Genomic DNA, 144,179 nt, shown 5'->3' on the forward strand with positions numbered 1-144,179 from the left:
GAGCGGCCCAATGTCTACTTTTGCCTCCCGTTTGTTTTTAATGTATTTAAAGAAACTTTTACTATCATTCCTAATGTTACTGGCTAGCCTACCTTCATATTTGATCCTCTCCTTCCTTATTTCTCTCTTTGTTATGAACCGGGCCAAGTGTTGGATTTGGTTGTGGGAGAGCACTTTGGAGATAGTGACCACAATTCGGTGTCTTTTGTTATTGCAATGGAGAGGGAGAGGGCCGTACGGCAGGGCATAGTTTACAATTGGGGGAGAGGTAATTATGATGCAATCAGGCGGGAATTAGGAAGCATAGGATGGGAACAAAAATTGTCAGGGAAAGGCATTAATGAAAAGTGGAACTTTTTCAAGGAACAAATACTGCGTGTCCTTGATAGGTATGTCCCTTCCAGGCAGAGAGGAAATGGCCGAGTGAGGGAACCATGGTTCACAAAAGAGATGGAATGTCTTGTCAAGATGAAGAAGGAAGCGTATGTAAGGTTGAGAAAACAAGGTTCAGTTGGCTCGATGGAGGGCTACAAGTTAGCAAGAAATGAGCTGAAAAAGGGGCTTAGGAGAGCTAGGAGGGGGCATGAGAAGTCCTTGGTGGGTCGGATCAAGGAAAACCCCAAGGCTTTTTACTCTTATGTGAAAAATAAAAGGATGACCAGGGTGAGGTTGGGGCCGGTCAAGGACGGCAGTGGGAATTTGTGGATGGAGTCAGAAGAGATAGGAGAGGTGATGAATGAATACTTTTCTTCTGTGTTCACCAAGGAGAGGGGCCATGTTTTTGAGGAAGAGAGGGTGTCACAGGCTGATAGGCTGGAGGAAGTAGATGTTCGGAGGGAAGATGTACTAGCAATTTTGAATAAACTGAAAGTTGATAAGTCCCCTGGGCCTGATGAAATATATCCTAGGAGTCTTTGTGAGGCAAGGGATGAGATAGCAGAGCCTTTGGCATTGATCTTTGCGTCCTCACTGTCCACGGGGGTGGTGCCAGAGGACTGGAGAGTGGCGAATGTGGTTCCTCTGTTTAAGAAAGGGAATAGAAATGACCCTGGTAATTATAGGCCAGTTAGTCTTACTTCAGTGGTCGGTAAGTTGATGGAAAAGGTCCTTAGGGATAGGATTTACGACCATTTAGAAAGATGCAGCTTAATCCGGGATAGTCAGCATGGATTTGTGAAGGGCAAGTCTTGCCTCACAAATTTGATAGAATTTTTTGAGGAGGTAACTAAGTGTGTAGATGAAGGTAGTGCAGTTGATGTCATATACATGGATTTTAGTAAGGCGTTTGATAAAGTCCCCCATGGTCGGCTTATGAAGAAAGTAAGGATGTGTGGGATAGAGGGAAGTTTGGCCGATTGGATAGGTAACTGGTTATCTAACAGAATAGGCAGCTTTTGTCGCGACACTACGGACTTCCTACAGAAACTCAGCACACATGGAGCAGTTGAACCAGGAGCGCTCCTCGTCACAATGGATGTCTCGGCACTCCACACCAGCATCCCCCACGATGATGGCATTGCTGCAACGGCCTCAGTACTCAATGCCGTCAACTGCCAGTTTCCAGATGCAATTTTACAACTCATCCGCTTCATCCTGGACCACAATATCTTCACCTTCAACAACCAGTTCTTCATCCAGACACACGGAACAGCCATGGGGACAAAATTCGCACCTCAATATGCCAACATCTTCATGCACAGGTTCGAACAAGACTTCTTCACCGCACAGGACCTTCAACCGATGCTATACACTAGATACATCGATGACATTTTCTTCCTTTGGACTCATGGTGAGCAATCACTGAAACAACTATATGATGACATCAACAAGTTCCATCCCACCATCAGACTCACCATGGACTACTCTCCGGAATCGGTTGCATTCTTGGACACACGCATCTCCATTAAGGACGGTCACCTCAGCACCTCACTGTACCGCAAGCCCACGGATAACCTCATGATGCTCCACTTCTCCAGCTTCCACCCTAAACACGTTAAAGAAGCCATCCCCGACGGACAAGCCCTCCGAATACACAGGATCTGCTTGGATGAGGAGGATCGCAACAGACACCTCCAGACACTGAAAGATGCCCTCATAAGAACAGGATATGGCGCTCGACTCATCGATCAACAGTTCCGACATGCCACAGCGAAAAACCGCACCGACCTCCTCAGAAGACAAACACGGGACACGGTGGACAGAGTACCCTTCGTTGTCCAGTACTTCCCCGGAGCGGAGAAGCTACGGCATCTCCTCCGGAGCCTTCAACATGTCATTGATGAAGACGAACATCTCACCAAGGCCATCCCCACACCCCCACTTCTTGCCTTCAAACAACCACGCAACCTCAAACAGACCATTGTCCGCAGCAAACTACCCAGCCTTCAGGAGAACAGTGACCACGACACCACACAACCCTGCCACAGCAACCTCTGCAAGACGTGCCGGATCATCGACACAGATGCCATCATCTCACGTGAGAACACCATCCACCAGGTACACGGTACCTACTCTTGCAACTCGGCCAACGTTGTCTACCTGATACGCTGCAGGAAAGGATGTCCCGAGGCATGGTACATTGGGGAAACCATGCAGACGCTATGACAACGGATGAATGAACACCGCTCGACAATCACCAGGCAAGACTGTTCTCTTCCTGTGGGGGAGCACTTCAGCAGTCACGGGCATTCAGCCTTGGATCTTCAGGTAAGCGTTCTCCAAGGCGGCCTTCACGACACACGACAGCGCAGAGTTGCTGAGCAGAAACTGATAGCCAAGTTCCGCACACATGAGGACGGCCTAAACCGGGATGTTGGATTTATGTCACATTATCAGTAACCCCCACAGCTTGCCTCCTGGACTTGCACAATTTCACTAGCTGTCCTGTCTGGAGACAATACACATCTCTTTAACCTGTGTTGAATGCTCCCTCCCCCCACATTGTCTGTACATTTAAGACCTGGCTGGCTGTAGAGATTTGCATTCTAATCAGTATTCTGTAATTTGATTTCTGTGTCTGTTTGCACTGTTTGAGAACAGATTTCCACTCCATCTGACGAAGGAGCTGTGCTCCGAAAGCTTATGGTATTTGCTACCAAATAAACCTGTTGGACTTTAACCTGGTGTTGTGAGACTTCTTACTGTGCTTACCCCAGTCCAACGCCGGCATCTCCACATCATATCTAACAGAAGACAGAGGGTGGTGGTGGATGGAAATTTTTTGGACTGGAAACCGGTTACCAGCGGAGTGCCACAGGGATCAGTGCTTGGTCCTCTGCTATTTGTAATTTTTATAAATGACTTGGAGGAGGGGGCTGAAGGGTGGATCAGTAAATTTGCTGATGACACCAAGATTGGTGGAGTAGTGGATGAGGTGGAGGGCTGTTGTAGGCTGCAAAGAGATATAGATAGGATGCAGAGCTGGGCTGAAAAATGGCAAATGGAGTTTAACCCTGGCAAATGCGAGGTGATTCATTTTGGTAGGACAAATTTAAATGTGGATTACAGGGTCAAAGGTAGGGTTCTGAAGAATGTGGAGGAACAGAGAGATCTTGGGGTTCATATCCATAGATCTCTGAAGGTTGCCACTCAAGTGGATAGAGCCGTGAAGAAGGCCTATAGTGTGTTGGCGTTCATTAACAGGGGGTTTGAGTTTAAGAGCCGTGGGGTTATGCTGCAACTGTACAGGACCTTGGTGAGACCACATTTGGAATATTGTGTGCAGTTCTGGTCACCTCACTATAAGAAGGATGTGGAGACACTGGAAAGAGTGCAAAGGAGATTTACCAGGATGCAGCCTGGTTTGGAGGGTAGGTCTTATGAGGAAAGGTTGAGGGAACTTGGGCTTTTCTCTTTGGAGCGGAGGAGGTTGAGAGGAGACTTGATAGAGGTTTATAATGTGATGAGGGGGATAGATAGAGTGAACGTTCAAAGACTATTTCCTCGGGTGAATGGAGTGGTAACTAGGGGGCATAACTATAGGGTTCATGGTGGGAGATATAGGAAGGATGTCTGAGGTAGGTTCTTTACTCAGAGTGGTTGGGGTGTGGAATGGACTGCCTGCAGTGATAGTGGAGTCAGAAACTTTAGGGACATTTAAGAAGCTATTGGATAGGCACATGGAGTACTTCGGGATGATAGGGAGGAAATAGCTTGATTTGGGTTTCAGACAAAGCTCGGCACAACATCGTGGGCCGAAGGGCCTGTTCTGTGCTGTACTGTTCTATGTTCTATGTTCTATGCAAGCGAGGAATACAATGGTGCCCTTCCGTTTGAAGTGGTTCCAGGAAGGGTGGACGGCAATGTGGAGGCAAGGAGGTCTCCTGTTTTGTTTTACAGATGGGTCGTCCTGCCATATGGATACTGAGTATAACAATGTGCCTGGAGATGTGTGAGACCCGCAGAGGGAAATGGAGGAGTCGTTGGTATATGGGTGCTCTGGCAGCAGGGCACCCCTCGTAACTACCGGTCAGGGAGACCTGGTGGCCTCGGAGCAGGCACGCTACTCCCACGTGGGGAGGTGTCCTGGGTGACTGGGGTCGAACTCGACCAGGTACCCCAGCCACCAGAGCTTCACATACGGAGAGGCCTCTGTACTCTGCAAAGAGATACAGGTGGCGACTGACCGGGTTTGGGTGACTGAGGGCAGGCGGGTGTGTTTAACCTGTAAGGGGAATGTTCCTTTGGGGAGGTGGTGGTGGCTCAGGAAGCTGAGCCCGGGCATGAGGGATCGATCCTCGGCTGGACAATGATACCTACCGGACCATCACGGGGTCACCAGGAGGGATTACTGTATGTTGGGAGAACTGGTGGGCTTATGACCAGGGGATATATTTGTGTCTATGGGGGTCTGCCGGGGCATGTCCACAAGGGGCATCGATCACCTTCGTGAGGTGGTGGCAGGACTCCGGGGGCGGGATAAATTGGGACCGCAGTGCGAAGGGATGCGTAACTCCCTGGGCTGGGATGACTGTGAAAGCTACCGAACTGCTGGTTCAGGTAAAGAGACCCCTGCCCACGGCCCGACCGATCGACCCCCACAACTGTCCGACAACCACCAAGGGGCCCGAGAATGGCCTAGTGCTTGTCCCCACCAAGAAGATATTGTACCAGGGGGTACATTACACTGTTGCCTAAATTTGACTGAAGTGCGTCTACCAGCACGGTGCCCTCGCGAGACAGAGCTGTTATACCAGGCGTTGTTAAAAGATATGTTATTAAATCGATCAAACCTCCACAGCCTGAACCGAACCTCGCCAGTTTAATAAAAACCGCTACTGTATCCCAATGCTGTGAAGTTTCTGTATATATATATGCGGTAACCCCTACGTTTGGGGGCCGCTGGTTTATTGCTGTACTCGTTGTATTTAATGTTTTTCCATCCCGCATATTGCAAGGGATTGTTGTAATGTATCTACCTATGTCACCTTTCTCTGTGTTGCTGTATATAAAAGGGGTGTAGCTCAGATTAAGGGGACTCTTCGGGGTACATGGCTTCACGGAGCCAGCAGGGGTGCTTATAGCTCTTGAAGCTGGAGGAGTTGCCTACGAACTTTGAAACGATACAGGCCGAGCAAGTCTGGATGTATCGTAGGGGCATCTGTAAGTTTTAGGGCAAATCCTCCATGATTAAAGAACCCCGGGATAAGGAAAATGGCCGACTGGCTGTCAGGCCACATGAATATGCAAGAGGCTGGGAATAACGAGAAGGTCGAGACAGGGATGATCTAATCAACAGGAAACAAAGGAGAAACCATGGTCAGCAGACGAGGAGTAAATAGCCCAGCAGCAAGACAATGAGAACAGAGAACATTCCATCCACGGACAACATCAGTGACTCAGCTCGCTGATGGGATTCCAATCAGGCTGACTCAGAGAACATTTAAAAGACATTAAAATATCAATTAAGGGCGGTCCCGACAGTTCCGGACCTTTTGTTCCAGTCAATCAAAACTACCAATGATCAGAAACTGTTTTGTGTGAGAGAATGACTGGTTCAGGTTTTAAAAAGGGACAAGCAAGCTCTGGTCTCTCTCTATCTCCTCTCTCTTCTGTTCCTGGCTGCCTCTCGTTCGTCTCCAGCACGCAGCCCGAAGCCCACTGAGCAATTTAAACTCGGATTGTGAGTATCCTCTGGTAATTCGCGAAGTTCCCGAGATCATCATAGTGGATGAGGCTTTGGGGAAAGGGGAGGGGGGCTTTTGCATGCACCTTTCATAGTTTAAGACACTGGTCAACTTGTGTAAAGTAAGCATTCCCGTTGTGCCCGTTTTAGTATTCCTTCCATAGCTATAGTCTTATAGAGCATAAGGCATTGTGTGTTGTTTTCCTGGTGTTTGGTGATCTTGACCTTGATGTTTTAACAAATATATATATATATATATCTTTGACTTCCATTGGAGTCCGTTTTGATCTTTTCAATTTCTCACCAACGATCTCTGACTAAGTCACAATATAAATATTCCTGACCATAATTCCGGAGTCTAGAACTGAGGGTACTCTGGGCGCTTCGAAACCGCCCACTCAGGAAAGGCTGCCAGGTAGTGGATAGGCAGCAGTTTCCTTTTCTCTCTCTTGGGAGCGCTACTCTAGTGAAGTAGGCGCAAGGTGGCCGTTGTTCCATTGGCGAGAGAGAGAATCACTTGGGCATTGGTGGGGTTTGGGTAACGGAGAACCAAACCTGAGATAAGCCCACGAGTGGAGTTAAAAAGGGGATCCCGCTACAACAGGTCCCACCATGCAAGGATTAATCAAGGATAGTCAGTATTGCTTTATCAGGGTGAGATGGTGTTTAACAAATTTGATTCAATTTTTCAAGGAGGTCTGTAGATTAAGATGGTGCAATTGATGTAGTCTACACGGACTTCAGTAACGCTTTCAGAAACATAGATAATAGAAGCAGGAGGAGGCCATTCGGCTCTTCGAGCCTTCTCTGCCATTCATTGTTGGCTGATCATCCAACTCAGTAACCTGTTCTCGCTTTCCCCCCACTGTCAAATATCCTTTCATCCCTTCAGCCACAAATGCTATGTCTAACTCCTTGAAAACATACAATAGTTTGGCCTGAACTGCTTTCTGTCATAGAGAATTCCACAGGCTGACCACTGTCTGAAGAAACTTCCCCTCATCTCAGTCTTAAATGGTCTACCCTGAATCCTCAGATGTGACCCCTGGTTCTGGACACCCCCACCATTGGGAACATCCTTCCTGTATCTACCCTGTCTAGTCCTGTTGGAATTTTACAGGTCTCTATGAGATTCCCCCCTCATTCTTCTGAATTCCAGCCAATATCTTTCCTCATACATCAGTCCCGCCATCCCAGGAATCAGTCTGGTAAACCTTCTCTGCACTCCCTCTAGAGCAAGAGCCTCCTTCCTCAAATAAGGACAGGTGTGGTGTCACCAAAGCCCTGTATAATTGCAGCAACACATCCCTGCTCCTATACTTAAATCCTGTCGCTATGAAGACCAACATACCATTTGCTTTCTTCGCCGCTTGCTGCATCTTCAGTGACTGGTATATAAGCATACCCAGGTCTCATTGCACATTTCTCTCAATTTAGAGCCATTCAGATAATCTGCTTTCCCGTTTTTGCTACCACAGTGGATAACCTCGCACTTATCATATTATGCTGCATCTGCCATGCATTTGCCCACTCACCCAACCTGTCCAAATCACACTGAAGCATCTCTGCATCCTCCTCACAGCTCACCTTCCCACCCAGCTTTGTGTCATCTGTAAATTTGGAGAAATTACATTTAGTCCCCTCATCTAAATCATTACTGTACATTGTGAATAGCTGGGGTCCGAGCACTGATCCGTACGGTACCCCACTAGTCACTGCCTGTCATTTGGAAAAAAAACATTTATTCCTACACTTTGCTTCTTGTCTGTCAGCAAGTTTTCTATCCATCTCAACACACTACGCCCAATCCCATACATTTTCATTTAAATGCTCTTACTTGGGATCTTGTCAAAAACCTTTTGAAATTCCAAATAAACCCCATCCACTGGCTCCCTCTCATCAACCCCATTAGTTACATCCTTGAAACATTCCAGTAGATTTGTCAAGCATGATTTCCATTTCATAAATCCATGCTGACTTTGTCCGATCCTGCTACTGTTTTGCTATAACTTTTCACCACTACAGATATTAGGCTGACTGGTCTATAATTCCCTGTTTTCTCTCTAACTCCCCTTTTGAACAGTGGGGTTAGATTAGCTACCCTCCAATCGTAGATTCTAGAGTCTATAGAATCTTAGTAGATGACCACCAAATGCATACACTATTTCTCGGGCCACTTCCTTAAGCACTCTGGGGTGTCGATTATCAAGCCCTGGGTATTTAACGGCCTCAAACCCATTACTTTCCCCAATACCATTTCCCTACTAATACTGATTTCCTTCAGTTCCTCCCTCTCACTAAACCCTGTGTTCCCCAACATTTCTGGTATCTTATTATGTCTTCCTTTGTGAAGACAGAACCAAAGTATGTATTTAGTGAGTCAACCATTTCTTTGTTCCCCATTAGAAATCCCCCTGTTTCTGACTGCAAGAGATCTGCATTTGTCTTTGTAATGTCCTAACTATATTAGGGATTGTGAGTTTTTGCACAAAAAGAAAAAAACTTGGTTTGCACGTGTAGATTCAAACTAACAACAACAGGTTTATTGAAGGAAAAGATCTCTGCTCTGCACAGAATACACAACTGAAAGTAAATCAGCAACCTCTGCAAGCACCCTAATGATATCATTATCAAATCATATATATGATCAGCTCTTAAAGCAACCTGCAATCCTTTTAAATATATAACATCCCTCCCATTTTACTTCTGTGGTGATGACAACAAATTACTACGATGTTATACATAGGATCAATAATACTCGAGACACGGTACTGCACACCAGTAATCATTATACACAGTCAATAAGAAAATCAATCAGGAGGATATCTCTTCGTCTTTGGTTGTATACGACATTCTGGAATTTGGCTGTCTTTGACCCTAGAAGTATGTCTTGGAACTTCACTAGACATTTCTCTTGGAATTAACCCTACATCACTCTCACTGGTAAAGTGGTATAGACACAATCATCAGGCAACTCTGATTCAACCAAGTCTTCCATAGTAGTCTTCACAACACTAGGGGCTAAAGAATTTGATAATTCTGGAGATGATTTTGAGAAATAAGTTTGAGATGATAATAATTGGCGTCACCCAGCTCGTTCATCATCAGTTTGAACTGAGTAAGAAATTGGACCTGTTGCTGCTAAAACTAGAACTGGTGCCCATTTCTCACTCATAGCATAATTACATTGATGAAGAGAATATGTAATCTTATAATACCCAACATAGCGATATCAAGCAGCTAATATTTTAATATAAGGTTTTAGAATAAAATAGGCATTTGAATCATAAATGTAAAGCTCATAAGCTTGTCAGTATTTGATTGTAAAACTCAAGGACTAATTGTGTCAGTGAATTGACTAAAACATGAAAACTCAATGACAATGTAACTTGAATATGGCACAGTTATGAAGCCATGCATTGTTTAGAAGAACAAATGATATAATTTTGTATTCGAGAACAGGGAGTTCAACCTGGGAATTCTGCCAGATGACTGGGCCCTCATCCAGTAGAAAAAACAGTTTTGACTACCCCACAAAATGTTGAATAAGTTAAAATTATAGTTTTGTATCGCTAAGCAACCAGGAAGCCATTTTTATTGAGGAGTATACTTCTGATTGTTGAATGAACAAATGGCAAACCATTATTTATGGTGTCAGACTGTAATTCGATTTAAGAATGTTGTCATGAATTGATTGACAAGTTGAATATTAAATGAGATCACGTTAAGCTAATTGCTGCGTTGCATCTAAGAAAACTAAATTGTATAATTGCTCAAGTTTCTGGCACAACCGCCGAGATCTGCAGGGGAAACTCGAGGTGCTGCTGCTGATCCCCCTTCGGCCAAGTATGGTATTTGTCGAATGTATGTCTTCTGTTCCTTGTATTGTTTGCGTGTTTATAACAAAACTCGTTTTGGAAATAAATTTATTACATTTTAAATCTGAGCTTCATTTACCTTTGCGAAAGTTATTAAACAGAATTACTTGTTCGTATTTCTAAAGCAATTTGGCCACCGAAACAGAATTCCCCACTACAACATTTTCACACTCAATTTCTTTATTGAAATGAGTGTTGTTTTGCCCTCACTTCTCCTCGAGCAACTTGAGATTGGCATTAACGCTCTGCCATTTCTGAAGTTTCTGGGGGCAATAACAAATGTAGTTCTCAACTTTCTCTTTAAGAGTAGCAATGCAGGTGCACTTTGGGTAGTCACATGAGTAGTGTTTCTATAAGATACCAATAAGGTATTCACACAATGTGATAACAAACCTTGTTCTTTTGAAGCTTTTGAAGAATGTTTCAAGCATTGTACGAATCTTTCAGCGAATCCATTGATTGATGGATGATAAGGTACAGATTTTAAACACTGAACATCATTTACTTTGAGATAATCCTGTGAAGTAAAATATGAACCATTATCAATAACAACAACAGTGGCGTATTTCATATTCTTGCACAGGATTGATACTGTCCCACTTTTTTCTTCAATCTGAGCACCAGACCCGGCCACCAAAAATAACTGTGCTAATTCCTTCATCCAGACTATTCCAGAATGCATTTGATGTAATTGTTCAAGAATTATTCCATACAGACCAGGAGGAATGATCACTCAGATTCCCTACAATGGACACCTACCTTAGGCAGTCAACTCAAAGCTTTCTCGACACATTTGGTTTCAATTGCTTTGTTCCATATGTCTGGAACCCTGTACTGGTTTTGTTACCACCAATAGGCTGCTTGGGCTACCTCCAGACCAACAGCAGCCATCGGCTGAGAAGTGGGGGCTAGATTCCTCTATATTCCTCTTCCCAACGAGGCCAATCTTAGTCTCGAATACATTCAGTGATAGAGCATCCACCATCCTCTGGGATAGAAAAATTCCAAAGATTCATAGAACATAGAAAAACTACAGCACAAACAGGCCCTTCGGCCCACAAGTTGCGCCGGTCATGTCCCTACCTACCTAGGCCTATATATAGGCTTACCTATAACCCTCAGCCATATTAAGTCCCATGTACTCATCCAGAAGTCTCTTAAAAGACGCTATTTCAGAAATGAAGAAACATCCCCTCATCTCAGTCCTAAACGATCGAGGTGGAAGATTGTGTAATAAAATCTCCAGGAATACTGGAATATTGTATATAATATTGTATATAATATATAATATATATAATATACAACTATTGAATACTGTCACTGGTCGACTCCCGGAAATCCTGAGGGGGGAGGGAGAGGAGCCAGAGGTAGCGGTACATATTGGTACCGCTGATGTGGGAAGGAAGGGGGAAGGGGTCATGAGAGTATAGGGAATTAGGGAGACAGCTGAGAAGGAGGAAAGCAAAGGTAGTAATCTCAGGATTGCTGCCTGTGCCACGGGAGGGTGAGGGCAGGAATGGAGTGAGGTGGAGGATGAATGTGTGGCTGAGGGACTGGTGCATGGGGCAGGGATTCAGGTTCCTGGACCATTGGGACCTCTTTAGGGGCAGGTGTGACCTGTACACAAAAAATGGGTGGCACTTGAATCCCAGGGGGACCAATATCCTGGCGGGAAGGTTGGCTAAGGCTACTGGGGAGAGTTTAAACTAGATAGGTTGGGAGGAGGGGATCGAGATGAGGTGACTGGGAGCAAGGAAGTTAGCTCGCAAACAAAGAAGGGTTATAGATGGTGGAAGAGGGAGGATGGACGGAGGATAGAGAAGGGGAGAGCTCAGACCAAAGGATTGAGATGTGTTTACTTTAATGCCAGGAGTATAGTGAATAAAGGGGATGAGCTCAGAGCGTGGATCGATACCTGGAAGTGTGATGTGGTGGCCATTACGGAGACTTGGATGTCTCAGGGACAGGACTGGATACTCCAGGTGCCGGGATTCAGATGTTTCAGGAAGGACAGGGAGGGAGGCAAGAGAGGGGGTGGAGTGGCACTGCTGATCAGGGAGAGTGTCACAGCTGTAGAGAAGGTGTATGCTGTGGAGGGATTGTCTACAGAGTCTCTCTGGGTGGAAGTTCGGAGTGGGAAGGGGTCGATCACTTTGCTGGGAGTTTTCTATAGGCCGCCCAATAGTGACAGGGAGGTGGAGGAGCAGATAGGGAAACAGACCCTGGAGAGATGCAATAATAGCAGAGTTGTTGTGATGGGAGACTTTAATTTCCCAAACATAGATTGGAATATCCCTAGGGTAAGGGGATTGGATGGGGAGGAGTTCGTTAGGTGTGTCCAGGAGGGTTTCCTGACACAGCATGTGGACAAGCCGACAAGAGGAGAGGCTGTACTTTATCTGATACTGACCAATGAGCCTGGACAGGTGTCAGATCTCTCAGTGGGAGAGCATCTTGGGGATAGCGATCATAACTCTATCTCCTTTATGCTTGCATTGGAAAAAGAGAGGATCAGGCAAGCTAGGAAAGCGTTTATATGGAGTAAGGGGAAATATGAAGACATAAGGCAGCAAATTAGAGGAGTGAATTGGAAGGAGGTATCCTCGGGGAAATGTACTGAAGAGAGGTGGCAGTTTTTCAATGAATGTCTGTCTAGGGTTCTACAGGACAACGTTCCGAGCAGACAGGGAGGTGTTGGTCGGTTAAAGGAACCGTGGTGCACGAAAGCTGTGCGGGACCTAGTCGAGAAGAAAAGGAAAGCGTACAAAAGGTTCAGAGAGCTTGGCGAAGATAGGGATCTCGATGAGTATATGGCTTGTAGGAAGGGACTAAAGAAGGAAATTAGGAGAGCCAGAAGGGGTCACGAGAAGGCCTTGGCAGGTAGAATTAAGGAAAACCCAAGGCGTTCTATAAATATGTGAAGAGTAAAAGGATGAGACGTGAAGGAATAGGGCCTATAAAAGGTGAAGGCGGGAAAATCAGTACGGAACCAGTAGAAATGGCAGAGGTGCTTAATGAGTATTTTGCCTCGGTTTTCACAGAGGAGAAGGACATGGGTGGATGTACTGCCGGCTTGCGGTGGACTGAAAAGATTGAGTATGTGGACTTTAACAAAGAGGTTGTGCTGGAATCTTTGAATGGCATCAAGATAGATAAGTCGCCGGGTCCGGATGGGATGTACCCCAGGTTACTGTGGGAGGCGAGGGAAGAGATTGCAGAGTCTCTGGCGATGATCTTTGCGTCGTCGATGGAGATGGGAGAGGTGCTGGAGGATTGGAGGATTGCGGATGTGGTTCCTATTTTCAAGAAGGGGAATAGGGATAGCCCAGGAAATTACCGACCGGTGAGTCTAACCTCAGTGGTTGGTAAGGTGATGGAGAAGATCCTGAGGGACAAGATTTATGAGCATTTAGAGAGGTTAGTATGCTCAAGAATACTCAGCATGGATTTGTCAAAGGCAGATCATGCCTTACAAGCCTGGTGGAGTTCTTCGAAAATGTGACTAAACACATTGACAAAGGGAAAGCGGTAGGTGTGGTTTATATGGATTTTAGCAAGGCGTTCGATAAGGTCCTCCATGCAAGGCTTCTCGAAAAAGTGAGAGGGCATGGGATCCAAGGGGCTGCTGCCCTGTGGATCCAGAACTGGCTTGCCCAAAGGAGGCAGAGTGTGTGTATAGATGGGTCTTTTTCTAAATGGAGGTCGGTCACCAGTGGTGTGCCCCAGGGATCTGTTCTGGGACCCTTGCTGTTTGTCATTTTCATAAATGACCTGGATGAGGAAGTGGAGGGATGGGTTGGTAAGTTTGCCGACGACACGAAGGTTGGTGGGGTTGTGGATAGTCTGGAGGGATGTCAGAAGTTACAGAGGGACATAGATAGGATGCAAGACTGGGCGGAGAAGTGGCAGATGGACTTCAACCCAGATAAATGCGTAGTGGTCCATTTTGGCAGGTCGAATGGGATGAAGGAGTACAATATAAAGGGAAAGACTCTTAGTACGGTAGAGGATCAGAAGGATCTTGGGGTCCGGGTCCATAGGACTCTAAAATCGGCCCCGCAGGTGGAGGAGGTGGTTAAGAAGGCGTATGGTGTGCTGGCCTTTATCAATCGAGGGATTGAGTTTGGGAGTCCGGGGATAATGATGCAGCTATATAAGACCCTCGTCAGACCCCACTTGGAGTACTGTGCTCAGTTCTGGTCGCCTCATTACAGGAAGGATGTGGAAAAGATTGAAAGGATGCAGAGGAGATTTACAAGGATGTTGCCTGGATTGAGTGGCATGCCTTATGAGGATAGGCTGAGGGAGCTCGGTCTTTTCTCCTTGGAGAGATGTAGGATGAGAGGAGACCTAATAGAGGTGTATAAGATGTTGAGAGGCATAGATCGGGTGGACTCTCAGAGGCTTTTTCTCAGGGTGGAAATGGCTGCTACGAGAGGACACAGGTTTAAGGTGCTGGGGGGTAGGTACAGGGGAAATGTTAGGGGCAAGTTTTTCACACAGAGGGTGGTGGGCGAGTGGAATCGGCTGCCGTCAGTGGTGGTGGAGGCAAACTCAATAGGGTCTTTTAAGAGACTCCTGGATGAGTCCATGGGACTTAATAGGATGGAGGGTTTTAGGTAGGCCTAAAAGGTAGGGATATGTTCGGCACAACTTGTGGGGCCGAAAGGCCTGTTTTGTGCTGTAGTTTTCTATGTTTCTATGAATACGTCTAACTAGAGTTGGCAATATTAAAATCCGGAGTGATAAATAGTCACCACATTTTTTTTGTTGGGGAACTTCACCACTATCCAGCTAACTCATACTTTGTTCCCCGCAAGAGACGAGACACAACTTTCAGAATTTTAAATTGGCCTTTATTCAAGCTATAGCAGGGAGGTCTGCGGCGCATGAGGTGGCATACAGACTTCCTGAGTGATACATAGCATGAGCAATTATACTTTTGCTTATCTTACAAGTAATACAACTATACATTTGTTCTGAAGGCATTGATATCCAATTACAGCTAATAGTTCTGATTACTTCACATTCTGCACTGTCTCCTTTCCTTCTCTATGAATGGTATGCTTTGTCTGTATAGCGTGCAAGAAACAAAATGTAAACTGTCACTGTATAACTAATACATGTGACAATAAATCAAACCAAATAAACACCAAGGTCATTTGGCTGAGAGAATTCATTAAATCGGACATCTGAACTTGGAAGAAGAGAGCGATATATGCAGACACGGACACAAACTGTAACAATGATGGATTAAGCCTTCACACAGATTGGATTGGATGTTACACAAATATTTAACATCTGTCTTCACTCGTGAGAATGAGGAGGTAGTTATGGAACTTGGGGAGAGAGACAGAGGCTCTGGAGAAAATTATCATCGGGAATGACAAGGTATTAACAGGCTTAAAAAAGTGGACAGATCTCCAGGTCCGGATGAATTGTGTCCCAGGCTGTTGTGGGAGGCAAGGAGGAAATTGCCGGGGCACTGACCCAAATTTTTAATTCCTCCCTGGCCACCAGAGAGGTGCCAGAAGACTGGAAAAAAGCGAATGTGGTCTCACTATTTAAGAAGGATTGTAGAGACAAGCCAGGAAACTACAGACCAGTGAGTCTCATAAAAATCATAGAAACCCTACAGTGCAGAAGGAGGCCATTCGGCCCATCGAGTCTGCACCGACCACAATCCCACCCAGGCCCTACCCCCACATATTTACCCTTTAATCCCTCTAACCTACGCATCTCAGAACTCTAAGGGGCAATTTTTTTTAACCTGGCCAATCAACCTAACCCGCACATCTTTGGACTGTGTCTCACGTGTGGTTGAGAAGCTACTAGAAAAGATTCTGAAGAAGAGAATCTATCTCCATTTGGAGAGACAAGGTTTCATCAGGGATAGTCAGCATGGTTTTGTCAGTGGGATGTCATACCTAACAAATTTGATTGAATTTTTTGAGCATGTAACCAAGTGTGTGGATAAGGGTAGTGCGGTTGATGTAGTTTACATGTACTTCAGCAAAGCCTTTGACAAAGTCCCACATGGGAGATTTATTAAGAAGGCTAATGAACATGGGATGCAGGGTGATCTGGCAAGGTGGATTCATAATTGGCTTAGCAGTAGGAGACAGAGGATAGTGACAGACGGCTGCTTTAGTCACTGGAGGCCGGCGACCAGTGGCGTACCACAGGGATGTGCTGGGCCCCCTATTGTTCGTCATTTATATAAATGACATAGTCATCTATGTGGAGGGTAGGATTAGTAAATGTTTTGCTGCTGACACAAAGATTGGCCAGGTGGTTAACAGTGAGATTGAGTGTCTTGGGCCTCTTTTTAGTCAAATGGGTGGATAAGTGGCAGATGGAATTTAACCCTGAAAAGTGTGAGGTGATGCACTTTGGAAGGAGTAATTAGACAAGGAAGTATACTATGAAAGGTCTGACACTGGGAAGTTCCGAAGAACAAAAGGGACATTGGCGTGTTTGTCCATAGATCTCTGAAGATGGAAAGGCAGGTTAATAAGGTGGTAAAAAGGGCAGATGATGCACTCACCTGTATCAATCAGGGTATAGATTACAAAAGCAGAGGTCACGATGGAGTTGTATAGAACTTTGGTGAGGCCACAGCTGGAGCACTGTGTGCAGTTCTGGTCACCACATTATAGGAAGGATGTGAACGCACTGGAGGGGGTGCAGAGGAGATTCACCAGGATGCTGCCTGGGATGGAACATTTAAGTTATGAAGAGAGGTTGGATAGGTTTGGGTCGTTTTTGTTGGAGCAGAGAAGATTGAGGGGCGACCTGATTGAGGTGTTCAAGATTATGAGGGGCACGGACAGGATGGATAGGGAGCAGCTGTTCCTTAGTTGAAGGGTCTGTTACGAGGGGACACAAGTTAAAAGTGAGAGGTGGGAGGTTTAGGGGGCATTTGAGGAAAAACGTTTTTACTCAGAGGGTGGTGATGGTCTGGAAGGCACTGCTTGGGAGGGTGGTGGAGGCGGGATGCCTCACATCCTTTAAAAAGTATCTGGATGAGTACTTGGCACGCCATAACATTCAAGGCTATGGGCCAAGTGCAAGCAACTGGGATGTGGTGGGCAGGTCAGGGCATTTCATGAGCTGGTGCAGACTCAATGGGCCGAAGGGCCTCTTCTGCATTCTAGTATTCTGTGACTCTGTGATATTAGAATTAAGCAAATGGGAGGTGATTGTGATTGGTTTTAATACCTGTACCTTAAGAATGATGTAACTTTAATCAGTAACTGTGAGTGGATAGAGATAAGTCCTATAGCATGATTGGTATATATTAATTACTTGCAAACAAATTTGAAACTATAACTGATCACGTATTCCTGAATTCTGGGCTCTGGCTAGTTATTTCTTACCTGTGCATTTCCAGTGTCCTCACTATATTGGCTGAGATTAAAATAATGTTTAATAGAACTCCATGACTTGGTCTGGTTACTTGAGGGGTAAAGTTGTGATCAATTAAAAGGTCGACGTCAAAGTTCACAACTCCACGAATTGAAGATCATTCTTTGGGACACCGCTGTCTGTAACCCTGGAGAAACACCATCGGGACATGATAGAAAATTGTTTTTAAATACCTTTTTCTTGGACCATTTCACTTTACCAGAAATAAAAATATTGAAAATGGGGGAAAGAAAGGATTGTTTGGCTGACAGTCAAGCATCATCCAGTTGGGCAAATGAGACTCTCTGCATTCCAATTGGTTAAAAAAGTGTGTCACATGGGTGGATGTTTTGGACGACGAATGCATGGAGCTTGGGGTGGCACGGTAGCACAGTGGTTAGCACTGCTGCTTCACAGCTCCAGGGACCTGGGTTTGATTCCCGGCTTGGGTCACTGTCTGTGTGGAGTTTCCACATTCTCCTCGTGTCTGCGTAGGTTTCCTCCGGGTGCTCTGGTTTCCTCCCACAGTCCAAAGATGTGCGGGTTAGGTTGATTGGCTATGCTAAAAATTGCCCTTAGTGTCCTGAGATGCGTAGGTTAGAGGGGTTAGTGGGTAAATATGTAGCGATGTGGGGGTAGGGCCTGGGTGGGATTGTGGTCAGTACAGACTCGATGGGCCGAATGGCCTCTTTCTGTACTGTAGGGTTTCTATGATTGGAACCGCGTCACGTGATGAAACCTCCAGAAATACATTTCGTCACAGTTGGTACCTCAATATGGGGGTATCGTGGGTTGGAGTGCAGTGTCAAATCTGTTTGGAGGTGAAGTTGCCCACAAGGGAGAGGGGAGCTGGTCTGGAACAGGGAGGGTTTAGCTGGGGATGGAAGTTAGTGCATGCGTGTGTGGAGTTAGGGGGAGGGAGTGCGTGCGTGGAGTTAGGGGGAGTGGGTGCGTGCGTGGAGTTGCAGGGTGTGTGTGGGGGGTTCGGGGGGGGGCTATGTGGGTTTGGGGGGGCTTGGGGTGTGAGCAGGATAAAGGTCAGGCTGCAGAGATTCTCATGTTTTTCTCTATGTCTGGGGTGTCTGCTCTCAAAGATGACGTGAAAATGGGTTTTTGATATTTTTTGGCCCCTGGGAGAGAGTTTTACTTTGCAGCTTCAGATCTGCTTTTCATTTAGAGTCTGAGTGGAGAAGAGGGAGAATATTCCACAGTTAAATCACACAAGCCTCAGGCACTTAGTTAAATGTGTTCCCTATCGCACAGCAGATGGTTCCTGGATGATCAGAGTTTCAATCCCACTTCCTGCTGACTGTCACATTCTCTGGTGGCAGGAATCCAGTTTCTCAGCTAACATCGCTGGAGGAAAGAGTTTGCAAAATACCAGGCTCCCATCCCAGGATTTCCCAGACAGGAGAGTGAAATTCAGGAGCAGTTGCTGCATGGATATAAATTTGAGATCTTGGAAGTGTAACATGTTTGAAGGCACATTGTGCCCTGGGCACTGTGCCAGTTTGTTCACTATCTGAAGGTCAACAACGACAGAATGCCAAAGATATCAAGAAGGGATTTCTCTCACTCCAGTCGAGATGAAGGGTGCGAACCTGTAGAAGTAACTGCAATCTGCACAATTTAAACATTACTGCCTGTTTAGGAACTGTTTGATGTGACACAAACAAGATGGACAGGTTACTCAGTGCCTGACATCTTAGAACCATAGAATCCCTACAGTGCAGAAGGCCATTCGGCCCATTGATTCTGCACCAACTCTCCGAAAAAGCATCCAACCAGGCCCATCACCCACGCCCAATCCTTGTAACCCCGTGCATTTTAGCATGGCCAGTCCACCTAATCTGCACATCTTTGGAAGGAAACCGAAGCACCTAGTGGAATCCCACACAGACAGGGAGAATGTGCAAACTCTACACAGACAGTGACCCAAGCCGGGAACCGAACCCGGGTTCCTGGAGCGGTGAGACAGCAGCACTAACGACTATCCCACTGTGCCACCCATCTAACACAATGAACTGAAAAATCCAGAAGCCATGACTCTCCTGGGACTGCCTATTTCTGTTCTTATTTCCTTCCTCAGACACTGGTCACTCTGTTATACATCAAAAAAGCCCTCCAAGCCTGCACCGATCATGATGTCTGTCTAAACTAAAACCGTATGCACTTACGGAGTCCGTATCCTTCCATTCCCATCCTATTCATGTATTTGTCTCGTTGCCCCTTAAATGCCACTGTTGTACCTGCTCCCACCACCTCTCCAGGCAGCACGTTCCATTCACCACCCTCTATAAAAAACTTGCCTCACACATCTCCTGTAAACTTTTCCCCACGCACCATAAACCTATGTCCCCTCGTACTTGACTTTTCTACCCTAGGAAAGAGCATCTGACTATCCACTCTGTCCATGCCACACAATCTTGTAAACCTCTATCAGGTCACCCCTCAACCTCTGTCGTTCTAGCGAGAATAAGCCGAGTTTATCCAATGTCTCCTCATAGTTAATACCCTCCAGACCAGGCAACATCCTGGTAAACCTCTACCCTTCAACTTTAAATCTGGACAGGAATCATCTGATAAGCCATTCAACTACATGGTGCATCGTAGCAGTTTGGTCTTGCTGAGCAGACCCAGAATCAAACACTTTCTTTCTTCTGAGAGGGGCTGAGGTGGGGGGGCAGGGGTCATCTCACTCTGCAGGCTCAAACATCAAATCTTACACCCCCTCCCACATCCCAGATTCTCACTGTGAATCAAGTTGTACAAAGGGACAGTGGCAAACTGTGGACTGCATTCTGTTCATCTACAAATACACTCAGCATTGAGAGAGGATGACACACAGAAGTGACTCTGCCTGTGGTCAAACAGCCCCTGGGATCAGGTTTCTGTAGAGGGAAGAAAAAGAGAAACAGAGTGGTCACGCGATTGCTGAATTCATTTCAATGTGGATAATTGTAACGTGCTTCATTTTGATAGGAAGAACAAGAATGTCAGAAAAGGGGGGTTGAAATGAGGTATAGGAGCAGAATGATCCGGGAATAAAGACACACATCACCACAAACTACAACACAGATTGATAAAGTCATTAACCATGTAAATAGAAGGTGCATTTATAAGAGGAATTAAAATTAAAAATCAGAGAAGTTCAAGGTTCTGTAGAACCTTGGTTCGATCACACTCAGTTCAGGTCTCCAAATTATTAAAAGGATGTAAAGGCACTGATAATATAAAAAATCACTGGGATGATCACTGGGGCGGCACGGTAGCACAGTGGTTAGCACTGCTGCTTCACAGCTCCAGGGACCTGGGTTCGATTCCTGGCTTGGGTCACTGTCTGTGTGGAGTTTGCACATTGTCCTCGTGTCAGTGTGAGTTTCCTCCGGGTGCTCCGGTTTCCTCCCACTGTCCAAAGATGTGCGGGTTAGGTTGATTGGCTATGCTAAAATTGCCCCTTAGTGTCCTGAGATGTGTAGGTTAGAGGGATTAGCGGGTAAATATGTAGGGATATGTGGGTAGGGCCTGGGTGGGATTGTGGTTGGTGCAGACTTGATGGGCCGAATGGCCTGTTTCTGCACTGAAGGGTTTCTATGATTCTTTCTATGATACCAGAAGTGAGGGGTTAGAACCATCAGCAAAGATTAAACGGTTGACGAAGGAAGGGCTGTGGATGTCGTCTATATGGATTTCAGTAAGGCATTTGACAAAGACCCTCATGGCAAATTGGTTAAGAAGGTTAAGGCTCATGGGATACAAGGAGGGGTGGCTAGATGTGTAGAAAACTAGCTTGGCCACAGGAGACAGAGGGTAGCAGTTGAAGGGTCTTTTTCCGGCTGGAGGTCCGTGACCAGTGGTGTTCCGCAGGGCTCTGTACTGGGACCTCTGCTATTTGTGATATATATAAATAAATGATTTGGAAGAAGGTGTAACTGGTGTTATCAGCAAGTTTGTGGATAACACGAAGATGGCTGGACTTATGGATAGCGATGAACATTGTCGGACAATACAGCAGGATATAGATAGGCTGAAAAATTGGGCGGAGAAATAGCAGATGGAGTTTAATCCGGATAAATGCGAAGTGATGCATTTTGGAAGAACTAATGTAGGGGGGAGTTATACAATAAATGGCAGAGCCATCAAGAGTATAGAAACAGAGGGACCTAGGTGTGCAAGTCCACAAATGCTTGAAGGTGGCAGCACAGGTGGAGAAGGTGGTGAAGAAGGCATATGGTATGCTTGCCTTTATAGGTCAGGGTATAGAGTATAAAAGCTGGAGTCTGATGATGCAGCTGTATAGAACGCTGGTTAGGCCACATTTAGAGTACTGCGTCCAGTTCTGGTCGCCGCACTACCAGAAGGACGTGGAGGTATTGGAGAGAGTGCAGAGAAGGTTTACCAGGATGTTGCCTGGTATGGAGGGTCTTAGCGATGAGGAGAGATTGGGTAAACTGGGCTTGTTCTCCCTGGAAAGACAGAGAATGAGGGGAGACCTAATAGAGGTGTACAAAATTATGAAGGGCATAGATAGGGTGAACAGTGGGAAGCTTTTTCCCAGGTCGGAGGTGACGATCACGAGGGGCCACGGGCTCAAGGTGAGAGGGCCGCGGTATAACTGAGATATCAGAGGGATGTTTTTTTTAAAACACAGAGTGGTGGGGGCATGGAATGCACTGCCAAGTAGGGTGGTGGAGGCAGACACGCTGGCATCGTTTAAGACTTACCTGGATAGTCACATGAGCAGCCTGAGAATGGAGGGATACAAACGAATGGTCTAGTTGGACCAAGGAGCGGCACAGGCTTGGAGGGCTGAAGGGCCTGTTTCCTGTGCTGTACTGTTCTTTGTTCTATTTTCTCTACAAATATTCACTCCCTCCACCATCGATGCACAGTGGCAGCAGTGTGTACCATCTCCAAGATACACCGCAGCAACTCACCAAGGTTCCTTAAATAGCAACTTCCAAACACACGATCACTACCATCGAGAAGGACAAGGGCAGCAGAGACCTGGGAACACCTCCACCTGGAGATTTCCCTCCTAGCCACGTACCATTCCGACTTGGAAATATATCAACCATTGCTTCACTGTGGCTGGATCAAAATCCTGGAACTCCTTCCTGAACAGCACTGAGTGTACCTACACCACAGGGATTGCAGTGGGTTCAAGGCTGCATTTAGGGATGGGCAATAAATGCCAGGTCTAGCCAGCAATGCCCACGTCCCATGTGTGAATAAAAAAGGTGACTTGATAGAGACCTCCATATTAAGAGGGGGTTTGATAGGGTAGACGTAGGGAAGATGTGTGAGTGGCGACCAGCACTGAGGGATCACAAGATAAAATAGTCACTAATAAATCCAACTTCACCCTGGTCATTCTTTTATTCCTCACATAAGAGTAAAAAGCCTTGGGGTTTTCCTTGATCCGACCCGTCAAGGACTTCTCATGCCCCCTCCTAGCTCTCCTAAGCCCCTTTTTCAACTCATTTCTTGCTAACTTGTAGACCTCCATCGAGCCAACTGAACCTTGTTTTCTCAACCTTACATACGCTTCCTTCTTCCTCTTGACAAGACATTCCACCTCTTTTGTGAACCATGGTTCCCTCACTTGGCCATTTCCTCTCTGCCTGGCAGGGACATACCTATCAAGGACACACAGTATTTGTTCCTCGAAAAAGTTCCACTTATCATTAGTGCCTTTGCCTGACAATTTTTGTTCCCATCCTATGCTTCCTAATTCCCGCCTGATTGCATCATAATTACCTCTCCCCCCCCATTGTAAACTATGCCCTGCCGTATGGCCCTCTCCCTCTCCATTGCAATAACAAAAGACACCGAATTGTGGTCACCATCTCCAAAGTGCTCTCCCACAACCAAATCCAACACTTGGCCCGGTTCATTTCCCAGTACCAAATCCAATGTGGCCCCACCTCTTGTCCGCTTATCCACATATTGTGTCAGGAACCCCTCCTGCACAAAAACTGCCCCATCCGAACTATTTGACCTATAAAGATTCCAATCAATATTTGGAAAGTTTAAGTCCCCCATGACAACTACCCTGTGACCTCCACACCTATCCATAATCTGCTTAGCAATTTCTTGCTCCACATCTCTATTACTATTTGGGGGCCTATAGTAAACTCCTAACAACGTGACCGCTCCTTTCCTATTCCTAACCTCAGCCCATATTACCTCTGTAGGCAGATCCCCTTCGAAATGCCTTTCTGCAGCCGTTACACTCTCCTTGATTAACAGTGCCACTCCTCCACCTCTTTTACCAGCTACCCCACACTTACTGAAACATCTATACCCCAGAACTTCCAACAACCATTCCTGTCCTTGTTCTACCATGTCTCCATAATGGCCACAACATCGTAGTCCCAAGTGCCAATCCACGCCCCAAGTTCACCTACCTTATTTCGGATGCTCCTTGCATTGAAGTAGACACACCTCAACCCACCTTCTTGTCTGCTGGTACCCACCTTTGACCATGATACCCTTCCCAGTACCTCATTACACTCACTGACCTCCGGACTACAACTCCTTTTCCCATCCCCCTGACAAATTAGTTTAAACCCCCCCCCGAAGAGCCGTAGCAAATTTCCCTCCCAGGATATTGGTGCCCCTCTGGTTCAGGTGCACCCCGTCCTGTTGGTACAGGTCCCACCTTCCCCAGAAAGGTGGGTCAAGGGGCCAGTCAAGGACGGCAGTGGGAATTTGTGCATGGAGTCAGAAGAGATAGGTGGTGATGAATGAATACTTTTCTTCGGTGTTCACCAAGGAGAGGGGCCATGTTTTTGAGGAAGAGAGGGTGTCACAGGCTGATAGGCTGGAGGAGGTAGATGTTCGGAGGGAAGATGTACTAGCAATTTTGAATAATCTGGAAGTTGATAAGTCCCCTGGGCCTGATGAAATATATCCTAGGATTCTTTGGGAGGCAAGGGATGAGATTGCAGAGCCTTTGGCTTTGATCTTTGGGTCCTCACTGTCCACGGGGGTGGCGCCAGAGGACTGGAGAGTGGCGAATGTTGTTCCTCTGTTTAAGAAAGGGAATAGAAATGACCCTGGTAATTATAGGCCGGTTAGTCTTACTTCAGTGGTCGGTAAGTTGATGGAAAAGGTCCTTAGGGATAGGATTTACGACCATTTAGAAAGATGCAGCTTAATCCGGGATAGTCAGCATGGATTTGTGAAGGGCAAGTCTTGCCTCACAAATTTGATAGAATTTTTTGAGGAGGTAACTAAGTGTGTAGATGAAGGTAGTGCAGTTGATGTCATATACATGGATTTTAGTAAGGCGTTTGATAAAGTCCCCCATGGTTGGCTTATGAAGAAAGTAAGGATGTGTGGGATAGAGGGAAGTTTGGCCGATTGGATAGGTAACTGGTTATCTAACAGAAGACAGAGGGTGGTGGTGGATGGAAAATTTTCGGACTGGAAACTGGTTACCAGCAGAGTGCCACAGGGATCAGTGCTTGGTCCTCTGCTATTTATAATTTTTATAAATGACTTGGAGGAGGGGACTGAAGGGTGGATCAGTAAATTTGCTGATGACACCAAGATTGGTGGAGTAGTGGATGAGGTGGAGGGCTGTTGTCAGCTGCAAAGAGACAGGATGCAGAGCTGGGCTGACAAATGGCAAATAGAGTTTAACCCTGACAAATGCGAGGTGATTCATTTTGGTAGGACAAATTTAAATATGGATTACAGGGTCAAAGGTAGGGTTCTGAAGAATGTGGAGGAACAGAGAGATCTTGGGGTTCATATCCATAGATCTCTGAAGGTTGCCACTCAAGTGGATAGAGCCGTGAAGAAGGCCTATAGTGTGTTGGCGTTCATTAACAGGGGTTTTGAGTTTAAGAGCCGTGGGGGTTATGCTGCAACTGTAAAGGACCTTGGTGAGACCACATTTGGAATATTGTGTGCAGTTCCGGTCACCTCACTCCAAGAAGGATGTGGAGACACTGGAAAGAGTGCAAAGGAGATTTACCAGGATGCTGCCTGGTTTGGAGGGTAGGTCTTATGAGGAAAGGTTGAGGGAACTTGGGCTTTTCTCTTTGGAGCGGAGGAGGTTGAGAGGAGACTTGATAGAGGTTTATAAGATGAGGGGGATAGATAGAGTGAACATTCAAAGACTATTTCCTCGGGTGAATGGAGTGGTAACTAGGGGGCATAACTATAGGGTTCATGGTGGGAGATATAGGAAGGATGTCCGAGGTAGATTTTTTACTCAGAGAGTGGTTGGGGTGTGGAATGGACTGCCTGCAGGGATAGTGGAGTCAGAAACTTTAGGAACATTTAAGAAGCTATTGGACAGGCACATGGAGTACTTCGGGATGATAGGGAGGTAATAGCTTGATCTGGGTTTCAGACAAAGCTCGGCACAACATCGTGGGCCGAAGGGCCTGTTCTGTGCTGTACTGTTCTATAATAAATCCAATAAGGAATTCAGGAGAAAACTCCATTGTCAGGTGAGTGATTAGAATGAGAGTGGCTGAGGTGAATGGCAAAGATGTAATTCAGGGGAAGCTGGATAAACACGCCAGGGAGGAAGGAATAGAAAATGAGATACAGGGGAGACGAGACGGGATGAGAAGAGCCTCTTGGAGCATAAACTGAACAGCTTCGGACGGAATGACTGTCCTGTGAACTCAACATAACTCCAAGTTATCAGATATCTTCCCATGCTGCACAGCTTTAGGATGCAAGAAATTCAAACTAAAGCTCCAGATCACTAATGTTTTATTTTGTTTAACATTATTATTGGCAAAATATAGCACTGGGAATTGAAACATTTTTGTCAAAAGAGAAACCAGAGGAATTCGGTGTTTCATTTCATAGGGGCATTTTACAGTGATTTCATTTTGGTAACATTAAAATCTTTAAACATGTCAATGAGAATATTGGCAACAGAATTGTAAATGAGAAAATCAGAGCCATGATAAGTTTAAATTCGGTCAGTGCGACTCAGTTCAGGGTGGGTTCAAGGCTGCACCATTGCACAGCTGAAATGGGCTAAAGCCAAGTCCTCACACCCCTCCCCACCCATTCCCCCCCCTCCACTGCAGCAAAGTTTCTCAGTGTTCATCATTAAGCTGTTCCAACAAACAAGATCCGGTCCTTGCCAAACTTCCCAGCAGGGGTCAGTAGTGAGCAATCACTCGCGTTCCACTGACACTTTCTGTTCTCGTTTCCCTGTCGGGGCACGCTCAGTTTACTGAAATATTAACATTGCTGAGGGTCAGTTTTATCCGTGATGTTTCATCACCTGGATCCCAGCACGAGAGTGTCCTGGAGTTTTACCCCAGCACATTCCCATTTCCCCTCAGTCCCTGTTTAACACTGCCCAGGGACAGTGAACTGATCTGGGAGGCCAGGCAGAGGTAAGGAGGACTGAAACTAGTCGTGATCAAAACTCAAGCTGTGTGGGGAAAGATTATTTCAGAACAGCTCCAAATCTGAAATCTTGAAGCGAGTGAAATGAAGCTTAGAAAAATCACAGGTGGGTTTTGGCAGTCTATCCAGACTTAAAGAAAAAAATGTTAATTCATGGCAAATATCATATTCAGGTCCAGTGGGGAAACCACTTAGCAAATTCACTCCCCAGGACCCTAACTGTAGAAGGGGCACATTTACAACCAAAGTGCAGGGGCACAGAATATATCCTTTGCTTTCAATGCTAGAAATATAAAGTTAAATCTAAATTTGCATTCGTATACAAGGCACAAAGCACACATTGCATAGAGATATATCGCTGCAGAGTAATATATGGCTACAATATAGAATTCTTAAATTCATCTTAGTGCAGATGATAATATACGTCTGTGTTGCAAGCAGAGAAGAACGCAGTGCATGGATATATAGGGTGTAAGACAATGTTTATCAGGAGACACTGGAAGTCTGTGCAATGCTGAGGGTCACCTCTCTGTTAAAGAGACACAATCCTGTTAATGTCAGGAGGGCGGAAGCGGGTGCAGAGGCTGCTGGAGGGACCTCCCTCAGCAACAAAGAGTTTGTTTCCACCATTCACAGCCAAACCCGCAGTAATGTGCTGTGTTCAGTTTCATGTTTGGAGAGAAAGCACGTTTCATGCACTAACTAATTCAGGGAACGCAATATTTTTTTTTTTTAAATCAGACTACGTAGGATGAGAGAGAGAATAACAACAGCTACTGGGGATGAATGTCCTACACTGTTCTGAAATATTTCCCAGTTTTTAAAAAAAAAAGACACTTGCTTTAAATAATTTAGAAACAATATTTCATGTTAGACCATTCAAGACTTTGACAGGACGATGCATTGGCCGGAATGATCAGCGAGATCTCTCCACGAGAGGAGCGCGCACTGATGAGGTAGTACTGAAAACTCTAAGCTGCACGAATGTAGCTGGGGCCCAGACATGCTCGGGACAAGTAATGGAAAGGAATGGGGGGGGGGGGGGGGGGGGGGGGGGGGGGCAGGAAACGGTCAAAAGCTGGGACCGCAGATTAATGGCATCTCATTGCCGAGCCTTGAACTGTTTGTAGGACAAATGAAACGTGGGCCTCCAGTGAACGTGACATACAGAACTGAAACGATAGAAACTTCAAACTCATTAGAAAATAAATCTGAGAATAACCTTCCTGTCACCAGCACAAACCATTACACCGCATTTTTCATCTGAATATCAAAACTTGGTCAATAATAGTTCCCCAATGTAAAAGAGCATTATAGTTTCAAAGCAAGTTCCAAAGTAATATCTTGGAAACTTATCCTAGAAGCTTGATTAGCTCTTTCCGTTAAGAAAGTGAGGGTAAGCAGATTGCACCCTACTTGCCACTGCAGAGGACAAAGGCCGCAGGGGCAGCTAGCAGCCTGGACAGGAAAGTTTCCCAACCCGGCCACACCACATTGCTGCACCTGGAGGGGAAAATCCAACCAACACCACTACTACTACATTGTCCGCACATGATAAATTTATAAAGTGTATAATGATCAGAGAAGCAACATTGTCCCCATCTGCCTCCAGAGACACTAATCAAGTCACCCAGAGGCTGTTGTTTTTAGCCATGTGGAGATGCCAGCCTTGGACTGGGGTGGGCAAAGTAAGAAGTCTCACAACACCAGGTTGAAGTCCAACAGGTTTATTTGGAATCACGAGCTTTCGGAGCGCTGCTCCTTTATCAAGTGATTCACCTGATGAAGGAACAGTGCTCCTAAAGCTCATGATACCAAATAAACCTGTTGGACTTTAACCCGGTGTTGTGAGACTTCTTACTATTGTTTTGAGAATTAGTTGCCGATAACGGACAGTAACAGGCGTTTGTAGTCTCCACTTGTATCACTCTCCACCATTGTACGCAAACCCTTCTGGTACTTCTCCCAAAATGCTTGCTTGATCTGAACGAGGTCGATCTGTGGGCAGTAGAAAGAAATCACAGCTCAGGAAAAAAACACAAGCAACGTTTCACATGCCCTAAAAATGTAACAGAATCAACTCTAGACTGGCTGATAGCTGGCTTGTAGGTTGTGGGAAGCTGCATTCTACTGAAGGGACACTTAAACAAGCAGACACCAGGACAGAATGAGTAGCACTGCAGTGGCAATCAGGGTGAGAGAGGAGAGGCAACAGAGTCAGCCAGAAAGCAAGGCTAGAAACCCTGGCAACATGCTGGCATGGTGGTTAGCAGTCATGATGTGGAGATGCCGGCATTGGACTGGGGTGAACACAGTAAGAGTTTTAACAACACCAGGTTAAAGTCCAACCGGTTTATTTGGTAGCAAATATCATTAGCTTTCAGAGCGCTGCTCCTTCGTCAGATGGAGTGGAAATGTGCTCTCAAACAGGGCACAGAGACACAAAATCAAGTTACAGAATACTGATTAGAATGCGAACCCCTACAGCCAGCCAGATCTTAAAGATACAGACAATGTGTAGCACAGTGCCAGGGATCTGGGTTCTATTCTGACCTCGGGACACTGTGTGGAGTTCACACGTTCTGTGTCTGCGTGGGTTTCCTTTGGGTGCTCCGGTTTCCTCCCACAGTTCAAAAGATGTGCTGGTTACGTTGATTAGCCATGCTAAATTGACTCTTAGTGTCAGGGGGACTAGCAGAGGGAATATGTGGGGTTACAGGGACACAGCCTGGGTTGTTGTCAGTGCAGACTGGATGGGCTGAACGGCCTCCTTCTGCACTGTAGTGATTCTATGTAATGGACAGATACAAAACACAAACATTAAACTTCAGCCAGGAAGCAGAATGGGACTGGTGACCGGAGTTATAAAGCAACTTTTTAAAAATCATTTGATTCACTCATGTCCTTTAGGGAAGGAAATCTGCTGTTCTTACGAGGTCTGGCCTACATGGAACCCCAGGTTAACTCTTAAATACCCCCCCGAAGGGCAATTAGGGATGGGCAATAAATGTAGAGCAGCCAGCAATGCCCACCAGCGAAGTAAAAAATATACACTACAGGCGCACACCGAACCGAGCAAATAGATTCGATGGTCTCAAGCTCAATTCATGGTCTGTTACTCTCTGGGTAAATGCCCAGATACCTGCTAAATATCTGCCATCATATCCCCATTACAGTTCCAGCAGGAAACCCAGAATTATGTGAAAGCGCTATCCAGATAACCTCAATGTCCCTCTTCTTACCCCACACTCCTGTAAATGTTTCCTTTTCAAACACAAACCTAACTGTCTAAGTTACTCTTGAATTCACTGGTACATTCTAGATCACAGCTTGATTAATAAACTGGTGTGAGAGAGACCGACCACCGCGGGGACACGGCACTAGATTACCGCATGGACATGGCGCTAGATCACCGCAGGGGACGCAGTGCTAGATCACAACTTGCTAAGTAAATTGAGCCTAGATTGGGTTTGAACCCAGGACTTTCCAGATGTGGAGGATGTTTAGCCAGCTGAGGAAGTGGCACTGACCCAGTTAGCCGCACATTACAGATCATAGGAGATAATAAGTCGACACCAACAAAACTATTGTACAGAAATGCGCTGCCATGGATACGCATTCATACCTCACTGCGAGTGACAATAACTCGGATGAGGGTAGAGTCACTGGTGCCAAGTCCTTTCATGGATTTATAGAGCTTCTCAGCGAAGAACGCTGGGCGGTTCATCACACATTGCACTGCAAGACAAAAGAGCGAGGATAAATTCTCAAACAGCAGCGGCCTCACAACAAGACAACAAAACACAAGGAAAATTTCAACATCACTTCCAACCATGAACAAACGCAAGCTTCTCTCCGACACTCTTCCCTCCCTCTCCTGCTGAATTACCAGTCTCCTCTTTGTTGAAGGTGGTGGTTTCGGTAAATTTTACGGACCATTCTGTCTCTATGCTGAGCAGTTAACGCAGAGAAACATCCAGAGGTGCTTCATAGAGACATAATAAGAAAAATGGACACCAAGACAAAAGTGAAGACTGAAAGCCTATTGAAAGAGTGGGTGAGACTGACTCAGTGGACAGGTGATGCGAAGCTCGGTTAAAGAATGTGGTGTGCAAATGAAGGGCATTTTAAAAGTGTGGGAAGTAGCAAAGAGGAGGAATAATCCCGAGTAGCCAGCTGTGGAGTTCCAATTTTAATGGTAGAATTGATGCAGGGGAGCTAAATTACACTAATAGAAAACACAATCATGGTTTGAGAACACTAACACAAAAGTGAATGATCTTAGACTATGGAGAGCGCTGGCGAGAGCTGTCATTATAGAAGACAGCTCTAACTGAACAACAAGTATTCCTCGGATAAAAACAAATTAAAAAGCAAACTAGTTTAAAGTTTCGAGGAGATGTGCGAGGCAAGTTTTTTTTTTAAACATAGAGGGTGGTGAATGTCTGGAACGCGCTGCCCGGGGAGGTGGTGGGAGCAGGTACGACAGCGGCATTTAAGGGGCAACTAGATGAATACATGAATAGGATGGGAATGGAAGGATACGGACTCCATAAGTGCATACGGTTTTAGTTTAGGCAGGCATCATGATTGGCACAGGCTTGGAGGGCCGAAGGGCCTGTTCCTGTGTTGCACTGTTCTTTGTACTGCAGATGCTGGAATCTGAAACCAAAAAAGAAAAAATGCTGGAAAATCTCAGCAGGTCTGGCAGCATCTGTAGGGAGAGAAAAGAGCTGATGTTGCGAGTCCAGATGACCCTTTGTCACAGCTATAAGGCACAAGTGGGAGATAATTATACTAATTACACTGCAGGGTGAGGGAATGAAAGGTGAATCATAGCCACAAAAACAAGGGGAAAGGCTGCTAATGGCAGCCCATAGAGAGAATCAAAGGTGAGTGGTCAAATGGCAGAGAAGTTAAAATGAGAGGGTCAGCTGTGACAGATGAAGATGTTTGGGAGGTGGGGTGTGGGGGAGAGAGATAAAATGGAGAAAAATGGGGGGGGGGGGGAGAAAAGAGAGAGAAAGAGTGGGGGAGAGGAAGAAAAATGAAGAAAGACAATAAAATAGTAAAAAGGTAGAGAACAGTTAAAAATTAAATGAAATGAAAACAAAGGGGCCGAGGTGGGGTAAATCATCTGAAGTTGTTGAATTCGATGTTGAGACCGGAAGGCTGTAAAGTGCCTTGTCTGAAGAGGAGATGCTGTTCCTCCAGTTTGCGTTGAGCTTCACTGGAACATTGCAGCAGGCCAAGGACAGACATGTGGGCATGGGAGCAGGATCGTGTGTTAAAATGGCAGCAACCGGAAGGTCAGAGTCCTGATTGCACACAGACCGAAGGTGCTCAGCAAAGCGATCACCCAGTCTACGCTTGGTCTCTGATATAGAGGAGACCACATTGGGAGCAGCGAATGCAATAGACCAAATTGAAAGAGGTGCAAGTGCTTAACCTGGAATGAGTGTTTTGGACCTTGGATGATGAACATGGAAGAGGTAAAGGGACAGGTGTTACACCTTCTGCCATTGCAAAGGAAGGTGCCATGAGTGACGGGAGAGGTGTTGGGAATAGTGGAAGAGTGGACTACGTTATCCCGGAGGGAACGGCTCTGTGGAATGCTGACAGAGGAAGAGAAGGGAAAATGTGTTTGGTGGTGGAATCACGCAGGAGTTGGCAAAAATGGTAGAGGATTATGTTTTGCATGCGGAGGCTGGTGGGGTGAAATGTGAAAACTAGGGGGACTCTATCCTTGTTCTGGGAGGGAGGGGAGGGGGTGAGAGTTGTAGCGTGGGAGATGGATCGCATGGTGTTGAGGGCCCTGTAGACAACTGTAGGTGGGAAACCATGGTTGAAGGAAGAGGAGCACATATTAGAAGCACCACTTGGGAAGGTGGCATCATTATACAGGGGCGGCACGGTAGCACAGTGGTTAGCACTGCTGCTTCACAGCTCCAGGGTCCCGGGTTCGATTCCCGGCTCGGGTCACTGTCTGTGTGGAGTTTGCACATTCTCCTCGTGTCTGCGTGGGTTTACTCCGGGTGCTCCGGTTTCCTCCCACAGTCCAAAGATGTGCGGGTTAGGTTGATTGGCCAGGTTAAAAATTGCCCCTTAGAGTCCTGGGATGCGTAGGTTAGAGGGATTAGCGGGTAAAATATGTGGGGGTAGGGCCTGGATGGGATTGTGGTCGGTGCAGACTCGATGGGCCGAATGGCCTCCTTCTGCACTGTAGGGTTTCTATGATTCTATGATCATTGGAACAAATGCGACAGAGACAAAAGGAGCTGAGAGAAAGGCATGGAGTCCTTACAGGATTAGGACTCCATCCCTTTAAGAGCTGCAGTCCAGATAGCTGTGGGAGTCAGTGGGCTTGCAATGCATATTGGTAGATAGTCTATTGCCGGAAATGGAGACTGAAAGGTCAAGGAAGGGAAGGAAGTGTCTGAGATGGACCAGGTGAAAGTGATGGGGAGGTGGAAACTGGAAGCGAAGTTGGTGAATTTTTCCATCAACTCATTTCCTCTCATCTTGACTCCATCCTCGCTCCTCTGGTCCACTCCCTCCCCACCTACATTAAGGATTCCTCGGATGCCCTGTGTGATATTGACAGCTTCCAGTTTGCAGACCCTAACCACCTCCTATTCACCATGGATGTGTAATCTCTCTACACCTCCATCCCACACCCAGACAGCCCGCGAGCCCTTTGCTTCTTTCTTGAAAAGGGGCCCGAATAATTCCCATCCATCACCACTCTCCTCTGCCTGGCTGTGTAGCAATGGGTACCCACATGGGTCCTAGCTGTGCTGGTCTTTTTATGGGGTATGTGGAACATTCCTGGTTCCAGGCCTACCCAGGTCCCTTCCCACAACTCCTTTACCGGTACATTGATGGCTATTTTGGTGCCGCTTCATGCTCTCATCCAGACCTCGAAAAATTCATCATTCTCCCATTCGATTGTTTGGTTAAAAAGTCACGTCTTAAAATCAGTACACTGCGTTTCATGAGTCTCTGTATTTAGCTTAAGTTTAGCAATACATAACCTCAAGAAAACCCCCGTCAACAAGAATGTTGCAGGAGGAGCCGGAGCAACAACACATGGGGTGGGGATGGGGAGACAGAAAGATGGAAATGCTGGGAGAGAGAGTGGGGGTGGGGAGGGAGAGAGAAGGACAAGTGGAGATGCGGAATGAGGAGGAATGGCCGGGCCGGGAGGGGGGGGGGGGGGGGGGGGGGGGGGGGGGGTGGTGGTGGTGGTGGTGGGAGGAGAGAGGGAGTAGGAGGAGGATTCGAGAGAGCAGGAGAGTGAGTGAGGGGGGAATGATGTTCTGTATAATCGTCATCTGGAGACAAATTCAGGTTAGAGGGTATTGTTGATGATTGTATCAGTAACATAAAACCCACCAATGGCCTGCATTCCGTCACGCACATCTCCTGAAAATTCCCGATCCACGGCCTTCAGCAGCTCCCGATTCGCCAACTGTGGAGAAATCAAAATACACGGAGAAAATAAAGTTCAGCCCCACAAACAGAAATCCGGTGAATTTGGCTTAAATTGGAGAGAGAGAGAGATCTGTTCACGTGGGAGATATTCAAAGCAATAAACAACTTCTGAAAGGGCAAAAATGCAGGTAAGCAAATGAACGCAAGCCAAAGCTTTGAACTAAGAGAAAGAACTCAGTAGACCAACACCGTTGTACAAGCCACAAAGGATAGATATCATAGATTCCCTACAGTGCAGGAGGATGCCATTTGGTCCATTGAGTCTGCTCCTAAACAATCCCACCCAGACCCTATTCCCATAACCCCACATATTTACCCCTCTAATCTCCACATCCCGGGATACTAAGGGGCAATTTAGCATGGCCAATGCACCTAACCTGCACATCTTTGAGCTGTGGGAGGAAACCGGAGCGTCTGGAGGAAACCCATGTAGACATGGGGAGAATGTGCAAACTCCACACAGACACAGTGACCAGAGACCAGAATTGAACCCTGGTCCCTGGAGCTGTAAGGCAGCAGTGCTAACCACTGTGCCACCCCCCTATGAAACATAACTTTCAAGGAATGTCAAAGCTAACAGTAAAAGCTTTTATAAACATATTCAAAACGAGTGGCTTAGGGAAATGTGGGTGCGTTAGGCCAAATAAAGATGGTATTGTCATCAACAAGTATGAAGTGGCAGAATTATTAGCTGAAGACTTTGCACCCACCTTCATGTCAAAGAAGATGAAATACTTGTGACCTGTGCAAATTGAGAGATAAATTTGAGATTGGGGAATTGTAAAAATCACAAAGCCAGGGACCTCCTGATTACAGCCCAAGAATTATACAGCCCAATGTGTCTCTCTGAAAGAATTAGCCTATTATTGCCATTCCCCTATTCCTCCAGAGAAATATTCCCATCCAGCATAAAGCATAAATCCAAAACATTTTCCTTCTCAAATTTGTATCCAATGGTATTTCAAGCTGAAAAGTGAATCATTACCCACTACAGCAGAAGAAGTGAGTTTTCTTTATTCATTTGAATTTTTTCCGCTTTCACAAATTTGCTCCATCATTTTTTCATTTCTCTCCCCCTGTTGGAGCGCACATACCACCTTCACCATTTCAAACAACACTCAGTGGTATCATCTTCAACAATGTCGCTGCTAAGTGGCACAGTGGCAAGTACTGATGCCTCTCAGCACCAGGGACCCAGGTTCAATTCCAACCTCGGGTGACTGTCTGAGTGGAGTTTGCACATTCTCCCTGTCCTCAGAGTGCTCCTACAGTCCAAAGATGTGCGGGTTATGTTGAGTGGCCATGCTAAATTGCCCCGTCAGGGGGATTAGCATGGTAAAAACGTAGGGTTACAGGGATAGGGCTGAGTGGAATTGTTGTCAGTGTAGGCCTAATGGCCCCCTTCTGCACTGTAAGGATTCTATGATTAGCAGCTGGTGAGGGCTTGGGGAACATCAGCTGAGCTTCAATAGCCTGTGCTCCACATTCACTGTCCATGTGGATACTTCCAGCAGGAGTGAGAACTGTAGTCAGGATCACCCTCCATAACCCAAGGATACCAGGTCCAACCAGGAATGAGCCAGACCAGGTGCTAGACTTGGAAGTTGGTGTGCATTTTGGTGATAGTGACCACAATTCGGTTACGTTCACCTTAGTGATGGAAAGGGATAGGCATGAACCTCGGGCCAGTGGTTTTAGCTGGGGGAAGGGTAATTATGAGGCTATTAGGAGAGAATTAGGAAACATAGGTTGGACTAGGAGATTACAGGGACTGGGAACGTCCGACATGTGGAGTTTTTTCAAGGAGCAGCTACTGCGAGTCTGTGATAGGTATGTCCCTGTCAGGCAAGGAGGAATTGGTAGGGCTAGGGAACCGTGGTGCACCAAAAAAGTTTCTTTGTTGGTTAAAAAGAAAAAGGAGGCTTATGTTCGGATGAGACGTGAGCACTCGGGTAGTGCACTAGAAAGCTTTAGATTGGCTAAGAGGGAGTTGAAGAGCGAGCTTAGAAGGGCTAAAAGGGGACATGAGAAGACTTTGGCGGATAGGGTTAAAGAGAATCCTAAGGCGTTCTATAGGTATGTCAAGAACAGAAGGTTGGTTAGGGCAAGTTTAGGGCCAGTTATAGATGGCAGAGGGAAGTTATGTGTGGAACCGGAGGAGATTGGTGAAGCATTGAACCAATATTTCTCTTCGGTGTTCACGCAAGAGGACATGAATATAGCTGAGGAGGACACTGGGTTGCAAGGGAGTAGAATAGACAGTATTACAGTTGATAAGGAGGATGTGCAGGATATTCTGGAGGGTCTGAAAATAGATAAATCCCCTGGTCCGGATGGGATTTATCCAAGGATTCTCTGGGAGGCAAGAGAAGTGATTGCAGAGCCTCTGGCTCTGATCTTCAGGTCGTCGTTGGCCTCTGGTATAGTACCAGAAGATTGGAGGTTAGCGAATGTTGTCCCATTGTTTAAGAAGGGGAACAGAGACTTCCCCGGGAATTATAGACCGGTGAGTCTCACTTCTGTTGTCGGCAAGATGTTGGAAAAAATTATAAGGGATAGGATTTATAGTTATTTGGAGAGTAATGAATTGATAGGTGATAGTCAGCATGGTTTTGTGGCAGGTAGGTCGTGCCTTACTAACCTTATTGAGTTTTTTGAGAAAGTGACCAAGGAGGTGGATGGGGGCAAGGCAGTGGACGTGGTATATATGGATTTTAGTAAGGCGTTTGATAAGGTTCACCATGGTAGGCTTCTGCAGAAAATGCAGATGTATGGGATTGGGGGTGATCTAGGAAATTGGATCAGGAATTGGCTAGCGGATAGGAAACAGAGGGTGGTGGTTGATAGTAAATATTCATCATGGAGTGCGGTTACAAGTGGTGTACCTCAGGGATCTGTTTTGGGGCCACTGCTGTTTGTAATATTTATTAATGATCTGGATGAGGGTATAGTTGGGTGGATTAGCAAATTTGCTGATGACACCAAAGTCGGTGGTGTGGTAGACAGTGAGGAAGGGTGTCGTAGTTTGCAGGAAGACTTAGACAGGTTGCAAAGTTGGGCCGAGAGGTGGCGGATGGAGTTTAATGCGGAGAAGTGTGAGGTAATTCACTTTGGTAGGAATAACAGATGTGTTGAGTATAGGGCTAACGGGAGGACTTTGAATAGTGTGGAGGAGCAGAGGGATCTAGGTGTATGTGTGCATAGATCCCTGAAAGTTGGGAATCAAGTAGATAAGGTTGTTAAGAAGGCATATGGTGTCTTGGCGTTTATTGGTAGGGGGATTGAATTTAGGAGTCGTAGCGTTATGTTGCAACTGTACACAACTCTGGTGCGGCCGCACTTGGAGTACTGTGTGCAGTTCTGGTCCCCACATTACAGGAAGGATGTGGAGGCTTTGGAGAGGGTGCAGAGGAGGTTTACCAGGATGTTGCCTGGTATGGAGGGGAGATCCTATGAGGAGAGGCTGAGGGATTTGGGATTGTTTTCGCTGGAAAGGCGGCGGCTAAGAGGGGATCTTATTGAAACATATAAGATGATTAGAGGTTTAGATAGGGTGGATAGTGATAGCCTTTTTCCTCTGATGGAGAAATCCAGCACGAGGGGGCATGGCTTTAAATTGAGGGGGGGTAGTTATAGAACCGATGTCAGGGGTAGGTTCTTTACCCAGAGGGTGGTGAGGGATTGGAATGCCCTGCCAGCATCAGTTGTAAATGCGCCTAGTTTGGGGGCGTTTAAGAGATCCGTAGATAGGTTCATGGACGAAAAGAAATTGGTTTAGGTTGGAGGGTCACAGTTTTTTTTTTAACTGGTCGGTGCAACATCGTGGGCCGAAGGGCCTGTTCTGCGCTGTAATGTTCTATGTATGTTCTAACTGTAATGGTCAAAACTGCCCTAGCTAACTCCAATCCACGATCAAATGTGGCAGCGGTTCCTTGTTTTGTGTGTTGCTACTCACCTTGAAATCTAGCAACACCCTGGGGGGAATACCACTGATCAGAAACTGAACTGGACTAGCCATATAAATACTGCGGCTACCAGAGCAAGTCAGATGCTGGGAATCCTGCAGCGAATAACTCACCTCCTGACTGCCCAAAGCCTGTCCACCATCTACAAGACACAAGTGAGGATTAAGCTCATGCTACCAAATAAACCTGTTGGACTTCAACCTGGTGTTGTGAAACTACGTACTGTGCCTACCCCAGTCCAACGCCGGCATCTCCACATCAGGATTATGATGGAACACTCCCCACTTGCCAGGATGGATGCAGCTCCAACAACACAAGAGGCTTGACACCATCCAGGACACAAGAGCCCACTTGACTGCTACCCCTTCCACAAACATCCACTCTCTCCACCATCAACATTCAGAGCAGCCATGTGTACTATTTACACGATGCACTGCAGGGACTCACCAAGATTCCTTAGGCAGCACCCACAACCATCTAGAAGGACAAGGGTAGCAGATACCTGGAAACACCACCACTTGGAAGCTCCCCTCCAGGTCACTCACCATCCTGAATTGGAAATATATTGCCGTTCCTTCACTTTGGCTGGGTCAAAATCCTAGAACACTGGCCCTCCCTAACAGCAGTGTGGGTGTACCTACATCTCAGGGACTGCCGTGGTTCAAGAAAGAAGGTCACTCCCCTCCTTCTGAAGGAGGATTATGGATGAGCAATATCTGCTGAGTATAGCCAGCAATGCCCACATCCCATAACTGAACTTTTAAAAAAATAAGCCACAGAGGTAGGTACAAGAGACTTTTCAATTGTTTGATTGCATCTGCAGACAAAAGCTTAGGGCATTGCACAGCGTACATTGATATGGAGATGGCAGGGGATTGGGTAGTTACAAAGATATTCATTCAGGTTAGCCTTGTTTAAGGGGGTCTCGATTTAATGCATCAGTTATACTGAGCCTTGGTCAGACTCCATCTAGGGTTCTGTATTCATAGAACATAACAGCGCAGTACAGGCCTTTCGGCCCTCGATGTTGCGCCGACCAGTGGTACCAATCTAAAGCCCCTCTAATCTACACTATTCCAATATCATCCATATGTTTATCCAATAACCATTTGAATGCTCTTAATGTTGACGAGTCCACCACTGCTGCAGGCAGGACATTCCACGCCCTTACTACTCTGAGTAAAGAACCTACCTCCAACATCTGTCCTATATCTCTCACCCCTCAATTTAAAGCTATGTCCCCTCGTGCTAGCCAACAACATCCGAGGAAAAATCATAGAAGAAATCATAGAAACCCTACAGTGCAGAAGGAGGCCATTCGGCCCATCGAGTCTGCACCGACCACAATCCCACCCAGGCCCTACCTCCACATATTTTACCCACTAATACCTCTAACCTACGCATCCCAGGACTCTAAGGAGCAATTTTTTTAACCTGGCCAATTAACCTAACCCGCACATCTTTGGACTGTGGGAGGAAACCGGAGCTCCCGGAGGAAACCCACGCAGACACGAGGAGAATGTGCAAACTCCACACAGACAGTGAACCGAGCCGGGAATCGAACCCAGGACCCTGGAGCTGTGAAGCACCAGTGCTAACCACTGTGCTACCGTGCCGCGCTCACTGGGCTCGCACTATCCACCCTATCTAATCCTCTGATCATCTTGTATGCCTCTATTAAGTCACCTCTTAACCTTCTTCTCTCTAACGAAAACAACCTCAAGCCCCTCAGCCTTTCCTCATACGATTTTCCCACCATACCAGGCAACTTCCTGGTAAATCTCCTCTGCACCCTTTCCAACACTTCCACAGCTTTCCTATAATACGGCGACCAGAACTGTACGCAATACTCCAAATGCGGCCGCACCAGAGTTTTGTACAGTTGCAGCATGACCTCCTGGCTCCGAAACTCAATCCCTCTACCAATAAAAGCGAACACACCGTACGCCTTCTTAACAATCATATCAACCTGGGTGCCAACTTTCAGGGATCTATGCACATGGACACCGAGATCCCTCTGTTCATTCACACTACCAAGTATCTTACCATTAGCCCAGTACTCTGTATTCCTGTTACTCCTTCCAAAGTGAATCACCTCATACTTTTATTCAGTGCTCAGACCTCACTTGAAGTATTCAGTTCTGGGCACTGCATCTCAGGAAGGAAATATTGGGATGCAGTGTTGATTCACCAGAACAATATCAGCACTGAAAGGGTTAAATGGGGACAGGTTGTATTGACTTGGCTTATCTTCCCTCTGGAGCAGGAGGTTTAATCATGATTTAACCAGGTGTTTGAAGTGACTAATGGATTCGGCAGGGCAGAACCAGGTTTCCTCAGGTTGGGGAACAGAACCCATCCACAACTTGTAAAATCTGAGCTAGACTGTTCAGGGGTGAAACCAAGAACTCTTTCCTCCAAGTCCCAGACCATCAATGCCGAGGGGGTCAGTTGGAACTTTTGAGCGAGATTGATAGATTTTTCCTGAACAAGGATAGCAAGGTGCACACAGGTAAATGGGAGTTGAAATGCCAGCCAGGCATGGTGAAACAGCCTCAAGGGGCTGAATGGCCTCCTCCTATATTACATTACTGGACCCAAGTGTTAAATACAGTAAATGTTACAGACATATACAATAGGTGGAAGGTGGTGAGAAAAGACTGGTGTGTTCCAGGGCTAAGCCTTCATTAGATTGGCAAAGGAAGGCAGAAGAGTTTGTTACTTTGAACCAAAGATCATAAGCACAGAAGGAGGCCACTGGGCCACTTGTTTTGCAGCAGCAATGTAAACTAATCCCAGTGCCCTCCGTTTTAAATATTTACCCCATTTAGCATTGAAAGATGCAATGGTAAATGCCTCGACTGTTCTTTGTGGCAAATGGTTCAAATGGTCTCTGCTCATGGACTTAAAAAGAAAACAGATAATCCATTAGGAAGATGGAATAGAAGGTTATGCTGACAGACAGAGGGAGAGATCTGGAAGAAGTGAGGAGGAGAGAACTGAGTGAGAGAATGGGGAATTAATAGTCAATAACAAGGAAACGGCGGGTGATATTAACAAATATTTTGCTCCTGTCTTTACCATAGGGGATACAAGAAACACTCCCATAATAGCTGTAAATTGGGAGATGGAAGCAAGAGGAACTTGATGAAATTACAATCACAGGCAAACAGTACTGAGCGAACTGATGGAGCTGCGGGCTGACAAGCCTCAAGATCCTGATGGACTTCATCCCAGGTCTTTAAAAACGGTGGCTAATGAGGTAGTTGATGGTTGGTGTGAATTTTCCAAAATTCCCTAGATTCTGGAAAGGTTCCATCAGAGTAGAAAGTAGAAAATATAATCCCTCTGTTCAAGAAAGGTGGGAGGTAGAAATCAGGAAACTATAGGCCCGTTAGCTTGATGTCTGTCGTGGAGAAGGTGCTAGAATCAATCATTAAAGAAGTTATAGTTGGGCACTTAGACAAGATGAAGGTAATGGGCAAGAATTAGCATGGCTGTATGAAAGGGAAATCCCGTTTAACCAATTTACTAGAGCTCTTTGAAGGTGTAATATGCTGTGGGTAGAGGGGAACCTGTAGATGTACTTGGATTTCTAAGGTGCCACATTAGATGGTGGGATTTGAATTCAATAAAAACACCTGGAATTAAGAATCTACTGATGACCATGAAACCATTGTCGAAAAAACCCATCTGGTTCACTAATATCCTTTAGGGGAGGAAATCTGCTACCCTTACCTGATCTGGCCTGCTGTGGCTCTGGAGTCACATGCAATGTGGTGGACTCTCAACTGCCCTCTGAAATGACCTAGCAAGCCACTCAGCTGTATCAATCGCAACAAAGTCAATAAAGAAAGAATGAAACTGCATGGACCACCTGGCATCGACCTGGACACCGCAAAAGACAACGGCAAAACAAACAGCCCTGTTAACCCTGCAGAGACCTCCTTACTAACTTCTCGGAGCTGGTGCCAAAATTGGGAGCGTTGTCTCACAAACTAGTCAAACAACAGCCTGACATAATCATTCTCACAGAATCCTTACAGATAACTCCTCAGACACCACTATTACCATACCTAAATGTGTCCTGTCCTATTGGCAGGATAGACTCAGCAGGGGTGGAGGCACAGTGGTATACAGTCAGGAGGGAGTTGCCCTGGGAGTCCTCAACATCGACTCCGGACCCAATGAAGTCTCTTGCTTCAGGTTAAACATGGGCAAGGAAACCTCTTACTGGTTACCACATACTGTCCTCCTCGGGTTGATGAATCAGTACTCCATGTTGAGCAACACTTGAGGAAGCACTGTGGGTGGCAAGGGCACAAAATGTACTCAGTAGGGGATTTCAAAGTCTACCACCAAGAGTGGCTCGGCAGCAGCACTACTGGTCAGGTCCTAAAGGATGTAACTGTTAGACTGGGTCTGCAGCTGGTGGTGAAGGAACCAAGAGGAGAAAACATACTTGACCTCATCCTTACCAATCTGCCTCCCGCAGATGCATTTGTCCATGATAGTATCGGTAAGAGTGATTGTCCCTGTGGAAATAAAGTCCTGCCTTCACATTGAGAAAACCTCCATCGTGTTGTGTGGCACTATCAGTCTGCTAAAATGGGACAGACTTCGAACAGATCAAGCAACTCAAGAAAGGGCATCCATGAGGCGCTGTAGGCCATCAACAGCAATGGAACTGTACTCCAGCACAATCTGCAACCTCATGGCCTGACATATCCCCACTCAACCATTACCATCAAGTCAGGGGATCAACCCTGATTCAATGGAGAGTGCAGGAGGGCATGCCAGGAGCAGCATCAGGCCTACTTAAAGATGTGGTGTCAACTGAATGAAGCTACCAAACAGGACTACTTGTATGCCAAACGGCAAAAAGAACAAGTGATAGACAGAGTTTAACGATCCCACGACCAACGGATCAGACCCAACTCTGTAGACCTATCACATCCAGTCGTGAATGATGGACAATTAAACAATTCACTGGAGGAGGAGGCTCCACAAATATCCCCATCAAAGAACAAAGAACAAAGAATACAGCACAGGAACAGGCCCTTCGGCCCTCCAAGCCCGCGCCGCTCCCCGGTCCAGGATTGAATCCTGAATCCAGGATCCCCGCCCAATTTTCCAGCCTATCTACATACCAATATCCTATCCACCGAGCTGTCCCTCACAGCTACGATGCTTTGTTCATTACAACCTATTAACTCACCCCCACCCCCCCATTCCAGACCATGTGATCTCCAGGGAGAGGCGAAAACCCAGAGTGAAAAACCCCAGGGCCAATATGGGGAAAAGAAATCTGGGAAATTCCTCTCCGACCCCCTGAGGCGATCGAAACGAGTCCAGGAGATCACAATGGCCCCGATCGGAAAATGCTTCCCAACCCTAGTCATTTCCACTTCCACGAACACCATATGAATTCCCTGCCCCCGAGACAGGTTCCCAACTATCCGCAGTCTCACCTCTGTACTGGCACCAGCAAGATGATCATAGAATGAAGCCTTGAAACGAGAAACAAGGAACAATTAGCCCGCGCCGCTCCCTGGTCCAAACTAGACCACTCTTTTGTATCACTCCGTTCATCCCTCCGTTCCCATCCTCAATGATGGAGGAGCCCAGCGCCTCAGTGCAAAAGATAAGGCTGAAGCATTCACAGCAATCTTCAGCCAGAAGTGCCGAGTAGATGATCCATCTCGGCCTCCTCCAGTGGTCTGCAGCATCTCAAATGTCAGTCTCCAGCTAATTCAAGAAAAGGTTGGAGGTGCTGGATACTGCAAAGGCAATGGGCCCTGATAACTTGTGCTCCAGTACTTGCTGCTCCCCTAGCCAAGCTCTTCCAGTACAGTTACAACACTGGCATCTACCCAACAATGTGGAAAATTGTCCAGGTATGTCCTGTACACAAAAGCAGGAACAAATTCAACCCATCCAATTACTGCAATCAGTCTACTCCTGATCAGTAAAGTGATGGAAGGGTCATCGACAGCGCTATCAAACAGCATCTGCTCAGCAATAACCTGCTCAGTGACGCCCAGTTTGGGTATTTCCAGGGTCACTCAGCTCCTGATCTCATTACAGCCTTGGTTCAAACATGGACAAAAGAGCTGAATTCCAGAGGTGATAGTGACAACACTTGACATCAAGGCAGCACTTGATTGAGTGTGGCATCAAGGGGCCCTAGCAAAACTGGAATCAATGGGTATTAGGGGGCAAACACTCCACTGGTTGGAGCCACACTTGGCACATAGGAAGATGGTTGTGGTTGTGAAGCTCCAGGACATCCCTGCAGGAGTCCATCAGGGTAGTGTCCTAGGCCCAACCATCTTCAGCTGCTTCATCAATGACCTTCCCTTGGTCATAAGTGGGGATGTTCGCCGATGACTGCAAAAAGTTCAGCACCATTTGCGACTCCAGATACATGAAAACAGTCCATGTTCAAATGCAACAAGATCTGCACAATATCCAGGCTTGGGCTGACAAGTGGCAAGTAACATTCGCGCCATACAAATGCCAGGCAATGACCATCACCAATGAGACACACACTAACCACTGCCCATTGACATTCAATGATGTGACCATCACTGAATCCCCCACTGTCAACATCCTTGGGGTTAACATTGACCAGAAACTCAACTGGACTCACCACATAAACAGTGGCTACAAGAGCAGGTCAGAGGCTAGGAATACTGCGGCGAGTAACTCACCTCCTGACTCTCCAAAGCATGTCCATCATCTACATTGCACACATCAGGAGAACATCCACTCTCTCCACCGACGCTCAGTAGCAGCAGTGCGTACTATCTACAAGATGCACTGCAGGAACTCACCAAGGCTAATTAGACATCGCCTTCCAAACCCACGACCATCTAGAAGGACAAGGGCAGCAGATACCTCGGATCATCATCTGCAAGTTCCCCTCCAAGTCACTCACCATCCTGACCTAGAAATATATCACTGTTCCTTCGCAGTCGCTGGGTCAAAATCCTGGAATTCCCTCGGACAGTATTGTGGGTCAACCCACAGCACATGGACTGCAGCAATTCAAGGTAGCAGCTCACCAACTTCTCAAGGGCAGCTAGGGATGGACAATAAATGCTGGCCAGCCAGCAACATCCCATGTCCCACAAATGAATAAAAGAAAGAAAAACATGAATTACATTGAACTTTAAATAAGGCCAATGAGTTTTAAAATCGACAGACAAGCTCCAAGCAGCTGACGATGAAAGTCAGCCACTGGCCGAGTTGCTGGTGGGTGATTCTCTGAGGGACAATGGAACCTCATCCTGTTTCCAGACAAGGTACTTCTAAAGCATACAGAAACCAATTGCCATCTCCAGTGGAGACAATGGTAGGGTGGCACAGTGGCACAATGGTTAGCACTGCTAGCTCTCAGCTCCAGGGACCCTGGTTCAATTCCAGTCTTGGCCGACTGTGGAGCTTTCACTTTGTCCTTGTGTCTGTGTGGGTTGCCTCTGGGTGCTTTGGTTTCCTCCCACAAACCAAAGATGTGTAGGTTAGGTGCACTGGCCATGCTAAGTTGCCCCTTAGTGTCCCAAGATGTGTCAGTTAGGGAAATTAGTGGGGCAAGTGCATAAGGGAATGGGGCAGGGGTGGAGCTGGGAAGATGCTCTGTCAGACTGTTGGTGTAGACGATGGGCCAAATGGCCTCCTTCTGTACTGTAGGGATTCTATGATTCTGGGAGATGAGTACCACCTCATCAGGAGATAACCTATGCATAATATCAAGACAGATCTGTGGATTTCACCTTCCAGGAATACACAAAACCTGGGATAAAAACCAGCTGAAAAGCTGCCCCAGGTGTATGCACATGTGGGGGTGTTAGAACTTGTTTGACACAGAGGCAAAGAGCCAGCCAGCAGCAGCAGCCCGGAAAATGTTTTTGCAGGTATATTTCCATCTCTCGCTTGCTGATTGTTGAAGTAAGCCAAGTCAGCGAAGTCACAGCTGGAACGGAAACAAGGAGGCTTCTCCGCCAAACTGCAGAACACTGGAATCTCAAAACTGACTATTCACCTGAAGTCAGTGCTCCTGAAATTTCAAATCGCAACATCCACAACACTCACCATCTACTCCTCATGAATCAAGGACTGTCTCAGATACCTTTCTTTGCAATCAATTCTCACTTCTAATCTGTGTCTTATCATAAACTCACACTATCTTTAACTCAAGAAAGCCTGGTTAAATTGGCTCAATTTAAAACAAATATTCGGATTGGGAAAAGGTATCTGTGAAGGGAGGGATTATTTTAGATTCATCCTGTTGGGACCAGCAGAGAGGATTGAATAGAGAGACAATTCCTCCCTCCCCATCCAGGGCATAACAATTTGGGGGTATCCCAGTCAGAGGGAATCAATTGAGGGATCTCACCTGGGTTAACAAATTTGAGGAAACTCACCTGGGGATCAGTCATAACAAATATAATGTGGGAAAATGTGAAGTTCTTCACTTTGGCATGAAGAATAAAAGAGCAGATTACTTAAATGGAGAATGACTGCAGAATTCCAAGATGCAGAGGGATCCGGGTGCTCTCGTGCATGAATCACAAAAAAGTCAGTATGTAGCCACAGCACATAATTGAGAAGGAATGTCGTCTTTTTGAGGAATTGAACATAAAAGCAAGGATGGCATGCTTCAGATATACAGGGCATTGGTGAGACCACAACTCAAATACTGTGTGCAGTTTTGGTCTCCTTATTTAAGGAAGGATGTAAACGTGTTGGAGGCAGTTCAGAGGTTTATGAGATTAATACCGGGATTGTCTCTAACGGTTGTGTGACTTTGGAATTCTCTGCCTGAGAAGGTGATGGAGGCGGGGTCATTGAATATTTTTAAGGTGGGGGTAGATAGATTCTCGTTAGGCAAGGCAATCAAAAAGTTATTTGATTAGATAGGAATGTGGAATTCGACACACAAACAGATCAGCCATGATATTATTGAATGGTGGAGCAGACTTGAGGGGCCGAATGGCCTCCAAGGATTCTCTTGGAGCAGCATTGGTCAGGTTCAGTGTGGCACGGTGGCTAGCACTGCTGCCTCACAGCGCCAGGGACCCGGGTTCAATTCTGGCCTCGGGTCACTGTCTGCGTGGAGTTCGCACATTCACCCTGTGTCTGCGTGGGTTTCCTCTGGGTACTCCGGTTTCCCCTCTCAGTCTAAAGAGGTGTGGGTTAGGTGGATTGGCCATGCTAAATTACCCCTTAGAGTCAGGGGGATTAGCAGGGTAAATACATGGGGTTATGGGACCAAGGCCGGGGTGGGATTGTTGTTGGTGCAGACTCGATGGGCCGAATGGCCTCCCTCCGCACTGTAGGAATTCTATGATAAATGTATCCTCGAGCCTCACTTTCTTTAACTATCAAAATGTTGCGTAATTTTTAAAACTCTTACATCTCCATACTCTGGTCATTTCCATTTGTCTTTGTGGTTCCTAATGGAGAGAGGTAATGGAGTGTGTCTCCAGAACGATCCCACTTTTGCTCTTACCCTGCCGTATTCGTGAATAGTGGCCTTGAGCTGGGGGAAGCTGCGGGTAGCTAGAATCATGTTGAAGGTCGATTCGTCCGTCCCAAGTTTCCCTTCCCCGGCCCGGAACAACCTCTCTGCATCCGCAGTCGCCTTCTGCATGTCCACAGTCTGATTCTCATCACGATTGCCCTGTGAATGGAGATCAAAGAAAGTTTAGGTGGGTTTTGGGTCAGTTTCACACTTTGGGTTTCAGTCCTTTTAGCTACAGTTGACCCGTAGCTGAAAGGAGGTTGTTGCACTGCACCTTCTATGTGCACTGGATACAGCTTCCCCAGGGAACAGCAACTCCTCGTAACTCAGCCTGGTCTCCATTTCTCATTTCTGAGCTGGGACAATGTGGGCGATTCCTCATCAAAGGGTATCCCAGTGGAGCACAATTCCCATAGGTACACATACACACACACTCCAGCAGGAGTCACTGCTTTTCTTTAGTGGGAAGTGGGGAAGCCAGACATAAAAACAGATTTTGCCCATCCCTAGTTAACCCGAGGACATTAACAGCCAACCACAGAGTATGGGCCCACTATGTGGGCCAGAACAGGCAGTGGTTCCCTGCCCTGAAAGAGTTCAGTGAATTAACTGGGTTACTTGACCAGATGCCAGCGCACACATTACCAGTTTCATCAGAGCTGCCAGATTTATAGAATTCAGCTGCACCAAACGGGATAAAACCCCCAAACTTCCGGACTGCTGTTCCATTGCAGAAATGCTTTAGTCAGGATTGGGAACTCCTAACTTTGTTCCCGAGGGGGCACTCTGAACGTGTGCAATCTTTGCACTATGGCACCAGTCACGACCAGCTAGTTCAGTGCAGACTGCAGCCATCTTGGAGCCTGCTGGTTACATCAAGCACTCACTTTACCATGCAGGAGTGACTACTTCAGGATATGTACATTTATGGAAAGTGTGGCTAACACTGTAAAGATTCTGTGTTACAATGAAATAGGCAGAGCAGATGAGAAGGTTTTTCCTTTAAAGGTTCTGAGACAATTGGAGCTGAACACTGAATATTAAAAAGGAACTGGTAAAAAAAAAATCTAAAAACACAGAACCAGAGCTCCAGAATTTCTCATGCGTCACACAAGCGCCATTATCCCCACCCCCAACAGGGGGAGGCGATGGCCTAGTGGTATTATCGCGAGACTATTAACCCAGAAGCTCAGCTAATGTTCTGGGGACCGGGTTCGAATCCCACCATGGCAGATGGTGGAATTTGAATTCAATAAAACTATCTGGCATTAAGAATCTACTGATGACCATGAAACCATTGCTGATTGTTGGAAAAACCCATCTGGTTCACAAATGCCTTTAGGGAAGAAAATCTGTCATCCTTACCTGGTCTGGCCTACATGTGACTCCAGGGCCACAGCAATGTAGTTGACTCTCAGCTGCCCTCTGGAATGACCCAGCAAGCCACTCAGTAAGGGCATCTAGAGATGGCAATAAATGCTGTCCAGCCAGCGACGCCCATGTCTCAAAAGAATAATAAAACCCCTCCACGGACCAAGATGGAGAGGGGGTAGGGATTGAGAGTCTGCACGGACCAAGATGGAGAGGGGGTAGGGATTGAGAGTCTGCACGGACCAAGATGGAGAGGGGGTAGGGATTGAGAGTCTGCACGGACCAAGATGGAGAGGGGGTAGGGATTGAGAGTCTGCACGGACCAAGATGGAGAGGGGGTAGGGATTGAGAGTCTGCACGGACCAAGATGGAGAGGGGGTAGGGATTGAGAGACTGCACGGACCAAGATGGAGAGGGGGTAGGGATTGAGAGTCTGCACGGACCAAGATGGAGAGGGGGTAGGGATTGAGAGTCTGCACGGACCAAGATGGAGAGGGGGTAGGGATTGAGAGTCTGCACGGACCAAGATGGAGAGGGGGTAGGGATTGAGAGACTGCACGGACCAAGATGGAGAGGGGGTAGGGATTGAGAGACAGTGAAAGAGAGAAAGAAATAAAATGTGTATGTCATGGCTGAGCAAGCAGTCTCACACATGGAGACGTACATGGATGGTGTATGGCCCAGAGGAGAGAGTCTCTTCACACACCAGCATTCTCACTGAAGCAGGGGCCAGAATATTTATGCAATTCAGTTTTAAACTTCTTTACCTCTGGTTTGGGGTGAGTCTACAAGCAGGGAGACATGGTTTCAGAATAAGGGGCAGGTCATTTCAGACTGAGATGAGGGGGAATTTCTTCAGTCAGAGGGTGGTGAATCTTTGGAAGTCTTTGCCCCAAGAGGACTGCTGTGGAGGCTCAGTCATTGAGTATGTCCAAAGCATAAGTCAATAGATTTCTAGATACCAATGACATTAAGGGATAATGGGGTTAGTGCAGGAATATGGTGCTGAGGTAGATAGTCAGCCACGATCTAGCTAGATGACAGCAGGTTTGAGCAGCTGAATAGCTTACTTCTTCTCCAATGTTGATGACCCGAATCTATTCATGTTGAAGCACACAAGGGGCTCAAACCTTCAATGGTACATCTTGTGGATGCCACATTCCACCTGCACAGCCTCCTGACACTGGGGATGTTCTTGGTGACCTGGAGACAAGCTCGAGGTCAGGGAGCAGCTCGAGGTGATCGTCAGGAGTTGCTGCATTTATTATCTGAACCTTCCAGTCACTGACCTGAGACATGGAGATGAGCAATCTCTTGAAATGGCCACTTGTGTCCTTCTTCAAATCCTTCTCCAAATCCCGACCCAGCTCCTCCCTGTAACAGCGTACAATCTCACGGATCTCCTGGTTATTCCTGGTGCACAGGATCTCAATCAGGACCCGATCTTGCGTTCCAGCCCCCTGTGGGATATGAAGGAAAAGAGAGGAAGTCAAGACTAATTGTTTCTTTGACGTGATGTGGTGTGACTAGGATAGATATTTATAGTTCCAAACAGACACTGTTAACTTCTTCCCAGATAGTCATTCAGCACATTGTCCAGAACGGTATAGTACAACTCATTATTATAATGCATCAGTTGGCTTAGTGAAATACTCCTGCCACACAGTCAGGGGGTCAAGTTGCAAGGCGGACACAGTGAGGGAGTCAAAATAACAAATTCATCAACCAGGATTACTGCGACTTGTTGCTCTGCAGTGACTCCAGTTCAGGAATATATGTGAATAAATCTTGGACAAGAACAGGGCCAGTTCTAGCTAGAATGAGAAATACAACTTTTCAATTTTCTAAACATCTGTGTAGCAGAGAGATCTCACCCCAGTGCAGGGGTAGAAATGCAGTCAGCCTGATTCTAAAATCACAACAGGCGCTCCTGCTCGGTATCCCAACACACTGCACACATGCAGAGCCTCATCTGGACAAAATTAGTGAACAGAAATTACCAAACAATTTATAAACACATCTCAATTATAACATTATTTCTTCCATAAATTGGGGAAGGGTGTAGATAATGGAGATTCATGATTGGAGGCCAGCAAGAATAAACCATTCAGCGAAATTACAGTCACTTAAACAACTCTTATCGGCCAAACAAAACTTTCTTTCTTGGAGTGATGTAGAACTCCATGCAGTTCTACTGGCATTTGTAGAACATCTTTGTCTAGGATATCTCATTCTTGCTGAATATATTGGTACAAACACAGAAGCCAATGGAAAGTTCTCACAAACGGCAATGTGATCAAATATTTTTCTTTTTGCATATTGGCGGAGGGATAACCAGTCAGCATTCCCTCAAAGCTCTCTGATCAGTGTCACAGAATGCTTCACAGCCAGCAGATGGAGGTAAATGTGGTTCAATGTCATGTCCGTGCCACCTCACTCAGTGTGCGATAGTGTCAGAAAAGGAATTGTTGCTAAACATTTACTGTCCCCCCCAGCAGTGGACTGTCAGATTCAACATGATTTGATTTATTGTCACATGCATTTGTATATAGCGTAAAGTATTGTTTCTTGCATTCTATACAGTCAAAACATACCATTCATAGAGAAGGAAAAGAGTGCGGTATGTAGTGTTACAGTTAGCTAGGGTGTAGAGAAAGATCAACTTAGTGCGAGGCAGGCCCATTCAAAAGTCTGACAGCAGCAGGGAAGGAGCTGTTCGAGTTGGTTGGTACGTGACCTCAGACTTTTGTATCTTCACAAAGGCTCCACCCAACCGCACCCTTTCTTTTAATCACAGAATGGCTTTTTGGCTCACTGTGTGTGGGCAGCATTATCCAATTAGTCCCCACTCTCCGACTCATCCCACAAAGGCTTTCATTTCTTTTAAAATTTTAAACACAGAATCTATATCTGATTTCCTTTTGAAAGTTACCAATGAATCTGCTTCCAGCACCTTTTCAGACAGCACATTCCAGATCAAAACACCTGTGCAAAAAACATTTCTCTGCATCTCCTGTTCTGGTCAATCAACTTAAATCTGCATCACTGGTTAATGGCTCATCTGCCAGTTTTGTATTTATCCTTCGCACAACCATTCATGTAATTCTGAACACCTCTACCAGATCTCTTTGCAACCTCCTGAGCTCGAAGGATAACAATCCCACTTTCTCCAGTCTTTCTACTTCATCGAAGTCTTGCTAAAAATGACATGCTGTCTCAACTGATACTGCAATTGGACAACACTTGCTAAACAATCCTGACTGTGCTGAGAATTACACTGCAAACCAATTCAAGATTATCAGCTGGGTTCTCAGTGCGACTTGCCTGTGCATGCTGGAAGCCACATATCTTCACAGTGTGAAGACACTTTGCCTTTAAGAAATGTATTTTTATCATGTTTCTTGAAAGGAGTATGTTTAAAATTCAGCTCCGTTTTAAATGGTGTTGATTTGTCAGGGCAACAGGCAGCTCAAAAGTTGAGAATGCAAGATAATGACTGATTTTAGTTAATGATGTGTTTGTCTAAACAGTTAATGCATTTGTGTTTACTTAAGTTTTCCTTGGGGTTTCAGAGTAGGTTGATTGACAAGAGACAGTCATGTGCTAATGGGAAGAGCAAAGCTGACAGTTTCTCTTTAGTTTTAAAACAGTCCGTTTTCTGCTCGATTCTGAAAGAAACAAGCGGTGTCTCTGTCTCCAGAGGTGTTCAAAAGACTCTAGGACTTTTAACAAGTACAAACATGTAAGCCTGTTTATGGCTAACTGACTTTGAAAAGGGGTTTTAATTCTATAAGAGGAAAGTTGCTTGAAGTGGAACTAATCTGGTGAACTGATGCAATGACAATCTCTCCCTCAATGTCAACAAAATGAAGGAAATAGTCATCGACTTCAGGAAGCACAGTGGAGGACGTGCCCCTGTCTACATCAATGGGGACGAAGTAGGCATGGTCGAGAGCTTCAGGTTTTTAGGTGTCCAGTTCACCAACAACCTGTCCTGGTCCCCCCACGCCGACACCATAGTTAAAGCCCACCAAAGCCTTTACTTTCTCAGAAGACTAAGGAAATTTGGCATATCCACTACAACTCTCATCAACATTTATAGATGCACCATAGAAAGCATTCTTTCCAGTTGTATCACAGCTTGGTATGGCTCCATGATTGCAAGAAATTACAAAGGATCGTGAGTGAAGCCCAGTCCATCACTCAAACCAGCATTGACACCGTCTACACTTCCCACTGCCTCGGAAAAGCAGCCAGCATAATTAAGGACCCCACGCACACCGGACAAACTCTCTTATATAACATAGAACATTACAGCACAGCACAGGCCCTTCGGCCCTCGATGTTGTGCCGAGCTTTGTCCGAAACCAAGATCAAGCTATCCCACTCCCCATCATTCTGGTGTGTTCCATGTGCCTATCCAATAACCGCTTGAAAGTTGCTAAAGTGCCCGACTCCACTATCACTGCAGGCAGTCCATTCCACACCCCAACCACTCTGTGTAAAGAACCTACCACGGACATACCTCCTATATCTCCCACCATGAAACTTATAGTTATGCCCCCTAGTAACAGCTACATCCACCCGAGGAAATAGTCTCTGAACGTCCACTCTATCTATCCCCCTCATCTTATAAACCTCTATTAAGTCGTCTCTCAACCTCCTCCGCTCTAAAGAGAAAAGCCCGAGCTCCCTCAACCTTTCCTCATAAGACCTACCCTCCAAACCAGGCAGCATCCTGGTAAATCTTCTTTGCACTCTCCAATGCTACCACATCCTTCTTATAGTGAGGTGACCAGAACTGCACACAATATTCCAAATGTGGTCTCACCAAGGCCCTGTACAGTTGCAGCATAACCTCCTGCACCTTCTTCCGTCGAGAAATGGATACAAACATTCTAGGACATGTACCAAGTGACTCAAGAACAGCTTCTTCCCTGAAGCATCAGACATTTGAATGGACCTACCTTGCATTAAGTTGATCTTTCTCTACACCCTAGCTATGACTAATACTACACACTCTCCTACCCTTCTCTATGAATGGTATGCTTTGGCTGTTTAGCGTGCAAGAAACAATACTTTTCACTGTATACTAATCAAAAGATAATAGATAGGCAAGCTGTTAAGAATTGTATTGCACCGTGTTTCAGTATTGTTCAAATGTTAAACGCTAAGCTGATTCATTTAGTTATAGTTAAACTGTATTGTTTAATAAACTTTATTTTGATAAAAGCTTCCCAATTTGCTAGTAAAAGCACAGCTGAAATGAAACATCATTTCCTCACATTAATGCCAAAATAGCAATTAATTGGAGTCTAATCTAACTTCACATACCTTGAGGTTTCTGATCTCGTCCCCTAACGACAGGGCCCTTTGTACTGAGAGAGCGCATATCCATGCATTGCAGGGTGTTCAATTGAACAAAAGCTTGGGGGAAAGCATTCCCTGATTCATTCCCCCATGGCAATGCCTTGGCCAGAGTCAACGTGCCCGATTTGGAATTGCCAGCTAAATGCTCCCTGCTCCATTATAACACCTTTTGACCAGAGCGCACTTGCCAACCAACCAGCACTCTCCTCTCCATGTCCCCAGGGCCTGATGGGATATACCTCAGAATACTGAGAGGGGCAAGGGATGAAATTGCTGGGGCCTCGAGAGAAATCTTTGTATCCTCACTCGCAATGCTGTTCCTTTGTTTAAGGGTAGCAAGGATAATGCAGGTAATTACAGGCTGGTGAGCCTTACATCTGAGGTTGGGAAATTATTGGAGAGAATTCTTCGAGACAGGATTTACTTCCACTTGGAAATAAGCAGATGTATTAGCGAGAGGCAACATGGTTTTAAGAAGGGGAGGTCACGTTTCACTAACTTGACCGAGTTTTTTGAGGAAGTGACAAAGATGATTGATAAGGGTAGGGCAGTGGATGTTGTCTACATGAACTTCAGCAAGGCCTTTGACAAGGTCCCTCATGGCACACTGGTACAGAAGGTGAAGTCGCACAGGATCAGAGATGAGCTGGCAAGATGGATACAGAACTGGCTCGGTCATAGAAGACAGAGGGTAGCAGTGGAAGGGTGTGTTTCTGAATGGAGGGCTGTGACTAGTGGCATTCCTCAGAGATCAGTGCTGGGACCTTTGTTGTTTATGATTTGGAGGAAAATGTAACTGGTTTGATTAGAAAGTTTGCAGGTGACACAAAGATTAGTGGAATTGCAGATAGCGATGAAGACCGTCAGAGGATACAGCAGGATATAGATCGGTTGGAGACTGGGTGGAGAGATGGCAGATGGAGTTTAATCTGGACAAATGTGAGGTAATGCATTTTGGAAGGTCTAATACAGATAGGAAATATACAGGAAATGGCAGAACTCTTAAGGGTATTGATAGGAGAAAGATCTGGGTGAACAGGTACACAGGTCACTGAAAGTGGCAATGCAGGTAGAGAAGGTAGTCAAGAAGGCATACGACATGTTTTCCTTCATCAATAGGACATTTTCTTTTAAAATTGGCAAGTCATGTTGCAGCTTTATAGGACCTTAAGTTAGGCCGCACTTGGAATATAGGGTGCGATTCTTGCAAAAAAGTTCCAAGTGCTGAATTTGTGGGAAAACTGATGTAAATCACGATTGCTTTTTCAGTGCAACTTTACACTTCAATCTCCCACACACTGTACAATACAGAGGTCACAATCGTGAATATCATTAAAATCTCAGGGAGGTGGGGCCGATTCACACCAGAGTCTGACAGTTCCGTAACTCTGTGCATGTGCAGTGGTCTCGAACTGTCAGCCTGCAGTTTGCTGGCCAGCCTGGGACCCCCGCAGTGCTGCCTCTCCACCCACCCCTCCCACAGCCTGATCACGATTCCCTGTCCATTTGCGGGCCAGCCCTGAATCCATGCCCCGTCTGACCACCCGACTGTGATGGCACTCTGGCACTGCCAGGGTGCCCATGCCAAGGGGGCACTATGGCCCCCCCCCCCCAATTGTCTCCCCTTCACTCCAGCGGGGTCGTCCCGCTAGTTCCCCAAAAGTGGGGAGTTAGTCTGAACCCCGGAGTGAAATTATACTGGCAGGGTGGGAGATGTCCTGGACCCGCTAATCACATTTAAATAACATTCAAGTAAGATTTAAACCACTTACTTGCTGTTCCTGCCGGTTTCCAGCATGGTCCCCAACGCACCAGATAACTGGCGCTCGGAGATGCACACGCAGCCAGAAGGCGTGTGTGAATCCCGTGAATCGGCCCACACGCGATTCTCCCGGCCTGCTGTGCTAAAAATAAGCATGGCGGCATGGGAGAATCGCTCCTAGAGTGTTCAATTCTGGTTGCCACACTGCCAGAAAGGTGTGGAGGCTTTGGAGAGGATACAGAAAAGATTTACCAGGATGTTGCCTGGTATGGCATTAGCCATGAGGAGAGGTTGGAAAAACTTGGTTTGTTCTCACTGGAACGACAGAGGTTGAGGAGCGACCTGATAGAAGTCTAGAAAATTATGAGGGGCATAGACAGAGTGGATAGTCAGAAGCTTTTTCCCAGGGTGGAAGAGTCAATTACTCAGGGGTATAGGTTTAAGGTGCGAGGGGCAAGGTTTAAAGGAGATGTACGAGGAAAGTATTTTTTTTTTAACACAGGGTGGTGGGTGCCTGGAACTCGCTGCCAGGGGAGGCATTGGAAACAGAAACAATAGTGACCGCGTCTGGACAAATACATGACTAGGATGGGAATAGAGGATACGGTCCCAGGAAGGGTCGGGGGTGGGGGGGTTTTTTAGTTCAGACGGCAGCTTGGTCGGTGCAGGCTTGGAGGGCCGAGAGGCCGGTTCCTGTGCTGTAATTTTCTTTGTTCTCGTGCAGTATAAGTTGTCATTCCCTTTCCTGCTGGCAATTTGAGATCTATCCTTATGAGTGCATGATGAAAAGCTTCAATGTCATGTCTCTTTTTTCAGCAATGCTCGGCTCAGTACTACCAAGTGACTATTTAACTGAAGTCATTCATCTCTGGTCCCATTCTAGGAACTTTCTCCTCTACATTCCCTCCAGAACCTTGATGCCCCTATTAATGTATTCCTTCATATTCACATGATGATTTCGCATTGAATAGGAGGGCGGATCATAAATGGCTGACTGCTGTCCCGTCTAATTTTATGATTTCTGACTTTAACTTAACTCTTTGATCCATTCTGTCACATGGCACTCCCAGGACAGGAACAGCACCGGGTTAGATAGAGTAAAGTTCGCTCTACACTGTCCCCATCAAACACTCCCAGGTCAGGTGCAGCATGGGCTTAGATACAAAGTAAAGTTCCCTCTACGCTGTCCCAATCAAACACTCCCACCAGGACAGTAACAGCACGGGGTTAGATACAGAGTAAAGCTCCATCTACACGACATGTTAAGTAAGTTTGCAGATGACACCAAGATTGGTGGCATAGTGGACAGTGAAGATGGTTATCTCCGATTGCAACGGGATCTTGATCAATTGGTCCAGCGGGCTGATGAATGACTGATGGAGTTTAATTTAGATAAATGTGAGGTGATGTATTTTGGTAGATCAAATCAGGACTTACTCAGTTAATGGTAGGGCATTGGGGAGAGTTCTAGAACAAAGATCTAGGAGTACAGGTAGAAAGCTCCTTGAAAGTGAAGTCACAGGAGGACAGAGTGGTGAAGGCAGCATTCGGCATGCTTGGTTTCATTGGTCAGGACATTGAATACAGGAGTTGGGATGTTTTGTTGAAGTTGTATAAGACATTAGTAAGGCCACATTTGGAATACTGTGTACAGTTCTGGTCACCCTATTATATAAAAGATATTAAACTAGGATGCTCCAGGGACCGGACAGTTTGAGTTATAAGGAGAGACTGGGATGTTTTTCCCTGGAGTATCGGAGAATAAGGGGTGATCTTAGAGGTCTATAAAATAATGAGGAGCATAGATAAGGTAGATAGTCAACAACTTTCCTCAAAGGTAGGGGAGTCTAAAACTAGAGGGCATAGGTTTAAGGTGAGAGGGAAGAGATACAATGGGTCTAGAGGGACAATTGTTTCTTACAGAGGGTGGTGTGTGTCTGGAACGAGTTGCCAGAGGTAGTAGTAGAGGCAGGAACTTTTAAAAAGCATTTAGACAGTTACATGAATAAGATTGGTCTGGAGGGATATGGACCAAATGTGGGAAATTGGGACTAGCTTAGTGATAAAAACTGGGCAGCATGGACAAGTTGGGCCGAAGGGCCTGTTTCCATGCTGTAAACCTCTGATTCTATGACACAAACGCCCTATACAACTTCTGCAAAACATCCCTATCCCTATACTCAAATCCTCTCGCTATGAAGGCCAACATACCATGTTGGCCATTTGCCTTCTTTACTGCCTGCTGTACCTGCACGCTTATTTTCAGCAACTGATGCACAAGGACCCCAAGGTCTCATTGAGTATCCACCTCTCTCAATTTACACCCATTCAAGTAATAATCTGTCTTCCTATTATTGCTACCAAAGTGGATAACCTCACATTTATCCACATTATACTGCCATGCAGATGCCCAGACACAGCCTGTCCAAATCACACAGGCATCTCTGCATCCTCCTCACAGCTCACCCTTCCACACAACTACACGTCCCCATCAAACACTCCCAGGACAGGTACAGCACGGGGTTAGATAGAGAGTAAAGCTCCCTCTACACTGTCCCCATCAAGCACTCCTGGGAAGTGTTCTTTTAAAAGAAAAAACCTTAAATAAAAAGGATTTAAATTAAAGCCAGCACTTGCTGTCTCTCTTTTTCCACACAAACATTAAGCCACCACCCAGTGCAGCTGCAGTAAGCAGCTCGGAGCTTAACCAGGGCGTGGGCACAAACACGCTTTCAACATTCAGCTTTCTCACACTTGCCATTTTAAAATCTGTATTGTTGTGTACATGTGGCAGAAACTCCACCTTTAAACAATGCAGTCGGTTTCTTTAACAAACTTCAGTTTAAATTCTAACCAGCAGACAAAAAACCCCAAGTGTCAGCTTCAATACCGAGCCAGGCAGATTTGAAAAGGAAGCAAAATTCCTTTTCCGTTTCCTGTTGCAGCAAAACTAACCACAGGGGAATATGTCGAAGGAAGGTTGAACAAACTTACATTCTTTTCATTGGAGCGTCACAGGATGAGGGGGGAACCTGATAGAGGTTTTCAGGATTATGACAGGCTTGGATAGAGTGGATAGTCAGAGTCTTTTTCCCAGGGTCAAGGATCAATTACTCAGGGGCATAGGTTGAAAGAGAGGTGGAAAGTTTGAGATGTATGGGGCACGTTTTTCCAGAGGGTGGTGAATGCCTGGAACGCGCTGCCAGAGGAGGTGGCGGAAGCAGATTCTATATCAACAGTCAAGAGGCATCTGGATAGATACACGAATACAGTAAGTCTCACAACACCAGGTTAAAGTCCAACAGATTTTTTTTGTAGCAAAAGCAAAAGTGTGGCTTTTGCTACCAAATAAACCTGTTGGACTTTAACCTGGTGTTGTGAGACTTCTTACTGTGTTTACCCCAGTCCAATGCTGGCATCTCCACATCATTGATACATGAATAGGCAGGAAATAGAGGGACCATGTAGAGGCAAGAAAATATTAGGTTAGAGAGGCATCTGCATCAGCATAGACTTGGTGTGCCGAAGGGCCCGTTCCTGTGCTGTACTGTTCTTTGCTCTTTTATTAATTAGCTCCGACAGATAACAGAATAATCAAGAGTTGTGTCTTGGAACAGACATCTTGGCATTCAGTGCATTTTCCTCAGATGTAACAACACATTTCACCAAGCAGCGATATAAACAACAGTACCTCCATCGCTTTCCTCAGACTCCAAGCATCATAGTAAGTGGTGGGCTTGAAGAGGGCAAGAATGATTTCCTCCATGTTTCCACTGAGTTCTGATTTCAGGTCTTTGATCAAATCCTTAAACAAATGAATTCACAAGAGGGCAGTGGGTCAGTAACAGGACAATGGCAGAGTGGACTTGAACTCGGAGTATAGAACCCAGACATTGACTCAGCTTTAACTAAAAGATAAGCAGCAGCCACCCCTCCCCCATGGCTAAATAGCTTCAGATGTTGTTCTAATTTTACTGACTGTAGATGAAAGTATCAGCCGTGGCTGTGTGTCGACACTGTTAGCTCAGTGTCAGAAGTTTGTGGCGTTAATCCCCGTTTGGAACATATCTTCTGGACTGATGGTTCACTGAGGGGATGCCGCATTGTCTCAGGTGCAGTCTTTCTGATGGATGGGATGTGGGGTTAAACAACTGCCCTTTTTACCTGCTTAAAAATACATTAAGGGAATTCTCCAAATGTCCAACATTCCTCCCTCAATAAACCCCATTATAAACAGGTTAGCTGATCCTCCACATACAGCGGTATGTGGGATCTGACTGTGTCTTTATAATAAAAGCAATTCCTGTTTTGTGAAGAACTGAAATCTTCTGAACAGTGAAAATCTCCAACGTTGGATAGGGTCCACCTCCCCCAAAAGGCACAGTGCATTATGGCAGCGAGAGTCTGTGTGTGTGTGGGACCCATACCCACCTGGGAGTCAGTCTGTTGGAACTGCACCTCAGTAGGAGTCAGTGTGTGGGGAACCTGTACCCCCAGTGAGAGTCAGTGTGTGTGGAACCCGTACCCCCAGTACGAGTCAATGTTTGTGGAACCCGTACCCCCAGTGAGAGTCAGTGTGCGGGGAACTGTACCCGAGAGAGAGTCAGTATGTTTGGAACCCATATCCCAAGTAAGAGTCAATATTTGTGGAACTGTACCCCAGTGAGAGTCAGTGTATGTGTGCGCGCGTGCACATCTATACCCCAGTGAGAATCAGTGTGTGGAACCTGTACCCCCGTGAGAGTCAGTGTGTGGGGAACCATATCCCAGTGAGACGCAGTGTGTGCATCTATACCTCAGAGAGAGTCAGTATGTGGTACCGTACCCTAGTGACAGCCAGTGAGTGGAGAACTATACTCCGGTGAAAGTCATTGTGCATGGAACCCATACCCCAGAGAGAGTCAGTGTGTGAGAAACTACCCCAGAGACCAAGTGTGTGTGGAACCTGTACCCCGGTGCGAATCTGCGTGCGCACGTGTGTGTGTACGTGGGGAACTGTACCTCAATGAGCGTCAGAGATGCCTTTGGTAGAAAGGAGGAGGATGTGCAAGCCATTCCTGCTCATACTTAAATCTTAGAAACCCTACAGCACAGAAAGAGGCCATTCGGCCCATAGAGTCTGCACCGACCACAATCCCACCCAGACTCTACCCCCATATCCCTACATATTTTACCCACTAATCTCTCTAACCTACGCATCCCAGGGACACTAAGGGCAATTTTAGCATGGCCAATCAACCTAACCCACACATCTTTGGACTGTGGGAGGAAACCGGAGCACCCGGAGGAAACCCACACAGACACGAGGAGAATGTGCAAACTCCACACAGACAGTGACCCGAGCCGGGAATCGAACCCAGGTCCCTGGAGCTGTGAAGCAGCAGTGCTACCCACTGTGCCGCCCTCTCTGCAGTATACTCTCTGAACTCACCTTGCCATAGAGGGTCTTGAAAGCCAACTTGATCTTTTGCCTTTGCTCATTTGTGCGGTTGGAGACCACGTCAATTATTGCTTGTTCATTGGTCCCTGTGTAGAAAAGTTAGTGCGTTTTGATATGTGTTCACTGAGAACAGTATAAATGTTTTAGCTGTCAACTGGCAACATGTTGCCCATAACATAATGCAACTTACAACCAAAGAATGTTCCATCATACAAATAGCCCATTTGATTTGTCACGTCTCTGCCAACTGCTTCCATGTTTCATCCAGTCTAATCTCACTCTGCCCCTCACTCCACAAACCCTTTATATCCCACCCAGATTAATCGCATACAGTTCACTCCCCCACATGCTTTAACCTACAACCCAGTCTAACCCAAACATCCCATATTCTGTGTTAAACCAAATTACTGCAGATACTGGAATCTGAAGCCAAAAGAGAAAATGCTGGAAAATCTCAGCAGGTCTGGCAGCATCTGCAAGGTGATCTGATTTCAGCTTCTCGGCCTCTATTCTCTCTGCGGACTGCTAATAGCAGCCTTTCCTTGTTTTTGTGGCTATGACTCAATTTTCGTGAGATTATCGTACAAGATTAAAGCGCATGGGTTGGGAGTGGGGAAGTATATTGAGATGGATAGAAAACTGGTTGGCAGAGAGGAAACAGTAGGAATTAATGGGCACTTTTCAAATTGGCAGTGGGGTGCCACAGGGATCGGTGCTGGGACCCCAGCTATTCACAATATATATTAATAATTTGGATCAGGGAACAAAATGTAACATCTCAAAGTTTGCAGATGATACCAAGTTGTGTGGGAGGGTGAACTGTGACGAGGATGCAGAGATTCTTCAGAATGATCTGGACAGGTTGAGTGAGTGGGCTAATCAATGGCAGATGCAGTTTAATTTGGATAAATGTGAGATTATTCACTTTGGAAGCAAAAACAAGACGGCAGATAACTATCTGAATGGCTGTAAATTGGGAGGGGGGGGGGGGGGGGGGGGGGGGGAGAGTCCTTGTGCACCAGTCACTGGAGGCAAGCATTCAGGTGCAGCAGGTAGCAAAGAGGGCAAACGGCATGTTGGCCTTCATTGCGAGGGGTTTTGAATGCAGGAGCAGGGATGTGTTGTTGCAATTATACAGGGCCTTGGTGAGGCCACACCTAGAGTATTGTGTACAGTTTGGTCTCCTTTTCTGAGGAAGGATGTTCTTGCTCTCAAGGGAGTGCAGCGAAGGTTTACCAGGCTGATTCCAGGGATGGCGGGACTGATGTACGAGGAGAGATTAACTAGATTGGGATTGTTTTCACTTGAGTTCAGACGAATGGGAGGGGGTGGGGGTGGATCTCAGAGGCTTATAAAATTCTAACAGGACTAGACAGGGTACATGCAAGGAGCATGTTCCCGATGGTGGGGGAGTCCAGAACCAAGGGTCACAGTCTGAGGATATAGGGTAGACCATTTAGAAGAGAGGTGAGGAGGCATTTCTTTACCCAAAGAATGGTGAGCCTGTGGAATTCGTTACCACAGGAAATAGTTCATGCCAAAACATTGAATGTATTCAAGAGGCGGCTGGATATAGCACTTGGGGCGAATTGGGATCCAAGGTTATGGGGAGAAAGCAGGATTGGGCCATTGACTTGGACGATCAGCCATGATTGTAATGAATGGCGGAGCAGGCTCGAGGGGCCAAATGGCCTCCTCCTATCTTCTATGTTTCATTCCCTCACCCTGCAATTTAAATATCTTCCACTAAAATGTCTTTTAGCTTTGACAGAGGGTCATCTGGACTCGAAATGTCAATTCCTTTCTCTGCTTATAGATGCTATGATGTGGAGATGCCTGCGTTGAACTGGGGTAAGCACAGTAAGAAGTCTCAACACCAGGTTAAAGTCCAACAGGTTATTTGGTAGCACAAGCCACAAGCTTTCGGAGCGCTGCTCCTTCATCAGGTGAGTGGGAGTTCTGTTCACAAACAGGGCATATAAAGACACAAACTCAATTTACAAAATAATGGTTGGAATGCGAGTCTTAACAGGTAATCAAGTCTTAAAGGTACAGACAATGTGAGTGGAGAGAGGGTTAAGCACAGGTTAAAGAGATGTGTATTGTCTCCAGCCAGGACAGTTAGAGAGATTTTGCAAGCCCAGGCAAGTCGTGGGGGTTACAGATCGTGTGACATGAACCCAAGATCCCGGTTGAGGCCATCCTCATGTGTGCGGAACCTGGCTATCAGTTTCTGCTCAGTGACTCTACGTTGTCGTGAGTCGTGAAGGCCGCCTTGGAGAATGCTTACCCGAAGATCAGAGGCTGAATGCCCATGACTGCTCAAGTGTCCCCCAACAGGAAGAGAACACTCCTGCCTGGTGATTGTCGAGCGGTGTTCATTCATTCGTTGTCGTAGCGTCTGCATGGTCTCCCCAATGTACCATGCCTCGGGACATCGCTGAGCAGGAACTGACAGCAATGTTCCACACACAAGGATGGCCTCAACCGGGATCTTGGGTTCATGTCACACTACCTGTAAAGCCCACGACTTGCCTGGGCTTGCAAAATCTCACTAACTGTCCTGGCTGGAGACAATACACATCTCTTTAACCTGTGCTTAACCCTCTCTCCACTCACATTGTCTGTATCTTTAAGACTTGATTACCTGTAAAGACTCACATTCCAACCATTATTTTGTAAATTGAGTTTGTCTCTTTATATGCCCTGTTTGTGAACAGCACTCCCACTTACCTGATGAAGGAGCAGCGCTCCGAAAGCTTGTGGCTTGTGCTGCCAAATAAACCTGTTGGACTTTAACCTGGTGTTGTGAGACTTCTTGCTTATAGATGCTGCCAGACCTGTTGAGATTTTCCAACATTTTCTCTTTTGGGATCCCATGTTCTGTAATATTTTTTTCAAGCAGCTACCTAATGTCCTTTTCAAATCACTGAATGATTCTACTTCAATGATTTGTAGCAGTGAACTCCAAATTCTAACCGCCCTCTGTGCAAAAAGATTTTCTCTAACCTCTATCACAACTTGCAATTTTCTTAAATTTGCATCCATTCATTGCCATCTCATTAAACAGGTCAAGAATCCCGGACTATTTAGCTGTTTATAATGCTTTACAGTCCTAAATATTGTCAAGTCACTCCTGAGCTCCAGTTAAGAAAAGTCACAAACTCTTTGCAACTGGAACTCCCTCCTGCTGGTTAGCATCTTAAGTCAATTTATGCTGCACCTTATGCATTGTACTGACAGCCTGTAATAGCATTGCCCAGCAATGTACACCACACTACAACTATGGTCTCTTTGAGACTAGGGTCACAAATTCAAATCCAATCACAAGCAGCTCTCAAACTCAAATCTATAAATCTGGGCTGAGGTCAGGTAAAAAGACAATGCAAATGATTTTCCCCAGAAATTTTAGGTGCTAAAGGATCTCACAAGTGGGCATGATGGGGTCTTCATCTGAAACTCCAGTTCAGGCTAAGATTCCGACTTGGGGAAGGATCTGGAGCTTACACTTGGATCTGCTACCCAGAGGATTGTTAAACAGCCAATTAAGCTGCTTGCCAGCACTCAAGGGGCGGCACGGTAGCACAGTGGTTAGCACTGCTGCTTCACAGCTCCAGGGTTCGATGCTCGGGTCACTGTCTGTGTGGAGTTTGCACATTCTCCTCGTGTCTGCGTGGGTTTCCTCCAGGTGCTCCGGTTTCCTCCCACAGTCCAAAGATGTGCGGGTTAGGTTGATTGGCGAGGTTAAAAAAATTGCCCCTTGAGTCCTGAGATGCGTAGGTTAGAGGGATTAGTGGGTAAATATGTGGGGGTAGGGCCTGGGTGGGATTGTGGTTGGTGCAGACTCGATGGGCCGAATGGCCTCCTTCTGCACTGTAGGGTTTCTATGATTCTATGATTAGGGAGGCTGCACACTATTTTCTTGGCTGGTGTTTGATCTCCTAAAGTCAATCAGCTACTTCAAAAAGGTATCAATATTGTCTTTCACTGTTCACTTGCTGCCGGAAGTTTGATGGAAACCATATTAGGAGACCTTCTGGGGCACTTTGTAAAGACTTCACCATCTTATCAACAATTATTTTGCAAATTCTGAGGACTTCATCGAAAAAGAGTAAACACTGTCCGACTCCCCTTATTGGACTCTCAGGAGTAACCGTGTTTGGTTATCAGCACCTTGCTAGGGGATTTCCTAATGAGTGCTGGCGGGCAGCTTAACTGGCAATTGGTCTGCAAAAGGAATGAGTTAAAAGGTGTGCAGATTAGGTTGATTGGCCATGTTAAATTGCCCCTGAGCATCCCAAGATGTGTGGGTTAGGGGGATTGTAGGTGGGGTGGATGCATGGGATTACAGGGATGGGGTCTGGGTGGGATGCTCTGTCGGAGAGGCGGTGCAAACGCGATGGACCAAATGGCCTCCTTTTGCACTGCAGGGATTCTATGGTTCCATGACAGAGGCCAGATAGAACAGCATCAGCTGCTGGAGAGGGGGACAGGAGGACAAGTTACCTACCCCAACTATCTCTGGCAGGAACATGACATCCATCCTTCTCTGAACCTCTGTTGCCACATCTAAGGTGGTGTATCCTCCTCTTGCTTTGACCTTGAGCTGCCACAGCACTCCACACCTTCAGTAGTGAGCAATTGCAGCCTACGAACACTGCTCCACAGAATTACACAATCAGCGCTTCCAAACCTGCAGGTTTAGCAAGTCCTAGAGACGGCCCAGAGGAGGTTCATGAGAATGATCCCAGGATTGAAAGGCTTGACATACGAGGTGTGTTTGAGAACTGTGGTTCTATACTCGATGGAGTTTAGAAGGATGAGGGGTATCTTATTGAAACTTATAGAATACTGAAAGGCCTGGATAGAGTGGACATGGAAAAGATATTTCCATTAGTCGGAGAGATTCAGATCCAAGAGCACAGCCTTAGAGTAAATGGATGACCCTTTAGAACCGAGATGCGGAGGAATTTCTTCAGCCAGAGGGTGGTGACTCTGTGGAATTCATTGCCACAGAAGGCTTAGAGGCCAGGTCATTGAGTGTATTTAAGACAGATAGATAGGTTCTTGATTGGTATGGGGATCAAGGTTACGGGGAAAAGGCAGGAAAATGGGGCTGAGAAACACATCAGCCATGATCAAATGGCGGAGCAGACTCGATGGGCTGAGTGGCCTATTCCTGCTCCTATATCTTATGGTTCATGCACATTCAAGTTCTAGGTAATCAGTAATTGGGATCAAAAATTAGAGTTTAAACAGGCGTACAAGTGTGCAGAACCCACTTTTGTGCCTCTTCACCAAATTAAACCCCACCAAACTGGTCAGTTTTGCCACAAAATGAACTAAATCATGTCCTGTAAGGAACAGACCCTGAGCCATTTATCAGGTCTGGCTCCAACGGACCATTAGGGATGGACTATTAAAATTTTATAGATTCACTACCCTTTGAGTGAAGAAATGTTTCCTCATCTCAGTCCTAATTGATCTAGCCTGTATCCTGAGACGGTGCCTCCTGGTTCTAGATTCCCCAACCAGGGAAACATCCTCCCCGTATCCAGTCTGTCCAGCCCGGTTAGAATTTCACACGTTTCAATCAGATCCCTCTCATTCTTCTAAACTGTAGTGAATACAGGCCCAGTCGAACCAATCACTCCTCATAGGACAGTCCCACCAACCCCGGTATCAGCCTCATGAATTTTCATTCCCTCTATAGCAAGTATATCCTTTCTTAGGTCGGGAGACTAAAACCGCACGCAATACTCTCAGGTGTGGTCTCACCAAAGCCCTAATAGTTGCAGTAAGACATCCCTACTTCACTCAAATCCTCTTGCAATTAAGGCCAACATACCAATTGCTTCCTAACTGCTTGGTGCAGCTGCTCTCCACTTTCACTGATCTCTTTGTCCATCCACAATCCGAATATATCACTATTTGATTAATATTCTCCCTTTCTGTTTTTCACACCAAAGTGTGTAACTTCACATTGGAACTTGTTGCCATATGGAAGAATTGAAACAGAGATAATTGGTGATTGAAAAAGGAGCATTATGGAATTCAGGGAGGGAGGGATAAGATGGGAAGGGCTGATACAAGATGGTGGAAGCCTCATGCAAAGTATAGACATTGGCATAGACCAGTTGCGCCAAATAGCCTGTTTCTAAAGTTTTAAAGTTTAAATTTTAAAAAATTTATTTGTGTCACAAGTAGGCTTACATTAACACTGCAATGAAGTTAGTGAAAATCCCCTAGTCACCACAGTCCGGCACCTGTTTGGGTACACAGAGGGAGAATTTAGCATTGCCAATGCACTTAACCAGCACATCTTTAGGACTGTGGGAGGAAACCGGAGCACCCGGAGGAAACACGCAGGTACGGGGATGAATGTGCAAACTCCGCACAGAGTGTGGGAAGTTGGGAATCGAACCTGGGGACCCTGGCACTGTGAAGCTGCAGTGCTTACAAATGTGCCACCCCATTGTATCCTGTAGATTCAAGAACATGAGTAAAAGCCACTGTAGCAAGATTCTTACACCATCTTCCATAGAGGGAGGGGAGTTATGAATATGGCAGGAATTTTCTCCTTGCATCAGTTGATGCCATTTTTCTCCCAATGCTATAACCTTACCAGCTCCCTTCATGGCTTGCCGCAGAATCTCAGCATCATTCTGTGCGTTGAAGTTGGCAACAGGTCTGATGGTGCCCTGTGTTGCACCTCCGATTGAAAGGCCTCCAATATTCGGCATTGAAGGCTGCATGCAAGGAGGGGAGAGAAAGAGCCACTTGTAATTCACAAACAGAAACTGCTACAGTTACCAGCTTAGATCATCCACCATAATTAAAAGCCACAAACTACATAAATTATTTTGATAGCTTCAAGGTTTTGCTCCAGATACTTTTCTAGGTTCAGCATCTCCAGTGATGCCCATAAGTGAGCACTTGTGCCTTCCTTCCCTGTCCAATATCTGGGCAATCTGTACTTGGCCTTTGGATCAAATAAAAAAATTCCTTCCCTTACTATATTTTTGCTCCTAGTTAGACCCTCAGACCAATTTTCATATCAAAAACAGGATTATAAATTGCCATATTAACCATTCAGCTGTGACACTTTGGATTTACAGAAGCTACAGACTTAACTAACCTTTTCTAGAAGGTAATAAGTAACAAACCTATCTGTTGTACAAAACCTTCAATGTTATAGAATAGAGTAGAATCCTTAATGTAGAAGGAGACCTTTTGGCCGATTGAGTCTATACAGGCTCTCCGACAGTGTATCTTAGCCAGGCTTCTCCCCCTGCCCTCCATCCCTGTAACTCCAAACATTTACCCCGTTAATCCCCCCAACCTACACATCTTGGGACACTTTAGGGCGGCACGGTAGCACAGTGGTTAGCACTGCTGCTTCACAGCTCCAGGGTTCGATTCCCGGCTCGGGTCACTGTCTGTGTGGAGTTTGCACATTCTCCTCATGTCTGCGTGGGTTTCCTCCGGGTGCTCCGGTTTCCTCCCACAGTCCAAAGATGTGCGGGTTAGGTTGATTGGCCAGGTTAAAAATTGCCCCTTAGAGTCCTGGAATGCATAGGTTAGAGGGATTAGCAGGTAAATATGTGGGGGTAGGGCCTGGGTGGGATTGTGGTCGGTGCAGACTCGATGGGCCGAATGGCCTCCTTCTGCACTGTAGGGTTTCTATGTTTCTAAGGGGCAATTTAGCATGGAAAATCAACCTAACCTGCACATCTTTGAACTGTGGGAGGAAACCGGAGCACCCGGAGGAAACCCATGCAGACACTGGGGAGAACGAGCAAACTCCACAGTCACCCAAGACCGAAGTTGAGTCCTGGTGCTGTGAGGCAGCAGTGCTAACCACTGTGCCACCATGCTGCTTTACTAGACAAAGGAGTAGTGACAAAGTGGCTCTCTATGCCTTTCACACTGCTCCAAAACCCTGGGTTTAGTTCCCACAGTTGAGAGGCAGCATCTGCATTGTGCAATGAGCCCCTCAAATTGAAGGGTGCACCTTGACACCATCCACCTCAATTTCTTGTTCCTTTAGTCTGACAAGTGTTCAACCTAAAGTGGCAGTCAGCAGCAACATGCATGTCTCGGTCTCTCATTTGGAGGATCAGAGTGGGTAGGACAGCAATCATTCCCTGTTCCTCTGAGAATCCTCACAAATATGAACACATTAAATCTGTGGCACCACTAGACGAGGAACCAATACAGGTTAGAAAATACAAGGGTGATGGGCAAACATGACTTGATGGAAGTGCAGACATAGGCAGAGTTCATCAGGGTGGAAGATGGGATCCGAGCAGAACAACATAGAAGTATTGGAATCCAGAAGTATCATAGAATCCCTTGAGTTCAGGAGGCGGCCATTTGGCCCATCGAGTCTGCACCGACCACAATCCCATCCAGGCCCTATCCCCGTAACCCCACATATTTACCCTGCTAATCCCCCTGACACAAGGGTCAATTTAGCATGGCCAAACCACCTAACAACAGAATGGAGGAATGTGTCAGCAGCAGATGGTTACCTCAAATAGTTGTTCCCCTCCCTTTTGGTGGTCGGCCAGTCTTCTAATTTTTGTAATAACAGAGTGCTCAAACTGTGTGTATAATTACCCAGCCTAGTGCTCAGTGCAGCAACGTGTCAGTGAGAATGAGAACCGACAGATTCTATTGACTGCTAGTGGAAACTATATTTTAATGATGCACAGAATTCTAGCCAATACATAAAGGCAGAACTGCAATCACTTTCCCCATCTACTACTTTAGATTTCAGTAAAGGATAATGGCTGGTGGGGACGGGTCTGTCGCTGTATAACACTGGGTTACAGTACTGGTGAGGACAGGTCTGTCGCTGTATAACACTGGGGTACAGTACTGGTGAGGACAGGTCTGTCGCTGTATAACACTGGGGTACAGTACTGGTGGGGACGGGTCTGTCATTACACACGTAGTATGGTACTGGTGGGGACGGGTCTGTCGCTGTATAACACTGGGGTACAGTACTGGTGAGGACAGGTCTGTCGCTGTATAACACTGGGGTACAGTACTGGTGGGGACGGGTCTGTCATTACACACGTAGTATGGTACTGGTGGGGACGGATCTGTCACTGTATAACACGGTTACAGTACTGGTGGGGACGGGTCTGTCACTGTATAACACGGTTACAGTACTGGTGGGGACGGGTCTGTCACTGTGTAACACTGGGGTATAGAACTTGATCGAGTTTTGCAAGGAAGTGACGAAGATGATTGATGAGGGTAGGGCAGTGGATGTTGTCTACATGGACTTCAGTAAGGCCTTTGACAAGGTCCCTCATGGCACACTGGCACAGAAGATGAAGTTGCATGGGATCAGAGGTGAGCTGGCAAGGTGGATACAAAACTGGCTAGGTCAAAGACGACAGAAGGTAGCAGTGGAAGGTTGCATTTCTGAATGGAGGGGGTGTGACAAGTGGTGTTCCTCAGGGATCAGTGCTGGGATCTTTGCTGTTTGGAAGAAAATGTAACTGGATTGATTAGTAAATTTGCGGACGACACAAAGGTTGGTGGATTTGCGGATAGCGATGAGGACCATCAGAGGATACAGCAGGATATAGATCAGTTGGAGACTTGGGCGGAGAGATGGCAGATGGAGTTTAATCCGGACAAATGTGAGGTAATGCATTTTGGCAGGTTTAATACAGATAGGAAACATACAGTAAATGGCAGAACCCTTAGGAGTATTGATAGGCAGAGAGATCTGGGTGTACACGTACACAGGTCACTGAAAGTGGCAATGCAGGTGGAGAAGGTAGTCAAGAAGGCACACGGCATGCTTGCCTTCATCAGCCGGGGTATTGAGTTTAAAAATTGGCAAGTCGTGTTGCAGCTTTATAGAACCTTAGTTAGGCCGCACTTGGAATATAGTGTTCAATTCTGGTCGCCACACTACGAGAAGGATGTGTGGGCTTTGGAGAGGGTACAGAAAAGATTTACCAGAATGTTGCCTGGCATGGAGGGCATCAGCTATGAGGAGAGGTTGGAGAAACTTGGTTTGTTCTCACTGGAGCGATGGAGGTTGAGGGAAGATCTGATAGAAGTCTACAAGATTATGAGAGGCATGGACAGAGTGGATAGTCAGAAGCTTTTTCCCCAAGGTGGAAGAGTCAATTACTAGGGTGCATAGGTTTAAGGTGCGAGGGGCAAGGTCTAAAGGAGATGTACAAGGCAGATTTTTTAAAAATACAGTAGTGGGTGCCTGGAACTCGTTGCCAGGGGAGGTAGTGGAAGCAGATATGGTAGTGAGTTTTAAGGGGCGTCTTGACAAGTACATGAATAGGATGGGAATAGAGGGATATGGTCCCCGGAATGGTAAGGGGTTTTAGTTAAGTCGGGCAACATGGTCGGTGCAAGCTTGGAGGGCCGAAGGGTCTGTTCCTGTGCTGTAATTTACTTTGTTCTTTGTAGTACTGGTGAGGACAGGTCTATCACTGTATAACACTGGGGTGTTGTACCGTGACTGATGGATGAGGAGCCTAGGGTAGGGGGAGTAGATATTGAGTCATGTCGATATCAAAAAGGTGGTGGTGTTGGATGTCTTCAAAAGCATTAAAGTAGATAAAAACCCAGGGCCTAATGGAATCTGCCCCAGAATACTGAGGAAGGCAAGGGCAGAAATTGCTCGGGCCTTGACAGAAATCTTTGTATCCTCTTTGGCTACAGGTGAAGTTTCAGAGGACTGGAGGATAGCCAATGTTGTTCCTCTGTTTAAGAAGGACAGCAGGGAAAATCCAGGAAATTACAGACCGGTGAACCTTACGTCAGTGGTCAGGAAATTGGACAAGGTTCTTAGGGACAGGATTTACTCACATTTGGAAACAAATTTACTTAGTGATAGACAGCATGGTTTTGTGAAGGGGAAGTTGTGCCTCACTAACTTAATTGAGTTTTGCGAGGAGATGACAAAGATGATAGATGAGGGAAAGGCAGTGGATGTTGTACACATGGACTTCAATAAAGCCTTTGACAAGGTATCTCATGGTAGACTAGTACGAAAGATGAAGTCACACGGGATCAGAGGAGAGCTGGCAAGATGGATACAGAACTGGCTTGGCCATAGAAAGAAGTTTAACAACACCAGGTTAAAGTCCAACAGGTTTATTTGGTAGCAAAAACCACACAAGCTTTCGAAGCTCTAAGCCCCTTCTTCAGGTGAGTCTTTCAGTCCTTCTAGAGCTTCGAAAGCTTGTGTGGCTTTTGCTACCAAATAAACCTGTTGTTGTTAAACTTCTTACTGTGTTTACCCCAGTCCAACGCCGGCATCTCCACATCTTGGCCATAGAAGACAGAGGGTAGCAGTAGAGGGGTGCTTTTCTGAATGGAGGCTGTGACTAGCAGTGTTCCACAGGGATCAGTTCTGGGACCTTTGTTGTTTGTAGCATATATAAATGATTTGGAGGAAAATGTAGCTGGTCTGATTAGTAAGTTCGCAGACGACACAAAAATTGTTGTGGATAGTGAAGAGGATTGGCAGAGGATACAGCAAGATATAGACCAGTTGGAGACTTGGGCAGGGAAATGGCAGATGGCGTTTAATCCAGACAAGTGTGAGAATGCATTTTGGAAGGTTCAATGCATGTAGGAATTATACAGTAAATGGTAGAACCCTTAGGAGTATTGACAGGCAGAGAGATCTGGGCGTACATGTCCACCGATCACTGAAAGTGGCAACGCAGGTGGATAAGGTAGTCAGGGAGGCATACGGCATGCTTGCCTTCATCGGTTGGGGCATTGAGTATTGGCAGGTCATGCTGCAGCTGTACAGAAATGAGGCCTTAGTTAGGCCTCATTTAGAATACTGTGTACAATTCTGGTCACCACACTACCAGAAGGATGTCAATACTTTGGAGGGGGTACAGGGGAGGTTTACCAGGATGTTGCCTGGTCAGGAGGGTATTAGCTATGAGGAGAGATTGGATAAACTCGGTTTGTTCTCACTGGAAAGACCGAGGTGGATGGTTGACCTGATAGAAGTTTACAAGATTATGAGTGGCAAGGACAGAGTGGATAGTCAGATGCTCTTTCCTTGGGTAGAAAAGTCAAGTACTAGGGGACGTAGGTTTAAAGTGCATGGGGAAAAGTTGAGATGTGCAAGGAAGTTTTTTTTTTTTACACAGGTGGTGGTGAATGTCTGAAACGCGCTGCCCGGAGAGGTCGTGGAAGCAAGTACGATAGCAGCATTTGAGGCAATAGCGGTATTCACAACCAGGCAAATACATGAACAGGATGGGAATGGAAGGATATGGACTCCATAAGTGCATATGGTTTTAGTTTAGGCATAGGCTTGGAGGGCCAAAAGGTTGTTCCTGTGCGGTCCTGTTCCTTGGTGTAGTACTGGTGGTGCAGGCCGGTGACTATGTAGATGGAGAAAGAATGTCTACAGCAATGGTTTTACAACAATAATGCCAATAGTGCTTTTAAAATGGCTTTTCTGGCTGAGAGTTAAGCATGTTAGGATTTTTGGTCAACCTATAATTAAAACCAGGTGGAGGTCGTAAAGTTGCTCCGAATTGGATATCTGGTCTGGGAACTGTGATCTGAAGCTTCCTGTTGACTGAATAAGGGAAGTTCTTTACATTCGAGCAGACGTCGTGGCCTCAAATTTTATTGCCGTTATGTGTAGAACATGCAGTCTGAACGAAGTGCAATGGTGCCATTCACAATAATCTAATTGTATGTTCGAACCATGTGATCGGTTTCAAGTTACAAATTGGCTGGATGACAGAGAATCTTCTGGAAGTAGAGGATTTGTGGATAAAAGTCACTGCAGTCCTTTGTTTGCCAGTGACAATTCTTTAGAAACTAATCATTGTAAGACATCTGCCCTGAAGGATGCTTCAGAGAAGATAGAATTTACATCAGTGACATTTCCTGGCCAGGGTTTTTCCTAATCTCAGTAGTATCTATTTTTAGTTAAATAATTAAAGTTAATGTTTAGTTAAAGTTAATGTGCAGTTAAGAGTTAAAGTTCAGTTGAGCGTTAATGAGTTGTAAATGTTTAAGTTTGAGTTGGTACCGAAAGTGTTTAATTCATTCAACTATTTCTCTCTTCATTTAAGTGTTGATTACTGTTCTTGTTTGTCTCATTAAACTGGAATGCTTGTAAGGTGTTTAAATTAAAAGCTGAATATCAATTATAACAGTAATGATGGGTACATGTCTGTCAAGGAGCATCACTGGGTTGTAGTACTGTGGGTTAAAATCTGTCTGTGTAACACTGGGGTACAGGTTTGTCATGCTATAATGTTTAATACTGCTAATGATAGCAGTGGAGTTACTTGATGGACTGCATTAGGGACACACAACAGCACTGAAACATATTGGTTTAAGTGTAATATTCTCTGTGTAGGGTAATCCAGGTCACAATACCTGTGGTGGGGTTGGCTGTGGGCCAGTAGAGCCGGGCATCGGTCCAGATCCATATCCACCTGGAAAAAACAGGCAAGCGTGAAGTTTAACTTGTACAGCAAGACAACCTTTGCACAGGCGTCAAGACATTTCAACAGAGCTATTTGTTGTGTGTAGACTGTTCCCCAGTCCTTTTGACTCTCACATGTGGGGCAGTTCAATAAAATCCAGCTCCCAGTCCCTCCCGAAACAGAGTCTTTGCACCGGCAGACTGGCTGATGACAAAGTAGGTTTCCAGCCAAAACTGAGTTGGGGGGGTGGGGGGAGATGGTGGCATTGTGGTAATGCCACTGGACTGGTTATCCAGAGGTTGAGGATAATGCTTTGGGAACACAAGGGAGGAAATCTGCCATCCTGGCTGATACGCGAGTCCAGGCCCACAACAATGTGGCTGACTCTTAACTGCCCTCTGAAAATGGTCCAGCGAGAAACTCAGTTGTACCAAACCAACACTGAAAAGTCAAACCCCACAGACTGCAGTGGTTCAAGGCAGAGGGCGGCTTGCCACCACCTTCCCAAGGACAATTAGGGATGGGCAACAAAGGCTGGCCTTGCCCATGAATGAATAATAAAAAATATCAAATTCCACCTTTGAGCAGAGGTTGCTGGATCATAATTAGGAATGCACGCCCAGGCCAATTTTATTCCCCTCCCCACTCTTTCTCCACTCAAAGGGTGACAATGCCAATGGAAATGGCCCAACAAACACCCAAAAATTCACTCCACACCTAGAATCAAACAAACTCTAGATGAAGGTGGTATTGTCACCGGACTAGTAATCCAAAGACCCAGGGGGATTTGAATTCGAACAATTAAAACAAAAATCAATAATTTAAAGTCTAATGCTGACTACGAAATAATCATCGATTGTCATAAAAACCCATCAGGTTTGGATGCTTTCCACATTGGCTCTGTATTCTGAAATGTTTTGCTGGATTGTTACTGGTATCTTGCAGTTGGTCCTCAGTTTTCAGAACTTGGGAACAGCCATTTCGTGTCAAGCTCTCAGTTACAATAGTAGCATGCCTTTCGGACTATGGGAGGAAATTGGAGCACCCAGGAGAAACCCACACAGACACGGGGAGAATGTGCAGACTTCACACATTCACACGAGCCAGGAATCGAACGCGGGTCCCTGGCACTGTGAGGCAGCGGTGCTAATGACTGTGCCACCGTGTATAAGGTTAGCTGTATGAAAATAAAACACAAGTCTATTACAATACCTGGAGGACCACCACCTGAGTAGCTTTGTCCAGCAGGCTGAGGGCCTCCGCCATAGCCAGGGGTTCCATAACCAGGGGCTCCATAGCCTGGGGCAGTGCCAGGGGCACCTGGACCTACAACAGAAAGAGTTTTCACCAAAATATCCCAATATAAGACACATACCTGACATTTCATAATTCTCAGTTAGTGTGCTGCCATTTTTATTCCTTCCAACTTTTCTTGCAAGCTTCCCGAATGTGCTGTCTCTCATTGGATCTGGCTCCAGAGATGTTGGACATCCTCCATCTTTGACCCAGCCTCATGCACAAGCTGGGACTGACAGTGAGAGTATGTTGTGCAACCTGAAGCACCATCACAGTGCAGCTCGATTAACACACCCCAGTAAAATCATAGAATCCTTAGTGTAGAAGGAGGCCATTCAGCCCATCAAGCCTGCACTGACAACAATCCCACCCAGGCCCTATCCCCGTAACCCTATTTGCCCTGCTAGTCCCCCTGACACTAAGGGGGAATTTAGCATGGCCCATCAACCTAACCTGCACATCTTTGGAGTGTGGGAGGAAACCGGAGCACCCGGAGGAAACCCACGCAGACACGGGGAGAACGTGCAAACTCCACACAGACAGACAGTCACCCAAGGCCAGAATTGAACCCGGATCCCCGGCACTGTGAGGCAGCAGTGCTAACCACTGTGCCACCGTGCTGCCCAGTGATACCCATGCATATGTATTTTCAACAGGGGTGCCAGCCAGTGAGAAATGGTTGGAGCCACATCCAACCACGTGCACCCAACGACACCCAAACAATCTCCCATTTTTGCACACATACCTGCTTGACCCACAATCAGAAACAAAGATGCATGGCACCCAAATACACACACACAGCCAATGAACCACACCACACCACCACCCCCTCCCCGCCAACTGATAAGACACATATACCTACCAGACATGCATGCACATACTAAACACAGACATATGCACATCTTCAACACAATTACTTACACAATGAGATGCATCATTCATTGATTCAAAGTGACACTAGTTTATCTCTGCAATGTTACAACTTATAATTTAATTTAAAAAGCCAGTTTGTTGAGAGTTTACCTGTCGGAGGAGATGGATATCCAGAGCCACCAGATCCCCATTCCGGCTGGTTACCTGGAGCTGCAGGGTAACCACCTGTCGATGCTGGGTAAGTACCCCCACCAGCCTGATAAGGGCAACCCGGTCCCTGTGGGTAACCTCCAGTTGGTGGCTGGGGGTAGGTGCCACCTGCGTAGGCCCCGCCTGCACCTGGCGGCTGAGGGTAGGTGCCACCTGGGTAGGCCCCACCCGCACCTGGCGGCTGAGGGTAGGTGCCACCTGGGTAGGCCCCACCCGCACCTGGCGGCTGAGGGTAGGTGCCACCTGGGTAGGCCCCGCCTGCACCTGGCGGCTGAGGGTAGGTGCCACCTGGGTAGGTGCCACCTGGGTAGGCCCCGCCCACACCTGGCGGCTGAGGGTAGGTGCCACCTGGGTAGGCCCCGCCCGCACCCGGTGGCTGAGTGTAGGCCCCACCCGGAGCCTGGGGATAGGCTCCTCCCACACCTGGGGGATAGGCCCCTCCAGTACCACCAGGGAAGGGGTACTGTCCACCAGCTTGTGGATATCCAGACTGCCCATCCGGCTGCTGAAATACAAGAAAAGAAAGCCAAACTCAGTTATAGAACAAGAACATAGAACATAGAACATTACAGCGCAGAACAGGCCCTTCGGCCCACGATGTTGCACCGACCAGTTAAAAAAAAAAGAAAAAACTGTGACCCTCCAACCTAAACCAATTTCTTTTCGTCCATGAACCTATCTACGGATCTCTTAAATGCCCCCAAACTAGGCGCATTTACTACTGATGCTGGCAGGGCATTCCAATCCCTCACCACCCTCTGGGTAAAGAACCTACCCCTGACATCGGTTCTATAACTACCCCCCCTCAATTTAAAGCCATGCCCCCTCGTGCTGGATTTCTCCATCAGAGGAAAAAGGCTATCACTATCCACCCTATCTAAACCTCTAATCATCTTATATGTTTCAATAAGATCCCCTCTTAGCCGCCGCCTTTCCAGCGAAAACAATCCCAAATCCCTCAGCCTCTCCTCATAGGATCTCCCCTCCATACCAGGCAACATCCTGGTAAACCTCCTCTGCACCCTCTCCAAAGCCTCCACATCCTTCCTGTAATGTGGGGACCAGAACTGCACACAGTACTCCAAGTGCGGCCGCACCAGAGTTGTGTACAGTTGCAACATAACGCTACGACTCCTAAATTCAATCCCCCTACCAATAAACGCCAAGACACCATATGCCTTCTTAACAACCTTATCTACTTGATTCCCAACTTTCAGGGATCTATGCACACATACACCTAGATCCCTCTGCTCCTCCACACTATTCAAAGTCCTCCCGTTAGCCCTATACTCAACACATCTGTTATTCCTACCAAAGTGAATTACCTCACACTTCTCCGCATTAAACTCCATCCGCCACCTCTCGGCCCAACTTTGCAACCTGTCTAAGTCTTCCTGCAAACTACGACACCCTTCCTCACTGTCTACCACACCACCGACTTTGGTGTCATCAGCAAATTTGCTAATCCACCCAACTATACCCTCATCCAGATCATTAATAAATATTACAAACAGCAGTGGCCCCAAAACAGATCCCTGAGGTACACCACTTGTAACCGCACTCCATGATGAATATTTACTATCAACCACCACCCTCTGTTTCCTATCCGCTAGCCAATTCCTGATCCAATTTCCTAGATCACCCCCAATCCCATACATCTGCATTTTCTGCAGAAGCCTACCATGGTGAACCTTATCAAACGCCTTACTAAAATCCATATATACCACGTCCACTGCCTTGCCCCCATCCACCTCCTTGGTCACTTTCTCAAAAAACTCAATAAGGTTAGTAAGGCACGACCTACCTGCCACAAAACCATGCTGACTATCACCTATCAATTCATTACTCTCCAAATAACTATAAATCCTATCCCTTATAATTTTTTCCAACATCTTGCCGACAACAGAAGTGAGACTCACCGGTCTATAATTCCCGGGGAAGTCTCTGTTCCCCTTCTTAAACAATGGGACAACATTCGCTAACCTCCAATCTTCTGGTACTATACCAGAGGCCAACGACGACCTGAAGATCAGAGCCAGAGGCTCTGCAATCACTTCTCTTGCCTCCCAGAGAATCCTTGGATAAATCCCATCCGGACCAGGGGATTTATCTATTTTCAGACCCTCCAGAATATCCTGCACATCCTCCTTATCAACTGTAATACTGTCTATTCTACTCCCTTGCAACCCAGTGTCCTCCTCAGCTATATTCATGTCCCCTTGCGTGAACACCGAAGAGAAATATTGGTTCAATGCTTCACCAATCTCCTCCGGTTCCACACATAACTTCCCTCTGCCATCTATAACTGGCCCTAAACTTGCCCTAACCAACCTTCTGTTCTTGACATACCTATAGAACGCCTTAGGATTCTCTTTAACCCTATCCGCCAAAGTCTTCTCATGTCCCCTTTTAGCCCTTCTAAGCTCGCTCTTCAACTCCCTCTTAGCCAATCTAAAGCTTTCTAGTGCACTACCCGAGTGCTCACGTCTCATCCGAACATAAGCCTCCTTTTTCTTTTTAACCAACAAAGAAACTTTTTTGGTGCACCACGGTTCCCTAGCCCTACCAATTCCTCCTTGCCTGACAGGGACATACCTATCACAGACTCGCAGTAGCTGCTCCTTGAAAAAACTCCACATGTCGGACGTTCCCAGTCCCTGTAATCTCCTAGTCCAACCTATGTTTCCTAATTCTCTCCTAATAGCCTCATAATTACCCTTCCCCCAGCTAAAACCATTGGCCCGAGGTTCATGCCTATCCCTTTCCATCACTAAGGTGAACGTAACCGAATTGTGGTCACTATCACCAAAATGCACACCAACTTCCAAGTCTAGCACCTGGTCTGGCTCATTTCCCAGCACCAGATCCAATATAGCCTCACCTCTAGTTGGCCTGTCTACATACTGAGTCAAAAAACCTTCCTGCACGCTTTGAACAAAAACTGACCCCTCTAACGAGCTAGAGCTATAACAATTCCAGTCAATATTAGTCAAGTTAAAATCCCCCATAACAATTGCCCTATTACTTTCACTCCTAAGCAGGATTGACTCCGCAATCCTTTCCTCAACCTCTCTAGAACTTTTAGGAGGTCTATAAAAGACTCCCAACAGGGTGACAAACACCAACTGTCACATCTCCACAAGAGATCACATTTCAATCAACGAGCAAGGAAATCTCAAGGCAGACAGCATTGTACCTAATCAATGGATCTACACACAGCATGCATATGCAATTAACTACATCATTCCCCATGACTATCAACCAACTTAACTGAGACCAAGGATTGAAACTGGGGCCTCCTTTGAAACAGAAGCTCAGTTGATCTAAAGGCCAGCCTGATTTCCCCGTTTTGATCACAGGATTATAAATGTGGTGGCTATCCCAACCAAACAGAATGATCACCACTGCAGCATCCAGTTCATTCCTAAATACTGCCAATCCTTCATTTGGAAGTCCACCAGGTTTTGACCACTTCTTGTGAGAAGAAAATCTTCCTGATATCAGTTTGCCTTTCCTTTGTTTGAACCTAGGTCCCCTGGTCCTTCTCCAAGTTTGATTTGCGTAGTCTGGATGACAGCAAGATCATTGATAGCTTGTTCAGTGAATTGTTACATCACACTGGGGGTGGGGGGGGGGGGGGGGGGTCACCTCATCACCCAGAGGGGCAAATCTGGAACAGTTTTTGTTCATTCTCTGGCTTGCCAGTACCATGGTTGCACCACCCAAGGATCCATTTGTTTGAGAAGTGAGATAATTGGAGCAATTTTAATTTATTTGATTTTCTCAGAAGACTAAGGAAATTTGGCATGTAAGCTACGACTCTCACCAACTTTTACAGATGCACCATAGAAAGCATTCTTTCTGGTTGCACCACAGCTTGGTACGGCTCCGCTCTGCCCAAGACCGCAAGAAACTACAAAGGGTTGTGAACAAAGCCCAGTCCATCACTCAAACCAGCCTCCCATCCATTGACTCTGTGAATAGCTTCTTCCCTGCTGCCATCAGACTTTTGAATGGACCTCCTTCGTACTAAGTTGATCTTTCTCTACACCCTTGCTATGACTGTGACACTACATTCTGCACCTCTCTTTTCTTCTCTATGAACGGCATGCTTTGTCTGTATTGTATGCAAGAAACAATACTTTTCACTGTACACCAATAAATGTGACAATACATCAAATCAAATTCGTGCACTGGGCAGGAAACACGCAGAATCAGGTGGAACCCTGTTTTTACACTCAGCCCAATAGTCACTCAATGAATGCAGAAATTAGGAGCAGGCTATTTGGCCCCTCGAGCCTGCTCTGCAATTCAATAAGATCATAGCTGATCTAATTATGGCCTCAACTCCAAATTCCGTCTACCCCTGATAACCTTTGGCTCATCTGTAAGTCAAGGATCAATCTTTCTTTATTCATTTTTTTATGGGATGTGTCATTTAAATGCTGGACTAGCATTTATTGACCATCCCCAATTGCCCTCCATTACAGACGACATTTGAGAATCAACCACATTGTTGTGGGTCTAGAGTTCCATGTAGGCCAGACCAGGTAAGGATGGCAGATTTCCTTCCCTGAAGAACATTAGTGAACCAGATGGGTTTTAACAACAATTGATAATATTTTCATGGTAATCATAGTGTCATAGAAGTTTACAGCATGGAAACAGGCCCTTCTGCCCAACTTGTTGTTTAGGGTAGCACGGTAGCACAGTGGTTAGCACTGCTGCTTCACAGCTCCAGGGACCTGGGTTCGATTCCCGGCTTGGGTCACTGTCTGTGTGGAGTTTGCACATTCTCCTCGTGTCTGCGTGGGTTTCCTCCGGGTGCTCCGGTTTCCTCCCACAGTCCAAAGATGTGTGGGTTAGGTTGATTGGCCATGCTAAAATTGCCCCTTAGTGTCTTGAGATGGGTATGTTAGAGGGATTAGCGGGTAAATATGTAGGGATATGGGGGTAGGGCCTGGGTGGGATTGTGGTCAGTGTAGACTCGATGGGCCGAATGGCCTCTTTCTACACTGTAGGGTTTCTATGATTCTTGTCCGTGCTGCCCTTGTGTTTTAAACCCCTAGGCTAATCCCAATTGCCCACATTTGGCCCAAATCCCTCTATGCCCATCTTAGCCATGTAACTGTCTAAATGCTTTTTAAAAGACAAAATTGTACCTGCCTCTATCACCACCTCTGGCAGACCCTCACCACCCTGAGAGAAAAACATTTCCCCTCTGGACACTTTTGTATCTCTCCCCTCTCACCCGAAACCTATGCCCTCGAGTTTTAAACTCCCCACCTTTGGGAAAAGATATTGCCTATCTAGCTGATCTGTGCCCCTCGTTATTTTATAGACCTCTATAAGATCACCCCTCAGCCTCCTACGCTCCAGAGAAAAAAGTCCCAGTCTATCCAGCCTCTCCTTATAACTCAATCCATCAAGTCCCGGTAGCATCCTAGTAAATCTTTTCTGCACTCTTTCTAGTTTAGTAACATCCTTTCTATAATAGGGTGACCAGAACTGTGCATATGTGGGGTTACGGGGATAAGGCCTGGGTGGGATTGTGGTCGGTGCAAACTCGATGGGCCAAATGGCCTCCTTCTGCACTGTAGGGATTCTATGATACACAGGTGGGCTAGGTTAAAATCGCTCCCAATGAGTCTCAGCAATTACCTTACAGTGAGGGGGCATCACAGTAAGGCCCAATCCTGTATTGACCCTCCATCTACTCACACACATTCCCAGAAGAGGTCACATGCAGGCAGCAGGAACTTGTCTTTCTGCTCACTAGCTCAGCAGTGTGAGGGCAACTACAGCCTCAGGTGTAACAAACACATTTAGTGAGATTAGGAATCCAAGCATGGGGATCTAATCTGAATGCTTCAGTCTACAAGAGGGAAACTGTTCCCATCGGGCCAGAGATTTGAAGAACCGGACCTAATTTCTTAGGTTCAGGATATCTCATTCCCAGAAATATCATCTTTTTAAGTTCTACATTCATTCACTCCACTCTCCCACCCCTCCTGCAAACATAACAAAGGAACAAAAAGTTGACAAGAACCAGAAAAATTACATTTGAGAACAAACACAACTATAAAGATGTCAAACTCCTTCTGATTGATTAGAAGATCAGATGCTTAAAATACATAACAAATGGTTTACAAATATTTCAATGAAGACCAGCTATTGGTGATGTGCCTTATTTACAGAAGACCTGTGTTCTTGTGGTCAGCGGTCACTATGTGACTTACAGGGTAGGCTGGGTAGCCAGACGAGGGGTAACCAGGGTACGACATTCTGGAAGGTGAGGCGGAAAAGGCCAAGATGTCCAGTGAGTACTCCGCAGCTTCTGAAAGCACAAACAATCGATGATGGTGATAGTTGTCATGGTCACCATTACAGAGACTACCTCTATACTCAAGATCTATTAACTCCCATCAGATTTGAAAGAATGTTCCCAGAGCTTTATGCTGAGTCTCTGCATTACTAGTAATATTACCACTAAGCCATCGTCATCCCAAGGTTACTACTTTAACACAGTAATTTGATAATACATGCAGTTAATACAGGAGACAAAATAGGTTTCTTTAGCCACATGATGGTATCAAAATGGCTTTCTTGACCTTGTAATGTGGAGATGCCGGCGTTGGACTGGGGTAAACACAGTAAGAAGTCTCGCAACACCAGGTTAAAGTCCGACAAGTTTATTTGGTAGCAAAAGCCACTAGCTTTCGGAGCGCTGCTCCTTCGTCAGATGAGTGGGATTTCAGTTCACAAACAGGGCATATGAAGACACCAACTCAGTTTACAAAATAATGATTGGAATGCGAGTCTTCACAGGTAATCAAGTCTTAAAGGTACAGACAATGTGCGTGGAGAGAGGGTTAAGCACAGGTTAAAGAGATGTGTATTGTCTCCAGCCAGGACAGGTACAGATTTTGCAAGCCCAGGCAAGTCGTGGGGGTTACAGATAGTGTGACATGAACCCAAGATCTCGGTTGAGGCCGGGTGAATGAGATGGATGAAGGGACACCGCTCGACAATCACCAGGCAAGAGTGTTCTCTTCCTGTTGGGGAACACTTCAGCGGTCCCAGGCATTCAGCCTCTGATCTTTGGGTAAACGTTCTCCAAGGTGGCCTTCACGATACACGGCAACGCAGAGTCGCTGAGCAGAGACGGATAGCCAAGTTCCGCACACGAGGACGGCCTCAACCGGGATCTTGGGTTCATGTCACACTATCTGTAACCCCCATAACGACTTGCCTGGGCTTGCAAAATCTGTACCTGTCCTGGCTGGAGACAATACACATCTCTTTAATCTGTGCTTAACGCTCTCTCCACTCACATTGTCTGTACCTTTAAGACTTGATTACCTGTTAAGACTCGCATTCCAACCATTATTTTGTAAATTGAGTTTGTGTCTTTACATGCCCTGTTTGTGAACTGAAATTCCACTCACCTGATAAGGAGCAGCGCTTCGAAAGCTAGTGGTTTTTGCTACCAAATAAAACTGGACATTAACCTGGTGTTGTGAGACTTGTTAGTTATTACAGTGGATACCATATAAAAATAGTCAAGTTTAACTAAAATCTAACCACCCAGGCCTACCTACAACATTTAAGCACAAGTTTGTTATACAGGCAGTCCTTGGACTTATGATATGACACGGCTTAAAGGAACCAATTGCAAATTTAAACATTGCAAGTCGGAATCGATTTCCCCAATAGAAAACATAGAAAAACTACAGCACAAAACAGGCTCTTCAGCCCCACATGTTGTGCCGAACATATCCCTACCTTCTAGGCCTACCTATAACCCTCCATCCTATTAAGTCCCATGTACTCATCCAGGAGTCTCTTAAAAGATCCTATTGAGTTTGCCTCCACCACCACTGACGGCAGCCAATTCCACTCGCCCATCACCCTCTGAAAAACTTCCCCCCAACATTTCCCCTGTACCTACCCCCCAGCACCTTAAACCTGTGTCCTCTCGTAGCAGCCATTTCCACCCTGGGAAACAGCCTCAGAGTCCACCTGATCTATGCCTCTCAACATCTTATATACCTCTATTAGGTCTCCTCTCATCCTACGTCTCTCCAAGGAGAAAAGACCGAGCTCCCTCAGCCTATCCTCATAAGGCATGCCACTCAATCCAGGCAACATCCTTGTAAACCTCCTCTGCATCCTTTCAATCATTCCCACATCCTTCCTGTAATGAGGCGACCAGAACTGAGCACAGTACTCCAAGTGGGGTCTGACGAGGGTCTTATATAGCTGCATCATTATCCCCGGACTCCTAAACTCAATCCCTCGATTGATAAAGGCCAGCATACCATTCGCCTTCTTAACCACCTCCTCCACCTGCGGAGCCGATTTTAGTCCTATGGACCCGGACCCCAAGGTCCTTCTGATCCTCTACAGTACTAAGAGTCTTTCCCTTTATATTGTACTCCTTCATCCCATTTGACCTGCCAAAATGGACCACTACGCATTTATCTGGGTTGAAGTCCATCTGCCACTTCTCCGCCCAGTCTTGCATCCTATCTATGTCCCTCTGTAACTTCTGACATCCCTCCAGACTATCCACAACCCCACCAATCTTCGTGTCGTCGGCAAACTTACCAACCCATCCCTCCGCTTCCTCATCCAGGTCATTTATGAAAATGACGAACAGCAAGGTCCCAGAACCAGCAAATGACAAACAGCAAGGGTCCCAACGTTATGGATGGGGAATTAGTTCATAAACCAAGGCCAAAAATCACTCATGGGGCAGTGTCAAATGCTCTGCCAAGTCGCTGTGGCAACTGTTGATGGATACATGCCTTAAAGCAAATTTCTCTGAGTGTAGGGGATATAGTGAAGACATCAATTACTGTCAGATGCCTGTTTAATCTTGAGTGTGAGTGCATATTAGGCGATGCATTGAGCACCTTCACAATAGCTTGTGCCAAAAAAAAACTGACATTGTTTTATTCTGTCAATCCCTCTGCAATCCACTTGTTTCCAACCTGATAAAAGACAGTTCGACTTAAAGACAGCATAGTGGCTGGAGTGACATTGTCCGGTTACACAGATGGGTGGCGTAAAACGATGCGCACGCATGAACTGGCTGTCCCGGCATCATAAAGCTGAAACCAATGTTGTAATGTCAAAACGGGTGTCGCAAGACGAACATTGAAAAGTCGAGGGCAGCTTGCATTGTGCCAGTAACAAAGTAAACGATTTCAGGTGCTACTCAGAAATGTGATCAAACGAAAGTTTGACACTGAGTTACACAATGAAACATCAGTAAAAGTGGCAGAATCTTGGTCCCTTAAAATCTACAACATTAACATTGTAAAAGGGGAAGAAAGTAGTGTGAGGGGAGAATTGAGGGAATTCAGCAAAGTAGCACAAACAAAACCAGAGTTTACTGAATGACGAAAGAGAAAAATGAAGCAAAAAAAGGGTGTTTATGACAGATGTCATACAGACAAATGTGAATACAATTGAGAGCTTCACTGAATTGTGGAGAACAGAAAAAGAAGAAAGAAATTATGCGAGCCGTTAACATAAAAAGGGAATCCATCAGCCTTCAGTAAATAATAGGAAAAGGACGGGCGAGGCCAACTGTCTCAAAAAGGGAAAAACAGGAAAATAGGATTTGCTCTTGGACAGTCAGCATGGAGGCAATTGACCGAATAGCCTTCTTCTGTGCTGCAAACATTCTAAGATTCTTGTAAAACATTCCCCAAAGTTTGACAGTGAACCGTTTAAATAAGGAGGCATAACCAAACAAGGCCGTTGAAAGAGGGGAGGATGTAGGAAGGGAATTCTAGAGCTTAGGCTGACAATGGTGGACTGAACGAAATGATGGACCAGAGGCCAGACTGGGAGGAAGACAGAGTTCCGAGTGTTGTTGGCAGGAAAATATCAGATATCAAGAGGGCGGATCCTTGGAAGAATTTGAACACAATTTAAATATGAAGTGTTGCTGGAGCCATTCTAAGCCAACAAGCTCAGGGGTGGTGGGCGGTGGGACTTGGTGCGAGCAGCACCAATCTGTGCCAACTGAAGAAACTCAACTGTGTCATCAAGTAATCTCTCTCTGCACCCCTGACACCCTCAGCATTGCAACTTATATGATGTGTTCAAGTCTGAGGTGGGTCTTGAACCATGACAGGAGAGACTGCACCACACCTTTACATGAAGCCCCCAAGGTTCAGTCGGGGTTGAGAGTGTATTGTCCTGGGCACTGGTTCAGGTTCAGTCATGATGTGGAGGGAATCAGGTTCAGTAACAGGGGTCACAAGCCTGACCTGGATAACAAAGACACTTATGTCAGACTCCTATTTATTGACTACAGCTCAGCCTTCAACACCATTATTCCTACAGAACTCACCTCCAAACTCCGTGGTGTGGGCCTCGGCTCCTCCCTGTGACTAGATGCTAGACTGCCTATCCCATAGACTGCAATCAGTAATAGGCAACAACACCATCTCCACGATCATCCTCAATACCGGTGCCCTACAAGGCTCTGTCCAGCCCTTTACTATACTCCTTATACACCTATGACTGTGTCCAAATTCCCCTCCAATTCGATTTTCAAGTTTGCTGATGACACCACCATAGTGGGTCGGATCTCAAACAACGATCAGATGGAGTACAGGAAAGATAAAGAATCTGGTGAACTGGTGCGATGACAATAATCGCTCCCTCAATGTCAACAAAACGAAGGAGATAGTCATCGACTTCAGGAAACAGTGGAGGACATGCCCCTGTCTACATCAACATGGTGAAGTGGAAATGGTCGAGAACTTCCTAGAAACCCTACAGTACAGAAAGAGGCCATTCAGCCCATCAACTCTGCACTGACCACAATCCCACCCAGGCCCTACATATTTTACCCACCAATCCCTCTAACATATGCATCTCAGGACACTAAGGGGCAATTTTAGCATGGCCAATCAACCTAACCCTCACATCTTTGGACTGTGGAAGGAAACCGGAGCAGCCGGAGGAAACCCATGCAGACACGGGGAGAATGTGCAAACTCCACACAGACAGTGACCCAAGCCGGGAATCGAACCCAGGTCCCTGGAGCTGTGAAGCAGCAGTGCTAATCACTGTGCTACCGTGTCACCCCTTCAAGTTTCTAGGTGTCCAGATCACCAACAACCTGTCCTAGTCCCTCCAGGCCACAGCTAAAGTTAAGAAAGTCCATCAATGCCTCTACTTTCTCAGGAGGCTAAGAAAATTTTGCATGTCTGCTACAACTCTCACCAACTTTTACAGATGCACGATAGAAAGCATTCTTTCTGGTTGTATCACATCTTTGTATGGCTCCTGCTCTGTCCAATGCAGCAAGAAACTACAAAGGCTTGTGGACAAAGCCCAGTCCATGGGGCTGCACGGTGGCAGTGGTTAGCACTGCTGCCTCACAGCGCCAGGCACCCAGGTTCACTTCTGGCCTCGGGTGACTGTGTGTGGAGTTAGCACTTTCTCCCTGTGTCTGTGTAGATTTTCTCTGGGTGCTCCAGTTTCTTTCCACAGTCCAAAGATGTGCAGGTTAGGTGGATTGGCCATGCTATATTGTCCCTTAGTGTCAGGGGGATTAGGAGGGTAAATATATGAGTAATGGGGAAAGGACCTGGGTGGGATTGTTATCAGTGCAGGCTCAATGGCCCAAATAGCCTCTTTGTGCACTGTAGAGTGTATGATTCCATCACACAAACCAGCCTCCCATCCATCGACTCCGTCTACACTCCATTGCTGCCTCAGAAAAGCAGCCAGCAGAGTCAAGGACCGCACGCACCTTCTTCCGTCGGGGAAAAAGATACATGTACGAACCGACTCAAGAACAGCTTCTTCCCTGTTGCCATCAAACTTTTGAATGGACCTCCCATATATTAAGTTGAACTACTTCTATATCCTAGTTATGACTGTAAAACTACATTCTGTACCCTCTCCTTTCCTTCTCTATCAACAGAATGCTTTGTCTGTATAGCGGGCAAGAACAAATACTTTCTACTGTATACTAATACGTGACAATAATAAATAAAACAAATGCTGGCCCAGTTCAAAATTAGTTTGGGACTGGAGTCTCATGTAAGCCAGATTAGGTAAGGATGGCAGGATTCCTTCCCTCAGTGAACAGGTTGGAATTTGCAACAGGCCAACAGTTTGTCATTTCTACTGACAGAAACATTTTTTAAAACCAAATTGAAATTCTCAAAGTGGCATGATGGGATTGGTGATAACACTTCCCGAATCATGAGACCAGTAATATAACCATTATAGCAAAGAATGACTACTTTGGGTGGCACACCCGAGAGGAGAGTAGGTGGGACAAGAGCCCCAGTATAAAGTAACACCTTGCAGAGAGAGAAACATGCAATAGAGAGGAAAGGACAAAAGCCTCCCGCCAGCTCCAATTGAACAGATAATTTGAAGTGCAAAGTACATAGAACCAAGAGTGCAGAAGGAGGCCTTCAGCCCATCACGTCTGCACCGACCACAATCCCACCTAGGCCCTATCCCCATAACCCCATGCATTTACCCGAGCTAACTCCCCTGACACTAAGAGGCAATTTAGCAAGGCCAATCCACCTAACTTGCACATCTTTGGACATGTTGCATCCAAAAGACGAGCATAGGAAACTGCTCACAAACTTAAACACCTCCACTGCACAGCTGATGTGTTTGTGTAAATCTCACCCGAAGCTGCTCACCACTGCATTAAATGAGAGAGAAGTGGTTTACAGATTGAGAAGGTGATTCTATTTATAATCGCACAGTATGTTTGGGTTGGGTACTGGCCTCAAGCTAAATATTGGCCGTTGTCTTTGGTTCCTGCCACAAACTGTTCACACGCCAACTCCATCCTTGTCTCATGAGGCTGAACCAGACTGCTTGTAACTTTGCTATCATTTTTCACAGAGCCTGACCACCCCACACAAAATTATCACTGTCCAAAATCTGCTGCTGTATCCTGACTCCCAGTATCATCCTTCACACTGGTTTCCGGTTAAGCGCCGCTTCAATTTTACAATTCTTATCACCCTTCTCTCAAAAATCTCTAAGGCCTTATCCTACCTATCTCCACAATAAGCTCCAATCCTATATCCCTCGAGATAACTGTGCTCCTCCAATTCCAGCCCCTTCAGCATGCCAGATTTCAATTGTTCCACCACTGGAGATAGTGCCTTGTGTAGCCTCAGCCCCAAGTTCTGGAATTCATCTCCTAAACCACCTCTGCATCCCCCTTCCAACACCCCGCCCACTTCTTTTAAGTTGCTCCTCAAAACCTACCTATTTGGTCAGCTGCCTTTACATTGTCTTATGTGCCTGGTGTCAAATTTTGTTGATCACGCTCCTTGGGACATTTTACATGTTAAAGGTGCTATACAAGTGCAAGTTATTGTTGTGAATCCCAATGGCAGTGTATTTGCATAACAAACAACTGCACCCAGGAGGATGGTTTTCTCAATGGTTGCCTTGGATGCAGAAAACAAATTCTTCCTGGTTGGGGAGCCTGGGATGAGGAAACACAGCCTAAAAATTGGAATCAGTCCATTCAGGAGTGAAATTAAGGAACTTTTCTATTGCACACAAAAGGTGATAGAATTTTGGAATCTCTCCCATAGATGACAATTGATCGAGGTCATTGTTCACAGGATGTGGATGAGGCTGGCTAGGCCAGCATTTATTGCCCATCCCTAATTGTCCTTCAGAAGGTGGCGGTGAGCTGCCTTCTTGAATGGCTGCAGTCCATGTGGTGTAGGTATACCCACAGTGCTGTTAGGAAGGGAGTTCGAGGATTTTGACCCAGCCACAGTGAAGGAACATCGATATATTTCCAGGTCAGGATAGCAAGTGACTTGTCGGCGAACTTGTAGATGGTGGTGTTCCCGTGTATCTGCTGCCCTTGTCTGACGAGGTGGTAGAAGTCTCAGGTTTAGAAGGTGCTGTTGAAGGAGCCTTGCCAAGTCACAGGAGATCTACGAAATGGTACACACTGCTGCCACTGTCTGTGGTGGAGGGAGTGAATGTTTGCGGATGGGGTGCCACCCAAGGGGGGGGCTTTGTTTTGGATGGTGTCAAGCTTCTTGAGTGTTGTTGGAGCTGCATCCATCCAGGCAAGTGGAAAGTATTCCTTCAAACTCCTGACTTGTGCCTTGTGGATGGTTGAGAGATTGAGGAGTTAAATGGCGAGTTACTTGCCACAGAACTCCCAGCCTCTGATCTGCTCATGAAGCCACAGTTTTGTTATATGGCTGCTCCAGTTCATTTTCTAGACACTGGTAACCTCCAGAATGTTAATGATTGCGTATCTGGTGACTCAAACCAATGAGAGCTTTCCCCTGACTCTCATTGACGTGAGTTTTTCCTCGGGCTCCTTGATGCCAAACTCAGTCAAATGATGTCTTCATGTCAAGGATAGTCACTCTCACCTCACTTCCTGAATTCAATTATTTTGTCCATGTTTAGACCAAGGCTTGATGTGAAGATGCCAGTGTTAGGCTGGGGTAGGCACAGTATGAAGTCTCATAACACCAGGTTAAAGTCCAACAGGCTTATTTGGAATAATGAGCTTTCGATGCACTGCTCCTTCATCAGGTGAGTGATGAAAGAGCCTGATGAAGGAACAGCGCTCCGAAAGCTTGTGATTCCAAATAAGCCTGTTGGACTTGAACCTGACGTTGTGAGACTTCTTACTAGACCAAGGCTATAATGAGGTCAGGAGATGAGGGACTCTGGTGAAATCCAAACTGACCATCAGTGAGCAGCTTCTGTTGAGTCAGTGCTGCTTGTTAGCATGTGGATGACACATTCTATCATTTTGCTGAAGATTGAGGGTAGGTGTTAATCGGCTAGGCTGGACTATTTGGCTTTTTGTGGTTAGTGGGTAGGACATAAACTGGTCAATTTTCCACATTGTTGGTTACATGCCAGGGTCGTAGCTGTGGTGGAACAAGTTGACTAGGGGCACAGTTAGTCCTGGAACACAAGTCTCTGGAATTACATTTGGGTTGCTGTCAGGGCTCATTGTCCTTGCTGTATCCAATGCCACAGAGTTATACAGTACAGAAGAGGCCCTTTGGCCCATTATGTCAGCACCAGGGACCCGGGTTCAATTCCGGCCTTTGGTGACTTTTGCACTTTCTTCCTGTGTCTGTGGGGGGTTTCCTCTGGGTGCTTCGGTTTCCGGTGGATTAGCTGTGGTAAATGTGCAGAGTTATAGGAATAGGGCAGGCGGTGGGTGTGGACCTGGGTAAGATGCTGAGTCAGTGCAGACTTGATGGACCGAATGGCCTCTTTCTGCATTGTAGGGATTCTATGATTTTATGAGTCTGCATTGACAAAACTGCACTAAATCTACATGAATCCCATTTTCCAGCACTTGGCCCATAGCCTTGAATGTTATGACATTTCAAGTGCTCATCCACATTCTTCTTAAAGGTTGAAGGGTTTCCCACCTCTACCACCCTCCCAGGCAGCACATTTCAGACTCCCACCACTCACTGGGTAAAAAAAACTTTTTCCTCAAATCCCATCTACATCTACTGCTCCTTACCTCAAAACTATGTCCGCTCGTTACTGACCCTTCAACCAAGGGGAACAGCTACTACTTATCCACCCTGTCCATACCCTCAATCTTACACACCTCAGTCAGTTGCCCCCTCAGCCTTCTCTGCTCTAGAGAAAACAACCCCAGCCCAACCAGCCTCTCTTCATATTTCAACCCAAGCAACATCCGGAGGCATTTCATGTGGAATGAATCAAGCTGGCTGAAAACTGACCTCTGGGCATGTCAGGATTGGAAGAGATGTTAAATTTAAATCACAGTTGGGTAGATTTTAGTTAAGCGGAGAAATTAATGGATGTGGCACTGAGGCAGCAGATCAGCCATGTGCAATTGCACAGAAAGAGACCATTCAGCACATCATGCCAATGCTGGCTTTTAGCAATTAGTCAGTTGTTCCCCCAGTCACTACATAGCTCTGGAAATGTTCTCCTCTTCGAACCTATATCCAGTTCCCTTCTGAAACTCATCACTTTCCCTGTAAATGGAGATCTCTGGTTTCTAACCCACTGGCCAGAACGAACAGTTTCTCCCTATTTACTATTAAAACCCCTCATTTTTCAAACATCTATTAAATTTCCCCTTAACATTCTTTCCTCAAAGATCAACAATCAGGTTTGGCACGAATGTTCCAGCAGGTTCAAAGCCACCATCATTTCACAGGATGTGAATCCCAATAACAAGATTAGCAGTTGTAGGCAGACCAAAGTAAATACATCACCCTGCTAATAGGAAACACTTTGGGTAGACGATAACACCATCCAGGGAAGGTGTACATATGTTAATCTTAAAACTAACAGAAGCTGGGAGGGATAGACAGCCAAATATACAGGGAGAATCTTCAATTGGAAAACAATGATATAATTGGCAATCTTTCCGTGGAAGCAAGGGGCAGATTCCATCTAGCAGCCTGCAAGCCAATTCTACATGCAGACCAGAAGCAAGAGTGCAGGAACCTTCGTGGAGGCAGTTAAAACCCACATCTTCGCTGAACCACGGAGAGAGTCTTCCCAGAATAATTACTCAATCGTTTACAGTGTGGTAACTATAAGCTCGCCTTTACTTATAGAACTATTGGATTGGATGTTGTTTAGGAAGTGGGAAGTCCTGAAAGAGTTCAGATCTTGTAAATGCACTTTGGATAAAAACAGTCATAACATAAGAACTAGGAGCAGGAGTAGGCCATCTGGCCCCTCGAGCCTGCTCTGCCATTCAATAAGATCATGGCTGATCTTTTTGTGGACTCAGCTCCACTTACCCACCCACTCATCATAACCCTTAATTCCTTTACTGTTCAAAAATCTATCTATCCTTGCCTTAAAAACATTCAATGAGGTAGCCTCAACTGCTTTACTGAGCAGGGGATTCCACAGATTCACAACCCTTTGTGTGAAGACGTTCCTCCTCAACTCAGTCCTAAATCTGCTCCCCCTTATTTTGAGGCCATGCCCCCGAGTTCTAGTTTCACCTGCCAGTGGAAACAACTTCCCTGCTTCTATTTTATCTATTCCCTTCATAATCTTATATGTTTCTATATGATCTCCCCTCATTCTTCTGAATTCCAATGAGTATAGCCCCAGTCTACTCAGTCACTCCTCATAAGCCAACCCTCAACTACAGAATCAACCTAGTGAATCTCCTCTGTACCCCCTCCAGTACCAGTGTATCCTTTCTGAAGTGAGACCAAAACCGTACACAGTACTCCAGGTGTGGCCTCACCAGCACCTTAGCTGCAACATAACCTCGCTGTTTTTAAACTCCACCCCCCTAGCAATGAAGGACAAAATTTCATTTGCCTTCTTAATTATCTGCTGCACCTGCAAACCAACTTTTTGTGATTCATGCACAAGGACACCCAGGTCCCTCTACACAGCAGCATGCTGCAATTTTTTACCATTTAAATAATAGTCCATTTTGCTGTTAGTCCTACCAAAATGGATGACCTCACATTTACCAACATTGTACTCCATCTGCCCGACCCTTGCCCACTCACTTATCCCTTTGCAGACTTTCAATGTCCTCTGCACACTTTGCTCTGCCTCTCGTCTTAGTGTCATCCGTGAATTTTGACACACTACACTTGGTCCCCAACTCCAAATCATGTGTAAATCGTAAACAATTGCGGTCCCAACCCGGATCTGAGGCACGCCACCAGAAAAACACCCATTTACCCCGACTCTTTGTTTTCTGTTAGTTAACCAATCCTCTATCCATGCTAATACAATCACAACTTGTGGGGCCGAAGGGCCTGTTTTGTGCTGTAGTTTTTTTTCTATTACCCGTAACACCTTGCACCTTTATCTTATGCAGCAGCCTTTGGTGTGGCACCTTGTCAAATGCCTTCTGGAAATCCTGATACACCACATCCATAGGTTCCCCATTGTTCACTGCGCATCTAATGTTCTCAAAGAATTCCACCAAATTAGTCAAACATAACCTGCCCTTCATGAACCCATGTTGCGTCTTCCCAGTGGGACAAGTTATATCCAAGTCATCCCTACTTAAACTGTTTGGGTGTGTTCAGTAGCCTTGTACATAACTCTTATATAGAGTCATAGAATCATAAGGTTTACAGCATGGAAACAGGCCCTTCGGCCCAACTTGCCTATGCCACCCTTTTTTCTTTAAAACCCTGAAGCTAGTCCCAATTGCCTGCATTTGGCCCATATCCCTCTATACCCATCTTACCCACGTAACTGTCTAAATGCTTTTTAAAAGACAAAATTGTACCCGCCTCTACTACCACCACCTCTGGCAGCTTGTTCCAGACACTCACCACCTGGTGTGTGAAAAAATTGCCCCTCTGGACACTTTTGTATCTCTCCCCTCACCTTAAACCTATGCCCTCTAGTTTTAGACTCTTCTACCTTTGGGAAAAGATATTGACTATCTAGCTGATATATGCCCTGATCTATGCCCATCTATATCATTATAGTCCTGTTCATGGACATGTGGCTTTTATTTATTGTAATAAATAGTCTTCAGTAAGCATTATACTACGACTGGGCTGGTTACTATTCTCACTGGGTATTGCATGTGGCTCCTTACACCATTGCTGTAAACAAAGATGTACAGCACCACGAGCTGGTGTTTCCAAATTGGGACACCCTCACAGGTAACATTAGCCGGGTTTGTGACAGAAAATTGGGGGCTTGTCCAGGATTCTAAAAAGTTTAAATTCCTTGAGTACAGGAGATTTTTGACTTTGAACCTAATGAGACCAAGGATCAACAGAGGGAGAAGACGTTACTTAAAATAAAAGGCTACACAATGGCTTTGGAGGTAGTTAGATCTTACATGATAGTAGACAAACTATAGCAAGTTTAAAAAATGTGCCAAAAACTAAATTGGTGGAATTAGCAAATAAATTGGGCATAGCCTTCTTAGCGCCTGTAGATAAAGCTGAGATAATTGAAAGGCTAGCAATGTATTCAAACCTACAAGAGGGGTTAGCCAGACCCAATATTTCAAGAACGGAAGAAATCGAACTAGCTAAGCTTTAAGTAGAAAGAGACATGCAATTAAGTTAAAGATACAGGAAAGAGAGAGAAAGAGAGGAAGAGCGAGGGAATGGACAGAAACGGTGTTTCAAATGGAATTGGAAATGCAGATGTTAGCAACGGGAGAGAGAGAGAGAGAGCACCAAATTGAAATGTGACAAATGGCAGTGGTCCAGAAGTGAATGAGGAAGAAAGTGGTTCTAAGCAGGAAACCCATGGGGAAATATTCAGATATGCACAAGCTGCCCCAAAATTCAATAAAATGGAAGCTGAGACGTTTGATTCTGCTTTTAAAAAAATAGACAAATGAGATGACCACAAGACACTTGGACCCTACTCGTACAGACAAAAGACTCATTGCCTACCATGATTAGAACACATGTCAGGGAACAAAAGGTTAGAACAGCCAGACAAGCTGCAGAACCTGTGGACGATTACGAGTTGGTCCATAGGCCAAAGATTTTTTTCAGACCCACCTTTCAATCAGGGAAAGCAAGAAACTGGGAAGGTGCGAGAGAGAACAGGCCAACGAGAGAGGAAGTGTTCGGAAGCTCTAAAGGAGGCTTCCCCTCAAAATAAACCCGAGTCTGCTGGAGGGGGTGAGAAATATGAAGACAGTCAGGTGCTGGCATTGCAATCAACTGGGCCACACCCGAGAAGTATGTTGGAGACTAAACGGTCGTCCCATTGGGGTTATCAAACATACACAAGACAAAGGGAACTTAAAAACGGGGGAAGCAGAAAAGCTAGTTCGTATTGATACACCGAGAGAAAGGGCAGACAAAAGGGACAACAAGGTGAGCACCACCTGCACAGAGGCAGAATGACCAACAGGTGGTGAATGTATTCAAAGAGTGTGTGTGTAATGGTAAAATATTCCCATGTGGTCAGGATGGAATGGAAAAAGATATTAAAATATTACAAGCGAGTCAATCCTTAATGTTGTGGGATAAATATATTTGTTGACCAGAAGGGATACTACAGGATAAGATGTTAATTCACAGCATTCACAGAGAAATAAAAGAAATACCTTCAATAAAAGTAAACTTAGAGTAGCTTGAAGATGGAAATAGTCGTAGTAGGTGGTCAAATTGCCCATTGCAGGCATTCAATTCATTCTAGGGAATAACAGAGCAGGATCACAGACGGTCACAATGCCTACTGTAGTCAAGCAGCCAGTAGAAAATCCAGCCACAAAGAAATGACAGACAGACCATCACATGGGCTCATTCTGGATTGCATAGAGATGTGATCACAGGCTCATAAGCAAAGACAAAAGAGGGAGGAGTTGCCAGCCCAGGGCGAGGACAGTGAGATCAGGTTATCGGATACCATCTTGAACAAGTTAACTGAGAATGAGACAGACATAGAATGGGAGCAAGACCGATATGTTCAGTTCAAAGAAGTTAACTGAATTGCAGCAGAGTGACTGAAAATTAAAACAACTCCATCAGACCACGTACTCAATGCATTCGAATGGTACTATAGAACATAGAACAGTACAGCACAGAACAGAACAGGCCCTTTGGCCCACGATGTTGTGCCGAGCTTTATCTGAAACCAAGATCAAGCTATCCCACTCCCTATCATCCTGGTGTGCTCCATGTGCCTATCCAATAACCGCTTAAATGTTCCTAAAGGTGTCTGACTCCACTATCACTGCAGGCAGTCCATTCCACACCCCAACCACTCTCTGCGTAAAGAATCTACCTCTGATATCCTTCCTGTATCTCCCACCACGAACCCTATAGTTATGCCCCCTTGTAATAACTCCATCCACCCGAGGAAATAGTCTTTGAACGTTCACTCTATCTATCCTCTTCATCATTTCATAAACCTCTATTAAGTCTCCCCTCAGCCTCCTCCGCTCCAGAGAGAACAGCCCTAGCTCCCGCAACCTTTCCTCATAAGACCTACCCTCCAAACCAGGCAGCATCCTGGTAAATCTCCTCTGCACTCTTCCCAGCGCTTCCACATCCTTCCTATAGTGAGGTGACCAGAACTGCACACAATACTCCAAATGTGGTCTCACCAAGGTCCTGTACAGTTGCAGCATAACCCCACGGCTCTTAAACTCCAACCCCCTGTTAATAAAAGCTAACACACTATAGGCCTTCTTCACAGCTCTATCCACTTGAGTGGCAACCTTTAGAGATCTGTGGATATGAACCCCAAGATCTCTCTGTTCCTCCACGGTCTTCAGAACCCTACCTTTGACCCTGTAATCCACATTTAAATTAGTCTTACCAAAATGAATCACCTCACATTTATCAGGGTTAAACTCCATTTGCCATTTTTCAGCCCAGCTTTGCATCCTATCTATGTCTCTTTGCAGCCTACAACAGCCCTCCACCTCATCCACTACTCCACCAATCTTGGTGTCATCAGCAAATTTACTGATCCACCCTTCAGCCCCCTCCTCTAAGTCATTAATAAAAATCACAAAGAGCAGAGGACCAAGCACTGATCCTTGCGGCACTCCGCTAGCAACCTGCCTCCAATCCGAAAATTTTCCATCGACCACCACCCTCTGTCTTCGATCAGACAGCCAGTTACCTATCCAATCGGCCAACTTTCCCTCTATCCCACACCTCCTCACTTTCATCATAAGCCGACCATGGGGGACCTTATCAAACGCCTTACTAAAATCCATGTATATGACATCAACTGCCCTACCTTCATCAACACACTTAGTTACCTCCTCAAAAAATTCTATCAAATTTGTGAGGCACGACTTGCCCTTCACGAATCCATGCTGACTATCCCAGATTAATCCGCATCTTTCTAAATGGTCGTAAATCCCATCTCCAAGGACCTTTTCCATCAATTTACCAACCACCGAAGTAAGACTAACCGGTCTATAATTACCAAGGTCATTTCTATTCCCTTTCTTAAACAGAGGAACAACATTCGCCATTCTCCAGTCCTCTGGCACCATCCCCGTGGACAGCAAGGACCCAAAGATCAAAGCCAAAGGCTCTGCAATCTCATCCCTTGCCTCCCAAAGAATCCTAGGATACATTTCATCAGGCCCAGGGGACTTATCGACTTTCAGTTTATTCAAAACTGCCAGTACATCCTCCCTCCGAACAACTATTTCCTCCAGCCTGTTAGCCTGTAACACCTTCTCTTCCTCAAAAACATGGCCCCTCTCCTTGGTGAACACTGAAGAAAAGTATTCATTCATCACCTCGCCTATCTCTACTGACTCCATACACAAGTTCCCACTACTGTCCTTGACCGGCCCTAACCTCACCCTGGTCATTCTTTTATTCCTCACATAAGAGTAAAAAGCCTTGGGGTTTTCCTTGATCCGACCCGCCAAGGACTTCTCGTGTCCCCTCCTAGCTCTCCTAAGCCCCTTTTTCAGCTCATTCCTTGCTAACTTGTAACCCTCAATCGAGCCATCTGAACCTTGTTTCCTCATCCCTACATAAGCTTCCCTCTTCCTTTTCACAAGACATTCCACCTCTTTCGTGAACCATGGTTCCCTCACTCGGCCATTTCCTCCCTGCCTGACAGGGACATACCTATCAAGGACATCCAGTATTTGTTCCTTGAAAAAGTTCCACTTTTCATTAGTTCCCTTCCCTGACAGTTTCTGTTCCCAACTTATGCCCCCTAATTCTTGCCTCCTAATTCTATGTACAGGAGAACATATTAATGAGAAAGTGGTGACCACCACATTAGTGCAGAGGACAAATGCGCAGAAGATCACCAAATTATGTTACCTTCTGAATGTAGGAAAGAGATTCTGAGGATAGCTCAAGCGATTTCATTAGGGGGACACCTCAGAATAAAGAAAACCCAGGATAAAATCCAAAGACAGTTTTACTGGCCAAGACTCCACAAGAATGTAATCACTTTTGTTGAATTTTAAAGTTTTGTTTAGTCTATTTATTAGTTCACAAGTAGGCTTACGTTAACACTGCAACGAAGATACTGTGAAAATCGCCACCCTCTGGTGCCTGTTCGGGTACACTGAGGGAGAATTTGGCATGGCCAATGCACCTAACCAGCACGTCTTTTGGACTGTGGGAGGAATTCGGAGCACCCGGAGGAAACCCACACAGACATGGGGCGAATGTGCAAACTCCATACAGACAGTGACCCACGCCGGGAATCAAATCGAAGACCCTGGTGCTGAGAGGCAGCGGTGCTAACCACGCGAGAACCTGTCACCTGTGTCAGGTAATAGGGAAACTGCAAGCGGTAATAAAGCCAGCACTGTCAATCCTCATCCTAGCATTTGAAGAACATTTTACCAGGGTCCTAATCGACTGCGTAGAACACAAAGTGAGAACCAATATTTTTTTTATTCATTCGTGGGACATGGTCGTCGCTGGCTGGCCAGCATTTATTACCCATCCTTAGTTGCCCAAGGGCAGTTGAGGGTCAACCACATTGCTGTGGCTTTGGAGTCAGACCAAGTAAGGACAGCAGATTTCCTTCCCTAAAAGACATTAGTGAACCAGATGGGTTTTTCCGACAATCAACAATGGTTTCATGGTCATCAGTAGATCCTTAATTCCAGATATTTCTTATTGAATTCATATTGCACCATCTGCTGTGGTGGGATTCGAACACAGGTCCCCAGAACATTAACTGAGTTTCTAGCGATAATACCACTAGACCAATAGGGTGGACATATCCACCATATTCCCTGAATTACTGCGAGGAGTAGTAGTAAATTTTCACTAGATATGGTTTGCCAAAGGAGAGTCAGTTAGACCAAAGGTCAACTTTTATGTCAACACTATACAAAGAGGTCATGAATAACCTGGAGATGAAACTGTTACAGATCATCCAGAGTCCCAGGGAGCACTAGAGAGGTGGCACCAGACTTTGAAACCATGATGAAAGCTCATAGCGAAGATTACCCTCATGATTGGGACAAGGGGATTCCATTTTTATTATAGTTTGAATTGGTCTATGGGCATGAGGTCAGAGGAACATTGAAATTAATTCAGGAGAAGTTACTCAGGACAAACTCAGACAACACTTTCAGACTAGGTCTGAAATGGGGCTTGCGAGGTGGCGAGAAAACATTTAAAGACAGCCCAGCAGGGAATGAGAGCCAGGGCTGATAGGAAGGCCCAAACTCGTAGGAGAGAGAGTGCTTTATATTATTACCTGTATCGGGTAACCCCTTGAAAGCGAAATTCAGTGGGCCATATAACATAGAAAGGAAATTGAGTGAGGTAAACCATCTGGTACGCATCCCTGACAGATGAAAATCAGTAAGAGTTTTAACAACTCCAGGTTAAAGTCCAACAGGTTTATTTGGTAGCAAATACCATTAGCTTTCGGAGTGCTGCTCCTTCGTCAGATGGTCTGACGAAGGAGCAGCGCTCCGAAAGCTAATGGCATTTGCTACCAAATAAACCTGTTGGACTTTAACCTGGTGTTGTTAAAACTCTTACTGTGTTTACCCCAGTCCAACGCCGGCATCTCCACAAGATGAAAATCTCACAGAGCATGTCATGTGGACATGTTAAAATATGGGATGGAAAGGATGAGAACATGAGATAAAGGCAAAATACAGCAGATGTTTGAATCTGAAACAAAAACAGAAAATGCTAGAAAATCTCAGCATGCCTGACATTCTCTCTCCACAGATGCTGTCACACATGCTGTGAGAGTTTCCATTATTTTCTGCTTTTGTTTGAGAAAAAGCATGAGGTCTTGTTAGTCATGAAGCAGAAAGTTATACAAGCCTCAAATCCCTACACCATTCTGGCAAATCTCCTCTGCACCCTCTCCCAAGGTCTTAACATCCTTATTCTCCAAGTGCCCACAATTCTTTTAAATTTTACCTTTAAATTCTTATAAACCCAGCTGAGCCTGCGGAGTCAAGTTGGGAAGAGGTGTTAACAGTTGGGTGATACAGTATGTAATACGGTATTGCCTAATGCGGATTAGAAACCGAGTAAAAAGAAACAAACTAGCTTAATCTTTTGAGCTGTATAATGATCGGGAATAGTACTGGAGATTAAACATGGTGTGTTGGGAATAATTTGAGGGGGAGGGGGATTTACCCTATTCCACAAGAGAAATACTGAAGCTCACAAACTTCAATGGGACTTCCGATTCCAATCACATACTGGAACCAATTCATTAAGCGACTTTGGCAACAGGATTAGTGCCACTTGGTAGCTTATGAACAAAACGTTTTCCACGTCAAACGCTAATAAATGTCACCTCATGGCAACCTTCGTCAAAAGCCAGAAACATTTCCAAAACAAATTAATCACAACATGAACATTGGACTTAATAAAACAGGAAAAAACATCTCCACAAAGCCCAGGGTGGGGGAGGTTCCAGGTCTGACACCTGCTCTCTTCTGGGTTGGCTGGTCTTAGCTGGGCGAAAGGTTGATATGCCAGTTAGCCTCAGTACCACCCTTCGCCTGCCAAGGTTTATCTTGTTCACTCTTCATTGAGCAGAGAATGGCTTGTTTGGCAGGACAGACTTCAGCTAATGGGCCTTCAGACAGCTTGCTAATTGTCACTGCACAGCAGTGATTTGAAAAATAAAGTTGTAAAATTTATTTATTAGTCACAAGTAGGCTTACAGTAGCACTGCAATGAAGTTACTGTGAAAATCCCCTAGTTGCCACACTCCAGCGCCTGTCCGGGTACACTGAGGGAAAATTTAGCATGGCCATCGCGCTTAACCAGCATGTCTTTCAGACTGTGGGAGGAAACCGGAGAACCTGGAGGAAACCCACACAGACATGGGGAGAACGTGCAAACTCCACACAGACAGTGACCCAAGTTGGGAATTGAACCCAGGTCCCTGGCCCTGTGAGGCAGCAGTGCTAACCATTGTGCCACTGTGCCATGGGATGGGATGGTGGTTTGACACCAGCAAGCCAGTAAGGGAAAATAACAGCAAATGTCACTATTAAAAGCAAAAGATTTTAAGTCAGACTAAAAAAATTGAAGGAAGTTGCATATACTTCAATTAATGCCCCAGGTACGAAGCATGAATCTAATTATAAACAGTGAGCACAGAACTGGGTGTGAGATACAGAAAGATGTTTTAAAAATATATATCTCAGCTGTTGGGCCCACTCTTAACACACGACGGGAATCAATACACTCTCCAAAGACAGTGTCTTTGCAATGTAGGAAATGCAGCCAGCAATCTGTGCACAACAAGCCAACGCCACGTGATCATGACCAGATAAGCTGCTATAAGTGTCTGTGGGATGTCCCTGCCCTTCCTTGTAATAGTGCCAGGGGATCTCTGCTGCCTGCCTGAGAGGATACATCAGGCCTCATCCACAAGAGAGCACAGTTGACTGTGCGGCACTTCCTTAGGTTACTGTCTGTGTTGAGTTTGCACGTTCTCTTTGTGTCCGTGTGGGTTTCTTCCGGGTGCTCCGGTTTCCTTATACTGGGAGTGTCCACCTGAGTGAGAGATCAAGTCCACAATCTCTGAATCAAAGGCAAAGTTCACCACTAATGCTCCTAATGTCTTTAGTCAGTGCTTCAGTCGGTAGGAAATGACTGCTCATTCTCTTAGACTTCATTCCCGAGCAGAATGTTGCACTGCCATGTGACACACACACATCAAAGGCTATCCGGTAAAAATTTTAAATCAATTGTCAGCAGAGTTAAAATTAAGCTCAGGCATTGGGTGGAGCAGTGAGTCACATGGAACTCTGTTCTCAATTCAACTGATGAGCTGAACATGTCTGAAACACTGCGGTCTGTAAGCATGGAGGTAAAATGCATCTTAAGCTGTTGATTTATTAGTGTCACAAGTAGGTTTACATTAACACTACAATGAAGTTACTGTGAAAATAGTTGCCACACTCTGGCACCTGTTCGCGTACACTGAGGGAGAATTTAACATGGCCAATGTATCTAAACCAGCACGTTTTTCGGATTGTGGGAGGAAACCTGAGCACCCGGAAGAAACCCACGCAGACACGGGGAACATGCAAACTCCACACAGACAGTAACCTAAGGCAGGAATCAAACCTGGGTCCCTGGCACTGAGACAGCAGTGCTAACCACTGTGCCACCAAGCTGCCTATGTACCACCATGCTGCAAATTTCAGTAGGCACAGGTCAAAGCTCTGAAGCAAACCTGAAATGAGTCAGATCAGCAATCTAACGAGATGACAGGAGAGGGGGGCTGGAATATGGATTTATCATGTTGGGAGCAGTCTGAGCTGAGAATGGACGGCGGGAACATTCTGTGCTTGAATAGCCACATTTCAGATTTTATTCTGAGGATCATTGGTGCCAACCTTCCCATCAGTCTTGGAGATGGTTCTGATTGGGACACATTTCAAATGTTCATTTGTTCACAGTTCACACTTCATCATTATGAAGTGCTTCGAAAGGTTAGTCATGGCACAAGCCAATTCCGGCCTTCCAGACTGCCTGGATCCACTACAGTTTGCTTATAGTCACACCAGGTCCACAGCAGGTGCCATCTCCCTGGCCCCACACTCAACCCTGGAACATCTAGATAACAAAGACTCCTATTCATAGACTACAGCTCAGCCTTTAACACCATTATTCCGATGAAACTCATCTCCAAATTCTGTGGCCTGGGCCTCAGCTCCTCCCTCTGCAACTGGATTCTAGACTTCCGAAGCCAGAGACCACAATCTTTGAGGATAGACAACAACATCTCCTCCACGATCATCCTCAACACCGGTGCTCCACAAGACTGTGTCCTCAGCCCTTTTCTATACTCCTTATACACCTATGACTGTGTGGCCAAATTCCCCACCAGCTCGATTTCCAAGTTGGCTGATGTCACCACCATAGTGGGTCGGATTTTAAACAATGACAAGACGGTACAGGAAAGAGATGGAGAATCTGGTGAACTGGTGCAACAACAATAATCTATCCCTCAATGTCAACAAAACGAAGGAGATAGTCATCGACTTCAGGCAGCATAGTGGAGAGCAAGCCCCTGTCTACATCAGTAGGAACAAAGTAGAAATTGCCGAGAGCTTCAGGTTTTTAGGTGTCCAGATCCTGTCCTAGTTCCTCCATGTGGAAACTATTGTTAAGAAAGCCCACCAAGGCCTCTACTTTCACAGGAGGCTAAGGAAATTTGGCATGCTCACTACAACTCTCAGCAACTTCTACAGATGCATCATAGAAAGCATTCTTTCCAGTTGTATCACAGCTTGTATGGTTCCTGCTTTATCCAAGACCGTAATAAGCTACAAAGGGTCATGAACAAAGCCCAGTCTATCGCGCAAACCAGCCTCCCATCCACTGACACGGTCTATACTTCCCGCTGCCTCAGAAAAGCAGCCACTATAATCAAGGACCCCACGCACTCTGGACATACTTTTTTCCATTGGGAAAAAGATACAAAAGTCTGAGATTATGTACCAAGCGACTTAGGAACAGCTTCTTCCCTGCCACCATCAGACTTTTGAATGGCCCTAACATGCATCAAGTTGATCTTTCTCTACACTCTAACTATGACTGTAACACTACATTCTGTGCTCTCTCCCTTTCCTTCCCTATAAACGGTATGCTTTGTCTGTATAGCGCACAGGAAACAATACTTTTCACTGTATACTAATACATGTGACAATAAATCAAATCACATTGAAATGAGTGCTAGACACTCTCCAGCCTTGTGCCCAATTATTCAGTTGATTCTGGACAGAGAGCACTGGTAAGATACCAAACATGGAGGGCATCACAATTCCATCAATGAGGCCCCCAACTTGTGCATAAACACAGACAGATGGAAAGGGGATGGTCACGGGAAAGATCATAGAAATCATAGAAACCCTACAGTACAGAAAGAGGCCATTCTGCCCATCGAGTCTGCACCGACCACAATCCCACCCAGGCCCCACCCCCATATCTACCCACTAATCCCTCCAACCTATGCATCTCAGGACACTAAGGGCAATTTTTAGCATGGCCAATCAACCTAACCCACACATCTTTGGACTCCCAATCTTTCTCCATAGTGACAGCACGTACAAGATACACCTGGGACATTGCTGGTTTGCACGGCCCGTCTCTTGTGAAATACAGATATAAATCTAAAGACAGCCAAATATTCAAACACCAACTGTCACATTACAGGTATGTTCCTTCAAATGTTTAAAAACTATAAACTTATGGTGATGGTGTGGTCCACAGTCTGAACACAGCACTCGCTGGAGTTTCAGTAACAGCACGGCATCAGCCAGTTCAAATACTTGAGAATTAGTGGGGTAAATGCGTGGGGTTACGTGAGTAAAATGCGTGAGTAAAATAAGGGCCCATGGTATTCGAGGCAAGGTACTAACATGGATTGACGATTGGCTGTCAGACAGAAGGCAGAGAGTTGGGATAAAAGGTTCTTTCTCAGAATGGCAACCGGTGACAAGTGGTGTCCCGCAGGGTTCAGTGTTGGGGCCACAGCTGTTCTCTTTATATATTAACGATCTAGATGACGGGACTGGGGGCATTCTGGCCAAGTTTGCCGATGATACAAAGATAGGTGGAGGGGCAGGTAGTATTGAGGAGGTGGGGAGGCTGCAGAAAGATTTAGACAGTTTAGGAGAGTGGTCCAAGAAGTGGCTGATGAAATTCAACGTGGGCAAGTGCGAGGTTGTACACTTTGGAAAAAAGAATAGAGGCATGGACTATTTTCTAAACGGTGACAAAATTCATAATGCTAAAGTGCAAAGGGACTTGGGAGTCCTAGTCCAGGATTCTCTAAAGGTAAACTTGCAGGTTGAGTCCGTAATTAAGAAAGCAAATGTAATGTTGTCATTTATCTCAAGAGGCTTGGAATACAAAAGCAGGGATGTACTTCTGAGGCTTTATAAAGCACTGGTTAGGCCCCATTTGGAGTACTGTGAGCAATTTTGGGCCCCACACCTCAGGAAGGACATACTGGCACTGGAGCGGGTCCAGCGGAGATTCACACGGATGATCCCAGGAATGGTAGGCCTGACATACGATGAACGTCTGAGGATCGTGGGATTATATTCATTGGAGTTTAGGAGGTTGTGGGGAGATCTGATAGAAACTTACAAGATAATGAACGGCTTAGATAGGATGGACGTAGGGAAGTTGTTTCCATTAACAGGGGAGACTAGGACGCGGGGGCACAGCCTTAGAATAAAAGGGAGTCACTTTAGAACAGAGATGAGGAGAAATTTCTTCAGCCAGAGAGTGGTGGGTCTGTGGAATTCATTGCCACAGAGGGCTGTGGAGGCCGAGACGTTGAGCGTCTTCAAGACAGAAATTGATAAATTCTTGATTTCTCAAGGAATTAAGGGCTATGGGGAGAGAGCGGGTAAATGGAGTTGAAATCAACCATGATTGAATGGTGGAGTGGACTCGATGGGCCGAATGGCCTTACTTCCGCTCCTATGTCTTATGGTCTTATGGTTACGGGATGGGGGGGGGGGGGGGGGGGTGGACCCTCTATCAGAGTCAGTGCAGACTCAATGGGCCAACTTTTGGTCCTTCTGCACTGTAGGGATTCTATAAGTGTGGGGTGTATAGTCAGAGCTGAGTGTTATCCAGCTCTGTCTGGGTTGGAGCCGGTCTGGAAAGCTGACTGTGTACCACGAGGAGCGTTCAGCATTATGTGAGAAGGGCGTCTTTAGGAAACAGGTCTAAACTGCTTGATGCTTTTCTAATTCTAGGCAATGCAGCAAGCTATAAAGAATAATACAGGAACAGGCCCTTTGACCCACCAAGCCTGCGCCAACACAGGACGCCTTCCTAAACTAAAACCTTTTGCCTCTACGCAGTCCGTAACCCTCTATTCCCGACCTATTCATGTGCTTATCCATCTCTGACATGTTTGAATTTCTGAAGAACTTTCTAAACAACCATCACCACCACCACCACCCAGCAGGGCAAGGCACCAGGTACATTGGGGCACCATCACTCCACGTCACACTGTCCAGACTTTGAGCATGCTCTTTGGCCCACCAAGCCTGTGCTGACACACAACCCCTTTCCTAAACTAAAGACCTTTTGCCGCTACACGTTCCGTACCTCTCTATTCATGTATCTGTCAAGATGCCTCTTAAAAGTTGCTATTGTTTCTCCTTCTACCACCTTCTCTGGCAACATATTCCAGGTACTTACCACCCTGTGTAAAAATACTTGCCTCTCAGATCTCCTTTAAACTTTCCCCCTTTCACCTTAAACCAATGTCCCCTAGTAAAAACGGAGGGAGCTCTGGAGGAGTACAAAGAAAGTAGGAAAGAACTCAAACGGGGAATTAGAAGAGCAAAAAGGGGTCACGAAATGTTCTTGGCAGACAGGATTAAGGAGAATCCCAAGGCATTTTATTCATACGTTAGGAACAAAAGGGTTGTCAGGGAAAAAATCGGACCTCTCAGGGACAAAAGTGGGGAATTATGCTTGGAGCCCAAAGAAGTAGGGGAGATCCTAAATGAATACTTTGCGTCGGTACTCACAAAGGAGAGGGATGTGTTGACTGGGAGTGTCTCGGAGGGGAGTGTTGAACCATTGGAGAAAATCTCCATTACAAAGGAGGAAGTGTTAGGTTTGTTAGAGAAGTTAAAGACTGACAAATCCCCAGGGCCTGATGGAATCTATCCAAGGCTGCTCAGGGAGACGAGAGATGAAATCGCTGGGCCTCTGACGCAAATCTTTGTCTCGTCACTGGACGCAGGTGAGGTCCCAGAGGATTGAAGGATAGCTAATGTGGTCCCGTTATTTAAGAAGGGTCGGAAGGATAACCCGGGTAATTATAGGCCGGTGAGCTTGACGTCTGTGGTGGGGAAGTTGTTGGAGAAGATTCTTAGAGATAGGATGTATGCACATTTAGAAAGGAATAAACTCATTAACGATAGTCAGCATGGTTTTGTGAGAGGGAGGTCATGCCTCACTAACCTGGTGGAGTTTTTTGAAGAAGTGACCAAAATGGTTGACGAGGGAAGGGCCGTGGATGTCATCTATATGGACTTTAGTAAAGCGTTTGACAAAGTCCCTCATGGGAGGCTGGTGAAAAAGGTTGGATCTCATGGGATAAAGGGGGAGGGGCTAGATGGGTGGAGAACTGGCTTGATCACAGAAGACAGAGGGTGGTAGTGGAAGGGTCTTTTTCCGGCTGGAGGCCTGTGACTAGTGGTGTTCCGCAGGGCTCTGTATTGGGACCTCTGCTGTTTGTGATTTATACAAATGATCTGGAAGAAGGTGTAACGGGGGTGATCAGTAAGTTTGCGGACGACACAAAATTGGCAGGACTTGCAGATAGTGAGGAGCATTGTCAGAAGCTACAGAAGGATATAGAGAGGCTGGAAATTTGGGCAAAGAAATGGCAGATGGAGTTCAATCCTGATAAATGCGAAGTGATGCATTTTGGTAGAAATAATGTAGGGAGGAGCTATATGATAAATGGCAGAACCATAAAGGGTGTAGATACGCAGAGGGACCTGGGTGTGCAAATCCACAGATCCTTGAAAGTGACGTCACAGGTGGAGAAGGTGGTGAAGGCGGCATATGGCATGCTTGCCTTTATAGGACAGGGCATAGAGTATAAAAGTTGGGGTCTGATGTTGCAGATGTATAGAACGTTGGTTCGGCCGCATCTGGAATACTGCGTCCAGTTCTGGTCGCCACACTACCAGAAGGACGTGGAGGCTTTGGAGAGAGTACAGAGGAGGTTTACCAGGATGTTACCTGGTATGGAGGGGCTTAGTTATGAGGAGAGATTGGGTAAACTGGGGTTGTTCTCCCTGGAAAGACAGAGGATGAGGGGAGACTTAATAGAGGTGTATAAAATTATGAAAGGCATAGATAGGGTGAACGGTGGGAAGCTTTTCCCCAGGTCGGTGGTGACGTTCACGAGGGGTCATAGGTTCAAGGTGAAGGGGGGAGGTTTAACACAGATATCAGACGGACCTATTTTACACAGAGGGTGGTGGGGGCCGGGAATGTGCTGCCGGGCAAGGTGGTGGAGGCGGACACACTGGGAACGTTTAAGACTTATCTAGACAGCCATATGAACGGAGTGGGAATGGAGGGATACAAAAGAATGGTCTAGTTTGGACCAGGGAGCGGCGCGGGCTTGGAGGGCCGAAGGGCCTGTTCCTGTGCTGTATTGTTCTTTGTTTGTAATTGACATTTCTACCCGGAGAAAAAGATTCTATCGATGCCAATCATAATTTGGTAAACTTCTTTCAGGCTCAGCCCCCGACATTCAACTGAAAACAAACCAAGTCTCTCATAGCTCCCTCCAAACCAGACAACATCACGGCTTATGATTGGCATATGCACCATAGAACATAGAACATTACAGCGCAGTACAGGCCCTTCGGCCCTCGATGTTGCGCCGACCAATGGAACCAATCTAAAGCCCCTCTAATCTACACTATTCCAATATCATCCATATGTTTATCCAATAACCATTTGAATGCTCTTAATGTTGACGAGTCCACTACTGCTGCAGGCAGGGCATTCCACGCCCTTACTACTCTCTGAGTAAAGAACCTACCTCCAACATCTGTCCTATATCTCTCACCCCTCAATTTAAAGCTATGTCCCCTCGTGCTAGCTATCACCATCCGAGGAAAAAGGCTCTCACTATCTCACTATCCATCATGTCCTCTATTGCTTGGCCACTTCACTGCAGATTGAGCCCACAAGCTGCACATTCAGGAAGTGGAGCACTTTGGGGCTGTGGTAAATTGCAGCATTTAGATGAGGTGCTCGCAAAGCCATGCACAGTCATGATAACCTGCACCATGGGAAAGACCGTTATCCTAACAAAGCAACATGCATACTGTTTCTGCTTCTGTCTGGTCAGGGAGAAATCAACTTACCATAACTGCGTGGCCGCAGTGGTACCAGTCTCCAGGCACTGCCATGATGCACACCCTCCTCACTGCTGCCAGTGAGTTGAGCTGAGGTGGTGATCCACAGACAAGATGTTAACTGATACCCCTGCCTCTTCAGTGATTGAAGTAGGTCCATAGAATAATTCAGCACAGGAGGCCATTCAACCTACTGTGCCAGCTCTGAGCATTCCAAACAGTGCCACTCCCCTGCCCTTACGCCACAGCCCTGAAAATATCTCCTTTCAATTATTTATCCAATTCCCTTTCGTGAACAATGTGGATGCGCACTTAGCAGGCATGCAGGAAAAACAGATGCCTGGTTTATTCCTGAAGTAATAGGTGAGTGAGTCTCCACGAAAAAATTTGACTCAGAGCTTGAATCTATAAGGAGGCATCCCTTTGATCTGTTGAGAGAATCGGTTTCTCAAGTTCAGCCAAAGAGTCCCCCCTTTGTTTGCCGAATACCGTAGACCCAAGTAGTCATCCTCTATAATTCCTTTTGAAAGTTACTATTGCAAGGTTAGCCACTTTGGTAGGAAAGACAGAAATACAGAATATTTCTTCAATGGTTCGAGTGGCTGGGAAGTGCTGAACTTGGGTGTCCTTGTTCATGAGTCACTGAAAGATGACGTAGCAATTAAGGCGGCAAACAATATGTTGGCATTTATTACAACAAGATTTCAGTGCAGGAGTAAAGATGTCTTACAGCAATCATATAGTGTCTTAGTGAGACCACACCCTGGAGTATTGTGTGCAGTTTTTGTCTCCTTTCCCATACAGGGAGTGCAACAAAAGTACAGTAAATTAATTCCTGGGTTGGAGGGATTGTTCCACAAGGAAAGATTTAATAAAATGGGTCTTTAGTCTCTGGAGTTTAGAAAAATGAGGCAATCCCATTCAAACATACAAAATTCTGACAGGTTCGACAGGGTAGATGCATGAAGGGTGTTTCCCCTGACTGGGAGAGACTTGGGGGGGGGGGGTTTAGTACCGGGAGACAGTCTCCAAGTAAGAGGCAAGCATCAGCCATGATCTCATTGAATGGTGGAGAGGGCTTCCTTGTACACGACAAAAGCAGATTAACTGGTCTCTAACCAGTACTGTGCGATCTTGTGCTGTACAACATGACAACTGTGTTTGTCTACATAACAAAGGTCTGTCGGTTTCAAAAGTAATTTTGTTGTGAACTAAGACATTGAATGGAGCCCAGTCCATCACGCAAACCAGCCTCCCATCCATCAACTCCGGCTACACTTCCCGCTGCCTCGGAAAAGCAGCCGGCATAATCAAGGACCCCACCCCGCGCATCCCAGACATTCTCTCTTCCACCTTCTTCTGTCAGGAAAAAGAGACAAGTCTGAGATTACGTACCAGCCGACTCAAGAGCAGCTTCCCCCCTCCGCCCCCCCCCCCCCCCCCCCCCGCCCCCCGCCCGAATGGGCCTACCTTATATTAAGTTGATCTTTCTACACCCTAGCAATGTCTGTAACAGCTATGACTATATTCTGCACCCTTTCCTTTTCTCCCCATTGTTCTCTATGAACGGTATGCTTTGTCTGTATAGTGCGCAAGAAACAATACTTTCCATTGCATACCAACACATGATAATAAATCAAATAACATTGAATAATGGTGTTGCAATTCGCATTCCAACCATTATTCATGTAAATTGAGTCTGTGTCTTATAAGTTCTGTTTGTGAACAGAATTCCCACTCACCTGAAGGGGCTCAGAGCCTCGAAAGCTTGTGTGGCTTTTGCTACCAAATAAACCTGTTGGACTTTAACCTGGTGTTGTTAAACTTCTTACTGTTGCAATCTTCACCAGGTGAGATCAGAAAACAGGCTGTTCAACACAGAGGGGGACTGAAGACTCTGCCATATTAGGGGGTGGCCATCTCCACAAGCTCATTTACAAAATAGGAAGCAATGCCCAGATTCCCACCACCTTACAAAGCAGCCTTTACTAATTTGTCCAAATGCTGTAGTCACACCTTAGTGCAATGCCAATAAAGCCACCACCCGAGTTTGTTCTAATTCCCTTAAACCAGGAGGTTGAACTGACCTCAGCCAGCACCCAGGCTCCGGTCTCAGGGTGGCCCTCAGTACCCTGGGGCCAAACTTCAGAATGAGGAGGAAAGGGTTGGAATATCTGACATTGTTTAACCGGTCATAGCATTATTAACAAACTACTAATCGTGTAGTAACCATTCACCCAGATCCTGACCAATTAATCCCCTGAAACTTGTCACAGTCACTATGGGTGACACAGTGGTCAGTGCTGCTGCCTCAGCACCAGGGGCCTGGGTTTGATTCCCAGCTTGGGTCACTGTCTGTGTGGAGTTTGACGTTCTCCCCGTGTCTGCGTGTGTTTCTTCCGGGTGCTCCGGTTTCTTCCCACAGTCCAAAGATGTGCTGGTTAGGGTGCACTGGCCGTGCTAAATTCTCCCTCAGTGTACCCGAACAGGTGCTGGAGTGTGGCAACTAGGGGATTTTCACAGTAACTTCATTGCAGTGTTAATGCAAGCCTACTTGTGACACTAATAAATAAATGTAAACCTTAGTGATTAGTTACTAGTTATTGTAATCAATAGTTACCATATGTCAAGCTTGCAACGAACAAAGAACTAAGAACAGTACAGCACAGGAACAGGCCCTTCAGCCCTCCAAGCCTGTGCCGATCATGTTGTCCTATCTAAACCAACCGCTTATATCCCTCTATTCCCCGTCTGTTCATTGTCTATCCAGATAAGTCTTAAACGTTGCTAAAGTACTTGCCTCAACTACCTCACTTGGCAGTGCATTCCAGCTCCCCCCTGCCCCGCCCCCCCCCCCCCCCTCCCCGCCAATGGCACATCTCCACTGAAACTTTCCTCCCTTATCTTGAACTTAGGCCCCCTTGTATTTGTCATTTCTGCCCGAAGAAAAAACTTCCAACTGTTCACCCTATCCATACCCCTCAATTTTATAAACTTCTATCAGGTCACCCCCTCAGCCTCTGTCTTTCCTGGGAGAACAATCTCAGTTTATTCAATCTCTCCTCATAGCTAATAACCTCCATACCACGCAACATCCTGGTAAACCCTTTCTGTACTCTCTCCAAAGCCTCCATGTCCTTCTGGTAGTGTGGTGACCAGAATAGCACACAGTGTCCCAAAGGTGGCACGGTAGCACAGTGGTTAGCACTGCTGCTTCACAGCTCCAGGGTCCCGGGTTTGATTCCCGGCTCGGGTCACTGTCTGTGTGGAGTTTGCACATTCTCCTCGTGTCTGCGTGGGTTTCCTCCGGGTGCTCCGGTTTCCTCCCACAGTCCAAAGATGTGCGGGTTAGGTTGATTGGCCAGGTTAAAAATTGCCCCTTAGAGTCCTGGGATGCGTGGATTAGTGGGTAAATATGTGGGGGTAGGGCCTGGGTGGGATTGTGGTCGGTGCAAACTCGATGGGCCGAATGGCCTCCTTCTGCACTGTAGGGTTTCTATGATTTCTATGATTTCTATGAAATGTGCAAGGATCTGGCAGATGGAGTATAACATTGGTAAATGTGAGGTTATCCACTTTGGAAGGAATAATAGTAAAATGGACTAATATTTAAACGGTGAAAAATTACAACATGCTACTGTGCAGAGGGACCTGGGGGTCCTTGTGCATGAATCGCAAAAACTCAGTTTGCAGGTGCAGCAGGTGATCAAGAAGGCAAATGGAATGTTGGCCTTTATCGCGAGGGAGATCGAGTATAAAAGCAGGGAGGTCATGCTGCAAGTGTTCAGGGTACCTAGAGTACTGTATACAATTTTGGTCCCCTTATTTAAGAAAGGATATATTAGCTTTGGAGGGGGTACAGAGAAGGTTCACCAGGTTGATTCCAGAGATGAGGGGGTTAGCTTATGAGGAGAGATTGAGTAGACTGGGCCTGTACTCATTGGAGTTTAGAAGGTTGAGGGGAGATCTTATAGAGATATATATAAGATAATGAAGGGTCTAGACAGGGTAGAAGCAGCGAGGTTATTTCCACTTACAATGGAAACAAGAACTAGGGGGCATAGCCTCAAAATACAGGGGAGTCAATTTAGAACAGAGTTGAGGAGGCACTCCTTCTCCCAGAGGGTAGTGAATCTTTGGCATTATCTGCCCAATGAAGCAGTAGAGGCTACCTCGTTAAATGTGTTTAAGTCACAGATAGATAGATTTTTAACCATTAAGGGAATTAAGTGTTATGGAGAGCGGGCGGGTAAGTGGAACTAAACTCACTATCAGATCAGCCATGATCTTATTGAATGGCAGAGCAGGCTCGAGGGGCTAGATGGCCTACTCCTGCTCCTATTTCTTATGTTCCCTAACCAACATTTTATATAACTGTAACATAACATGCCAACTTTTGTACTCTGTGCCCCATCCGATGAACGCAAGCGTATCATATGCTTTCTTCACCACCTTTTCCACCTGTGCTGCCACTTAAGAATCTGTGGACCTGTACTCCCAGATCTGTGTCTGCGCTCCTGATGGTTCTGCCATTTATTTTATAGCTCCCACCTGAACTGGATTTACCAAAATGCATCACCTTGCATTTGTCTGGAATAAATTCCATCTGACATTTCTCCACCCAATTTTCCAACCTATCCATATCCTGCTGTATTCTGATAATCTTCACTATCCGCAACTCCGCCAACCACAGTATCATCCACAAACTTGCTAATCAGACCAGCAGGTTTACTTGCAAGTCATTTATATATATCACAAACAGAGGTGCCAGCACTGATCCCTCAAGTCCATGTAGACAACATCCACAGCCCTTCCCTCGTCAATCATTGTCACCTCAAAAAACTCAATTAAAATGGGGAGACATGACCTTACAAGCAGTGTAATTAATGCCTGTAACCTGTTAGGGCGACTACCCCAGTAACTAGGCACTAGTTAGCGTGACCAACACAGTAAGCAGTCACTAGTTAGCGTGAGTAACCTAGTAACTGGTGTGACCCAGTAAGCAGTCACTAGTTAGTGTAACTAACCCGGTAACTAGTCAATAGTTAGTGAAAGCGAGTGGCTCCGCCAGGTGGCTATCTCCCCACCCAGAGCCGCAGCCCGAGCCTGGGGGCCCGATCACTCTGGTTCCCGGGTTCGGTTCGATCTGCCTCCCCGCCCTCGGCTCCGCGTCTCCCGGCCCAGGTTTACCGTCCCCCGCTTTACCCGGCCCCGGCCCAGGTTTACCCGGGGTCTCCCCGGCCCCGAAGGCCCCGGTTTACCCGGCCCCGGCCCAGGTTTACCCGGGGTCTCCCCGAAGGCCCAGGTTTACTCACTCTCTCTGATTCCGCTCCGACTCCAAGGGCGATTCCCCTCTTCACTCTTAACCACACCCGCCCCCCGGGGCCCCGAGCCAATCACAGCTCGGCTCCTCCCAGCCCTGGGCCTATCACAGCCCTGGGCCAATCACAGCCTGGGCCGTCCCAGCTCCAGCCAATCACAGCCCAGATCCTTCCAGTCCAGAGCCAATCACGACCCGGGTCTTCCTAGTTACAGCCAATCACAGCCAGGACCCGCCCAGTTCAGAGCCAATCACGACCTGAGTCCTGCGAGCCCCAGCTCTCCTCAGCCAATCAGAGTGTCAGTGTTTTACCCACTCCAGGGACTCTCCTGCAGCCATTCAGGAATCGGCAACAGGTTCGTTCCAGGAAGTGGACGTTCATTGACCCCCCTGAACCCCCAGACACTAACCCCCAAAACACTGACCCCCTGAACCCCCAGACACTAACCCCAAAACACTGACCCCCTGAACCCCCAGACACTGACCCCCAAAACACTGACCCCCTGAACCCCCAGACACTAACCCCCAAAACACTGACCCCCTGAACCCCCAGACACTAACCCCAAAACACTGACCCCCTGAACCCCCAGACACTGACCCTCAAAACACTGACCCCCTGAACCCCCAGACACTAACCCCCAAAACACTGACCCCCTGAAACCTCAGACACTAACCCCCAAAACACTGACCCCCTGAACCCCCAGACACTAACCCCCAAAACACTGACCCCCTGAACCCCCAGACACTAACCCCCAAAACACTGACCCCCTGAACCCCCAGACACTAACCCCCAAAACACTGACCCCCTGAACCCCCAGACACTAACCCCAAAAACACTGACCCCCTGAACCCCCAGACACTCACCCCCAAAACACTGACCCCCTGAACCCCCAGACACTAACCCCCAAAACACTGACCCCCTGAACCTCCAGACACTAACCCCCAAAACACTGACCCCCTGAACCCCCAGACACTAACCCCCAAAACACTGACCCCCTGAACCCCCAGACACTAACCCCCAAAACACTGACTCCCTGAACCCCCAGACACTAACCCCCAAAACACTGACCCCCAAAACACTGACCCCTAAAACACCGACCCCTAAAACACCGACCCCCTTGAACCCCCAGACACTAACCCCCAAGACACCGACCCCCTGAACCCCCAGATACTAACCCCCAAAACACTGACCACCTGAGCCCCCAGACACTAACCCCCAAGACACCGATCCCCAAAACACTGACCCCTAGAACACCGACCCCGAAAACACAAACTCCCAGGCACTGACCCCAAGACATTGACCCCCAAAACACTGACCCCCTGAACCCCCAGACACTAACCCCCAAAACGCTGACCCCCTGAACCCCCAGACACTAACCCCCAAGACACCGACGCCCAAAACACTGACCCCTAAAATACCGACCCCTAAAACACCGACTCCCAGGCACTGACCCCGAGACGCTGACCTCCTGAGCCCAAAATACTGATGCCCAGACACTGACCCCCAGACACTGACCTCCAAACCACCAACCCCCAGATACCGACCCCCCAGACACCGGCGCCCCAGACACTGACCCCAAGACACTGACACACAGACACTGACACCCAGACAATGACCCCCAAAACACTGACCCCCTAAACACTGACCCCTGACCCCCAGACACTGACCCTCAGACACTGACCTCCAAACCACCAACCCCCAGATACCGACCCCCCAGACACCGGCGCCCCAGACACTGACCCCAAGACACTGACACACAGACACTGACACCCAGACAATGACCCCCAAAACACTGACCCCCTAAACACTGACCCCTGACCCCCAGACACTGACCCCCCAGACACTGAACCCCAGACACTGAATCCCACACACAGACCCCAGACATTGACCCCCAAAACACTGACCCCGGACACTGACCCCCAGACAATGACCCTCAGACACTGAACCCCAGAAGTGACCCCCAGACACCGACCTCCAGACACTGACCCCCCCAGACACTGCTCCCCAACACTGACCCTACAGACACTGACCCCAGACACTGAACCCCCCCCCAGACACTGACCCCAGACACTGACCCCCGACCACCAAAACACCGGCCCCCCAAAACACTGACCCCCAGGCACTAACCCCCAGATACTTACCCCCAGACACTCACCCTCAGCCACTGAACCCCAGACACTGACCCCCCAGACATTGACCCCAGATACTGACCCCCCCAGACATTGACCCCAGACACTGACTCAGAGACACTAAGCCCAAACACTGACCCCAGCAGACACTGACCCCCAGACACTGACCCCCCAGACACTGAGACTCAGACACTGTCTCCCAGACACTGACCCCCCCAAACTTTGACCCCAGACACTGACCCCCCAGACACTAACCCCCCAGACGCTGACCCCCCAGACACTGAGCCCAAACACTGACCCCAGACGCTGACCCCCCAGACACTGAACCCAAACACTGACCCCAGACACTGACCCCCCAGACACTGACACCCCCAGACACTGACCCCAGATACTGACCCTCCAAACATTGACCCACCAGATACTGACTCACAGACACTGACCTCTCCCAGACACTGACTCCCAGGCACTGACCCCAGACACTCACCCTCAGCCACTGAACCCCAGACACTGACTCCCCAGACATTGACCCCAGATACTGACCCCCCCAGACATTGACCCCAGACACTGACCCCCCCAGACACTGACCCCCCCTCCCCAGACACTGACTCAGAGACACTGAGCCCAAACACTGACCCCAGCAGACACTGACCCCCAGACATTGACCCCCCCAGACACTGAGACTCAGACACTGACTCCCAGACACTGACCCCCGGACACTGACCCCCCAAAACTTTAACCCCAGATACTGACTCCCCAGACACTGACCACCCAGACACTGATCCCCCAGACGCTGACCCCCCAGACGCTGATCCCCCAGACGCTGATCCCCCAGACGCTGACCCCCCAGACACTGACACCCCCAGACACTGACCCCAGATACTGACCCTCCAGACATTGACCCACCAGATACTGACTCACAGACACTGACCTCAGGCTGACCCAGACACTGACCTCCCAGACACTGACCCCCCCCAGACACTGACCTCCCAGACACTGACTCCCAGGCACTGACACCCAGACTACCGGTGCCACGTGCTAGTCAGAGTAGAAATGACAGGATATATCGGATGAATACATGGCTGAAGAGATGGTGTCGGGGGAGAGTTTCAGGTTCCTGGGGCATTGGGAATGGTTGTGGGGGAGGTGGGACCTGTACAAATTGGACGGGTTACACCTGGGCAAGACTGGGACTGATGCCCTTGGGGGACTGCTTGCTAGAGCGGGTGGGGAGGGTTTAAGCTAATATAGTAAGAAATCTCACAACACCAGGTTAAAGTCCAACAGGTTTATTTGGCAGTACGATCTTTCAGAGCCTCAAGCTCCTTCTTGGGTGAGTGAGGACTTGTGTTCACAAACAGGGCATATAAAGACACAAACTCAATATACAAGATAATGGTTGGAATGCGAGTCTTTACAGGTAATCAAGTCTTGAAGGTACAGACAATGTGAGTGGAGAGAGGGTTAAGCACAGGTTAAAGAGATGTGTATTCTCTCCAGCCAGGACAGTTAGTGAGATTTTGCAAGCCCAGGCAAGTCGTGGGGGTTACAGATAGTTTGACATGAACCCAAGATCCCGGTTGAGGCCGTCCTCATGTGTGCGGAACTTGGCTATCAGTTTCTGCTCAGCGATTCTGTGTTGTCGTGTGTTGTGAAGGCCGCCTTGGAGAACGCTTACCTGAAGATCAGAGGCTGAATGCTTGTGACTTCTGAAGTGTTCTGCCTGGTGATTGTCGAGCGGTGTTCATTTATTCGTTGTCGTAGCGTCTGCATGGTCTCCCCAATGTACCATGCCTCGGGACATCCTTTCCTGCAGCGTATCAGGTAGACAATGTTGGCCAAGTTCTGGTGTACCTGGTGATGGTGTTCTCACGTGAGATGATGGCATCTGTGTTGACGATCTGGCACATCTTGCAGAGGTTGCTGTGGCAGGGTTGTATCATAGTAAGAAGTCTCACAACACCAGGTTAAAGTCCAACGGGTTTATTTGGTAACAAAAGCCACCAGCTTTCGAAGCGTTGCACCTTCATCAGGTGATGAAGGCTTTGGTCGGATCTGCGGATGAGACCAAAGAACACACCCTTCAACTCAACAGACTGATCAAGACCTTTGATCCGGACCTTCAGAGCACCTCCTTGCTCTCATCCCACGTACTCCCCGTGTTGGAGATCTCTACTGCCTCCCGAAGATACACAAGGCCAACTCACCCGGCCGTCCCATCGTATCAGGCAATGTGAGAACCTCTCTGGCTATGTCGAGGACATCCTGAAACCCCCTGCTTCTGTTGTGACACGATGGACTTCCTACCGAAACTCAGCACACAAGGAGCAGTTGAACCAAGAGCACTCCTCGTCACAATGGATGTCTCGGCACTCTACACCAGCATCCCCCACGATGATGGCATTGCTGCAACTGCCTCAGTATTCAACGCCGACAACTGCCAATCTCCAGATGCAATACTACAACTCATCCGCTTCATCCTGGACCACAACATCTTCACCTTCAACAACTAGTTCTTCATCCAGACACACGGAACAGCCATGGGGACCAAATTCACACCTCAATATGCCAACATCTTTATGCCCAGGTTCGAACAAGACCTCTCATTGTTCCACAGGAGCAGGCTGAGGGTAAGGGAGCTTGTGTGTGCACTAATTTATTTAATTATTTTTCAGTTAAATTAGTGAAAGAAATCGGAGGTTTTTTTTCTAAACAGGAAATAGGCCCAGCAGCAGCCTGGGAAGGTTTTGGAGGGTTTAAAAGTAGGCCGCACCTTTGAGCGGGCAGCGTCGTTAGCGGGCAGTGGAGTGAGCAGGGGACAGAGTGAGAGCCAAAAGGGCTTTGGCTCACAGGGCTTCGGCGAAGGCGAGGAAGGTTGTTTGTTTGTTTTTCTTCGGTTACACCCCCTTTTTGTTTTATCCCCAAAACTAAAAAGGACATGGCTGGTATGAGTGGGAGGCCAGTATACTGCATTCGGTGTGGGATGTGGGAGTTCCTGGAGACAACTTGCCTCCCGGAAGTCCATATCTGTGCCAGATGTGTGGAACTGCATCTCCTGAAGGATCGTGTAAGGGAGCTGGAGCTGAGGCTCGATGAACTCAGTTTAGTTAGGGAAAATGAGAGAGTAATAGATAAAAGTTATAGTCAGGTAGTGACACCAGGGTCTCGGAAGGAAGACACGTGGGTCACAGTTAGGAGGGGTAATAGTCAGAAGGGTGATGTGCCAGAAAGTACCCCAGTGGCAGTCTCCCATAAAAGAAAGGAATGGGCAACAGATGGGAGAAGGGAAGGGAGTGAGCAGTCTGTGGAGGGATCCCCTGTGGTTGTCCCCCTCCAAAATAGGTATCTTGTTTTGGATTCTGTGGAGGGGGATGACCCTCCAGGGGTAAGCCACGAGGACCAGATCGCCTCCACGGAGACAGGCTCAGGGGTCCGGAAGGGAAAGAAGGGGTTTAGGAGAGCGATAGTTGTGGGGGACGCAATGGTTAGAGGCACGGACAGGCGCTTCTGTGGGACTGAACGAGAATCCAGGATGGTAGTCTGCCTCCCTGGTGCCGGGGTACTGGGTGTCTCCGAGAGGGTAGGAAGCATATTTAAAAAGGAAGGTAGTCAAACGGATGTGATTGTACACATTGGGGGAAATGATGTAGGTAGGAAGAGCAGGGGGGTCATACGAGAGAAATTCAGGGAGTTGGGTGCTAGGCTAAAAAGTAAGACCTCCAGGGTAGCAATATCTGGACTGCTCCCGGTGCCTAGTGCAAGTGAGGCTCGGAACAGGGAGATTCTACAGTTGAACGCGTGGCTAAAGGACTGGTGCAAGAGGGAGGGTTTTAAATTCATAGATAACTGGGAAATCTTCAAGTCAGGATGGCAACTGTACAGAAAGGATGGGTTACACCTTAACTGGAAGGGAGCAAATATCCTGGCTGGGAGTTTTGCTAGAGTGTTTCGGCAGGATTTAAACTAGTGTGGCAGGGGGGTGGGGAACAAAACAGGAGGTCAGTAAATACTGAGGCTGGGGTCGAGCTGGGGGCCAGGGCAAGGCTAGCTAAGAAGAGGAGCACTCTGGAGGAGGAGGACCTGACTGGGCCTGGAGGTCTGGAGTGCATCTGCTTCAATGCGAGGAGTGTAACGGGTAAAACAGACGAACTTAGGGCCTTAATGCTTGTGCGGAATTTGGATGTGGTTGCGGTGACGGAAACTTGGTTAAAAGAAGGACAGGACTGGCAGCTGAATATTCCGGGGTATAAGTGTTTTAGGCGAGACAGAGGAGGGGCTAAAAAAGGTGGGGGAGTAGCGATATTAGTTAAGGAGCATATTACCGCGGTGCAGAGGGTAGACAACTTAGAGGGGTCATGTACTGAGTCGCTGTGGGTGGAACTCAGAAACAGGAAGGGTGCAGTCACTATGCTGGGGGTGTACTACAGACCACCCAACAGCCCACGGGAAGTGGAGGAAAGGATATGTCAGGAGATTCTGGATAGGTGCAGAAAACATAGGGTTGTTGTAGTGGGGGACTTTAATTTCCCTGGCACAGACTGGAAAGTGCTTAGAGCTGGGGGACCGGACGGGGAGGAATTTGTAAAATGCGTACTGGAAGGTTCTTTGGAACAGTATGTAGATAGCCCGACTAGAGAGGGGGCTATACTGGACCTAGTTCTGGGAAATGAGCCCGGTCAGGTCGTCAAAGTTTCGGTAGGGGAACATGTGGCAAATAGTGACCACAACTCTGTTAACTTTAGGATAGTAATGGACAAGGATGAGTGCTGTCCTACGGGCAGGGTGCTAAATTGGGGGAAGGCTGACTATAGCCGGATTAGGCAAGAATTGGTGGATGTTGATTGGGAGAGGATGTTCGAGGGTAAGTCCGCGTCTGGCATGTGGGAGTCTTTTAAGGAACTATTGATAAGGCTGCAGGATAGGCATGTGCCTGTAAAAAGGAAAGATAGGAAAGGTAGGATTCGAGAGCCGTGGATAACCAGGGAAATTGAGGATCTGATTAAAATGAAAAGGGAGGCGTACGTTAAGTCCAGGCAACTGAAAACAGATGGAGCTCTGGAGGAATACAGAGAGAGTAGGAAAGATCTCAAATGGGGAGTTAGAAGGGCAAAAAGAGGTCACGAGATGTTCTTGGCAGGCAGGATTAAGGAGAATCCTAAGGCATTCTATTCATACGTTAGGAACAAAAGAGTTGTCAGGGAGAAAATCGGACCTCTCAGGGACAAAGGAGGGGAATTATGCTTAGAACCCAAGGGAATAGGGGAGATCCTAAATGAATACTTTGCATCGGTATTCACGAAGGAGAGGGGCGTGTTAACCGGGAGTGTCTCGGAGGGAGGTGTTGACCCGTTAGAGAAAATCTCCATTACAAGAGAGGAAGTGTTAGGTTTTTTAGGGAACATTAAAACTGACAAAGCCCCAGGACCTGATGGCATCTATCCTCGACTGCTCAGGGAGACGAGAGAGGAAATTGCTGGGCCTCTGACGGAAATCTTTGTCGCTTCTTTGGACACGGGTGAGGTCCCTGAGGATTGGAGGATAGCGAATGTGGTCCCGTTGTTTAAGAAGGGGAGCAGGGATAACCCAGGAAATTATAGGCCGGTGAGCTTGACGTCCGTGGTAGGGAAGTTGTTGGAGAGGATTCTTAGAGACAGGATGTATGTGCATTTAGAACGGAACAATCTCATTAGTGACAGACAGCATGGTTTTGTAAGAGGGAGGTCGTGCCTTACAAATTTGGTGGAGTTTTTTGAGGAAGTGACAAAAACGGTTGATGAAGGAAGGGCCGTGGATGTCGTCTATATGGATTTCAGTAAGGCATTTGACAAAGTCCCACATGGCAGATTGGTTAAGAAGGTTAAGGCTCATGGGATACAAGGAGAAGTGGCTAGGTGGGTGGAGAACTGGCTTGGCCATAGGAGACAGAGGGTAGTGGTCGAAGGGTCTTTTTCCGGCTGGAGGTCTGTGACCAGTGGTGTTCCGCAGGGCTCTGTATTGGGACCTCTGCTATTTGTGATATATATAAATGATTTGGAAGAAGGTGTAACTGGTGTAATCAGCAAGTTTGCGGATGACACGAAGATGGCTGGAATTGCGGATAGCCAAGAGCATTGTCGGGCAATACAGCAGGATATAGATAGGCTGGAAAATTGGGCGGAGAGGTGGCAGATGGAATTTAATCCGGATAAATGCAAAGTGATGCATTTTGGAAGAAATAATGTAGGGAGGAGTTATACAATAAATGGCAGAGTCATCAGGAGTATAGAAACACAGAGGGACCTAGGTGTGCAAGTCCACAAATCCTTGAAGGTGGCAACACAGGTGGAGAAGGTGGTGAAGAAGGCATATGGTATGCTTGCCTTTATAGGACGGGGTATAGAGTATAAAAGCTGGAGTCTGATGATGCAGCTGTATAGAACGCTGGTTAGGCCACATTTGGAGTACTGCGTCCAGTTCTGGTCGCCGCACTACCAGAAGGACGTGGAGGCATTGGAGAGAGTGCAGAGAAGGTTTACCAGGATGTTGCCTGGTATGGAGGGTCTTAGCTATGAGGAGAGATTGGGTAGACTGGGGTTGTTCTCCTTGGAAAGACGGAGAATGAGGGGAGATCTAATAGAGGTATACAAGGTTATGAAGGGTATAGATAGGGTGAACAGTGGGAAGCTTTTTCCCAGGTCGGAGGTGACGATCACGAGGGGTCACGGGCTCAAGCTGAGAGGGGCGAAGTATAACTCAGACATCAGAGGGACGTTTTTTACACAGAGGGTGGTGGGGGCCTGGAATGCGCTGCCAAGTAGGGTGGTGGAGGCAGGCACGCTGACATCGTTTAAGACTTACCTGGATAGTCACATGAGCAGCCTGGGAATGGAGGGATACAAATGATTGGTCTAGTTGGACCAAGGAGCGGCACAGGCTTGGAGGGCCGAAGGGCCTGTTTCCTGTGCTGTACTGTTCTTTGTTCTTTGTTCTTTTGTTCTTCACCACACAGGACTTTCAACCAATGCTATACACTGGATACATCGATGACATTTTCTTCCTTTGGACTCATGGCGAACAATCATTGAAACAACTATATGATGACATCAACAAGTTCCATCCCACCATCAGACTCACCATGGACTACTCTCCGGAATTGGTTGCATTCTAGGACACACTCATCTCCATCAAGGACGGTCACCTCAGCACCTCACTGTACCGCAAGCCCACGGATAACCTCACGATGCTCCACTTCTCCAGCTTCCACCCTAAACACGTTAAAGAAGCCATCCCCGACGGACAATTCTCTGTATACACAGGATCTGCTCGGATGAGGAGGTTCGCAACAGACACCTACAGACGCTGAAAGATGCCCTCATAAGAACAGGATATGGTGTTCGACTCATCGATCGACAGTTCCGATGTGCCTGAGCGAAAAACCGACCTCCTCAGAAGACAAACACGGGACACGGTGGACAGGGTACCCTTCGTTGTCCAGTACTTCCCCGGAGCGGAGAAGCTACAACATCTTCTCCGGAGCCTTCAACATGTCATCGATGAAGACGAACATCTCGCCAAGGCCATTCCCACACCCCCACTTCTTGCCTTCAAACAACTGCACAACCTCAAACAGACTATTGTCCGCAGCAAACTACCCAGCCTTCAGGAGAACAGTGACCACGACATCACACAACCCTGACACAGCAACCTCTGCAAGACGTGCCGGATCATCGACACGGATGCCATCTCACGTGAGAACACCATCCACCAGGTACAAGGTACATTCTCTTGTGACTCAGCCAACGTTCTCTACCTGATACGCTGCAGGAAAGGATGTCCCGAGGCATGGTACATTGGGGAGACGCTATGACAACGAATGAATGAACACCACGCAAAAATCACCAGGCAGGAGTGTTCCCTTCCAGTCGGGGAACACTTCAGCAGTCACGGGCATTCAGCCTCTGATCTTCGGGTAAGCGTTCTCCAAGGCGGCCTTCACGACACACGACAGCGCAGAATCGCTGAGCACCAAGTTCTGCACACATGAGGAAGGCCTCAATCAGGATCTTGGGTTCATGTCACACTATCTGTAACCCCCACAACTTGCCTGGGCTTGCAAAATCTCACTAACTGTCCTGGCTGGAGACAATACACATCTCTTTAACCTGTGCTTAACCCTCTCTTCACTCACATTGTCTGTACCTTTAAGACTTGATTACCTGTAAAGACTCGCATTTGTTGTGGGACTTCTTACTGTGCTTACCGCAGTCCAACACCGGCATCTCCACATCATTTAAACTAATATGCCAGGGGGATGGGAACCTCTGTAAGGAGTCAGCGAAAGAGGGAGCAAGGACAAAAATAAAAGGTAAAAATGGTAATAAGAAAAGTGATAGGCAGAGAAACCAAGGACAAAATTCAAACAGGGCTACGGAGAAAAATATTGGGAGCGAGACAAACAGTATTAAAAAGACAAGCTCTGTTCCTTAATGCGCGGAGCATTTGCAATAAGGTGGATGAAGTTGAAGGGGACGACTTTTATGCTTAATGTCATTGACATTTCTACGCGTTTATATCGAATTTATTTTGCCTGGCAATGAATGATGGAAAATATTGTCAGCAGCTCACAGCAATGCGATGACTCATGGAGAGGTTCCTTGCACCCTCTAATCACTACAGACAGTCTTAATCACTTTAGACTCCAGGCAGGGAAACATAGACAATAGCTCAACTGATTAGATTATGCAAGGAGTTCAAATTACAAAGAGAACTCTCCAGAAAGAGATCGGCCCAGTAGAAATAGGATCACTTCACCATTAGTCACAGATCAACCCCACCTATCTATAATGACTTTTCAATACTTCGCTATTGTGTCACCGCTTTGTGTTAATTGCTGATTGTTTTAGTAGGTACTGATCGCGTAACTTGTAGTAAATGACAATAACCCACATGGGTCCCATTCATGCTATCAGCGACCGCTTTGAATGAGCCCATTACCATACGCTTGGCGCGAAGCTCAAAACCCTATAAATTGTAAAGTGCACAATGGCCAGGGAAGCAGTTGGCCAGCAGCTGTGTTCCCCCAGGCCTGTGGTTTGTTATTTTGGACAGGGAATAAAGCTTGTGTTGCCTTTTGTACTGTACTCATGTCTGCTTGTCTTTTATGCTGGTAGGAAGCAAAAACTTCCCCTTACAGTTTGGTGCCGAAACCCGGGAGGAAGAGACCACTCGCTGGACCCACGGTGACAAGGATCAAGTGGGTGAGAAGTCAGTTTCAGACCGCCAGAGTCCGGAAGGATCCGAGCGCCGTCGGGACCACGAGGGGACTTCCTCCAACCTGGATACCAGCTGTAGACTGAGTGGGTACAAAACGTTCACTTACACTGATTGGCTACTGCACAAATTTCACTGATTGAGAACTTTAAATTTGTAACACGGTTAGGTACACTGCTGTCGGCTACCTATTGGTCAGCTACCTATTGTGAGAGGGACGTGTAAGCATCCACAAGAGGTGGACCATTGTCATGGCAGGCCTTCATGTCCCTGCTAACCACCCGGTGCACCAATAAGGGGGATAAAGAAAAAGGCCTTATTGGATGGCGGGTAGGTTAGGCACACCTCTGCCAGCCAGGAACTTAGGGAACTGAAAGGGTTGACAGATTCCAGAAGCACTCACAATAGGAGCGGGGTACGGGCTAGGGGGAATGCGAAAGGTACAGAAAGACAAGCGAGAGAGAGAGAGAAAGAGAGACAGAATGCCCCAGGACCTAGAAGGAAGGGGGGTAAAATGCTCCGCTACTAGTACCACGAACTCCCCAGTATGGCGAGTAGCAAAGCCCAATAAAACCTTCCGTTTAACAATCAATTATACGGAGCTAAACAAAGCCACCCCAAAAGTACATCCCATAGTGGCAAGCCCCTCCACAATCCTGAATGGATTGGGCCCTAAGTATAGTATTTTCACGATGTTAGACATAGCAAACTGCTTCTGGTCGGTGCCGTTAGACACGGAGTCTCAGGACAAATTTGCATTCACTGTGGACGAAAAGCAATATACCTGGACGAGACTCCCTCAGGGGTCCCATAACAGCCCCACCATCTTCCACCAGGTTATGAATAAGATATTAGAGGGTGTAAATCTCACTCGCTACCGCTGCACTGTCCTTCAGTATGTGGACGACATCCTAATTGCCTCAGAAGACAGGTAAGGACATGCTGCAGCCCTGATTGAGGTGCTGCAAGCCTTAGAACGGGGCGGGTTGAAGGTGAACCCCAAAAAGGCCCAGATAGGAAGAGACACTGTCCTGTACTTAGGACAGGAGATATCCCAGGGTACTAGGACCATGCCTCACAAGAGGAGGGTTGCCATCCAGGTCGTGCCCAGGCCAGTCTCCCTGAGGGGAGTCCGCAAGGTTTTGGGACTGTTCAACTACAGCCGAACCTTTATCCCCAATTTCGCAACCTTAGCCGAGCCCATACAGCGGCTAGTAAAGGGGGGGGGGCCCAGGGGGCAAACTGGTAGAATGGGGACCCGAACAGGAGGAAGCTTATGCAAGGTTAAAACAAGCCCTTATATCAGCTCCGAGTCTCGGTTTACCTGACCCAAGGAAGCCGTTCCATATCTTTTGTGAGAATGAGGAGGGATTCCATGCCGCAGTAATAGCCCAAACACATGGGGACACCCTGCGACCCGTAGCTTACTGCTCCACACAGCAGTCACCAGTGGCAGCCGGCTTGTCCCGCTGCGTTGCAGTACTTGACTGTGCTGCATGGGCAGTTAGTATTAGTGAGCCTACGGTCATGGCGGGGGAAATCACCCTCCACACCAGGCAAACCATCGTTGAAATTGATTGTGGTCGGTGCAGACTCAATGGGCCGAATGGCCTCTTTCTGTACAGTAGGGTTTCTATGATTTCTATGATGAAATGCTTAACAATAGTAAGCTCAGAGCAATCTCTAATGTAAGGAGAGCTAAGTGGGAATCAGTTCTGCTCCCCAAAGATCGATCAGTCACCATAATAAGGGACACAGGAGTAAACCCCGCTGCAGGGATTTTAGCCACTGGTGAATCACATGTGTGTGCTGAGATCGACCTAGAGGTAGACGCAGCCCCAGTAGAAGAGCTCCCCTTAGGACAGGCAGATTTAACATTCTATGTAGATGGGTCCAGAAAATATATTGACGGTGCCCCCAAAACAGGGTGGGCAGTAGTTAACGCCAAGTTAGAAGTGTTAGCCTCAGGACGATTAGACAGCACCCTGTCAGCTCAAGTCGCAGAATTAGAGGCTTTAACACAGGCCCTGACCCTGGCAGAGGGCAAAACCGTGAATATATATACCGACAGCCAATACGCGTTCGGAGTCATACACGACTATATGACCGCCTGGGATCGCAGGGGGTTTGTCACATTGGGAGGGGACAGGATAAAGCACCAGGAAAGGATTGGAGCTCTATCCTGCGCCTCAAAGCTGCCTCAAGAAGCAGCAGTAATTAAAGTCAAAGCGCATAGAAAAATAGAAACTCCAGAACAAGCAGGGAACGCTGCAGCTGATAAGGCAGCGCAGCAGGTTTTAAGTCACGCTCTCCCAACAGCTAGTATCACCACAGACAGTGTGAACCATAGTCCAGTTACACCGGGACACCCCCGAGGCAGAAAAGCAGGTCTGGGAAGAAAGGGGCGGAAAACCAGATGCCCAGGGTGTCTGGAGGAAGGAAAGAAAGGTAATAGCCCCAGACTGCATCAGGCACACCCTGCTGCAGCTAAACCATGGCCGTGATCACACCGGCAGAAACGCCATGAACCATCTCCTGAGTAGGGATTGGTGGTGGCCGGGGATGGGAAGAGACATAGCTAAATACTGTCAGCGATGTCTCACATGCGCGCAGCACAACCCCGGGCCACCCATAAAGACCCGAATGGATCACCAGCCAAGAGCCCGGGGCCGTGGGAAAATCTCCAGATAGATTTCACAGGACCACTTCCCACTTCAGGGGGCAAGAGATATTGTTTAGTCATAACTGACCAGTTCACCCGCTGGGTGGAAGCATTCCCCACCCGGGATCGCACTGCTTCCCCACCCGGGATCGCACTGCTTCCCCACCCGGGATTGCACTGCTTCCCCACCCGGGATCGCACTGCTTCCCCACCCGGGATTGCACCACTTCCACTGTGGCAAAAATCCTAGTGAGTGAAGTAATTCCCAGATGGAGGGGTCCCTTTGCAGATCGACTCCGATCAGGGCACCCACTTCACGGGAACAGTTATGAAAAAGACGTGCAAGTGGATGGGAATAAAGCAGAAGTTCCACATCCCCTACCATCCACAGAGTTCAGGTATGGTAGAGAGGATGAATCGGACCCTGAAGTCCGCACTCGCAAAGGCTTTACACAGAAAACACAGCAGGTGGACAGAGGTCCTACCCACTGTGCTTATGAAACTCAGGGCATCCCCAAATCGCATTACGGGATAGAACAAAGAACAATACAGCACAGGAACAGGCCCTTCGGCCCTCCACGCCCACGTCGCTCCCTGGTCCAAACTAGACCATTCTTTTGTATCCCTCCATTCCCACTCCGTTCATGTGGCTATCTAGATAAGTCTTAAACGTTCCCAGTGTGTCCGCCTCCACCACCATGTCTGGCAGCGCATTCCAGGCCCCCACCACCCTCTGTGTAAAAGACTCCTTCTGATATCCGTGTTAAACCTCCCCCTCCTCACCTTGAACCTATGACCCCTCGTGAACGTCACCACCAACCTGGGAAAAAGCATCCCACCGTTCACCCTATCTATGCCTTTCACAATTTTATATACCTCTATTAGGTCACCCCTCATCCTCCGTCTTTCCAGTGAGAACAACCCCAGTTTACCCAATCTCTCCTCATAATTAAGCCCTTCCATACCAGGCAGCATCCTGATAAAACTCCTCTGCACTCTCTCTAAAGCCTCCATGTCCTTCTGGTAGTGTGGTGACCAGAACTGGGCGCAGTATTCCAAATGCGGCCGAACCAACATTCTATACAACCGCAACATCAGACCCCAACTTTTATACTCTATGCCCCGTCCTATAAAGGCAAGGATGCCATATGCCTTCTTCACTACCTTCTCCACCTGTGCCGGCACCTTCAAGGATCTGTGGACTTGCACACCCAGGTCCCTCTGCATATCTACACCCTTTATGGTTCTGCCATTTATTGTGTAGCTCCCCCCACGTTAGTTCTACCAAAATGCATCACTTCACAATCATCTGGATTGAACTCCATCTGCCATTTCTTTGCCCAAATTTCCAGCCTATCTATATCCTTCTGTAGCCTCTGACAATGTTCCTCACTATCTGCAAGTCCAGCCATTTTCGTGTCATCCGCAAACTTACTGATCACCCCATTTACACCTTCTTCCAGATCGTTTATATAAATCACAAACAGCAGAGGTCCCAATACAGAGCCCTGCGGAACACCACTAGTCACAGGCATCCAGCCGGAAAAAGACCCTTCCACTACCACCCTCTGTCTTCTGTGACCAAGTCAGTTCTCCACCCATCTAGCCACCTCCCCCTTTATCCCATGAGATCCAACCTTTTGCACCATACCATGAGGGACTTTGTCAAACGCTTTACTAAAGTCCATATAGACAACATCCACGGCCCTTCCCTCGTCAACCATTCTCGTCACTTCTTCAAAAAACTCCACCAGGTTAGTAAGGGATTAACCCCTTACGAACTGATGACCGGGCACGCCATGCAATTGCCCCAAGACATAATTGCCGGAGGGGAAGATTTGGGACCCTTAAAAGACAAAATCAGCAGATATGTCTTAGAACAGAGTGAGCAGCTAAAAGAAACGAGACAGCAGGCGAGAGAACAGCAGGAACTTAAAGATAAAAAAGAGCAGTATCCTGAACAGGCCACGGTGCCAAAAGCAGGATCCCAAGTAATGGTTAAATTGCTACCTGAAAGGCCTGGTCTAGCGCCCTGGTGGTTGGGGCCACACCGAGTCCTCATTAGTGGGGATACCTGCGCCTGCGTCGAAATCAGGGGAAAGGGGCAATGGAAGCGTTGGACACAACTAAAAAGATGTAAGAACAGCAATGATCCAGTAACGCGAGTCAATAATAATAATTGTACCTCCAAGCTCATTGTAGCTGTTTTTCAGGCAGGTCACAGCACCGGACAGGAAGATGTATAAATCGCTGTTTGTTTTTACGCTTTACTGCTTAGCAGGGGAGACTGTCTCTCAAACCGTTACCGACGCGAGTTGAATGTAAATACGTACTTGTATATGTCACGTGTATATGCTGAGAAATGGAATGCATCTAAATGCTGGATATGTGCCCACATTCCAATACATTCCAAAGGTGGAATCCCCCTCAGGCCAATCCCTTTAACAGCCCAAGAGACCGTAGAGTGGGTTATACAGGAAGCCGGCAGGAGCCTCACGCACCACCTTTAATCTATACAGGCGAAACTACAGTCTGCTGGGTGCAAGGCAGGGACACTCGGTAAATGGCGACTGCCGGGTTACGACCACACACACCAGCCACCCTCCCTGACCCTGACAAACACCACTGGGATAGGGCGCCCAGTCGGGCCAGTCTGTATATCCGAAACTGGGACAGACAGGGCCCTCAGAGTAGGGAAGAGCGACTGTAACCAGGCCTTCGACATTACGCCAGCAGCACCTGATAGTTCCCTTAGAGTCCAGTGTGCATCAAACAGCACGGTGCAGATCCTTCTGCAGCCAGGAATTTTAAACAGCCCTGCTGCTTATAATGGAACTTACTTCGTCTGCGGTCACAGGCCATACCTTTGGTTACCCCATGATTGGACAGGGACATGCTATCTAGGCTATGCTATTCCCTACATACACCACATCCCCACCCTAAAGGACCACCCCTGATGGAAAGGGGGCTAGGCAGAGGAAGGGGTCCTTCCGTACCTGGGAGCCCTTCTTCCTTCCCTGGGAGGGCTAGGATTACAGATGGGTGAACTCACAGCAACAGTGCAAAAAGAAGCTCGCATTCTGGAAGAAGTTGCTAATGCTACTGTGGAGGTAAATAGCGAGCTGATAGCCCTCAGGACAGTAGCCCTACAGAACCGCCTGTTCCTGTGCTGTATTGTTCTTTGTTCTTTGTAGATTATCTCCTTGCGAGTAAGGGAGGTACCTGCACCTTAATAGGAACAGAATGCTGTACATACATCCCTGACACCTCAGAGAACCTCACAAATTTGGTGGAACACATTCACAATGAAATGACAAAACTACATGAGATCCCCACAGCAGCTGGATGGATTGGCTGATGGGGCGCTCATGGGGGACCATTTTTAATGCAGGGAGCCATAGTTCTAATTGGCATAGTCATTGCTTGCTGTGTGCTGTCAGTCTGTATAAGTGCAATTTGTAAAGGTTTTGTGCCCAGGCTAACTGCTGTCGCCGCGTATCGCACCGAGACCCCTTCTCCACTGCAGCTCCGTGACCACACTGCCCAGGCAGCGACAACATTTATTTAAAGACCGCCATGGAGATACCCCCAGCTGACACCCATCGTTGGAGCTCGGAGCAGCACGGATCATGCCAGGTCTGTCAACTGAAGGAAAGCAAAGACTCTCCGGAATCTCCACTAAGAAATTATCGAACTCTTCAATCAAGATGGTGTGCTCACTGGGGCGCAAGGACGGTGCCCAGGAACAAGAGGAGGGGTTGAAGGGGACGACTTTTATGCTTAATATCATGGACATTTTTACGTGTTTATATCGAATTTATTTTGCCCGGCAATGAATGATGGAAAATATTGTCAGCAGCTCACAGCAATGCGATGACCCATGGAGAGGTTCCTTGCACCCTCCAATCACTACAGACAGTTTTAATCACTTTAGACTCCAGGCAGGGAAACATAGACAATAGCTCAACTGATTAGATTATGCAAGGAGTTCAAATCACAAAGGGAACTCTCCAGAAAGAGATCGGCCCAGGAGAAATAGGATCTATTTCTCTATTGTCCTTGTATTCCCCCCTTCCGTTCCTTCCAGTGGCCCCCCAGTATTCTATCCTATTATCCCTGTATTCCCTGTCCTGGTTCCACCAATTGGTCTCCCACATCCATTTCGGGGAATAGTTTGGTACAATAGTACTCCGTTCTTGTTTTCCCTTGAAATCTGAGGATGTCTTGTTGAGCTTCCCTTTCTGGAAACAGTGACTTGACCAAAGATGCAAATTTTCATTTGAACAGCCAATCAGCTTCAACTCTCTGCTGACCTTTGCTGGCTAGTTGTTTTTGCTTGAAATCAGAGCGGGTCTTGTTCAGCCCCCTTTCCTGGAAACCTTGCAACTTGCCCAAAGATGCAATTTAAAAAAAATATCCAATCAAAGTCCAATTCAAAGTCTCAGCAAGCAAGACATTCCAGAGCCAAGTTGACAAGACAGGCTCACCACTTCCTTGGGCTTAATCTACATGATCCAAGCTGATTGGAGCAGGCACCATATTTTTTTAATTTCAAAAATATGCTTTATTAAAAAAAACTCTCAAATAAGACATTGCAAACGACAGATCCAAAGGTTACAAACAGTGCAAAAAATGAATCATTTTTACCCTATAATACAGTACTTATTTACAAAAACATTACATTCATTACATTTCATTACTTAAAACTATGTACATCATCCGAGTTTACTGTGTGCCGTTATTTTTCAGATTGGCACACAGTTACACAGGCCGAGGGTGTTCTGCAGTTACCCGGCCCTCGGTCTGCCTCGGTTGAGACACTTTACACAGTGGCCTCTCCCCATTGTGCCTTTGCGGCGGCTGCCCCAAGCTTGAGCGCGTCCCTGAGCACGTAGTCCTGGACCTTGGAATGTGCCAGTCTGCAACACTCGGTCAAGGAGCAGGCGCCATATGAACAGCCAACCAACTTCACCGATGAACTCAATAGTTGCTTTTACTTGACAATTCGAGGGTGTCTTGTTCGGCCTCCCTTTCTGGAAATAGTGACTTGTGCAACGATGCAAAGTTTTTTTTTAATTTCAAAAATATACTTTATTCACAAAACAAAACTCTCCAATAAAACATTGCAAAATGACAGATCCAAAAGTCATAAACAGTGCAAAAAAAAATCATTTTTACAGTACAATACAGTGCTTATTTACAAAAACATTACATTTCGTTACATTTCATTTCTTAAAACTATATACATGTGTCAGAGTTTACTGTGTGCCGTTATTTTTCAGGTTGGCACACAGTTACGCAGGCCGAGGGTATTCTGCAGTTACCTGGCCCTCGGTCTGCCTCGGTTGAGACGCTTTACACAGTGGCCTTTCCCCATTGTGCCTTGGCGGCGGCTGCCCCAAGCTTGAGCGCGTCCCTGAGCACGTAGTCCTGGACCTTGGAATGTGCCAGTCTGCAACACTCGGCCGAGGACAATTCTTTCAGCTGGAAGATCAGCAGGTTTCGGGCGGACCAAAGCGCGTCCTTCACTGAGTTGATGACCCTCCAGCAGCAGTTGATATTTGTTGCGGTGTGCGTCCCCGGAAACAGCCCGTAGAGCACAGAGTCCTGCGTCACTGAGCTGCCCGGGACGAACCGCGACAAATACCACTGCATCTCGTTCCAGACCTTCTTTGCAAAGGCACATTCCACAAGGAGGTGTGCGACCGTCTCATCAGCCCCGCAGCCGCTTCGAGGGCAGCGTGCGGTGAGGTTGAGACCCCGGGCGTGCATAAAGGATCTGACGGGAAGTGCCCTTCTCACCACCAGCCAAGCCAGGTCTTGGTGCTTGTTTGTGAGTTCTGGTGATGAGGCATTCTGCCAAATGACATTGACAGTCCGCTCAGGGAACCATCCGACAGGATCCGCCGTCTCCTTCTCTCTCAGGGCCTCAAGGACATTACGTGCTGACCACTGCTTGATAGCCATGTGGTCAAAGGTGTGTTTCCGGAAGAATTTCTCCACGAAGGACAGGTGCTGCGGTACGGTCCAACTACTTGGAGCGTTCCGCGGCAATGTGGCCAGACCCATCCTCCGCAACACTTGGGACAGGTAGAACCTCAAAAAATAGTGGCACTTGCTGTTACTGTACCGAGGATCTACACACAGCTTGATGCAGCCACACACAAAGGTGGCCATCAGGATGAGGGCGGCGTTGGGAACGTTTTTCCCTCCGTTCTCTGGAGATTTGTGCATCGCCTCCCTGTGGACACGATCCATCTTTGATCTCCAGATGAACTTGAAGATGGCCCGGGTCACTGCTGCTGCGCAGGACTTGGGGAGAGGCTACACCTGCGCCACGTACAACAACACGGACAGAACCTCGCATCGGATCACGAGGTTCTTCCCAGTAATGGAGAGGGAGCGTTGCTCCCACAATCCCAATTTTTGTCTGGCTTTGGCGATGCGCTCCTGCCAGTTTTTGGCGCATGCCCCTGCCGCTCCGAACCATATCCCCAGCACCGTGAGGTAGTCTGCCCTAATGGTGAAGGGGACAAAGGGTGTGTCAGGCCAGTTCCCAAAGAACATGGCCTCACTCTTACCCTGGTTGACTTTGGCTCCCGAGGCCAGCTCGAACTGCTCACATACTCGAAGAAGCCCGCGAACAGACGAGGGGTCCGAGCAGAAAACAGCCACGTCATCCATGTAGAGGGAGGCTTTGACTTGTGTCCCTCCGCTGCCTGGGATTGTAACCCCTTTGATGCCTGGGTCGCTTCTGAGGGCCTCGGCAAAAGGTCCAATGCAACACACAAAAAGGACGGAGGAGAGAGGGCAGCCCTGCCTGACTCCAGACCTGATTTGAAACATATCTGATTCCCACCCATTGATTGAAACTGCGCTACTGATGTCTGTGTAGAGCAGTTGGATCCAATTGCAGATTTCCTCCCCAAACCCCATTTTGGACAGCACATCCATCATGTAGCTGTGCGATATTCTGTCAAACGCCTTCTCCTGGTCTAGACTGATGAGGCAGGTGTCCACCTGCCTGTCCTGCACGTAGGCGATCGTATCCCTGAGTCGCGCGAGGCTATCAGAGATCTTCCTGCCGGGTACAGCACAGGTTTGATCAGGATGGATTACTGACCCCAGAGCAGACTTGACCCGGTTGGCGATGACCTTGGCCAGAATCTTGTAATCCACATTCAACAGTGAAATGGGTCGCCAATTTCTAATTCCTTCCCTTTCCCCCTTCTGCTTGTAGATGAGGGTAATGATGCCTTTCCTCATGGATTCTGACATGCTGCCTTCCAGAAGCATACTCTCGTATACTTCCAGGAGGTCCGGGCCCGTCAAGTCCCACAACGCGGAGTAAAACTCAGCCGGTAAGCCGTCGCTACCGGGAGTTTTACCCTTCTGAAGGGACTCGACTGCCTTTGTCAGCTCATCCAGAGCTACCGGTCTGTCCAGGCTCTCCCGCTCGCCGTCGTCCAAGACTTGCATGATAGATGACAGGAAAGACTGGGAGGCCGTGCTGTCTGTTGCAACGATGCAAAGTTTCACAGCAACAGCCAATCAACTTCACCAATCAACTGGATAGTTGTTTTCCCTTGAAATCCGAGGATGTCTTGTTGAGCTTCCCTTTCTGGAAACAGTGACTTGACCAAAGATGCAAATTTTCATGTGAAGAGCCAATCAGCTTCACCACTCAGATTTACTCTGCTATATAGCTGTTTTCTCTTGAAATAAGAAGGTACCTTGTTCAGCTCCCCTTTCTGAAAATAGTGACTTACATAGAACATAGAACATAGAAAGTCACAGCACAAACAGGCCCTTCGGCCCACAAGTTGCGCCGATCACATCCCCACCTCTAGGCCTATCTATAGCCCTCAATCCCATTAAATCCCATGTACTCATCCAGAAGTCTCTTAAAAGACCCCAACGAGTTTGCCTCCACCACCACCGACGTCAGCCGATTCCACTCACCCACCACCCTCTGAGTGAAAAACTTACCCCTGACATCCCCCCTGTACCTACCCCCCAGCACCTTAAACCTGTGTCCTCTCGTAGCAACCATTTCAGCCCTTGGAAATAGCCTCTGAGAGTCCACCCTATCCAGACCCCTCAACATCTTGTAAACCTCTATCAGGTCACCTCTCATCCTTCGTCTCTCCAGGGAGAAGAGACCAAGCTCCCTCAACCTATCCTCATAAGGCATGCCCCCCAATCCAGGCAACATCCTTGTAAATCTCCTCTGCACCCTTTCAATGGCTTCAACATCTTTCCTGTAATGAGGTGACCAGAACTGCGCGCAGTACTCCAAGTGGGGTCTAACCAGGGTCCTATAAAGCTGCAGCATTATCTCCCGACTCCTAAACTCAATCCCTCGATTAATGAAGGCTAGTACGCCATACGCCTTCTTGACCGCATCCTCCACCTGCGAGGCCGATTTAAGAGTCCTATGGACCCGGACCCCAAGGTCCTTCTGATCCTCTACACTGCTAAGAATGGTACCCTTCATTTTATACTGCTGCTCCATCCCATTGGATCTGCCAAAATGGATCACTACACACTTATCCGGGTTGAAGTCCATCTGCCACTTCTCCGCCCAGTCTTGCATTCTATCTATGTCTCGCTGCAACTTCTGACATCCCTCCAAACTATCCACAACACCACCTACCTTGGTGTCGTCAGCAAACTTACCAACCCATCCCTCCACTTCCTCATCCAGGTCATTTATGAAAATGACAAACAGCAAGGGTCCCAGAACAGATCCCTGGGGCACTCCACTGGTCACTGACCTCCATGCACTGATGCAAATTTAGGAAAGGAAATAATAATTCAACATCTGCCGGCTGCAGCATAAACAGCTGGATGGCTTAAATCTTTACACATGAACACATTGGGGGCTGGTTTTTGTGTAATCAAGCATGATTTTCTCCCATTCCTGGCATTAAAATGAGATGATTCAGTGTTGACTTTGTACAGATGTGTCAATCTCGCAATGAGTTGCAAAAGAAATGCCTGTTACTTATTGTGGAAGTTGATGAAAGTACACAAAGAGACCAGGTTAGAATCAAATGCTCCCGAGCAACTTGGACCATGGTAGCTTCCTTGTTAGTGTGGAGATTAGTATCCCCGACTGTCGTGTGGGAAATCGGGATTAAATTCCCCGACAGGGAGCCGCCAAATTCCATGACAGCATGGCAGCGATGTCTGTTTTGGTTTATTTCCAGCATGCGCTGTGGATTCCACCTGGAGAACATTGCCAACCACTGCATACTCAATGGTGCACAATAGGCAGCACATTAAACCAGTCAGCAGTCATCCCCTTTGCACTGGGCACTCTCTCATTGAGCAGCTTCTGGAAGACTTTAATTCACACAACTGCTAAACTATTCTGTCAAACCTTGCAGTCAATGTGCTACTTTCCCACAAAACAAATTTTCCAGAATAAGCCACACGGAACTTAAAAATATTCTTGAATCAGTGAGCGCAGCAAATTAATTAATGCTCAGACAATTGACGGGAATTGAGCGCTCACACAGTGCAAATAATTCGGAGAGGATTCCACATCGAGCTGACGTCCACCAACCATTCATCAAACAGTGATCATTGGGCAATATCAGTGCAAGGAAATTCAGATAATCTCCATTCGCTGGCTGCGGCATAAACTGCTGGATGCCTTCTTAATCTTTACACATGAACAAATTGGGGGATGGTTTTTGTGTGATCGTACATGATTGTGTCCAATTCCTTGTGTTAAAATGAGATGAGTTAGTGTCAACTTTGTATAGATGTGTCAACCTCACAAAGAGTTGCAAAAGAAATGCCTGTTACTTATTGAATCATGGAAGTTGATGAAAATATACAAAGTGAGCAGGTTGGAATCAAATACCCCCGAGCAACGTGGACTGCAGCAACTTCCTCGTTAGTGTAGAGATTAGTATCCACGCCTATCGTGCGGGTGGCTGGGTTCCATTCTCTGACGGGAAGCTGCCAAGTTCCATGACAGCGCGGCGGCAGTGTCACATTAGGTTTAATTCCTGCATGGGCTGCCAATTCCACCTGGAGCACATTGCCGAGCACTGTATTCCCAACAGTGCACAACAAGCACCAATTTTAACCAGCTAGCAGTCATCTCTTTTGTACAGACTTGGCACTCTTTCATTGAGCAGCACCCCTGAAGACTTTAATTCATGCAACTCCGAAGCTATTCTGTCAAATGTTGCGCTCAACATGCTACTTTCCCACAAATTTTCCAGCATAAGCCACATGAAACGGAATAATATTTTTTTATAGATACGTGAAGAGAAAGAGGTTGGTGAAGACAAATGCAGGCCCCCTACAGACAGAAACGGGGGAATGTATAATAGGGGGGCAAAGAAATGACTGAGCAACTGAATACATACTTTTGTTCTGACTTCACAAAAGAGGACACAAATCAAATGCCAGAAATGTTGGAGAATGCAAGGTTTAGTGAGAGGGAAGAACTGAGGGAGATCAATATTAATAGAGAAATGGTTGACGGGATTGAAGGAGGATAAATCCCCAGGGCCTGATAATCTATATCCCAGAGTACTTAAGAGAGTGGCTCCAGAAATAGTGGATGCATTGGTGGTCATCTTCCAGGACTCTATAGACTCTGGAACAATCCCTGCAGATTGGAGGGTAGCGAATGTCACTCCAATATTCAAAAAGGGAGGTAGAGAGAAAACAGGAAATTATAGACCAATAAGGTTAACATCGGTAGTGGGGAAAATTCTCAAATCCATTATCAAGGACTGAATATCAGGGAAGAACAGGATATTTTGAACCATTGGCAAACATATTCAGGCAGTGATCTCAGGTTGGTGATCTATCTCGGCCGTCTTAAGAGATCTCAAGGAACACAGATTTCAGTTTTCATGTGACTCTATCCAGGGGCGGCACGGTAGCGCAGTGGTTAGCACTGCTGCTTCACAGCTCCAGGGTCCCGGGTTCGATTCCCAGCTCGGGTCACTGTCTGTGTGGAGTTTGCACGTTCTCCTCGTGTCTGCGTGGGTTTCCTCCGGGTGCTCCGGTTTCCTCCCACAGTCCAAAGATGTGCGGGTTAGGTTGATTGGCCAGGTTAAAAATTGCCCCTTAGAATCCTAAAATGCGTAGGTCACGACCGCATTTGTGTGCAGAGACCAGATGGGTAAATATGTGGGGGCAGGGCCTGGGTGGGATTGTGGTCGGTGCAGACTCGATGGGCCGAATGGCCTCCTTCTGCACTGTAGGGTTTCTATGATTTCTATGATTCCACTCGATATCAAGAAACGGCTGAATGCAATTCATTGTGTAAATACTGGGGGCCCTGACACTATTGCACCAATCGAGCTGAAGACTCCTGCTCCAAAAATAACTGTGCAAACAGGCAAAGCGTTGCCATTCTTATCCCGACTCCAAATTATTTCCCTGGCCAGGCCTCCACTCTACAAACCCCACCCCACTAGATCCATTTCTTACCTGTTCCAGGTTCCCATTTGGCGCACTGCTAACATTTGCACTACCATTAGCATATTGTGAACTTTTAATTTGCCACTATCATGACCCATTTTATCCAGGATCACACCACTTAAATTCCCTTTGTTTTTCTCTTCATGAAGCTTTGTAAATTTCTCCTTTGCCTACCCATATGGTGGCCTCTCTAATTAGTCTTTAATACGGCACACCACTCCCCACACTGGTATAAATCTCATCATATTTCCAGTTCTCTTTAGTTCTGACGAAGAGCCATCCAGTCTTGAAATGTTCGCTCTGGTCTCTGCACACAAATGCGGTCAGACTAGCTGAAATGATCCATTTGTTTTTGTTTTTATAGAGGATGAGATGTTCTTACAGAGGATGAGAAGGGGATGTAATAACTGGAAATGCGGAAATGGCTGAGGCATTGAACAGGTATTTTGTGTCACTCTTCACAGTGGAAGACACAAATAACATGCCAAAAATTGATGACAGGAAGGCTATGGCAGGTGAGGACCTAGAAACTATCATTATCACGAAAGAGGTGGTGTTGGGCAAGTTAATGGGGCTAAAGGTAGACAAGTCTCCTGGTCCTGATGGAATGCATCCCAGGGTACTAAAGGAGATGGCGGGAGAAATAACAAATGCACTAGTAATTTATCAAAATTCGCTGGACTCTGGGGTGGTTCCCGCAGATTGGAAAACAGCAAATGTGGTGCCACTGTTTAAGAAAGGAGGTAGACAAAAGGCGGGTAACTATAGGCTGGTTAGCTTAACTTCTGTAGTAGAGAAAATGCTTGAATCTATCATCAAGGAAGAAATAGCAAGACATCTGGATATAAATTGTCCTATTGGTAAGTCGCAGCATGGGTTTATGAAGGGAAGGTCATGTTTGATTAATTTGGTGGAATTCTTTGAGAACACTACATATGCAGTGGACAATGGGGAACCTGTGGATGAGGTGTATCTGGGTTTCCAGACGGCATTTGACAAGGTGCCGCACCAAAGACTGCTATATAAGATAAACGTTCACAGTGTTACGGGTAATGTATTAGCGTGGATAGAGGATTGGTTAACTAACAAAACGCAAAGAGTGGGGGTAAATGGGTGTTTTTCTGGTTGGCAATCAGTGACTAGTGGTGTGCCTCAGGGATCAGTGTTGGGACCACAATTGTTTACGATTTACATAGATGATTTGGAGTTGGGGACCAAGTGTAGTGTGTCAAAATTCGCAGATGACACTAAGATGAGTGGCAGAGCAAAGTGCGCAGAGGATGTTGAAAGTCTGCAAAAGGACATAGATAGTCTTATGGTGGGATGGTACTTGTTGATGTCCTCATATAGTTGTTTCAGTTTTTGTTCACCATGAGGCCAAAGGAAGAAAGTGTCATCGATGTATCTAGTGTATAGCATCGGTTGAAGGTCCTGAGCGGTGAAGAAGTCTTGTTTGAACCTGTGCATGAAGATGTTGGCATATTGAGATGCGAATTTGGTCCCCATGGCTGTTCCGTGTGTCTGGATGAAGAACTGGTTGTTGAAGGTGAAGACATTGTGGTCCAGGATGAAGCGGATGAGTTGTAAAATTGCATCTGGAAACTGGCAGTTGTCGGCGTTGAGTACTGAGGCCGTTGCGGCAATGCCATCATCGTGGGGAATGCTAGTGTAGAGTGCCGAGACATCCATTGTAACGAGGAGTGCTCCTGGTTCAACTGCTCCATGTGTGTTGAGTTTCTGTAGGAAGTCCGTAGTGTCACGACAAAAGCTCGGGGCTCTTTGTACAGTGTGTTTCAGGATGCCCTCGACATAGCCGGAGAGGTTCTGGCACAGGGTCCCATTGCCTGATACGATGGGATGGCCGGGTGTGTTTGCCTTGTGTATCTTCAGGAGGCAGTAGAGATCTCCAACGCGGGGAGTACGTGGGATGAGAGCACGGAGGGTG

General features: G+C 46.8%; 1 protein-coding gene across 1 annotated transcript; it reads right to left on the reverse strand.

The window, feature by feature from the left end:
• Positions 1–26,131: 26,131 nt before the first annotated feature.
• LOC144480361 (annexin A7-like) lies at positions 26,132–116,805 on the reverse strand. The gene is made up of 13 exons (XM_078199784.1): positions 116,735–116,805; positions 83,815–83,912; positions 77,516–78,080; positions 76,409–76,522; positions 75,147–75,205; positions 68,356–68,479; positions 61,722–61,816; positions 59,982–60,095; positions 50,448–50,618; positions 47,776–47,946; positions 34,198–34,273; positions 30,428–30,540; positions 26,132–28,800 (listed from the first exon to the last, which is right to left on the reverse strand). The coding sequence occupies exons 2-13, from the start codon at positions 83,857–83,859 to the stop codon at positions 28,678–28,680; spliced, it is 1,770 nt and encodes a 589-aa protein (XP_078055910.1). The 5' UTR covers positions 83,860–83,912; positions 116,735–116,805; the 3' UTR covers positions 26,132–28,677.
• Between the last annotated feature and the right edge of the window lie 27,374 nt (positions 116,806–144,179).

Source organism: Mustelus asterias, chromosome 28 (assembly GCF_964213995.1).
Source record: "Mustelus asterias chromosome 28, sMusAst1.hap1.1, whole genome shotgun sequence".
In the NCBI taxonomy this organism is placed as follows: domain Eukaryota; kingdom Metazoa; phylum Chordata; class Chondrichthyes; order Carcharhiniformes; family Triakidae; genus Mustelus; species Mustelus asterias.

Coding starts and splice junctions, on each gene's coding strand:
- LOC144480361 (XM_078199784.1), bottom strand. CDS start 83,859: ATGTCGTACCCTGGTTACCCCTCGTCTGGCTACCCAGCCTACCCT. Junction 68,480..75,146: donor CACAGCCAACCCCACCACAG/GTATTGTGACCT, acceptor CCTTGCATGCAG/CCTTCAATGCCGAATATTGG. Junction 61,817..68,355: donor GCAAGCCATGAAGGGAGCTG/GTAAGGTTATAG, acceptor TTTTCTACACAG/GGACCAATGAACAAGCAATA.